The sequence below is a fragment of the Eurosta solidaginis genome, chromosome 4, assembly GCF_040869045.1.
Source record: "Eurosta solidaginis isolate ZX-2024a chromosome 4, ASM4086904v1, whole genome shotgun sequence".
Lineage (NCBI taxonomy): Eukaryota > Metazoa > Arthropoda > Insecta > Diptera > Tephritidae > Eurosta > Eurosta solidaginis.
In genome coordinates, this window is record NC_090322.1 from 271,664,115 (window position 1) to 271,808,293 (window position 144,179).

The window sequence follows — 144,179 nt, forward strand, 5'->3', positions numbered from 1 at the left end:
TTACTGGAAAAAAAAAACCAATTCACCTCATGCGTCAAGTTTAATTGCACACAAAAACACCCCAGCAAAGGCAAAATCACTTAACACGCCGGCGACATGCACTTGAGTGCACAAAAGGGCCCAAATGCACACATGCATTTGCCGCCCCACACACGGTCCCACACATAAATGCACCCTTTGATAGAAAAACTCACACTTACCTACAGACATGAAGGCCGCAATATGCATACATAAATAAGCATATTCATCCAAGCATATCTCCGTAAGTAAACACCCGTGAGCTGACATAACTGTATTTAGTATTGACAAACGTTGTGCGCTGTTGCCTGCTGCTTTCTAATGCAACGCTGCATTAGAGTATGAGTTAGCGCTGCCACATAGCGTAGTTGCTGCATTGTGGAAGACAAAACTGCCCCCACCAATTTAAGGCGAAATAAAATCACGAACGCAGCAATGAAATAAAATTTCAAAGGCACACCAATACAAGCGTGCAGTGTACATTAGGGTGGTTTCAATACTGCTATTAGATTTAGCAAAACTACTCGCGACTGCTAGAAAATTATTATTATATATATTTTTTTATTTAAGTAACTATATTTTGGTCTAGGGTTAACATTTTAAGAAAAACTACTTAAAAATTATTTACCAGGTTGATTCCAAAGAAGCTCTATCGATTTTGTTGCATGCTATTTAATTTGCTAGAGCAAATTTTGATGATAGTTTGAGCGAAATTTTTGTCTCATCCCGTAAGAGGATTCAGAGAAGATATTAGGTGAAATTCGAATAAGGAGGGCTTTATTGGATTTTTCGGCGATTCGAAATCACCCAATCTAAAAAAGTTTTCAACAATCATTTTTCACAACAAGTTTCAGAATTTTTTTCAAAAATGTCCTAACTGGGCTCAAGTTCAATATATTTTAGACATACGCCAGAACGTTTAAGGAAAAAATTAAACAATAAAGTGTTCATCAACCGATTTCTGAGATAAGGTGGTTTTAAAACAAAAACTTTATAATGAAGTTGTTCAAAAATTTTGTCATTTTCGTTTTCGAATTGGCAGCGGGGATAGGATAATATTCCACTCAGCTGTCGATTTAGTGTTTATGCCATTTTTATATTTTTTATTTGGAAAAGTCTTGATAAGAAAGGCTTTCCTTGAGATCCCAAGGGCCACCGTAAAAAGTTTTTGCTAAAAGTATCAAAACAAGTTTCTGGCTTCAAAAAACTATCCAGTTTCATAAATAGAAATTTTCAAAAGGGTTATCAGTTCCTTAACAACTAACCAGTTTAAAGATATCGAGAAGTTCACCAGCTCCAAGAAAGGTAAAAGCTTCCTAATAGGTAATTAGTTGTAGAAAGCAATATTTTCCAAATTATTTAAATATAGGAGGATTAAAACAGGACCGGTTCCCAACTAGGCCAAATAACAAAGAAGTTGACTGTTATAAAACCTAATTTGATCCAAAAAAGCTGCGTTTTAAAAAGTGACCGGTTTCAAAAAGTTTTCGGTTCTAAAAACTTGTCGGGTTCCAAAAAATGTTTAAACGTAACAAACGTAACAGTTTAAAAATTAACGGTTCGAAAAACGTGACCCTTTCCAAAAAAGTTTAAAACGTAACAGTTTAAAAGTTAACGGTTCCAAATATATTCGGTCCCATAAATGTGACCGGTTCCAAAAACGTTTAAAACGTAACAGTTTAAAAGTTAATGGTCCAAAAAAGTATTTGGTTCCAAGAATTTGGACGTAACAGTTTAAAAGTTAACGGTTTCCAACAAGAAACAAGTTGTAAACAAGAAACCGCTTCTAAAGAAGAGACCGGTTCGAAAAATGTTTAGGACGTAACAGTTTAAAAGTTAACGGTTGCCAACAAGAAACCGGTTGTAAACAAGAGACCGGTTCTAGACAAGAAACCGGTTTTAAACAAGAAATCAGTTTTAAACAAGAAACCGATTTTAGACAAGAATCATTTCTAAACAAGAAACCAACTCTAAATAAGAAACCGGCTCAAGCAATAGACCGGTTATAAACAAGAAACCACCTCTAAACAGGAAACAGGTTCACGGTTTCGAAAAATGTAACTCTTTTAAACAAGTAACCGAATCAAAAAAAATAGCCGTTTCCAACAGTACGCGGTTTAAAAACGAAACCGGTTCCGAAAAATTTACCGGTCCATACACAAACAAGTAAAAACCTTAAAAAATTTGACTTATTGATGATATTGGAAAAACTAAAAAAAAATTATAAATAAGGCACACCCTAATGCATATATACATATAACTAAGCAAAGTGGAAAATGCTTTAGCAAATAAGAAGAATTATAACATTCAACACGGTTAAAATTTGTACGCTTGCTGAGTGAAAGTGAAACGAATCAGACGCAGCAACTTACGAAGACAACGTCGGCAGCATCTATTGAAATGTTAAGGTATCAGCTGTTTTTTTGCTACCACCTTGCTAAGCCCCCACCCCTTTTTTTCCACAAGAGTGCAGTTGAAGCAAAGGCCTAAACTCCATTATACTTGCACATTGAAGCCAGTAAACTTGCAGGCAGTAAACATTAACCAACAGTGCATTAAAAAAAAAAAAAAGATGACGACAACGGCAAGAAAAGTTTCATCTCAGTAGAACAATACAAAAACTGTAAGGGTTCCTGCTAAAACTGAAGGAGCGTAATGGAAAGTGGTAGCCGGACGGACGAAGGCCACTTGAATCAAGGAATATATATTCCGCGCGAATGCGTTGCAATACGTCTTCCCTCTCAATATTCAGCACACACACCAACCCATCGCTGCATCACCCACCAAGGCAGCTCATTGTGCTTGTTTTGCCCTCGTTTGGGGTTGCGATCGTCTTGTGTGAAATCACCAACAAGCCGTATATCCTTAGCAGCATGTGCTTCAGACGTTACGGCAGACATGTCTGCTATGGCATGATGCGCTCATTAAGTCGGTACAAAACAAAAGTATGTTGCAATCGGCGAAAAGGGTTGATAGTGCAAGTGCATTCATTGCCAAGGTGTCGAAGAAGGAGAAATTGTGGAGATTCTTTAAGTATTCATATATGCACACATGCATTTTGGTTTAAATATGTAAAGTGTTTAGAAGCGAGTGTGTGTGGAGATGGGTTTAGTGGTTGAGGCTCATGTGCTTAGCAACCCCTAAGCAGATGCGCTTAAACTTTCGTGGTGTTGTTGGGTGACCTGTGTTGGCAATTGCACGCTACCACACAGCAGAAAGTGAAAAACTTTGCAGCTCGTCTGAGCAAACAAAGCGAAAGCGAAAGGACCAAAAAAGTGGGATATATTAATGATGACTTTGAGGAGTTATGTGCATTTATGATTTCTTGTTTTCCACGTTCCCTTGTCTTATTTGCTGTTGTGGGTTATTAAAATTACTGTGAGCCGAACACAAATGAAGAAAAAGGAAGGACTATTTAAACGCAGTGAAACTGGTTCGAATTTTCCGTAATTTTTGGTTTCCTTTCCTTTTTTGATCTCACTGAAATACACCATATCGCCAGCGAAATCTTTATTTTCAGCGACAGCCAGGCTGCAATCAAATCCCTTGGCTTTTACTCGTTCAATTCTGAACTTACATTTACTGTCACCGCTGTCTTCAAGAGATGGTCAAACAGACCGTGTACACCTCACATGGGTCCAGGGACACAGTGACATCAAGGGAAACAGCATTGCAGACGATCTCGCTAGGCAGAGTACGACCAGGCAGATTCTTCCCGACAAAACACGCTTGGGTATGCGCGGTTAGAACAAATTACGCGTCTAATGATCCGATTGTTAGAGCTTTAAAAGAGTTTAATATGCTTTCAAATCCTGTGAGTCTGGACATTTTTCCTACAAAATACATATTTAAATCTTTTTAAATAATTTATATACGTAAACTTATAGTTAGTTTTTAGTTTTTACGCTTAAATACTAGTACGTCTATTTCTTTTCTTGTAATCTGTGTTATATTTTTTATATTTTCTAGACTAATATGAGATAAATAAATAAATATTAAGCCGACGTAAGTTGGCTAATAGCTCTGGGGTATCGGACATCAAAGCAAACCCGGCCAAAATGGGATTTTAAAAGATACCGTCTCAGATACAGCCAAAGTATGTATTAAATTTCCACGTTTGTACAAATAATAACTGGCACTACCTTACGGGTAGACATACATAAAGGTTTGGAACGCCTTCGTCGTTGCTGCAGTAATTGTTAAGAAGATGAAAAGGAGAGAACGGTGGATCACCATTATTGATGTCGGTAGATTCTTCGACCGTTGCTGTTGTTGTAGCGATAAAAACATCGATGTTGATGGTCATCTGCCGGATAATTATCCGTTACGTTCCGGTAACAAGCACCATTAAACTAGTCCGATCATCTCGGTCACGATTTAATATGACCACATTGTACCTTTTAGACCATTCCGCTCCCCAAACGCTAGTCTTGGGATCTCCAGAACCTGGCCTGCTAAAAATATGTATGCTACATTCATATTTGTAACAGAATTCCCCTCGCGTAGATGAACTTGAGAGTTACGGAAGCTCTGAAGCTGTAAAGTCGTGATTTGCGCGTATCGAACCCTCTTACTTTATTGTACTAGTCCGGCTAACTTGAGAAATATTTCGAGCTTTCTAAATCAGCCCAGTCGCCCATTACTTGAGAAATTCTGGTCACTAGAGCTTTTACTTCTGTACATATATGTGCATATCTGCCACTGTATTAGCACGCGCGTGTTTCAATCAGCGCAATAATGCAACGCAGGGCATCGTTATACTTTTTTTCTAGTTTTCCTGCTCTACATTGTACGATATTAATAGAGGTTGGAGCTGTAAAAACTTAAAACTAAATTACGAAATCATGTTTTTATGGTATCATTGCCAACCCCACATGTACAGGCATAAAAACTCTACCCACAATTCGGCCAAAACTTGCAAAATGACAGATACTCCATACTACATGTACATTGTAAGTGTGTGTGAAATAGGTCAGTCCCATATGTTACGCTATAAAGTGTGCGATAAAAATGATATCTTGTTGTCTTTACTTCATGTATGAGCTTATTCGACGACGAGCTCTTTCGTCATCCCCAGATACTGCATAACCTGCTGAAAACACTAGCTCTTACAATATTCTCGATGGTTATTAAATTTTAATGTGCCCGTATCAATATGCATGTGCTTAGAAAATATAAAATAAAAATTCGCGGCCAGTTCGACGTGTCGCGGCTGTCCAAAAGCAAAGGAGAAGACGAAAGGAAATGAAGCAAAAAGGAGGGAAAGACATGGAAATAAAGAAAAGAAGGGAAGAAAAAAGAAAAGGTTGGAAATCAAATGAGAAACCAGGGCAAAACTGGAACTGAAACCTGAACAGAACTTGAACCGAAACCGACCCGTAGTCACACATAAACCAGAATAGAAACTAAAAACTAGACTGCAGAACGATATTGGAGCGAAAACGGAACTGAATTCGGGACCTTAACCATAGTCGAAAACGAAATTTAAGCCATAACAACACCAAACTAGGAGCTTAACCAATTTGGAGCTGAAGCCGGAACCGAAACCGAAAGTAATCCCATATTAACAACAAACTAGAACTCTAACAGACTTGGAGCTGTAACCGGAGCTGTGGCCTTAACCTTGACAGAAACCTGAGCCGCTTCCCAACCTAAAACCCGATTCCAAACTCATATCGATTCTGGAGTCGAAATCAGGAGACGAAACTAATCCGCACCGTAACAGTGGCCTAAATTGGAGCGAAACCCGAACCGGTACGAAAGCAAAAATACCAAAATGGGTAAAAGTAAGACCAAAATTGGGATCGCAACCAGAACCGAGTCTTAAGTAAGAACCAGAACAGATTTCTAGGCTGAAACCACAGCTGAACCGAAACCAAAACTAACCTCAAAATCAAAATTTAGTAATGTAAGTTTTAAATAAATGCAATTTCCTCAGTCTAACCGGACCACTGTACAATGGGTGAGCACTTGTGACTATAAATCACATGAAACTTTATAAGCACCTCTTTAGTTGGTTAGCTATCGTGATGGACGGCCGGAAATACAGGTCCAAAGTAGCGGTCACTGCATGCACCCAAGTCAAAAAATTGCTTATGAAATAGAAAACTTACAAAGCATAAATATCACTCTGTATGAAGTTTAAAAGTTGTTGCTTAAATAAGGTCAAAGAATTTTGCGTTGCGTTTGGTGCAGTGCGTGTGTGTAGAATTAATGCCTGTGTGTTTCACAGTTAATACGTTTTACTTCGTTGTCCCTGTGTATTGTGTGAAATAAACAATAAATGAATAAGCAATAAACTTACAATTTTGGTTTCTCGGTAAATTTCGTGGTCTAAGCTAATTGTGAATACTCGTTCAAAGTTTTAAAGTTCGAGCACTCTGTGCCTTATTATATACCGTTGTAATTAGCTGAGATTACAACCCGAAGCTTTATTTTTCGTAATTGCACAAAGCGCTTAATTATAGCTGCAAGGCTTTTTATAACGGTTATTTGATGCATAAAAAGCTAGCTTAAATATAAAAATATTATAGCAGACAACATAAAAGCGCCGTTGGCATATAACATACACAGCTTTATGCTTGGAAGTATGTGATTCGAGCGAGAACTTGTAGAAAAGTCGTGCAAGTTCAAAACAAGTTAAAAAAAGCGTCGTTCGGTACTCATACCCAGCGTTGCCATCTTGATACAATTCTCTTTAGTCTTTTTTGAGACACTTTTTTAGTAAGTTGATACTTTTTTCATTATAAAATGCGCTATTTGAAACCTTATTCTGATTTTGATAGTTGATGGAAAAATTGTATACTAACAAGTGAAATCATAACATTTTTATACCCCACGCGTACCTGTAGAAAGGGGGATTATAACCTTAAGTGGATAACCATAGTATGTATTGGCATAAGGGCGCCGAAATGGATATAGATTTCCTTATATCAAAATTAACAGTATCGAAAACAATTTGGATTTAGCCATGTCAGTCCGTCCGTCTGAGATATTTTTACAAAACCTGGTATTGAAAATGGGCGAAATCGATGGATAAGAACGCAGAGAATTTAAAAGCCTACAAAGCCATAAATCCTAAGCTCTTCAAGATATCATGCTGAAATTAGGCAAATGGATTGTTACGTGTCGTTATTCATTCACTTTATGAAAATCGTAGTTGGGGGTAGAGCACTAAATGTTTAATGCATTACACTTTATTGGAAAAATTTTTCAACTCAGTGATGGTGCTGCCTTCATGCACTACGACTAAAAAAAATTACAGCAGTAATTTCATTTTTTCCTTACTAAACAAAAAATTTCATTAATGGAAGTTTTTAATGCGCCACCCAAATGAATGAACTAAAATCTGTATGCACTAAGCTGAAGCTAACAATATTTTCATTAGCAACTATTAAATTTTAGTAAAAATTATAAGCTTAACTACCACTAACTGCCGTCCATGGCAAAAAGGCAGTAAAGTGTAAAAAGTGAAATCAGAGCAATATGAAATGCAGTTTTACATTTTTTAAATAAAATAAAAATGATACCACCGTGGTGTGATGGCAGCGTGCTCCGCCTACCACACCGTATGCCCTGAGTTCACACCCCGGGCAAAGCAACATCAAAATTTTGGAAATAAGGTTTCTAAATTAGAAGAAAATTTTTGTAAGCGGGGTCGCCCCTCGGCAGTGTTTGGCAAGCGCTCCGGGTGTATTTCTGCCATGAAAAGCTCTCAGTGAAAACTCATCTGCCTTGCAGATGCCGTTCGCAGTCGGCATAAAACATGTAGGTCCCGTCCGGCCAATTTGTAGAGAAAATCAAGAGGAGCACGACGCAAATTGGAAGAGAAGCTCGGCCTTAGATCTCTTCGGAGGTTATCGAGCCTTACATTTATTTTTTTTTTAAGTACAGTTTTTTTCATAGACGAGTATGACTAATACTGCTTTTATGCTTTGAAATCATTCTTACAGTAAACTTTTATTATAATGTTATATAAATGTTAAATTATAACAATTGTTTTTGTTTTTATCGGCCTATTGATAAATGATTCAAGGTTCGATTCGAGCTCAAGGCCAGAACAATAATTTTTTTCCTAATGATAATTATTGTTATTTTTTAATTTTTCTAAATTTCAAAAATTGTATTTTGTTTTTGGAATAGTAAGTAGAAAATTTTTCAGATAACCTGCCATAGCTGCGCAGATAGATCCATTTCGAAGGGTGCTAAGCCTTCATCATCAGTACGCTTTAGGCATGCTGCGCTAACCATTTAGCTATACAGCGGTGGTTTTGTTTGACTGGCAAATTTGCTACTTCTATTCCTTTTTTACCAACTATATTTATTCAGTGTTGCGCCATCTGGTGCAAAGCACTGATAATGCTGGATTTTTGTTTATTGTCAATTACTTTGTTTGACATTCCCAAGTGCTCATGGTTTATTAACAATTGTTTTTGTTTTTATCGGCCTATTGATAAATCATTCAAGGTTCGAATCGAGCTCAAGGCCAGAACAATAATTTTTTTCTAATGATAATTATTGTTATTTTTTAATTTTTCTAAATTTCAAAAATTGTATTTTGTTTTTGGAATAGTAAGTAGAAAATTTTTCAGATAACCTGCCATAGCTGCGCAGATAGATCCATTTCGAAGGGTGCTAAGCCTTCATCATCAGTACGCTTTAGGCATGCTGCGCTAACCATTTAGCTATACAGCGGTGGTTTTGTTTGACTGACAAATTTGCTACTTCTATTCCTTTTTACCAACTATATTTATTCAGTGTTGCGCCATCTGGTGCAAATCACTGATAATGCTGGATTTTTTTTTTTTATTATTGTCAATTACTTTATTATTACTATCCAGCATTATCAGTGATTTGCACCAGATGGCGCAACACTGAATAAATATAGTTGGTAAAAAGGAATAGAAGTAGCAAATTTGTCAGTCAAAAAAACCACCGCTGTATAGCTAAATGGTTAGCGCAGCATGCCTAAAGCGTACTGATGATGAAGGCTTAGCACCCTTCGAAATGGATCTATCTGCGCAGCTATGGCAGGTTGTCTGAAAAATTTTCTACTTACTATTCCAAAAACAAAATACAATTTTTCAAATTTAGAAAAATTAAAAAATAACAATAATTATCATTAGAAAAAAATTATTTTTCTGGCCTTGAGCTCGAATCGAACGTTAAATTATAACATTTCTATGTATAACCCATTTTCAGAGAATAAAAGCAGTAATATATTAAACTGCTTTCTTGTATTAGATTTACTTCACTTTGTTACAAAATTTTTCCAAAATTATAAAATAAAAGCAACCAAATTTATCGAAATTTAGTAAGAACATTGTTTCTCAAAAACTAACTGGGCTGATTGTAGCTGCTGGCGGAAGCATATATCTATTTGCTTTTGTATAGGTTGTATGTTTTAGCTTTCATATCATATAATGTTCTTGACATTTCTCGTTCAATGTACCATTACTATATAAGAAAGACCACACGCCGGGTATATAATGGTCAGTTTCGCCCGAACTTGCTGTAAATAAAAAAGGATGGAAACTAAAACCTCACATATCCTGAATTTGTTCATAGTGCCCTATAATTTGAAATAAATAAGTACAAGGTACGATACATGCTAAACATAATAGAAGGTAAAATCATTGTCTCTTTTTGGCGGCCGTGATAGTTTTTTAATTTTTAAGACAATTTTAAAATCACTCTCTTAAACTTTGTGGAAATGACATACCAAAGAAAATACAAAAAAAAAAAATTGTTGGTTTGACTTTTTTCACTTTTTTTAAATGCCAAACAAATAAAATGTTTATGAAATTAGTGAAAAAATATTTCGAAAAGTTTTGAAGTCGGTTTTTATGTATGTATATGGCAAAGAAATGAGTTGCCAATATAGTGGATGCCTCAACACGTCCTATTTTTGCAAAGGGACAAAGGAAAAGACCTTTCTTAACCTAATTAAGAAGCGAATGTTGGAGACCACCCATTTTGATTTTTCATTCATCCTTCTTCACTTGGTCCTTAACCCTTAAATATGTTGAGACTTCACTTTATAAGAGATCAGCAGTCTCAAGTGTCCTCGCCACAGCGGAAAAAATTATCTTGGAGGCATTCTTTGGTTTGGTTTGGCCCTTTTCCTCGCGGGTGGAAATAAATTCGTTAATTGGTGCTTAACCGTTTAGGAGATTTTGGTCGTTGCGTAACAAGTCACTCCATTTAACCCTGTTAGCGATAACGGACGCCAACAGGGGGCACCAAGAGAGATCAAAGTCTTCCCCCTCCTGCTTCTCCGAACCCAGTGGAGATCTTCCCATAACTTGCCCACGCCAGCAACAACGCTGTAGCTCTTCACAGCTTAGCTAAACATCATCGTCCAGTTGGAGTATGATAGTTCGTGGGAGCTGAATTTTACCAGGTAAACGGCTAAAGTCTGCCGCCGTGGTGTAGAGCTAGTGTGTTGGCCTGTCCATCAAAAACGTTTAAGTAAATTTGTATAAATGGTATCGGTTGTCCTTCGGCATTGCTTTGGCACCAAAACTTCGTCCGCCTTAGCAAATAAAGTTTTGGGTCGGCATAAAACATATATTTAGGTGAGCTAGTTCGTAGAAAAACGAGTACATGCTACGTAGCCTTCGAATTGGATGAAAAGCTAGACCTCAATCTTCTCGGATATATATCACACCAAATTGTTATTATTAGTGGATACCTCTTACGTACACCTTGACGGTAAGTCGGGTTTTTCTTCTCGTCGCGCAGGCGCAGATAAATTTCTAAGCAATTTGTTGAAGAAAATTCCTCTTTTTAAACGTCATTTGCCTCTCACCGGGTTTACCTTGTAATATTTGTATCATTGTACGATATACCACCGAAGAGATTAAGACCGATCTTCTCTATTTTGCGTCGTGCCCCTTTTAATTTTTGCCACAAACTGGCCGGATGGAACCTTCACGTTTTACGCTTGGGAATAGGCATATGCAAGGCAGAGGAGTTTTCACCGAGAAGCTTTTAATGGCAGAAATGCACTCGGGGTGTTTGCCAAATGACTGCGGAGGGGCGAAAAGCTAAGAAAAATTGTTATCTAATTGAAAAAAACTTGTTTGGCCTTGAACACAGGATGTTCAGTGTGATAGGCTACAACCACATCACGACAGCGGCCTTATAATTTACATTCAATATGTATGTAGATTCCAAAGAGCAATATGTATGTTTTGTAGATAAGGCTGGTAGTCTGCTCTCACGATGTTCACCCCTTGAACCTGTCTCTTCACGAGAGACTGCGAAATATTTTTCCACCGTAGGGTCAAAAGTACTATCGGATTTCGTACCTGCGCTTAAAGAGTGCAAAAGACGCTCAAATAGCAGGGGGCCTACTCTGTATTGCGATGCGAAAGGCAGTGCGATGCGAAAATAAATTGCGATGCGAAAGGTAATTGGAACTCTGTAGCGCTATCGCATCGCTAACAATGTCGTTTTTTTATTTTCCGCTAATTGTTTGCTTGAGTATGCATCACTGACCAAACTCAAAGAAAGAGAACAAAAGAAGCAAGGCGATTACAATTTCGGCAAACGATTAATTTTTGTTGAACAAATTAAAAAAAGGATTCTGTAGCATTATGGAACGATTTAAATGAAGAAAGGATTGATTTAAATGAAGAAATCCTCCCAGTTCAGAAATTGAACTGGAAGAAGTGAACGTGATAAATACAGAAAATGTGGAAAATCATAGAATGGGAAATATTGCTAGTTGTATCAGAGAACAAATAAAAAATGACATGATTTCAAATAGAAATGCTTTATAAAAAAGTAGTTTCGATTTAATTGTTATTTATTTGTGTATTTTAAGTCCACTAGGATTACAAATTGTTGCTTTTGTGTTTGTTTTGTTTTTTGAGTTGTCCTATATATTTTTAAATGAATATAAAGATATCAATTTATAAAATCATCAATTAATACTTACATATTTGAACAATGCGAATGCCTATTACTTGTAGCAAGAAAAATGCGAAAATGAATGCTGTTTGACATTCGCTTTCGCTTTACAGAGTGCCGGCAATGCGAAAAGGGAGAAAAATTGCGAATGGGCAAAATGTGAATGCGAAAGTCAAAATATACATGCGAATGTCAAGATACAGAGTACCGATTTTGCGATTTCGCGTATTTTTTCTTTCGCATCGCAATACAGAGTAGGCCCCCAGACAATGCGATACACGTGTTTCCAAACAAATGGAAGGGGTAGGGTTTGCGCCATACGCCAACGGTTCCCCAAGCTGCCAGATCAGTGTAATGTTATTCAGTCCGAAGCAGTAGCCAACTTAGAAGCACTTGTGGAAATAAGCTTAAATTGCTACTGTGATAACTTTTATATTAAAAGCAGCAATTAAGGCAAAAATCTCGCACAACTCAAATAGCACAAAATCTTAGATAATTTAAGTGTAAAAGAATCAGGATATGGAGGAATATACATTAAAATTGGTTGCACGGGCAAATTGGAATAGCTGAAAATAAAAACCTCATAAGCTAGCTAGGAGGGGCGCATCCCTCCAAGTTTTGAAACGATATCAAAAGATCACTCCAGCGATCATCACCGCCAGAACGCAGAGTCCCTGTTTACATCAAAAGGTAACGCTGTAGCAAGTGCATGTTTGCTTTTTAAACGCTTCTGTGTTTTTTTCCACTGCGTATTTTTTGAAATAAAATCCTATTATTGAAATTTATAATATTAACCACTGTCTGCCAGCCGCCAGCTCACGTTTTCACTTATAATTAAAAATAGAGAACTGTAGAGCTGACTAGACACTGACTTCTGGGGCACATGCTTTCAAATTAAGCCTCTACAGTGAAAGCATATGTATCAAGTGCGGCTTGCGGCTCAATGCCTACGCCCGCCAGGCTAAGACACTAGGATTCTTGGAAGTAACACACCTGCCAAGTCTTGAAAAAGCTAGTAGCACAAAAGAGCTAGAAATCTTCTAGTATTTGTCAACAGGACGGAGTTTTTTCACATAGGTCATGACTTTTAGTTTGATCGTTGACCAAAATTTTAGTAGCCTCATGGACTCATTTTGGCCACTTCTACCTAATCTAACTCGTAAAGCGTTCTGTAGAAGTCAACAAGCGAACACTCACAGTTAAAATACAGGGAACGAGTGAAAAGTAGCGAATGAAAGAAAGCTAAAATGCAGAACTAAATAACAACAGTTTGTTTATACGCAAAATGAATTTGACATGAAAATACGTAGCAAGTTTCAAGCCGTGGTTACTCACGAACGTACGTAGAAAAAACGTGTCAGCTGACACGACCTATCTTATGAGTGTGCAATGTAAACGAAAAATCACCGACGTGCAACGCCCGTACGTACGTAGCCCGGAACGTAGAAATCAAAACAATTTTGATTTTTTCCGTAAGAACGTGTCAGCTGATCGCTCTCTCACTAGACAGAGTTGCCTAGTAAACTTTTGTGCGCTAATTTTTGACCGTTTGCAATTTTATGCAAAAACGCCTAATTAAAGTTTGAAAAATTGTGAAAATAATTCGAAATAATTATGTAAAAGTGCTGATTATAAATATTTAATCTATTTATACTTATTTAATAGTATTTCGGCCTTTTACAATATCAAAAATTAAATTGGAAAAAGTTGATGTTTCCATAAGCATACATGCAAAATGGTCAATGGCAACAGTGCTTCTCTGTAAACAATACACACACAAATATCTTATGTACATGTACACAGACGCACACATTGATTCCTACGGGCTTGAGAGTTCGGTCAAACGTGCTTCGTACGACAAACGTCCTTACGTACGGCACACGTCGGTGGGTAACTGCCGCATCAAACAAAATGTAAACAAACTAAAAGCTCTTCGTAGATAAATAATTCTGAATTGCCCCACGTCATCCGCCCTCTATTTTCTCTTCCTGTTTTTGGCACCCTCTCATTTAGTTTCTCTCTCTCTTATATGCTTACCAGTTCTTTTGACTTCCTTTTTTCTTTTCCAAGCTTCCAATCACTTCCAATCTCCATGACAACACGGCTTATCACGAGGCTGCGGCAAAAGGATGTGATGAAATTTGTCTTTTGCACAGTTCACGTTTATTCCTTGAAGTCATTGGTTGCAACTAACGGAAGACTAGTAAAGCGTCAAATAACGGTAAACGCCCAATTATCAAAAAGCTGCCACTGTGAGCAAGCTCAAGTAAACTAAAAATAAAAATCTCTGTCAAACCTCTAAGTGGGAGTGTAATATTGATAGTAAAAAAATAAGTAAGCGGGGTAATAAAATACAGGGTGCCAAATATATGAATATTAAATTTAGTATAAAAAGTTTTTTGCAATAGAGCAGTGATTTGCAACAGCGAAATTTGTGCCAAAACAGAATTTTGTGAAAAGGATAAAATTCTTCTCGGCTCTAACGGAAGTAAATGCCGGAGCATAAATAAGCAAATGTGTGTGAGTAACATCGAGAAAGTCACGATTGTGTGGGAAGATTGAAAATAAGATATTTTGTGTATTGAAAATGTAAAGGGAAAGAGTTAAGTGTGCTCAAATTCCAATAATTGCGATTGAATATAAAATATAAAAAATTAAGGATATAACAACGTGCGAAATAAATAATTGAAGTAAGTTGTTTTTGTAGTGGTTGATTAATTGTAAAATTTGTATTTTTGAGAAAAATATAAAAAAAATCCAAAAAAATTATAAAACCAGTAAAATTTAAGAAAGTAAACATCTCGAGATTTTCACTCGCTTTTTCAAGGACCCGGATTACCTTGAAAAGTCACCAGCGGATTCAAGTACGTGCTTTCCAAAACAGATCAAACCAGCTAAATTTGAGGTAAATTATCTAGTTTTCTTCATCAACAAATAGATATATTAAAATATATATCTGTTCACTGCTTAAGTCAAGGAAGGATTACAAATTTTTAACTTTAAATTTTTGTTTTTGGAAAGTTTTAAATAATATGTAGAATGTATATATTAATAGTAAGATTAAAAATAAATAAATGTAAGGCGCGACAACCTCCGAAGAGATTTTAGGCCGAGCTTCTCTTCCAATTTGCCTCGTGTTCCTTTTTTAAATTTTCCTACAAATTGGCGGGACGGGACCTACTTGTTTTATGCCGACTGCGAACGGCATCTGCGAGGCAGATGAGTTTTCACTGAGAGCTTTTCATGGTAGAAATACACCCGGAGCGCTTGCCGAGGGGCGGCCCCGCTTAGAAAAATTTTCTCCTAATTGAAAAACCTTATTTCTAAAATTTTGATGTTGCTTTGCCCGGGGTGTGAACCCAGGGCATAGGGTGTGGTAGGCGGAGCGCGCTACTGCATAGAATAGTAAGACTAGCAGATGCAAAAACAAATTTAAAGAAGTAAGAAGGTCTATGTTCGAGTTAAACCGAGCATTATATACCCAGCAGTGTGCCCTTAAATATAAATTAGGCATACGATTTAAGATAAATATCACGAAAATTAAATGAATTGAAACTGGAAGCGCCACCTATTCATATGAATATGTCGTCTTCCGTAAGCAGTTTTACAAAAGTTACTACAATCATAGCAAAAATTGCCTTAGCAAGTCCCACTAAAATTGGCCGCTTTTTGCTCGACTTTAGTTATATACCGAGATATTAAATTTGTGTTACTTACCGACTTGGCAAAAGTAATTATTTTAAATGTCGACGGTGTCACGTCCATTTTCCAAAATTTTACCTGTATTTCTGTAGTCATAAGCCTAGTTCCCTTTTAAAGGAAAGGGCAAAAGGCTTGGTTTCCTCGGAAAACGGTGCTGCTGTATTACGACTGCCAAAGAACGGTCGTTACACTCACCGTCATTAGCGACGCCGCTTTTTGTAAAGCTGGAAGTGCTTATCTAGCCGATTCCATCGATGATATTTTGACAATATGATTGTTTTTCCCGATTTTTTGCTTGTTTTCTTTTTTATTTACAACCAGATTTTCAACAAGTAAGGAAGGTTAAGTTCGGATGTAACCGAATATTACATACTCAGTTGAGAGCTATGGTGACAACATAAGGGAAAATAACCATGTAGGAAAATGAACCGAGGGAAACCCTGGAATGTGTTTGTATGACATGTGTATCAAATGAAAGGTATTAAAGAGTATTTTATGAGGGAGTGGGCCATAGTACTATAGGTGGACGCCATTTAGGGATATAGCCATAAAGGTGGATCAGGGGTGACCCTAGAATTTGTTTGTACGATATGGGTATCAAATTAAAAGTATTAATGAGAGTTTTAAAAGGGAGTGGTGGTAGTTGTATATGCGAAGGCGTTTTCCAGATATCGACCAAAATGTGGACCAGGGTGACCCAGAACATCATCTGTTAGATACCGCTAATTTATTTATATATGTAATACCTGCCAGATTTTAAGGGTTTTTTATTTCACCCTGCAGAACTTTTTCATTTTCTTCTACTTAATATGGTAGGTGTCACAACCATTTTATAAAGTTTTTTCTAAAGTTATATTTCGCGTCAATAAACCAGTCCAATTACCTCACCATGTTTCATCCCTTTTTTCGTATTTGGTATAGAATTATGGCATTTTTTCATTTTTCGTAATTTTCGATATCGAAAAAGTGGGCGTGGTCATTGGCGGATTTCGTTCATTTTTCATACCAAGATAAAATGAGTTCAAGTAAGTACGTGAACTAAGTTCATTAAAGATATATCGAGTTTTGCTCAAGTTATCGTGTTAACGGCCATGCGGAAGGACAGACCAAAGACTGTGTATAAAAACTGGGCGTGGCATCAACCGATTTCGCCCATTTTCACAGAAAACAGTTAACATCATAAAATCTATGCCCCTACCAAATTTCAGAAGGATTGGTTAATTTTTGTTCGATTTATAGCGTTAATTTTGAAATGAAAAAGGGCGGAGCCACGCCCATTTTGAAATCTTCTTTTATTTTTGTATTTTGTTGCACCATATGATTACTGGAGTTGAATGTTGACATAATTTACTTATATACTGTAAAGATATTAAATTTTTTGTTAAAATTTTACTTTAAAAAAATTTTTTTTAAAAGTTGGCGTGGCCCTTCTCCGATTTTTCTAATTTTTATTAGGCGTACATATAGTAATAGGAGTAACGCCCCTGCCAAATTTCATCATGATATCTTCAACGACTGACAAATTACAGCTTGCAAAATTTTAAATTACCTTCTTTTAAAAGTGGGCGGCGCCACGCCCATTGTCCAAAATTTTACTAATTTTCTATTCTGCGTCATAAATTCAACTCATCTACCAAGTTTTGGCGCTTTATCTGTCTTTGGTAATGAATTATCGCACTTTTTCGGTTTTTCGAAATTTTCGATATCGAAAAAGTGGGCGTGGTTATAGTCCGATATCGTTCATTTTAAATAGCGATCTGAGATGAGTGCTCCTCAAAATTTACTCAAGTTATCGTGTTAACGGACGGACGGACGGACGGACATGGCTCAATCAAATTTTTTTTCGATCCTGATTATTTTGATATATGGAAGTCTATATCTATTTCGATTCCTTTATATATGTACAACCAACCGTTATCCAATCAAACTTAATATACTCTGTGAGCTCTGCTAACTGAGTACAAAAATAGATTTGAAGCAAGGTGAATCCATGCTAGGTAATGGCAAAGTGAATTCCACCGATTTTCACAATATATAACAATCTCAATGCGAAATTGCACTGTGAAAGGTATAACGGTTTTCAGGTTACGACTTTAAAGCTTTTAAATAAATTAATTTAACATATCGAATTTCATTACTTTATCGGTCTTTCGTATTGATTTTTGGCATTTTTTCCATTTTCTGAAATTTCGATACCAAGTTTTTCAAGTGCGCGTAGACGCTAACCGATTTTGTTCATTTTCGTTAGGTGTATATATGTATGTATATGGCAAGCACAGTCCCCACGCCTAATTTCAACACAATATCTTCGGTTACTTTTGATTTTCCGGTTGAAAAACGTTTAAACTTTCTTCTTTTGTCACGCCTATTTTCAAGCTTTTTCCAAATATCCATTGCTCGTCATAAAGTCAACACACGGATCAAGTTTCATCATTTTATCTGTCTTTGGTAATAAATTATAGCAATATAGGCGTGGTCATCGTTCGATTTCACTCATATCCAATACCAACCTATTCTGGGTCAAGATAAGCCAGTAAACCAAAGTTCGGAAAAATATCCAAATTTTTACACAAGCTCGAGTGCTAACGGACGGACGGATTTGGCTCAATACAAATCCCTTTCGATACTGATAATTTTTCATAATTAAGGAAGTCTATATCTATAGTGGTTCCTTAATGCTACGTACTACCGTTATCCAACGAAAGGTTTTATTCCCTTGTGTACGCTTGGTATAAAAACAGCTACGAGCATTTTTTAATAAGGATCAGCAAAATTGTTATCAGCATCATCGTAATCATCGCTTTATAGCAATCATCTGTTTATTTGGAATAGTGACCTTCTAACACACACATATCTACTTTTGTACGTGTTCGAACTTTTGCACAACCTTTTTGTGTCAAGCCAAAGCAAACATTCGCCTCTGCAGTCTGCTAAACTCACAAGCGTAACGTTTTCACGTTGATCCATCGAGAAATTTTACTGAAGTGGAAGTAATTTATTGTGCTTTGCCATCTTTACTCCTCACGTTATTTTTAAACTATGTGAAATTTGTATATATTTACGGTTGCTGCGTTTCTTTCCTTATCAAATCATTTTCTTTCATTTGCCTCGCTCTCTTAACCGCATGATCCTTTAATATGTGGGTATGGACACTCCCCATATACCGATATCCTGTTCTACTTCATTTATTTTGTTTGTAAAAGTGAAACGTATATATGTATATAATTGCGTATAAAGGTCAAATTTTCACAAGGTTATTTTTTGAGGATATTTAGCCAAATTTTAGGGTTATTACATAAAACGGCGGCCTAGACTGTAAATAGGGTAGTCACAAGTGACGTATTTATTAAAATTTTGGAAAAAATCTCTAGCTCAAAACTGGTGCGCTGTATTACTTTTTCTATATTTTTCAACTAGATACATATTTCCACTTTAGAACTACTTGGTTTATTCGCACTATTTCGTCAGTACCGAACTAGAGTAAACAATTACCATTAATATCAAGTTATTTTGTTTAGTTGTTTCAGAACTGGACCCAAATACTACCTATTGACTCTAGTACAATCTTTTCCCTATTTCCGATAGTTCCGAGCCCGAGAGAAAGGTTTTAAGGTATATTGAAGGAAGACATACTCAAAGTCAACGCTCCTTAAAGCTACCAGAAGTTTGTTTTTTGTAGGCTATCTGTTTATTAAAGGCATATTAAATATGAAATATTAAAACCCAAGGTGTCGATTTTTGAATCAGAGAAAATCTAGTTTCAATCGAACTTGTACTTATTTGGTACTTAAGATCTAGTTCTGAACCAGAAATTTTGGTCACTAGTCACTGAGTTCTCTTCAGGGAACTAAAATACTGCCGATACTGATCAGCACCGGTTCTAAGGTAGTCACTAGAGATGGATTTGAATTGAATTTTTAATCATGATGTTTTTTTAAGGAATGAGGAGTCAAATTTTTTTAGAACCGTTGATTTTTTTAGCCTTAAAAATTTTGATCATGTTATAGTAACAGTACTTACAATTTCATATTATTTTTATTATTCCCACCCAGCATTTTTTGAAATTATTAAGCATGATCAAAATAAGTATATGTGCGCTCATTTTCTGATCAGAAAAGACTCCCTCGTCGGGAGAAAATGGTACCCTACGCGCCACTACACTTGGTGAGCCTCTTTTAGCCCATATTTCTAATCAGTATTTAGTCTTTTTCGAGTCATATTTACCATTATTTATAAGTCTTGTGGGAATAATTTTTAAGTGTCTTTTACAGCCTTTGCGATTATTTCTCGACACATTTAAGAGTCTATTTAGAATCTTATTTTAATCATTTTTTGTGATCGATTTACATTTTGTTGTTGCTTTTTCAATAAATCATATTTCACTCATAAAAGGAAGTCGATTTCGAGTCTTCTTTTGATCGCAGAATTGATTAAACAGTTTTTAGTCGCCAAAAGGAGTCGAAAATGTCTGATTGTGGTGATTTATACTTTAATCAATCTTCCATATGCTATGTGGGCTATTAATATAAACGAATACTAAGTAAATATAATTACTGTAATTTTTCTATGAATTTGGTTTCATTGGCTCATATTCACAGTCCAAAAAAAAAAATATTTTCAATTTTCAAAAAGCTCGGCTTAATTTAAAACGACAACTAAGACTATGCGCCATTGTATTGGTGGTTTTGAGTGAAAGGAGAAAGATAAAGGAATTTTAGTATCTCCATCTAGGAGATTTTGGCGTTGCGTAACAAGACAGGCCAGTTATTCCCCTGGTGCCCCTTGATCTAGCCAATTAGCTCCAGTTAACGAAATGAGGAAGAAACTGCCGATTTCTTTTCGAAAATTGGATTAAAAAATGAATTATTCAAAAAATCAAATCGAATCCAGCTCGAGTAGTTTATAAACCTGTATTTTTTTTTTCTTTTTTTTTGAGTGCCATCGAACAATAAAAATATTTGCAACGACAAATTGGTATTTGATGTTAAGCGGGGAGTACCTTCTTGCTTAATGTGTGAAAACATTTTTTAAGCAATTAGAAATTTTTAATTTATTAGAAAAAAACATAATTCAATACATCAGTCACTTTTTGAAAAATTCGTTTTATTTTTTAGTTATAGCTCAAGTGCTGTCGTTTTTTCCATTTACTCTTTAATAGATTTTCTTTTCCGTCTTCTAATTACTTTACCTCCATCTTTCTTTTACTCACTTTATTCTTATACCTGTCTTGCGCGCTCTGCCTGTCCCATTGCCTCTTTTCTCTTCTCCCTCTGAACTTTTTTCGTCCCATGCCCATCCCATATCTCCACCTATGCCCTTCCGTGCATCTATTTATCTGTTTGTCTATGACTATTTGCCTCTCCTATATCGGTAGATGTTTATTTTCCTTCATTCCTCCTTCTCTCTGTCTATGTGCTGTTTCCTTTTTCTCTCCACTCAATCTCCTTATGGAACTAGGCTTTTTTTAAAAGCTCCCAACTTCGCCCATTTCCCAAAAAGTTATCAAAAATATTAACTTAGTTTAAAAATTAATTGTTAGATAATTTCTCAGCAATCCGCATCATAAATAAGATTTTATAGAAAAGGTCGATCTCTGGTGCACCTCCCGAAAGAAAGAATGTCCCAAGTATCAACGTAAGCAAAGCGATATCGATGTATTAAGTTTTAAGAAAGTCTCATCATACAAACGATTTTAACGAGTGGGTTAGTCACTGATTCACTTCACGGACACAAACGTTTCTCAACCCTGTAGTAAATTTTATATAAATCGCAACATAAATACGACTTTTAAAACAGTAGATTTTCCTTTTATTAAGCTGGGTTGTCGGTGGGGAATTCCACGGAAAATTATGAATTTACGGCGATTTTCGAAGTGGATTCATTTTTAATTTTCTATGCAAATATATTACGAATATACCACACCTCAAAGTACTTAGGAAGCAAAATTTTAAATAAATATTAAAAATTGCAAAAACAAATATGCTGTAGAAAAAAAAATAGAAAAAATAAAGGAGAGTTCAAATAACCACAAACTCTAGTTTCTTAAGCAACCATGTGCTTTCTAGCTGGAAAAATTCGAAACGTTAATTTCTTTAAATAGACTTACTCCTTTTTTCAAAAAAATAAAAAGACTCTTATAATTGGAAATTCGTATGGAAGTGTCATTTTAAAAAGCTTTTTAAGCCATTCATATATTTCATGAATAAGGCGGGAAGTCTGCTCATGGATCAATCAATATTTAAAAACTGAATTTCGTACGTGTCTCCAATAAACACGAATCATACAAACAATTAAATTTTTGGACTTACATACTTTTTTTCGAAAATAAATTTTTTTTGTGTTATAATAAAAGGGTTGCCCTAAAAAGGTAGAGTTGAGAGTAATGCTGGTAATGGAAATATTCTCAGGTTCAGTTTAGTGTACAAAATTTTTTCTTCACTCATTTGAGTGGCGCGTCGAAAACTTCCAGTAGTTATACTTTTTTTTCACTCAGTGAGTGGTAGTGAAAATAGAAAATGACTGCAATACATTTTATTCATAGTGGAGAAAGGCAGCACTATCACTAAACTTGAAAGAAATACTGCGCACTCGAATTTTTCCAATATAATGTAATGCTTATGAAAGTGTAATGCAGTCAATATTTAGTGCACTACTCCCAATTATGTAAAAAGTATGTATGTGGTGGAGATCTAAGACCTCCGGTATAGGTGGAAGAGTGGAGCAAAGGCACGCAACTGTGTGTCCGTCCGGTAAGAAACAGATAGTTTTAGCTGGAAGATCAGTAAAGTGGCTTTCTCACGTGACAAAAGAAGCAGGGGTACCTATAGAAAACTCTGCAAACTGCAGTCGCGTTTACTTTTATATAGACAACCAGTCAGAAACTAAGGCGATAATCTCGCATAGCAAAGAATCTGAAATGGTTTACAGTATAAATAAGCACCAACAAGAACTGGAATAGGGAGAAACTTAAAATAATTACAAGGTCCGGGTAATATAGGCATAGATGATGCCAAAAAGGCGATTGAACTATACAATAAATAAATAAACAAATAAAACTTTAAGGTCCAGAAGCAGCTATGTAGTATTTGTCAAGAGGGCATCGCTTTTTTACAACATAGGTCATGGTTCTTAATGGGATTTTTCTGTTTGGTCATTGTATAAACTTCTTGTTACACTAAAACACATTTAGATTAGTTGAAGTTCTTACAGACCGGCCAGTTCAACTTAACCAAACTTTAAGCAATCCGGAAAGCTTACTTTTAATTGATATAAAAGAGATATTAAGTTGTGAGCTTTTAAACCTAAAAATGTATCTAATGAAAATTTCGTTATATTGCATATATTTATATACAGCAAAATTGCTTTTATTCGAGTAATCCCCTTATATATTTGTGCGCAACCAGTACGACAGTACTTATTATAACAAATTGATATACATCTGTTCTCACAATTTGTCCGCTTACGAGAAATTCGCGCCCTATCAAGAGAGATTTTTGAATGATTTGTTATGAAAAAAGTTACAATGTCGGCCGATTACAGGTTCGTGTCCGCTCAGTAGAGGCTTTTTTTAAAATTGTGTAGCATACTACTGTCAGCGTCCGGCCAAGAGAGTGTCCGCCCAACGGAGGGTAATTTGACCAAACAATTGTACTTAAAACATGGTGCAAGAAAAATTGTGCATCCAAGGGAGGTATCCTTCTAATAGCTGTGTCCGTTAAAAAATAGTTTTTTGTTTTTGTGTTATGATAGGCTTTTCTTGACCATAATGTTGCTTTTAGTGCAAGTAAAACTACACTATTATGTCCCAACGTTTCGCTAAGCCCCTTAGCTTCCTCAGGGGCGAAACTGTATTTATTTAAATATTTTTCCAATTTACCAACGTAATTTGACATGAAATATTTACAATAATTTATTGACCGGCTACACCTAAAATTAATAGTTTTTTGTATTTCAAGATCAGGTTTCTATTTTTATTTAAACACGTACCACACACTATTAATGCACTAAATAGTATGTCTGAAAAAGTTATGGTTTGTATTTAGTTAGGGTCGAAAACTGAAAAAAGGCGTACGATTTTTGACGTACCAAATGAGGAATGCTCTCTGTACATGTTCATAACGTAAGGGTCCCTAAGCTTTTTTAACCATCTCTTCAGAAATGCTAAAATCCCACTTCCTTTACTGACTGTGGCATCAATATGAGGATTGACTCTAAGTTTACCGTTCCGTCTGTAGAACAGAACGTTTCTCAATCGACGCACATGATTTTACGTCGTCGGCATGCCTTAAGATTTTAGATTACTTCATAGTTGTGCAAATATCGTTTAGAAAGAGCAAAAACATTATCGGTTCAAACTGGCTGCCTTGAAGTACACCCCAGGGAACATGAGGGATATTCGAACAAATATTTTTCATATTAAATTCTTGAGCTCTGCCGCAGATTTAGGAGAAGATCCAGCGAGTGAAGCTAGCATGAAAGCAAAACAAGTCGAGTTAAGAGACAAGTAATGAGGGTGTACGACGTAGGGTTTATGATTGTTTCTACAAGCAGTAAGTTATTATTTCAACCAAATTGGTTGTAGTTAATTTGCCCTACAAAACCCATGCTAAGAACTCTCGATCAATGTGGAAATAAAAAAACGTAAGGCGATTAGTAAGGATTGTTTAAAATATCTTAGTCGGGAGCTTTGTTCTACGATGATAGTTTCCAATGTACGAATTGCTTCCTTTATTACGGCAAGGGTTAAGAAAAGATTCATTCATCATCCCCCAACGGGTAAGGGGGTTAGATATACCCGTGGTAGGCATGCTTGTCGTAAGAGGTGACTAAAATACCAAATTGATTCAAGGGGTCAGCGCAATATATAGCTTATCCAACCCAATTGTCAACCTCACCTATCCGTGGCGAATCCTGTTTCATTAACAGCCGAGCTCTGATGACCCCGAACTCCTCATGGAACTATGGGGTGGCGGGGCGGGATGACCTAGAAGGTCGCATGTAGTCATAAGAAATCGTCTTCGAGATGGTCAAGCTTGGCACCGAATGTACCGGATCTGCATCCGGCGAATGACCATCAACAACGATAACACTCCCCAAGGGCTTAGTGGAGTGTCTTATCGCTACAACAACAACAACAACAACAAAGATTCATTCCAAGCCGTTGGGAAAATGCTATTATTTAAAGAGAGATTAAACAGATTAGTATGGACTGGTAGATGTATTCTGCATTTTAGTTAAGAAAACATGTTGGAATTACATCAGAACCGTATTTGAAAAACAATCTTAGGGACTTAAGGTACATTTAATCATATTCAGACTTCTTTTTTCTTATTTTTGTTAATTTCAGCAAAACGTTTTAATTATATTTCAAATTAAATATTCTCAAAAAGCTTTATACAATTAAAAAGCTAAGCTATTCTATCTTTCTAGCGCTATATGTGTTTTCAACATCTTCACACTAACATATCCAAGGCTGTAATTTAATCTCGTTTTCTTATATCACAATTCTACCGCAAAAATGAAAAAATGCGAATATAAAAAATACACCGTTATTAACCTAGGCGTACATTACGTAAGTAAGTAATATGATGTCAGCGTTTAATTAATGGTTAATGAAAAAATCCTCTTGTCAACCGAAATGCGTTTCGACATAAAAATTAATTCATCACATTACCAAGTTCTATTAAAAATTCAACCTAATTAAATTAGTAGGTACTTAGTTGGTGGGTATTAAACATCGTAGTAGGCATGTTAATGTGTACGTAATTATGTGCTTAAATACAACACAAAACACTTGATATAAAATATATAGCAGTTAACATTTCTATAGCTAAATAACTTCATTACCTTCAAGAGCGCGCACAATCCGTAAAGTCATACAAAAACTCGCGCCCCAACAGTTAGAAAAGCTTCCAAGTGCCTACTCACTTACCGCTTGGTTTCCCGTTGAAATTGTGAAACTTTTCAAAAATATTTAAATTGAATTTTCTTATGCTAATTTTATATATTTTATTTTTTCGCTTTTTCATACTATTCAACAATTCTCTTTCTTTCTACTTTACAGACTCTCATGACCATATTGAACAACAACGGCAACATACACAATGACCCAACTTTTCACCGGAGCTCAACTCAACATCTAAGTTCGTAGTAAACTTCATCGCCTAACGTGGGTTGCATTTAGCCTGCGTGTTTTATTAACTGGTGTAAAAGTTGTAGCTGCACGTACCTACACACACACACACACAACAAGGCGGAACATACGCGCTGTGCAGTCTCCGCAAACGCGCCACCTTTGCCAAAGCAAAAGTGAACTTTTCCATAGCATTAAGTGCATCAGCCCTTTTTTTTTTTTGTAACTCACTATTTTTATATTTCGCTTAACGTGAAACATTAACGAAGTTAAAAGTAAAAAAGTTTTGCAACAAAGGATTTGCTCTAAGCTTGTTGTGGTCGTTGTTGGTGGCGCAACACTGTCGCGTTCGCGCTTTACATCATTATACAAATTTTTCTAAGCAACGTTGTGCAAGAGTTGCTGTGCATATTTAATACGAAAACGCAACACACGCGCCAACGACCTTGCAACGCGTAATGCTTGCGACGTATATGCAGTGCATATTTTAAGAATTTTCTCGTAATATATTTCAAACGAAATGGGGACATAAATGTGGATGGCTACGCACAATAGTTGAGTGAGCTTCGCGGTACTGCGTAAAAAAAGCGGGGGTAAATTACGAAAAAGAAATAACGCTTCACGATTTTGAATTTTAGATTTTTGAAACGAAATGACAAAATTTTCATTTACACTTAAAAGGGTATTACCCCGTATTTGTCTGTATGCATTTTTGTTGTTGTATGTGAGACACGGCTATGGCGCACCCACACATCATTTGACCGTGAGCGTGGAGGGTAATACACCGACATTGATTGCAACGTCTGCGGAAATTGGCATAACACCAAAAATTGTGCACGCCACAACAACAGCAACGCCCGTAAGCACGACAACTGCTTTGACCACGACAGAAATGACCGAAGCAGTTACGCCGCTATTACGCATTGATGAGTACGGGAACAAGGTTGGTGCAAAAAAATTGAAGGGAAAATCATATAAAATGCAGTATAGTAAGAAGTGGCAGAATGCAATGAAGGAGCGTGAGAAGAAGCAGAAAATACAGACGAGTGCACAAGAGAGCCTACTTTATGCAACAGCAAGTACAAACACGGAGGAGCCAATACAAAGAGCTGAAAGCGCCGCTTCGGCACCAAAATACTCATTAAAAACAACAACACACACAACAACGCAAACAATTGAGAAAAGTATGCAAGGTTCATACACAGGAAAAGTTAATATTTTTACGCCAAGCTCCAGCATATCGACTACGGAAACCGTAACTGTCAGTCATAAGCCTAAACAAGCTGGAAGCAAGCGGATCGCACCGGATGTAGTAAATACGCCAGACGCCATTATGTCTAGTGTAGTTGGCAACATGTCACGTTCCACTGAGCCAGCTACAAGAGTGAACTTGGCGTCTACTACAACAGCTACAGCGGCAACAACAGCAATAGAAACAACAACAAAAACAACAACAGCAACACAAAGTATCATAAGTACAAGTGCCCACCCCACAGCGCTTGAGGTTGAGCAGTCAACACAATCCACTGGCGTTGGTCCGACTGAGAAGGTAACATTAGCACGCGATACAACTTTGGCTGAAAAAGACACTACAGCAGCAGCAGTAACAAAACATACTTCACCAAAAACAACTAAAATAACGCCCACTCCTGTGGCGTCAATGACAACAACAAAGCAAATAAGCTTGAGTACAACATCAAATGTGCCATTGATTACAAACCAAATTGAAACGTTGCCAAAGGCGATAACGGTAATGGTAAAAACAACAAAGATGCCAGTAAAAATAATATCTGCGACAGAGGTAGTTACAAACACATTTGCTGGCGGGGATAACGTTGACATAACCAAAGAACATCTCGAGTTACGAACAAGTACACCAATAATCACGGAATACTCAATGAGCGGAAACGTTGATGGTGTCAAGCAAAATGTTACAGCAATGCCAATTACAAGCTCCACAGAGAAAGAGACTAGCCCGCGCGAAAAAGTCTCTACAAACATTGGCGTTAATCTTGGAACAACGCCCACTCCAGTTGCCAAAAATAATGTCGAAGCAATCAAGCAAGCGCACATAAAAGTCGATGATTTGACAAAAACATTAAGAGCGGAAATGGATAAGCAAGAAACAAACACCTTGATTTCGACTACGACAACAACTACATCACCAATATCAACTGAATCGACAACAAAACGTATGACAACAAAACCAACAACAACACAAAAAGTAGACACGGATAGTGGCATAATATTTATAGATGATGCTTCTGATAACCAAGAAAATAGACCAAACAAGGACAGTGAAGAATTTCAAAACGACGAGGGCACACCCGTTGCTGGGAGACATAACAGTAGTGATATTGCTCTCGAGGACGCCGATGGGGTCAATAATAGTAAGGATATAATAAAGCTTATTGACTTGGAAAAACATGATTTAAAATCGATTGCGAAGGCGAAACAACACAAAATTTCTAACGACGATGATGGACACGATGGCATCAAACGAACAAGAAAAAAACAACTCACCGATAAGCATTATTTGGTAGCTACCGAGTTGAATGCGTGCACAGAAATTTGTGATGCAACCTCAACAGCTGGCGCGTTTAGAAAAGAGTTTGTTGATAAAAAAGATATTTTAAAGAGCTCGACTGAGAGCGTAAGCAAAGAAAACAACGTAAAAATTGATTCATTCGCAACTACCAAAACTGAAATAAAAGTGATAGCTGCGGAGGACACTGGTGCGCACCACACTTTTGTTAGCACAAAAATAACGCCACAGCACGCACAAAAGCAGCAAGATATAAAAAACGTTGCTGCAGTTGCCAAACCTACACTTAAACCAGTGCATAATGGTTATTTGGGTCCCATACTTATGGAGGAGAAAGTCTTTAGTGTTTTTCATGCAAATAGAAAACCGTACAAAAATCACGAGTCTACGATAGAATCGCAGCTACGTAATGGTCGCTTAGTGGAAATACTCGCACCGACCGCATTGCTGGAGCAAACCGCAACAAAGTCTCAAACAACAATGCAGGTTGTTACTGATCTAAACAAAGAACCTGCAATAAGCACAACAATTGCAACGCATGTTCGCGCTAGTGCTGTGTCTATGCCCGAAGAGACAAATTCAGTACCCATGCTTTCTACAACGGTATTTCAGGTGCCTGAAACGCTGAGCAGCACCACGCGCCTACCGCTAAATGATAAAATTGCACACAACACTGATGAGAACACACAAATTAATCACAAACTACAGCAACAACAAATACAACAAACAAGTGCAACACAAAGTGTAAATAATGCACGCACCGAATCAAAAATATCTGACATACAAGTAGAGGTCTATGATTCCACCGTAGACTCTATAATAGCATCAACCAATTTCAAAGACAGTGATGTATTTTATGCATTACCGCATGAAACTGAGAAGCACTTGGCCACTACTAAGCCACCAGCAGCACCACAAGAGCGTTTCACACAATACGTAGTTGATCGCGTCGATTATGGCACACAAGAAGCCAGTCCTGCACCACTACACCACCCAGTTGCAGGCCTACCAGAACCAGCTGCTATAGAAATACATATAAATGTGTCGGAGGGCATTGGCAATGAGAGTGAAGATCTAGAATTCTCCTATCGGCAACCAGATTATGCTGGCAGCAGCAGCTCAAGAACTTCATTGAATGAAGCACTAAGCAAAAACCCCAAAGCATTCTCCATGAAATCAGCTGGTGCAAGCTATAGAGCACGCATCAATGAATCTAATAATCGTGAAAATATCGAGCGTGGTGATGAGATTTTAGTTGTAGAAATCATTGACACAGGGGAAAATAGAACTGAGACTGCTATGAGCGCGGAGAACGTAAATCCCATATTCACATTTCGCTCTGATCCTGAAACGGATGTCGAGCTGAAAGATATTAAATATTTTCCACCTGAAATCAAAGTAAAGCCGCCGCAAATGTCTGACGAACTTTTTTTGGCTGATATGAAACGAGAGAATGCATTGCCCAAGCCACCATTGCCACCCCCTCCCCCACCACGTAAGCCAACAATAGATCGTGATTCGGATACTATATTTTATATTTCGAATACCGAAGTTAAGGTAGGCGAATCTTTACCAACCACTAACACAAACTTTGATCAACAACAACAGCAGCAACTACAATTACGTAAAACCAAATTGGAGAATCAATTTTTTCCCGCAAACTACTTAGCAAGCACACATCCAAATGCTGAGAGATTAGACGAACAACCACTACAGCACCAACAGCGTCGCTATGAGGAAGATATAATACATTCGCCTATTCAAAATACCGCCGATTCATTAAAAATTTTTCGCAGTCAAGGCGATGGCGCTCCTCCACTAGACGTCACTTATGTTGGTGAGTCTGTGATGGAAGTGGAACAGTCATCAGGTGCTGGTGCTGCTACAACTACAGTCGCGACTTCAATAGTGCCCTCATTAATGCCAGACGTCATCATACAGCCTGCTATTTTACCAGAAATGTCGATTGGTGTGCCAGTAATAGGTGAGCTACCACCACAAATTGAACTTAAGGAAATCGATTTTATGCCCGACGAAGCAAACCAGCAGCACTCAGGCATATATGAGAGCAACATGTTGGAGGAAAAGACCATTATTAATGGCAAGGATGTCGATAGAATTGTCGAGTCTTCGGTACAGTATGGCGGCGATTTGATAGATGAGAGTGCCGGTGGTGGTGGATTTGATGGAGTAGAAGGCTCTTATCCGTTTGGCAATCCCGCGGCTTTACACAATAAGGCCCACCATGTAGCCGACTATGCACGCTTCATAGTGAATCATGGCGTTAATAATTTGCGGAAAGATGAGTTAAGTGTTGATGTAGTGAGCTCTGGTGAGTCGATGGCTGGCCAACAAGCAACAGCAAAAGTAAAGGAAACAGTGCTTAATAATCTGGAGAATGATGAAATGAAAGAATTACTGGAACGCAATAGCAATGAGTCGTTGCCACTGTCGATGCTCGGAAACGGAAGTTACCCTGTGGTGGAGCATATGAGCAACGCTACCGGTAAATCGGTTGTGCAGGAATCAAACCAAATTATGATGGGTGGGTACAGCTATATTTTTAATATATGTATTTACTTCAATAATATTTTAAAACATAAAATAAAATAAATGTTAGGCGCGATAACCTCCGAAAAGATCTAAGGCCGAGCTTCTCTTCCAATTTGCGTCGTGCTCCTCTTGATTTTCCCTACAAATTGGCCGGACGGGACCTACATGTTTTAAGCCGACTTCGAACGGCATCTGCAAGGCAGATGAGTTTTCACTGAGAGCTTTTCATGGCAGAAATACACCAGGAGCGCTTGCCAAACACTGCCGAGGGGCGACCCCGCTTAGAAAAATTTTCTTCTAATTTAAAAACCTTATTTCTAAAATTTTGATGTTGCTTTGCCCGGGGCGTGAACCCAGGGCATAGGGTGTGGTAGGCGGAGCATGCTACCATCACATCATGGTGGCCGTCAATAATATTTTTTACTTCATTATAATCAGCTGCAGTAAAATGATAAAAAGAAAAAGGCGATTAAAGGATCAGTAACTTTTTTTTTTTTTTGAGATATCACTCGCGTGTACTGCTCCTAAAACCAGAAGAAATCCAACGTCGAATTGTTATATTTAGTTTCTTAATTTCTTCCAAAAATCCAAATTGAAAAATTAATTACAAGAAGTATCTCGGTATACAATATTAGGGGCACTAACGTAAGCCTACATAGCACAAAATTGCAGGAGACTACCGATTGCTGTATCTGATTATGTAATTAATATCAAGGTTAGGGTTGACTAGGTTTAAAGGGACATTTTTGTTCATAGCGATTGTCCTGGACATCGCCAGAGAAAGTGATGAAACGACTTTTCTTCCTCCTTATCCTAACAGCTTCTGCAGAGGGTGTTTGATGGTATGCCACAGCTTTGGAGCATTGGTGCAACCGGTAAGTACACTTCCTGCAGAATCGTTTAACTTGAGGGGGAGCCAGTTTCTTCGTTATCCAAACATGGTTATAAGGACCTCGCAATCAATTCAGTTGGACCACTGCAACTTTGTTGCCTTAATCTATATTCCTTGAGATTCCTCAGAAGATAACACAGCATCGTATGTGCGAAGGTTTTCATCTCATTCCCTTCAATATCCCTGTGCCTAGGGGTCCACAAAATGAGATGTTGTGATGCCCTATTGAATCCAACGAGGATCGACACCTTCGCACGACATCCGAGTTCATCACATTGGACTAAAATGCCTTCAGGCCGGCCATGATGTCAACAAACATCGTTACATTGTTGAACGGTTTTATCCTAAAGCAGTTTGGCTTCCCTTTCTAGGGCATAGAACTCCGCCTGAAAGACACTGCGTGAGTCCGGAAGTCAGCACGATTTATTTACTTACGGATGCTTTTTATACCTGACAGTTTCAGCATGGGGTTATAAAAGGTTCTTGAGATAAATGGAGGCTTTGAGCCTCTTAAACACACTTATATCAGCTTTTCGTATACATACCACTCCCTTTAATCTTACGTTAACGCACCTGTTCCCATCATTTCTGAATTAATGGATTTATTTATGTATTATTAGTTGTTTTTAAATACAACAACGTGCTTTTTTTCTGATAGTATACTCCACGTATTCAGCATTAAAAACTGTATTATGATTATTTATCTGAGTTACTAATACTGAAACTTTCTTTACAGATGAATACTCAATGTTAATTTTAATCTTGATCGGGCTGTTGCTGTTTGTGCTAGTTTCTACCGGATTTTGTGCTCTATGGTAAGATTTTCTACAATTTATGCAAGACTAATAAAGTTCAGCTGTTTTATAATTCTAAGGGCCTCATTCTCTATTACGAAACGAACGTTCGTTTCGCCTCAGAGACGAATCGCTAGTGTATTTGCACTCTGCTAACTGATAGCAACATATCATTTGACACTTTCTTTCGTCTTTCTGTTTGACATAAAGTAATAAACGTAAAGGCCGAATGAAAATAATAGAGAATACCATTGCTACACGAAATCGTTTGGAGCCGAATTGTTCGTCTGAGCTCTTGTTCGCTCTGTTTTGTGAATCGAAAGAGATTAAAAAAAAACTTTGTTGTTTTTAGCCCTTATTAATACCACGGATCATCAGTTACCTTTAAAAATATTTCCTGCATCGCATCGCGAAATCAAACTCCATTCGGGATGGCTTTATAACGAAAGTTTTAGTTTGAGTTAAAATTCATTATTACAACCTTGAACACTTACAGAACCCACACCTTACTTGCGATGTTCTGAAAAGCGGCCGAATAAATTTTAGAGTTTCCATTTCATATGGAGGTTGCATTCCTACAAAATACAATTATTATTTATCGGCTCTGCTGATGTTTCAGGAGATTCTAGTGAACTTCTTTTTTATAGTTTGACCTCTCTTTCCTAGTTAAAGATGTCCAAAAATAAATTTAACTTTAGTAATGCTCCATGTAAGAGGCATTTATAAATGAGGTCAGGTTAGGTTAAGGTTAGCTTGTGGGAATTTTCCACATACCCCTCGGAGACTTTATTTCAATTGTGAGTGCCTGGTGACGGCACATCGGCCAACCAGATTATTTCCTAGTAAAAATAAATGAATCACTTGCTTTATATGATGAACTCAAGTAGGAATAAAAGAGAACCCTCCCCAACTTCAACCTCTTTGCAATATTGGAAATAGGAAGTGCTGAATCGACTTGCCTTCCTCTTCATCCTGGCACCTTCTGCAGGGAGAGCGTGGTTGCTATGCGCCACTGCGGAGCGTTGGTGCAATAGCGCAATAACCTGTAATGGACCTTGAGGGCTCGCAATGAACGCGATTGGTTCAAAGCAAGCCCGTTGCCCTAATCGAATATTCCTCAATTTTCCTCAGAAGATAACACAGCAGTACACGTTCGGAGCTGTCCGCCTCGTTTATATCCATATCGAAACATTTCCTGACCATCTTCTCTGCAAATTCATTCCCTTCAATATCGCTGTACTCAAGGCCCTGCAAAGGGAGACATTGAACACCAACAAGGCTCCACACCTCCGCACGATATCCGACTTAATCACGTTGGATTTGTAAGCCTCTATATCTGCGTGGCAGTCGATGCATATAGTTACATAAGTGCCTAAGACCTATATTTGATTATTTCTGCATGCCCTTTCTATAACAAAAACCTCCACCTGGGTGACACTGAGTGAGTCAGGAAGTCGGTACGATTGATTTACCTGCATATGCTTTGTGTATATTCCTGTTCCAGATAATTTTTCTTTTACCTGAGAGGTGCATTTTGCAGCCATTTTACAAACTGAGCCAGTTCCTTGACGACCCTACTCCTGAGCATGTAATCGATCCGTGCAACTAAAGAGTTTTGGGTCTCATGCCGTATATGTGTCCTCCGCCTGAACATTGTCGAAGGCATACTCAATAACGAGGAAGGCTGCCAAGGGGCATTCTTTGCAGCTCAAGGATTTCTGGATGATTTCCAACTGATTTTCTTTTCCGGTATGCGTGCTGAGCTGAATGCATCCTGCAGAAATGTTGCGTTGTCTTTTATATGTAGGTCGATAAATCTCCCCAGTGTTTAATTTCCTTGTTTAAGGAATGAACACCACCCTTACACTTCTCCAGGCTTCGAGATAATCATCTTGTACGCATATTGAAGATATACCATGTAGAGAGGTATTAATTTGTGGAAATCGTCTTGCAACTTGGGCAGTAGTACTCCATCCCCTCCCGCCGATTTAAAAGGTGTACTATGTTTATGACGTCGGCTTCCGGATTTCCTGGCATCGCGATGTCCGTCGCATCCAGTAGGCGTGCCTGCATCAATACCTCCAAAGCTTCCTGACTGGAGACTGTCCATAAGTCAACAATCTCTTATATGCAGGTAGATATGCAGGTCGATAAGTCTCGCCAATGTTTTAAGCATAAAGTAGGTGAGGCTTATTGACCTTGGCTTCCCATTAATGGTTAACTTCCCTTCTCAGATATGAGCATCACCCGAACACTTCTCCAGACTTCGAGATAAACCACTTGTAGGCATATTGAAGATATACCATGTGGAGAGGTATCAATTTGTGGAAATCGTCTTGCAACTTGGGCAGTATTACTCCATCCCCTTCCGCCGATTTAAAAGGTGTACTATGTTTATGACGTCGGCTTCCGGATTTCTTGGCATCTTGATGTCCGTCGCATCCAATAGGCGTGTCTTCATCAATACCTCCAAAGCTTCCTGACTGCAGACTGTCCATGAGCAAACAGTATTTTGCGAAGTCTTGATGCCTCATTTGTTGATCCAGATAGTATTTTGTGATCTTGGTGCCTCATATGCTGTCACCGGGCGCCCATGATTTCGTCTTTTCCGCCCTAATGTAGCTTTTGTATTAGGGTTTTTTTTTAATTTTGATGCGAGAATTTCAAAAAACAATTTTTTCCTTATTGTTTTTAAAATATTTCTTCAATTGAGCTTAGATTCATTTAAACTTAAAGTTGACCAATCCTTGTAGATGGGGTTAATTACCACATTTCCATAAACACACTTTACAAAAGAAGCAAAACTTTATTAGGATACCAAAACTTTTCACAAAGCACAAAATTTCAAATTTTACATCAACTATCAGTATTCATAGAGCTTAAGTGGGAGTAGCTTTGGCGGGTGAAAGTTCTTAGAGCAACCGCACACAAATACAAAGTAATACACATTTTATATCGGAGCCAAAACATCCCTACAAAGTTAAAGTGAAGTGAGCTAATACTCTACTTGTCATATCATACAGCATGACAGCCAGAAAAATATGTTGACGTTGGAATTGAAAACGAAGCAATGAGAAATGAAAAGAAGATAAGAAAATTACGGTTTATTACCCACAACAGCTGGCGGTATGACAACAAAACCAGATGAAAAGGTGTGGCTCATAATGCTTTGAGGAGAAATTAAAAAAAGTAATAATAAAAATAAGAGCACTTGTGGTAAACTGGGTTGGCGAAAGCTTCTACTTATTCCTTTTTTGTATGTATGTATGTAGTACTAGATAAACGTATGTGTACTGTATTAGTAAAAGTTGTCTTAAAGTAATGCAAAAGGCAAGTGAAACAAGAACAAAAGGGATTTGGCAGCTTTAAGGTGAAACAAATGTCTAACCATAAACATACATAACTAACATAAGACTGCACCAGAGGCATGCAGCATCTTATTTAATTAAATATGCCTTTGAAAATTTTTTTGTGTTCAAACATTTTTATGAATTGCTAACCGGTTCCTCGCCATAAATCATTTTCTTCACTGTATTTACTGTCCCAAAAACGAAACTTTTTTTTATTTCAAATGAAACTTGTCTCTTTTCGATCGAAACTTTTTTCAAATCAAATAAAACTTCTTTGAAATAAAATTAAACTTCTTTCAAAACAAATTAAGTCTTTGCTCGATGACAGCAGGTACTTTGTTCTCTTTTCCCCTTTTCGGCGATGGTATTAATGTCGATGCGCCAAAAACAGCTAGAAAAAAATTTCGGCATCATCAAATTAAAGAAATCGCACGACGGGGGAGAAACCAAATTCATACAAACATAGAGGCAGCTCCTTTTCGAGCTGTCGAAGGTGCCTTAAAAATCGAAGAGAGGTAATGGGGTTTTCTCGCGGATTTTTTCCAAGATTGATCGCATAATGAAATTTGGTCTGAAGTCGCTCTGATAAGGTCCAATGAGCCCACCATACGGCTTCAATCTCTTGTCCTATACGGAAAAGACGATATTAAGAAAGCTGATTCCGCGGTAGTTGGCGCAGTTTGCAGGATCCCCCTTCTTGTGGACTGTGCAAAGAGCACCCACACTTCAACCATCAGGCATGCTCTTGTCCGACCATATTTTGCAAAGAAGCTAATGGATACGCCTTACCAACTCCCCGCCTCCGTATCTGAATAGCTCCGCAGGCAATTCAGCAGTGCCTGCGGCCTTGTGGTTTTTTGATCTGGTTATTGCAATTTTTGAATCGGCTGCATAGATAGGTTGATATTTCTGTTAATAGCCCAATAGTTAGGGACAATACCTGTGAATTTCTTAAGCCAAAGAATAGCTTGTTTTGATTTGGAAAGTATGTTTTAACCTGAATATGTTGTTTGCTGATGACTCTCTCTTGCAGCCTGAAAAGATACAGTTATACATTTGCGGTCACATCGGTCCGATCTTTATGTTAGTGTACCTAAGATATTCAGCACAGCTATAATTGCCATTCTCTGCTTCATATTGTAACGAATTTACTTGCAATCCTTTTATTTGCAACCCTCTGCTAAGTTCGAATCACTAAACTGTTGAATAAATAACTCCAATACGTAATAATGCAAAATGGCCTTTATTAAAGTACTTCACAATGACAATCAAACTGTGCAACGAATAGCTTGCTTAATAACCAAATTGATTGATAGCTCAAATGAAACTCTACTATTCAAAATAATACTGCTCTTGCTCGCTAGATAGCGTCTTAGTCGAAACTGCTTGACAACTCAAATCAAACTGAATTCCAGCGCCTCTACAATTGCCGCCTTTTATACTCTTTGATTTCAACCTTCGCATATTCTACGCGCTTCCAGAATCTACTAGTGCAGCAGCTCTCAAACTTCTCAGCTGTAACTATAATTGCACAATTTTATAGTTTTTCTCATTGTATACTTATAGGAGTATCTCAGATATATGCATGTGTTTGTGCATTGACTCTCCGCTGCTCGTATACGTACATGGTACATATGTGTAGACGCAATTATTGTTTCGTTTATGTAGATACATAATGATTGATCAATGGATGTGAATTCGCGTCACTGCTTAGAATCGGCTTAGAGACGATAGCATCGCTCAGTGCTGCTAACATTCGTTACAATATGTATGCATATGTGAGCTGAGTACCGGTATATGCCTTTGCGGTACTGTGAGTCAGTTTGAGCTTTTTTGCTTGTTTTTCTTCTTGGCTTGGCGAATGGACTTTAACGTATCGGTGAACTGCAGAGCTAACTTTAGGAAACAGAAGAATTGTGCAGATGTCACAGGCAAATAACGACTGAGGCTTAATTCGATGTGTTTATTCTTCAATTTAAAAAGAAAGTAAACAATGACATCCACTTTGTTTAATTTAAGTTCGCCTTTTCAATTTATATGAAACCACATTAGCCACATTAAAGATGTGTTTTATTTTATTACAACTAATAATACAAGCTAAAGTTGAGTTAGGCGAAAATTATTTTTCCAGCAGTATCCTTCCTAGATAGTTGAGTGTCGACGCTTCAACGCGTATGCGATTTTGTCTGTTGGACGTTATTCCAACTGTCTGTTTCACAATGACTGATGTCAACAGGTCTTGTTCCACTTGCCTCTCCAACCCATATAATATAAAAGGTCTTAGGTAGGTCTCAAACCCCACCAAAGTGATGGTGCATCGTTTGGTTCGGCCAACCTTGGTAGTTACTCATGTAAAATCAATCATTATCGTGTCTCACCAAGCTCAATGGTGACTTTTTCTACACTGCTTCAAAATAATAATGTCAATTAAGATTATATTTTGATACGCTTCGCCTTATTTTATCCGCATAACATGACATAGTCAGCAAAGCGTTCAAGCTTCAATTCGTTACACTTAAGCTCGAGTTAAAGTTGACATAGTAAAAACCATATTTTTACTTATTCATATCAAATTGGCATCAGTTGTTGGTGCCTTAACCCAAAAATCGTGAAAATTCACAAAAATGAAGACAACGCAAAACATTACAAACACATACTACAAAAAATAAGTCTCTTAGTGAGAAAGTATCCAAAACAATAAATAAAATATACAAAAAGTTAATAAATTCTCCAACTCAAATATTTTTAGGTTATGGTTATGGCGAAAAACCAAAAACCAGTTAGTTGGCTATGGTATGGTTATGGCTTTGGCTTTATGGCATGGCACCATTAATCGATTACATTGATTTCCATAAGGTTGGATCGTTCAGCTATTTTGTCTTGTTATGGTTAAGTCACCATTAACTGGCCCTTTAATTTTTACCTATATGTGTAAGCGTCATACAAATGATTACTTAATCACGGATCAGGGACCTCACTTTAATTTTTTCGGAAAATTCTTTATTTTGAATACTCCAATGGCCTCTTCTCTGGACGTTGTTTTGTGTTCCTCGTTCAGGAAGCAGACAATTAGTTTCGTGCAAGTTTTCTGGTGACACCTAGCACTGTTTATCTCTAGCGAAGTCAATGAACTTAAGGGGCATATTATATATACCGCAACGAGTGGTATTTTCTCGTATGAACCAGAATTCGTATGGTATAAGAGATTCATTCACCTTAGCTAGTGAAAGTAAATGTTTTTTAGTATAATATAGTGGTGAATGTGAATGCAAGTGACTGCCACGCAAAGTGTCATGACGTCATACATAATCTGGCCCTAAACCTTGGCGAAATAAGTTTTGCGAGCAAAGACTTCTTCTTTGCCCTCCCTGTCATCAAGCATGAGTTGATATCATGGCGGTGGCAGTAATCGAATATTTTTTTTTCGTTTCCCATAATAGAGTCTTTATCCACGTCGTTCTCTTAACTATTGGTACACTTAACACTGCCACTTCACAGCCACGAACGTCGTGAGTACTTGGCGGCAAAATTTCTGGTATCGCGATGATTTTAAACTTTGCTTTTGCGTTGAAATCCATCAACCGGGCAAATGTACCGAGCATTAGAATTCCATATTTTACAGAAAAATAAAAAAAGATCCTTTAAGCGCATGTTAAGTTAGTGTAAAGGTTAACCACTTTTATTTAAGAATGACAAAATTTTTAAGTGTTATTTCTCTTCAGTTTCTATCAGGTCTTTGAATTTACCATTAAAATGTTTCATACTTTGTTCTATCTTTTCTCAGTTCATGCTTCTAGCTTAAAACAAGTCAACTTTTTGCATTGTTATTGAATTGCGTACTGTTTTTCTTTTAAAATGAAAATAATCTCTTTGTGAAAATCAATTTCGAAATTAAATTGAATTTGAAACACATTGCAACAACAACGCTTGCTTCATGCTGTTACATTCAGCGACACGTAAGATGCTTAAAATTTCTACACAAAAAGGATTTAAATGTGCAAAGAAAAAAATTTTAACATAAAAATAAGATATTTCTGAGATAAAATTTTGGGATGAGCATCCTCCCACAATCGAGTGAACATACAACAACGAATGTAGGCAATCTATTATGTAACGAAAAATCACTCGCAAAACTGTCGTTAAAGTTTATGAAAACAAAGTAACTTCTAACATTTTTGATACTCGAATGAAAATTTAGAGAATATGAGAAAAGGTTATATGTCTACAAACAAAGTTTTAAGAAGATTAGAATTTTTGATTTTTTCCCCTTTTTTTTATGTGAGAGGCTTAAGAACTAAACCAACTGAGTTTTCAAAAAATTGCAATCAAAAGAAAATGCTGCCTAATTTGATTTTCAACCGAGGTTGGTGGCACTGATTTTTGGTAGCAATTTGAGGTTGTAAATTGAATCAGTAAATGGGCAAAGTTTTGATGTTCAGCGAACTTTTGCAACTCATTTGTATGTATGTGTGGGTAATGGGCAAAGCGCGTACAAGCAGATTAAGTTGCCAAATGAATAAATTATATTAATCTGAAATGTGACATTTGGCTTTTGGAAATTTTTAAGCTTTTGCAGTAATGTTGTACACAATTGACGAAACTTTTTTTTCAGGAATGATGTATACAATTACACCAAGCCAGTGACTTTTATGGTTGTTATACTAAATAAGTGTTATTAAATTTAAATCTGAATAATTTATGAATATATGTTAGCTAGAAAAGATGAAAATTATGCTTGAAATGAAAAGTCGCAAGGAAGATTATGAATTGATGCGATGCGTTAAAAGCAAGACTAATAATTCATTATTATTGTCAATTGAAGAAGCCTAAACATTTTAGTTGGTCCAAACATGACAAAACATTTATGATATTGAAAACAGCATTGTGGATAAAACAAGTGTGATATATTATCCGTCAGCTGCCTGACAGGATGTTCAAAATGGCTGCTCATAAGGCCGGCTATTTTCAGCGGGTAATAGAAAGAGATACAGAATGAGACCGATATTGTTAACTAAAAGTCAGGTGATCGGTTCAATTGGTAATTTTGATGTTTATGCAGAAGTTATCATACTTGTGTTATTCACAATGTAAAACATGTTCAAATATAAAAGGAACAAGTAAGAAAATATTTTTAAATTTCCTAAACATAAAGTTACATATAATAATTATTTTGGCGACCTTTCTTTAATAACTCAGAGATGGTTTTGCCGGCTCGAGCCAATTTTTTGTTAAATTTTGGGTATGTTAATCGGTTTTTCGTACATGCGAGCCCTTTATGATAATAAGCAGAGGTAAATTTATTTATATAAATGATTTCGTTAGTTATAATATTCGTTGGTATAAAAGCCGCTTTTTTTGCAAGCTAGTGGAAATAAAACACTATACAGATTAGCGAACTGCATAGAAAGCAACAACACAAAGTAAGGTAGTTAAGTTGGCTAAGCGGTTTGAGATAAATCGCTTAAGCAACAGTCGACCAAAAAAGGGTATTATTGTGAACGAGCGAATGAAATGTACATGCGAATGAGCAGATACACGAAAATAACAAATTAACAGTGTGGCGGCAGGGTGACGTAAGTACAAAGAAACACACGCATTCCATGTATTTTGTTTATGTAATTCGCTGGTTGAGTGTCGAAAACGTACTGCGCTAGAAGTAGAAACGTCAAAGCAGCTAAAAACAAGGACCAATTAGCTGATAAACTTCCACCACATGTATGGTTCCGCCATGATGAAACTGTTTGAAACGTTTTTTTCAAGTTCGCTTGGAAAAAAACCACTAATATCTAATTATATTATATTTGTCAAATCTTAAATTTTTTTTATAATCCACGTCGCATAATTTCGAACGTGGTGTTTATTAGTTAAAATCATTCTGATCACTTCCTCAACCAATGCACATTTAGATTGCCTTTACTTGGGAGCTGATATGGTTTGTCCCCAACTTATTTATTGCTCGTCGCCATGGAAATCTTTAATTTTTTTACTACCTCCACTAATCACAGAAAAATGGCTTTTAAAAATAAAACTGGCACTGATACCTGTACCTTGGTGTTTCTAAAAAATACATAAAACTTTGATCATTAAAAATAAATATAACTTTAATCATTAGACTCTTAACAAAGAATTTCCCATCATGTCCTTCTGCGAGTTTATTCTGCAATTCATATTTCTTACATAAAAGAAGCAATTTCTTTTCATATATTATAAATATTAACGATGGTGTGAAAGGATCTACTGGCTGTTTTTCGTTGATCAAGTGGGGTCTTGCGCCACCGGAACACCTACTTTTGTGTAATTTTTTAATCATTTTGTGACTCAATCGCGACAGAACGGCTAAACAAATTTGAATAAAATTTAACACACAGATAGATAAAAATAGATCTACCCGTTTTAGGATTAATTCGGAACTATCTGGGAATGCTTTCGGTGTCTTTTCGGGATTTGTTGGGTACGGTGTCTGAGTAAATTCATTGATTTCATCATAACTTCAGATTGTTTCCTGGAACCACTCAGGACTATTCCAAGATAATATAGATCATTTCTGGGGTATCTAAAGAGTTTTCGGGGTTATTACGGGAATAAATTTGCGTTACTCCTGCATTTAAAAAAATATGCCCATGAAGTAGCTTCAAAATAATTCCAACTGTTCTGGTATGATACAGAGACACATCTAGTTCCGACATCGAACACTCAGATATCTAAACGTCCGAACGTTCACATTTAAAAAATATGTATGGTTCACGGCTCACTTAGATTTTGGTATAACCATTTTTGGAAAAGAAGTCAGTTTTCGGTATAGTTAACGGATCATTTCAGGGCTTTTTTTAAGAATATTTTCTGGACTGTCCCAGAAATGTTTTCTGAATCATATCGGGACTATATCGCTATCTTGTGTTTTTTTTTTTTTTTTTTTTTTTTTTTGTGGTGACTGAACCGAGGTAAAGTGAAATTCTCGCTACATAAAGATATAATGATATGTTTTAAAAATATAGTAACGGAATTGTTCATTAATATATATTTTTAATTTTTTGCAGGATAATGTACATAAAATATCAAATAGCGTCAGTGAAAAAACCGGATCATAGTCAAAGAAGCGGAAATGTAAAAAGTGTTGCAGAAAACAGAAAGTCAGAAGAAAAGGTAAGTACGCAGTTAAAAGTTGGGATATTAATACGTAAATTTATCTAATCTTAATTTTTCTCACAATATTTACGTGTACGAGTCACCTAAGTAATAACGCCGTGACAGTTACAGACTTCAATTATCAATTTTTTTATAAAATTTCTACATTTTTAAGATAATCCTATAATCAAGGAAAAAAGCTTTAGTTCTAAGAAAATCACTTGTCCAGACTAAGGGAAAGTATCATATACTAGTTTTCTTATGTTAATACTCCGCACAAAATGCGATTAGTCTAGGAAGTGTCCGAGATGAGTCGCAAAGGAGTATCTGACTAATGCCAGTTTTGATCTCTTTGTATGCGTTGAACTGTTCCCTTTTCTTTGAGCAGGTCCTATGAAGAGACTACCCTGGAAAACATCGTGCGAACAACCCCTAAAGAGATTGGTCTCAGATTGATCTCTTTGGTCTACATTCGGGAATAATTGATCTCATTTAGTCCCTTTCGGGTACAGTTGAGATTAGTCAGTTTGAAATCTATGTTTATATTAAAGAATGAGAAAAAAAGGATTACCCGGGATTGAATCGAATTATTTGAGAAAAATGCGGAGACCTATACCGAACCTAAATTACTGGGACTTAACGACTACGCCGAAGTTAGGGTTAAATTTTCGGAGAATATTTTTTATTCTTTTTTGAAAAGCGGGCGAAAAACTTACATCAAAATAAATGTTTTCATACATTTTCAGCCACAAAGGTAATCCCCGCTTAAAAATTCGTATATCAAATAGATTTGGTGGCTTGTAAAACCTTTCCATTGTGTTTCTGCAATGAATAATGCGACTGATCCCTATTTGAGTACTTATTGAACCGAGAAATGACTAGTCTTCATATGTCCCCATATGGGTACAAAAGGCACTGGTTATATCCATCCCTTTGGGTTATAAATGTGTACAATTGGTCTCTTCATAGGAAATGCTCAAACAAAAGAAAACAGTTCAACTTATACAAGCAGATCAAAACTGGCACTGGTCGCATAATCCCTTGCGACTCATCCCGGATTCATCCTGGACTAATCGCATTTTTCCAGGGTAATTGTACCTAAAGGGATCAATCGGGGACCGCCCTCTTAAGGGATTAGTCGCACTTTTTTTTGCAGGGTAGCTATTTATTTCGTTTTAAGGAAATTTTTTGTTGCGTGTACTTACAGGAACGTAGGGTGGTTTTTGATTAGTTTTCATTTTAGCTGATTGGCTTGGAAAAGTAAAGATCACTCTAAGTTTAATTTTAATTATATGGCGAATTTATTCCTCTATAGAAAGCTGAATATGAACTTGTAAATGATTGTTCCCTATTATTCTGACACAAAAATTTTCCATCTAAATGATAAATGAATTTTGTGTAGTCTTTTTATACTCAGTTGAGCAGAGCTCACAGAGTATATTAAGTTTGATTGCATAACGGTTGGTTGTACAGGTATAAAGGAATCGAGATAGATATATACTTCCATATATCAAAATCATCAGGATCGAAAAAAAAATTTGATTGAGCCAAGTCCGTCCGTCCGTCCGTTACCACGATAACTTGAGTAAATTTTGAGGTATCTTGATGAAATTTGGTATGTAGGTTCCTGAGCACTCATCTCAGATCGCTATTTAAAATGAACGATATCGGACTAAAACCACGCCCACTTTTTCGATATCGAAAATTTTGAAAAACCGAAAAAGTGCAATAATTCATTACCAAAGACAGATAAAGCGATGAAATTTGGTAGGTGAGTTGAACTTATGACGCAGAATTGAAAATTAGTAAAATTTTGGACAATGGGTGTGGCACCGCCCACTTTTAAAAGAAGGTAATTTAAAACTTTTGCAAGCTGTAATTTGGCAGTCGTTGAAGATATCGTAATGAAATTTGGCAGGAACGTTACTCTTATCACTATATATACGCTTAATAAAAATTAGCAAAATCGGAAAAGGACCATGCCCACTTTTAAAAAAAATTTTTTAAAGTAAAATTTTTACAAAAAATTTTATATCTTTACAGTATATAAGTAAATTATGTCAACATTCAACTCCAGTAATGAAATGGTGCAACAAATTACAAAAATAAAAGAAAATTTCAAAATGTGCGTGGCTCCGCCCTTTTTCATTTAATTTGTCTAGGATACTTTTAACGCCATAAGTCGAACAAAAATGGGCGAAATCGGTTGAAGCCACGCCCAGTTTTTATACACGGTCGACCGTCTGTCCTTCCGCATGGCCTTTAACACGATAACTTGAGAAAAAACCGATATATCTTTACTAAACTTAGTACACGTACTTATCTGAACTCACTTTATCTTGGTATAAAAAATGGCCGAAATCAGACTATAACCACGCCCACTTTTTCGATATCGAAAATTACGAAAAATGAAAAAAATGCCATAATTATTGACGCGAAATCTAACTTTGGAAAAAACTTTGTAAAATAGTTGTGACACCTACAATATTAAGTAGAAGAAAATGAAAAAGTTCTGCAGGGCGAAATAAAAAACTCTTGAAATCTTTGCAGGTATTACATACATAAATAAATTAGCGGTATCCAACAGATGATGTTCTGTGTCACCCTGGTCCACATTTTGGTCGATATCTGGAAAACGCCTTCACATATACAACTACCACCACTCCCTTTTAAAATTCTCATTAATTCATTTTCCTACATGGTTATTTTCCCTTATGTTGTCACCATAGCTCTCAGCTGAGTATGTAATGTTCGGTTACACTCGAACTTAACCTTCCTTACTTGTTTTATTGCCTTTATATTTTAGAAATTAGAAAATAAAAGCGTAGAGACATAAAAGGCGAAAATTGTAGATATATTGCGCATAAGAGCCATCCGTTATCATATTTGTATGCATCATCAACCAAATATTCTGCTGGCTGGTGAGAGTGTAAAATTTTTAATTAAAACGGAGATAGAAAATGCCACGGAAGTGCTTCACGGTAACTCCTCTACCATCGTCAGTGAACAAGTTGAGGGAACAGTCAAACCAGCACAGTAGCATTATCAGAACTTTGCCTTATTTAACTTTCAAATTGAATTACCGTTATGGTTTGATTGTAAATTGGTTGCGATATTGCTGTTTGATTGGTACAGGTTGTGGTTACTGGTCACCGATTTCATTACGAATGTCTGGCGATTTTTCAATTATTGGGTGGAAGTTTACAGAGCATTCCATTAGCATTCGTTTTCGGGTGGTGCTTTTTGTTGTGGTAGTTTTGGCACCGCTTCACTTCAAGCACATTCGAGCACATGTCAATTTGTTTCCAATAAATTTAGCTTTGCAAATAATTTAAATTTCAATTTCAATTTCAATTGTGAAGATTTAATTGTAACTTTGGATATTTTAATTTAAAAACTGAAATGGCAGACTTTGTGTTGTTGCCTTTTTAGTATTGTAAATTTTTGCTTTTAAGCTTAGTATTATTTACTTGAAATCAGTTTTAAACACATTTTTTTTTTAATTTAAAAGAAGTTCAAAAAATTGTGTGATAACTTGCTAGTATTGCAAGGTGAATGGATCATCTACGGTAGAGCTTGGGATATTCGATTATTCAAGTCACTCGAATGCTCTTGTATTCGATTATTCGAATATCTTCCCGTAGGATGATCCCGGAAGGTGATGCTTAAGAAGATGAGCGGGAGGGAAAGGGAGAGGTAAACAAAAAGCCACTAGCTGATAAGGGAAATAAGAGATATGAATGGGAATTGGAAACGGATAGAAAGAGAATGGTGAGAGGAACCTAGGAAAGCAATAGAAATAAAGGAAAATAGATGTGCAAGTTGAAAAGATGTGTGGGTACGAAGGAGAGACAGTGATTAAACATGAAAAGTCGAAGGGAGGGGCTAGAATACGAAAAAACAGCTGTTTACTGAGAAGGTAAATATATCTCAAACCAGAGTATTATGAGACAGGAGAACTCTCAGTTTTCTATTTATATCTCAAAGGTAAAGATGAATGCGATTTTAAAAGTTGTACCTGCGTTATTTTCATATAGTTTCGTAGTGGCTTACTAAAACAAGTATATTGAGGGACATTGGGTATGGGTAACATCGCGAGTATACAGGGTTGTCGATCATCGTCCTAATTTCCGCTTCCACTACAGTCGTATATGTCAGCTTTTCATCGGGTTCTGCGAAAAGTTTTGAGTGCTGGTTACAGAGATTATGAAGACCTTCCTTTTCTTCCTCAGTTAGGTGTTCTGTTTTTATTTCCAAAATTGTAAACCGATCTTGATTTTTTTACCATTTTTAATAATCATGTAATCCCTAGAGTTATGAATTACCGCATTTAACTGTTTGAGGCTGTCATTCCCAATGATGCCGTGGAATGACATTAATGAAAGCAAAATGAAAAACTTTAGGCATTCCTCGTTTAAACCGAAAAGATTAAAAAAATGTATGATGCGATACTCTTACTTTACCTCCAACGGAGTTCGCGTAAAAAACATTTTCGTTTGGTATGGGGGTTTTCGCTAATAAAGGCTGAAGGTAGTTTTGTTGGAGCCAGTGTCTATAAGGAATTTTAATACCTCTCCATTGCCGGTTTTGCACTGGATGTAAGGCAATCTCGAGTGCGTTGGTCTAAAAAATTAACGTCGCAAAACTCTTCGCATTCTTTTTCGTTGTCATGTGCGTACCGCAAATAATCCTGATAGTAGTCTTCCCAGGATTGTGTTTCTTCTGCGTTTAGTTCATCAGTTCCGTGTCCGTATGTACTTGCTTCGCATTGTTGCGTTTCGGCTACGGTGGCGTCAGGTTATGGTTCTATATGCTCTATTCTTTGAAGTTTAGGAGCAGCATTTCTATTGAATTGTCCTGTGTGCGCCGGGGGTGGTCGCTTCGACGCTACGTTGCTGTATCCTGGCCTGTTCATGTAATTGATGTTTCTTGTTCGCATCGAAGGTCAACGTCCACAGGTGTGGGTGGTTTTGGTTGTAATGGTCTTGGCGATGGATCACTGTAATGCATCGGCCTTTGGATGTTTAGTGTATTCGAGTACTGTAGATGTGGACGTTGATATTGCTGATACTGAGGTTGCTGATGTTAATGTTGTTGATGCTGGGGTTGATGGGGAAATCGGGTAAATGGAGACATTGATTGGGGGAAATGCGCAAGGTGCAGGTAAAATGGTTGATTGGATTGTTTCCTCGGTGGGAGTGCAGGCTTTTGTTGGTATGTGCAAATCATGCTACAGGTAGCATTGGTCTTCTGGGTGAATCTTACTGGCTGTTAGCGTAAGCAACTCTGAATTTCTGGTTCTCCAATTTAATGCATAAATGTAAGGCTTCGGGTAAATCAGATGGTTCTTTCATGCCGAGGAGTCTGGACAGGTCACCTTATAGTCCTCGAACAAAGGTATCTGGTGCCCTGTCACGGTATGTACGTGTGAGGACACGCATGGCCTCCCCGCTAATATCCATGCAGGATACCTTCTTGAGTATTAGCGAAAGGTGGGAATACACCTCCGCGTAGAATTCCTGTGCCGATCTCCTATTTTGGACCAAACAGATCATCTGGTATTCTTAAATAAGAAATAAAATGGGACAGAGAGAAAAGGGCAGAAGCGAGGCTCCCTTCTGAAATGTAGGCAAGCCAATTTTCTACCAGAACAAAGTGCACGGAGTACTCTGGTAATATATCATTATTAAATTTAAAACGTTTTATCAATGTCTTTCATATAATTATAAAGGAATATAGGAAGACTTTTGCGTTTTGTGGTGGCGAACAATTTGTACGTGGCCTGACAATTTTTCCAGCTATAAAATAGTCCGGTCAGATTCTACTTATGAAATCTGTGTACACAAATACTTCGTCGCCAACCTGTACCATTCGAGATAGACCGTAAGATGATTTTCCAACCATGTTAAGGGATGAATATTATGACCGATTGTACGATTGTCGGTTCGACACAAACGAATCAATTTGTCACACAATATAATTTTTTTGGTTTTTGCAAACGAATAAGAGCTGGGCATTGCTTAGTTCTCCTTTATAACGAATACTCGATTACTCGAATATTTTTCAGAGCTATAAGGCAGCGTTTCTTAAATAACACAAAAAACCTTTCACATCTGTAGTTTGGATAAGGATTTTGAGTTTTTTATTTTTGTTTTAGGGGGTCAAGTTTCTAACTAAGGCTCAAAATAATTCACTAAGTTCTTCAAAAAGTACCCTACTCCAATGGCACTTTCTCTACTCATTCGCCATTCCATTGGTAGCATCAAATCAGTAAATGCTTCACAGCGTGGTAAAGAATGAATCACTGAAATAGATCGTCGTTGTCCATGTATATAATGTAGTTTGGTACCCAGTTCGACACGGAGAAACGGATGAGAGAATAAGGGTTTCGTCTGGACATCGTATAATAGGTTAGGTTAGGTGGTAGCTGCCCTGGCAAGGATAGTTCACTTGGACAAAACGAAGTTCCGTTGTGATACTACATACACCAAAAATTACGGTGACATAGATCTAGCTACTTAGAGAATCGTTGGGTAGCAACGATAAAGCTCTGAATGATAAAGGCAGAGCAACAAAATTGCAGTAGCCGCCTTAGAGTGCTGAAGATTTATTTGACGGATTTCCATCAAAACCGCTCTTCTTCCGCACCCCATTCTTGGCGGATTCGTGTTAGTCGTGTTCATTCTAAAAAGTCCCCCCTCAAGGCCGCTATCCGGAGCCGATTGTGTAGTCGCCCTTCAACCGTCTCGCGGTTATCTATGCTACGCAGGGAGGCCACGCGAGGGTTGACGCATTACCTTATGAGTAATGCGTACAGAGCCAGACCGGACGCAAAGCGGGGACATTTTCACCGTTGTGTACCGATCTTGACTCTTAAGGAGTCCTCCCTCTCCTGAGCTCGGCACAATGACTCAGGGATGCGGGTTTTATCGAGTTGTCCTCTCTAGATGCGCCATTATCAGTAGAAGCAGGGGCACCTCGTGCAGGACGTGATAGCTAATCACGCGTGACATTCGTCACTATGGCCGATCCAAGACTGATAACAGTCCCTGATCCAGAGCCTGGAACCACTTATGATATCGTATAATAACAATAGAAGCAAATTCAAGTGCCGTAATATATGACAAACCTAATATTTTATTTTAGAAAAACGGCTTTTCTGTTAGAGTGTTAGAGAATTTTCCAAAGTGCAGAGTTTTCAAATCACATACTATAGAATAAAATAAAAAATAAAATGTTTCTTGCCGCTTTTTTATACCAACTAACTTCTCTAACAAATTTCTACAATTTCCTTAAGATAACAGAAGCCTTTTTGTGCTCCAGGTTGACTTGATTTTATATTTAATCATTCGCTCATATCATTTAAAAGGCAGAAAATGTCTCTCATAGCACTCATCTACCTCTCTTTTGTATGTTTCAGTTCAGCGTCGATGTAGCAACTTCTATACCAAAACAACAACCACCGTCCTCCAACTATAAGTCCAGTAATAGAAATTTGATCGAAGCAACGCAAGCTACGACTGAACCGTCCAGTTATACTAATATTAAAAATATATCTAATGGTACAAATAGTACCACCTTTATCAATTTCAATGCAAAATCTGTTGAGGAGGTATTACTATTGCCATCCGATGAGCCAATTGCAATACCTACCTTAAACTCAGTGTCAACACCACTTAAGCCCAGTGACAACAATAAGTTAAAAACTGAAGTAAATGTCAATCCATCAAATAAAAACTCCGTCCAAGATGACTTTACACGTCCTAATGGTTCTGTCACGAAAATGACTTTGAAAAACAATCACCTGATCGTTGAGACTGAAGAGCGACACGTAAGTGCTCGATAGATATTGAACGTTGTCCATTGGTTGTTGAGTGTTTTTTTTTTTTTTTTTTTTTTTTTTGTATCAATGTTTTTGTTTTTGTGTTGGTGTTCGTTGTTGGTAGTGATGGGCGAAAATAAATGGTTTTTAGTGCTTCAAGGCAATTGTTGGGCATTAAAAAGATTTTGTGATTTTGTCTATTGGCAATTGATTGGTAGTAGACAGTAGCCCATTTCCACGAGAACACACACACACACATCCACATATGTATATATTTCTATACATTTATATACTTAGATATGCACTCAAACAACTCAACGTTCATTCATTTTTTGTTAAATTCTTCTTCTTCTTCTGCACCTAAATATACTAACGTACTTACGTATTTGTTTGCTCTTCCTGTCGTTAAAGTAGTCTTTGTTATTCTTACCTTTCTTGGTACTCGTATTTGCTGTCATTGCTTGCTTTGTGCTGTCTTTTACTGTTGTACACGTTTTTTACAAATACAAATATTTCTACTTATTCGTAATGTTGTTGTTATTGCTGTCATCCTAGTTGTTGTTATTGACTTTTTTTTGCTAAAGTTAAAGTCGTTTGTACCATTTCTAGCTATAACATCCTCCTCTGTCTTTTCCTCTTTCTCATTCGATGTCGAAAAAATGTCGGCCAATTTCCTTATATACAACATACATATGTATGTATGTATGTAAACATGACAGTGTCTTAACATTTCATTCTGGGTTCTTGTAAGTATACATACATACATACAAACATCGTACCTCTGAACATGTAAAAAAATCATTTTTCAGGTGTTTTTATCCACCCTCGTTATTTTTTCTACCTTTTATTTCATAAAAGTATTTTAGAACCTAGCGCTGTTTTAGTTGTTGTGTGTGTCTCTTTATATAGAAATATTTGAGTACAAAAAAATATTTAAAAAGTTCTTTGATGAAGCAGTAAAGAAGCAATGCGTAGGTGGACAATACCTCAATTGAGATTTACGATTGACAATACAACCACAAATATCAAGGGAAATAACAAATTCGTTATGTTTGATTTTTCCGTCAGAATAAGAGTTGGAATTATTTTGGAAAGACAAATAGAAATTGTGAAAAGATGACGAAGAATCCTTCCGAAATAATAACAAATCCGAGGAGCAAGCGAAAACTTGTGTAGCTAATAGTGCCCACTTGCAACGGCAAGTTATTTTTTTTTTTATATAAGAATTAATTTCAAAAATTTGTCAAAAATGTATGACTTTCACCCCTCATTACATGTTAACTCTGAGTTAAAAAGTTAAATTGCCGTTCTGCAAGCGGGCCTTAGGGTTTTGATTTATTTGGACAGTATTTCTTAAAATATATAAGATGTCCTTAGCATAGTAACTAAAAATAACAAAAAATATAGTTCTTCGATATTTTAATAGCAAATAGAAGTATTCTCTACAAACTAAGCACAGTAGAATTGGTAGGATATCTTGAAAACGCTTTAAGATATAGCCATGAAATTTTGTGGGCGCCTACTTAATTTAAGAATGATCTTCCCCGGATTAAGTAACGAGAATCCGTTGATGACGAGAATCGGTTGCCCACTTTCTATATAATTAAACAAAAAGCTTTCTCAATGCACATCTTACGTGATATCTCCGCAAATTATATAGCTGCGATGCTAAAATTTTGGAGGAATTTTCTCGTAAGGACGACTAAAAATACATATCAAACATCATTAATTGGCCCTTAACCGCATTGGCGATTGTGGCTGTTTCACAACAATTCACGTCAGGTATCCCTGTTTCGCGATTTTTGAGGCAAATTTTTCTTCCACCTGCCTCTTCCAACTCAGTGGGTTCGATTGAAATATTTTCTTTGTTGGAGCGTCTTGTCTATTTGCCTAACATGACCTAGCCAGCAAAGCTTTTAGGGTATTATTCGCTGCAGTAGCTTCATATCTGCGTATACAGGGCGGCATCAAAATACGTACTTAAAAAATTAAAAAATGGGCGTGGCAGCTGAAACTTTTTAAAAAGCTTTGCGTCGACTATCGGTAAAGATATCTCGAGAAAGTTTAAAGCTAAAGTAATGAAAGGTGAACCGATCCACAAAAGTCACAAAAGTCTGCTTATTACTACGCTCACCTACCGCATAATAACAGAAAATTCGTATGGGCGACACAAAACCGGGTCGCAAAAAAAAGTTGCAAACGTCCACCCTTAAGTATGAAGCTTATGTTGAGAGGGTTTCGGAATTTTTTTTTTTTTTTCAATTTTTTAGATCCTTCGAAATACAGCCAAAATTGTTTTTTTCTTGTAACTTGGTTATCTGACATCCGATTTTTGTAATTAATAAGTCATTATTTATATTATCTGATTCCTTTTAATGTCCTTTCGAGCTATAAAGTCGTTTTCACATGATTCGGTCAGCTAAGCTGACAAAAAAAACCAGCGACTACCATAAGAAAGCATCGATTAATTTGCCAAAGTATCGAGTGACGGCTCTTAACAAATAAAAACCTTTGGCTGTGCGGGGTTTCGACTATGAGTGTACCCTATTTCTCTACACTATAAAGCCTTTGCCTTACGTAAACTCTATTGCACATACATAGGTAAGTAACTTGACAGGAAAGAGGTTCCACAAAGGGAATTGTATCGCACAGGTCTTTCAGAGGGCAATTTTGGGGAATCCGAAAAACTTACTTCCTGTTGAAACACACACACTTGTGAAAGGGTTTCTTTCAGAAAATTCTTTGTACCGCGTTGCCAGTATTAGACCGATCCAGGGATATTATTTAAAGGAGGACAAAGGAAGGCAATACGGAAAGGTGTCAGTTAGTTTTCGCCATGATCAGAACTCATAAGATTACGACAGAGGGGGGTGAGAAATAATGCTAAGTATAATATAAAGAGAGTTATCTAATGAAAATTGTTTTAAAATTAAACTTGAGTTTTAAAATTAAAACAGTGCAAGAAACGTTTCAAGCTTTAAAATATATGAAAATAAAAATAACTTCTCGCATAGCGTAATTTAGCTGATATTTCGAAAGCAGATCTTTATGATTTGGAACTATCGAAAAAGGGATAAGATCGTATTAGAGACAACAGTACCAATAAACTAACTAGTGCTAAATTGGAAATTGCTATCTAGTTCGGACCGTCAGAAAAGGTAGTGCAGCGTGGACAATTTTCACCGCCTAGGGCATCGCCAGGTGTAAGCATGCAAAAGATACAAAGGAAGAAATAATACGGGTTCTTTATTCACAAGAAGCGCACCAGTTTTGAAATTGGAATTTTCCCTACAGGGTACATATGTATATGTATGCACTAGAATGGAGCACTTTGTAGAGACTCGACTTCTTTTTAGGTGCTGATGCATAATCAGGGCCGGTTCTACTTAAATTTCCCGGGTACATGGCTACCAGCCTGGGTTGGTTCCCATACAAAAAAAAAAAAACAAATGCAAATGTCCGCCCCTAAATTTAAAGGTTATGTTGAGAGAGTTTCGGAAAAAAAATTTTTTTTTTGATCCTGCGAAATACAGCCGAAAAGGGTTTTATACCTTTCATGAACATGAAATGGTATATTAACTTTGGTCCGATGTTTGTAACGTTAAGAAATATATAAGATAGACTGACCATTAAGTGTACCGAATAGATCAGGGCGACGAACTGAGTTGATACAGCCATGTCCGTCTGTCCGTCCGTCCGTCTGTATGTTTGAACGCAAACTAGTCCCTCAAATTTTGAGATATCTCAATGAAATTTGGCACAAGGATGCATTTTTGTATTATATTAGACATTTGTCGGATCCGGTAGGATCGGACAACTATAACATATATCTCCCATACAACCGATCGTTCAGATAAGACGATTTTGGTCATTTCTGCCGCAATTTAGAAAGTATAAACGTGAAACTCGGTGATATATATTTTAATATATCATAGAAGATTTCCTGTAAAAATCACTTTGATCGGAGCTATATATAATATATATCCCATACAAAAGTTTCCTTTTAATTTTGCATGTGGCTACTTTGTAGATTACGCAATAGCGGTGGTTACTGTTGAACAAATTACCCTGCATTAAATCTGAAATATTTAATTTCAGTCAGCAATGCGAGCTCTGTATCCGGTGGTTATTTCTCTTATTAATCACTTGACTTATGAACCACAAGTTTATTAACAACTTTTCAAAACTTGTTTATTCGGCCTACTGAAATAATTTAAGCAATGCTTTATTTTAAAGGATAAAAAGTTAATAGGTTATTTTTTAATTTGTTTTCCGTTTTTACAAACATTTTATGCACAAAATATTCCAACCAAGGTTCGCTTTCTGACGGCTTAAACAGATACAAACGTCACTTACATGGCGGAAAAGGAAGAAAATGACAGCGGAGTTTGCTGTGTTCATTTTAATGGTAAACACAAGATAAACAACGTATCTGTCATTGCATCCGCAATAAATTTCCAATTTTCTACTTTTGACATACGTCAGACACGTCATATATATGTTGCACTTTATTTTTTGCCATTTATACTATGCTATTGTGAAAATTTGATATTCAGCTATCTTATTATTTTGATTATGATATCTACAGTTTCGTTGCTAAATAGAAGTATTTAAGTCAGTTGTTATGTGTCTCACGTTACTTCACATATGTGATGTCAGTGGAAAAGGACGTACGCCGTGACGCTGAAGTTTTGTATCTGTTTAAGCCATTAAGGAACCTGCCCTTGTAAATAATTTCACTCTGTATATATGCTGAAATCAATTCACATCTTCCTGAAACTTGCAACCGCTACTTAAAATATGCTTCTTTTTGTTCCATGCATAAACCATATATCGCCTATGTGGATAGTTTTAAAATAAAATATTATCATGTTAGATATTCTTAATATTTTTAAACATTTTAGGATATTTCACGTGTTGCACGCGAAACCACAATGCATTACAACACCTCCGAGAAAGATGGCGTATTTGTCGTAGAAGTGGCACGCGGAATCGATTCCAAAAGCACTCCAAATAGTCCATCCGCTGAAGATTCACGCCCCATCTATGAAACCCTATCATCAGATGCTGCCGCTACCACTATAAGAATGGAGGATGAAAAGGTGTTGAAAAAGCATGACGAAATACAAATACATCAGCCACCACCAGAATCTATACAACAACAACCATCCAACTGCATGGAAGAAATGCCCGAACGCAGTCTACATCAAATTATAGAACTTGAAGAACCCGCCATTTCGCCAAACTCGTTTAGAGATGCTGCATGTGCAAACGAAGAATCCACATTTGTTCGTAATTCTAATACTGGCTTGTCGCAATCCGATTTGAGCTCTACATCATCCGTGGGCTCAAATAAACGATACACCTATGGTAACCAGGAGCTTTATAATGTTGAGCCTACCGGTTACGTTCCATCACCAACCACCAATGTACAGCTCACACGTCAATATGCAAGCGATGTGGCTGAAGACGATGACCGCCGATCTGAAAATGGACACAGTCTTGCATATTCGACTGCAGCAGAGGGAAATAACGCCACAGCAGCGGGTGGAGAGCAGGTTCCTTGCAATAATTTGGCTAATAATGAGCAAAATGGTGAGCAGGAAATTACGGAAAGTGCAGCGCAAGCAGCTGATAGTTTTGACGAGAGTGTTCAAGCACATAATAATACTCCTGAGGTTGCTGAGGAGGTTGAGCTGAAAACGTCAACTTCAGAAGCAGCTTTGCCAGCTGCAGATGATGTCATGGAAGTAGCGAAGGTGGAACAATTAGTTGAAGTTGAAGTTGCGGCAAGTAGTGAAAATATTGAAGCAACTGGGCAGACGGAAAATATGAAGGCAGCAGGTGAAGAGGAAAATGAAAAGGACATAACCGTAGAGCCAGGAAATGCTAAGTGCATTAAAACTAATAATAATACGATTGAGGATTTGGACGAAAAGCCCAAATTAGGTGTGTGCACTGAAAATGCATCTAAAGCTCATGAGATTCTTCCACTTTCTGTTCATGCTGAAAGTATAAAAAATGAGAAATGTGAAGAAATTGATAGCGCCAGCTTGGAGCTAACTAACGGTATCGACGAATCACCACACGCGTTTCCACAAACCACACTTTGCAACTATGGCTACGATAGCATCATTAGCCTGCCTGATCCGCCATCCACCGAAGAGATAAAACAACTGTCCGCTTTTACCATACTTGATAACAATCAACTGGATTCACTACCACCACCGTCGCCACCACCGCCGCCAACATTCGCAGATATGAATGACAACACAACTTACACTGAGAATGAGACAAATGAGAAAACCACCAACAATTTATTGGCCACCGAAGGAGAGCTTGCAGCAACTCAATTGAAATTACGACAAATTTTTCATAACAATACTACAGATGTCACCGCAATGAAGCAAGAAACAACAACAACACTTACAAACGGCAACAGCTTTGATATGATAAATGGAAATGTTATCGAAAATGGCGTCGATGAACTTGGCGTGAATGGGCAAGAAATTACCAATGGACATGAACACGATGATGAAGACTTGGTGGTTACTCATGCCGAACTTAATACCAGCTCCTCCAATACCGAGGACAATAGCACCGGCATACCACTTACACCACCAGCTTCGCCACCGCTTTCCTCACCTTTACACTGCACCCACAGTGCGAGTGCTATAAGCGTAATTAATGGGGTCAATAGGAGCATACCGGTTGTTGTGAACGTTAATGGCAGTTAATATGATGGCTGAAGAATTGAAGCTACATACAAAGCGATGGTGTAGACCTTAAGTTAAGTGGGTCTTAAATGCAACAACTGTGCTCATAAGTGTCGCACTTTTCATTGTAGCAGCAACTATTTTGTGGGACATTTAGGAGATCTAATCGTAAAGGCGAAATTTCCAAGCAATGCAACGAAGGAACCAATTCAGCTATTTAGTGACGGGCAGCTGTTGGAGGGAAGTATGCAATAGAATGATATAGAAAATATTTAGTAAGTATTTAAATTTGCGTATTTGTATGTTAGAATGTAAGTTTTTACGATACATAAAAAAAATAGTAAATGCCAGTCGTCTCTTTTATAAATGATTAAATAAAATTTGATGAATTCGATGTGTACAACAACAATTAACATGCCAATAATTGCTGCTTTGAATAATAAAAATGAAAATTACATAAATAGATAAATCAAAAGAAGTGAAATCGGGTGCCAATACAATTTTACAAAAATATTTATAAAATATACAAACGTACATAATATATACAAATAAAAGATATAGTGGAAAAGAAAACGTTAAATAATTAGCAAATACATGAAGGAAATAATAACTGAAATTGAGGCGCCTTCGTTAGTCTGTTAGTTTTTCTTAAAAAATACCACAGTAATGTTTAAAGCTAACAAAAAAAGAAGGTCTAATACAGAGAGTTCAGTTTGACTAATGAAGATATACATTGGAATTATATACATACAATTAAAATGTACCAACCGTAGCAAAACTTGAATATTTCTTTTATTAAGAAGCCTTTAAAATTGGTTCACAAAATCTCTTTAAAAAATGCTCAGACATGTACTTTTCTTATTTCTATATACTGCAACTCAAAAATGATAGAAATTTAGTCCAAATAGAAAATAATTTACATTATTGCAAAAACCTTCATAGAAGCGCACTTAGTGACACTTTTATAGTAGAAATAAAATATAGAGAAAGCCCCTGTTGGAATATAAGAAGTACGTAATATGCTGTTGAAACCAAATCATCTTACACATACGTACATAACTTCATTCAATAATTGCAAAAGTAATCATCAAATCCATTTACTCATGAGATTATGCAATTCATTTTTCTGTAGTTCGAAATTTACAATGGGTAACCCGGTCTTTCTTAAGTACCGAACATCTCGGGATTATTGTATTTGAATCCCGGAATTATTGAAAATATAATTTTTTTTGATCCATTTAAATAAGGTAAAGGTTATTCTAGAAGATTTCCGCGAATGCTTTTCAATGCATTTTTTGCTAAAAACTTTAATTTGAAGCCAGATTTTCAAAATTTGTTCAGCTTTTTGAGATAATCATGTCTAAAATTGCGAAAAAGGCCTTTTTCTGCTTTATCGCAGGCCAACAAAGATCCAAATAACTTTTGTAACCAGCAATAGGATTATACTTTGTTGAAGATTTTGATGGGGTGAATCTGCGTCTGGAGTCAAAACAGTCCCAAGTCTCGGCACTGCAAGGTTTTGTGATATTCAAACGTAAGACTGCAAAAAACACGTATTTGAGGTACATTTGATGTCATATTAACTCTAGAATTTTTTTTAAGATAGTTACTCTCATTCTTCACAATCCATATTGAGTTTTAAGATTTTTTTTTTTTTTGTTTTAAAGTTTGATGACCAATTATGGTATTTTTTTGTTCATCTCGACACCTGCGCAAAAACCAATAAGCTCAGTACACGATTTCTCAGAAGCAAAAAAAAAATTTCCTAAAATCTCAATTTAGATTTTGAAGAGTAGGAGTTTATCACCCAGGTACAATAACGATCTTTAAAAAAATCTGGAAGTGACATCAAATGTGATTAAAAAACGTGTTTTATTGCACTTCTAGTCTCGAATATCTTAAGAGCTATACTTTATTTAACAGAACTGGTATTGATGTTTAATTTAGCATTCTCGTTTAATATTGATTTCAACTAATACAACAAAATTATGCTCAAAGTATTAATTACTATGTATTTTATCTACAAATGTGTTGCATTTTTTGTCAAAAACCATCAAGAGATCCATATATGCTAAATTTGGAGGCGACCCCGGGACTGAACTTTCAGATCCTGAAAACCCTGGGAGACAAAGAATCGTTATACCTAGTAGACACCACTCGTTGCTTTGCATATAATAAATATTAAACCTTATTTACAAGCAATTGTCGTAGCGTATCTTAAGAGTTTCACGTGACTTCACCTTAGTTACAACCTTCGGCTATAGTTTGCCTTTTAATCGACGGCTTAATCTACCTTGCAGAAGGATCTTCAAAATATATATAATTTACAAGCAAGTTGTGGAGAAAATATGCCCTCTTTTCCGCACAACACCCAATGCAGACCTTGATCCTGCAGAAAATCAACAATTTTTTTCGGGCTGAGATTGCGTACTAGCTCATACATTAGGATCCAAGATGGTTTCGAGCGTCGGCGCTGCATTCAAGCAGAATATGCTAAGCAATTCCATTATCCATGTGACAGAAAGAGCAGAGGCCCCCGGTAAGATGCACAATCTATGCATGTGACCCTCCATAAAAATAGGGCCTGAATGATTGTGTGTAGTTAGGAATGCTTCAGAATGTCTGCCAAAGCTAGGCAAATAATTTGTCTGTTGTAGAAAAGTCTGAGACATGCCGTCTTTACCCGGAGACCTTAAGGAACTTCACCGTCTACTTGAGCATTTTCTCAGAGCAGAAGTTCTCATTCCAGATCCCGTGCATCTAGGAATTGGCCTATTATGCATATTAATCCCTCAATGAATAATAGCCTTAATACGTAAACTAAGCACATAATTATCACATATCTTTAAAGAAGCAGCTACTGATCTATTTTGTTGTATGCCCTTCAGCTTTGCCAGAGTTTGTATATCCAAGACAGCTGAAAGCTTGGAACACTGTTTATTGAGGGGTACACTCTGAAAGTATTACGAATAATGCAAACTGCATACAAAAGCTTTATAATTTATATTTGATGTTTTTGGCACAAGAAAAGAGCCAGACCGCGATTTAGTATCCATTATCGAATATTATTTTTTATGTAAGAATAGCTCCAGGAAGGTGAAATAGATTGATGAAACGTATAAAGTAGTAATCCATTCTCCTTAAGCTCACTTACAGTTTTAAATTTATAGTTTGATTGAAAAGGATTTGCTATCCGACGTCGTATGCGAATATACGGAGTAAGATAATACTCATAATCTTTGCCGTAAAAATAAAAGAAAAAGGACCCTCAGAAATATATGCCAACTATTACTAATTTAATTTAAAGAGTACATACAAGTTTTCTTAGATTATGAGACTTGTAAGTATTTAAATATATCATTTCCAAATATTTTTGTAGAATTCCAGGCATTTTTCATAATTTTTATTTATAAGGAGAAGGTTAGGGATTACAACAGTTGCATTTAATACTAAACAAGAACCTTAACTGATGGGTACACGTAAACTACACCTTAAAACACTGCACTGCATATATTATGGATCCGGCGAACCTTCAGCAGATTCTTCTTGCAAACATTTAAACCATTATTACTGGCAAGCTATAGATTGCATTAAAGAGAACATCTCCCATTATTTGAAGTAAATATACTAATCTAGATTAACTTTCCATTGGCTCACCTTAGATGGCTATTTTAGTGTGCTATTTCACTTTTTGAAAAAATAAAGTTTCAGATAATATGGTTGTTGTACGTAAATGAGAGCTGCTATTGTGCAAAATAAAATCGTAAACAAGAAATATTTAAGTACATTCGCATTTATAAATAATAAAAAAATGGCCAAATTATGAAAATGTGCAGACTTTTATATTTAACAAAACATTAATATTAGAAGAGCAAGTGGCCAAGCGAAGCGCAGGAATACTCCGAGACTGGGGAAAAAATTTGGAGAAAAGTAAAAAATTTTCTAAAACAAGTACTTGTATGAGATTTTCTTGAAGAAAAATCTTAAACGAAAAGTGTCTGTTTAAGATAAAAGCAAAAATATTGGAAAATTGTTTATTTAAAAAGATATTTTTATTGTTTGATAAAGATAAAACAAAAATAAATAATGCAAAAATGCAGTATAATTACATTATATAAAACCAGTAGGGACTAGTATTGTAAGCACCGAAACCTATTACATATATATGTATTAGGGCGGGGCGATTTAAAAATCGCTCATTGCTCTGTGAAAATCGTATTCTAGAGATCAAAATAAGAAACTTTGCCGAAGGAACCATACCTCTAAAACGAATTCTGGTGGCCCCCAATTTGGGTCGAACTTTTGGGTAGGAGCAAATTTTGAAAAATCCCACTTTGACCCATTTAGAGTCCTCCAATCGAGTTCAAATGTATGACCGACCCCCACTAACTTTGGAGGCCCGACCCACCGATGCCAGTGGCACACCCCTCGAACTCCCCTGGGGGTTCACCATACAAACATTTCAAATTATTTTATTGCAAATTTTTTTATTTGTTTATACGTAATAATAAAATGTTACGTATACGCAGTGGTGCACCTCTTTTCAGTTGGTATGGATATGTTTGTGCTGATTGTTTTATGTAAAGTGCAAAACCGGCGATTTTTTGAAATGTTTGTATGGTGACCCCCAGGGGGGCATCGGTAGGTCGGGCCTCCAAAGTTAGTGGGGGTCGCTCATACATTTGGACTCGATTGGAGCACTCTAAATGGGTCAAAGTGGGATTTTTCAAAATTTGCCCCTACCCAAAAGTTCGACCCAAATTGTGGGACACCAGAATCCGTTTTAGAGGTATGGTTCCTTCGGCAAAGTTTCTTATTTTGATCCCTAGAACATGATTTTCACATAGCAATGTGCGATTTTTTTGCCTCCCCACAAATCGACCCGGCCTAATATATATGTATGTAAAGACATATATATGTATATATTTAATAGCAAGATTTACATAAAAAATGCATACAAATATTATATTTACGTGTTTTGTTAAATAACGGGTATTAATAATGATTAAAATTAATAAAAATAATTACGTATAATATTAAACGTAAAAAAAGAATAAAACAAAGTTTTACGTAAACACATTTTTAAATTTTAACAATAAGTAGTTATTAATTCATAGATGATGCTGAATTCAATGGCGAAATAGACGACAATTTTTGATGGTGTTAATGAGTTCGAGCAAAAAACTAAGTAAATAACAAATAATAACGAGAAATAAATAAATGAACAAAAATTGTATTGAATGCCAAATTGTGAAATGTGAACAAGCAGCATAACGGTTAATTTTGTGAATGGCAAATCAAATAAGCAGAAAAAAATTTGGATAAAATAAATGTGATTGTTATTTAAACTTGAAATAAATTATTATTAATAATAATAATTATGGCAAACAAAAAAATGTGAAAATAAATTAAATAAATTAAAACAGATTTAGTATTTATTTCGCTTTTAATGCGTGGGCGGGAAAGTGCACATCAAAAGGGATTGTCCTTTTATAAAAACTTAATTATATAAAATGGCATATAATGAGCAAATAAGCATTTATTTGTCACAAAGTATGAATGGTTTTTTGTACAGCTTTTAAAAACTTGTTTACTGTCACACGTTCACAAATGTATTGTGTGTTTTCGAAAAGTTTTTGACATGGATCTTATAAAGGCTTTTTCAAAAAAATGCGCATTCAGGTGAGTTATTGATTTTTGTTTTAACTGCTGAGTGAACTCTTCAGATTTGGAAGCTTCGCTGTTAAAAAGCATACAAATTGTATACACAGAAACAAGTTTTTACTATCCTAAGCGCTTCGGTACATTCAATCCGTATACAGTGTCGAATGTTTTCAAGTGGTTTTGATTTTCTAGATATTTTTACTCGAAACTGCTAAAATACAGTTTAATACTATATTAATTATGACTTTTCATCACAAAGAGGGAATATGTCAGAGAGAATAGGTTCACATCAGAGAGAATAGGAGACCCTCCCACGTATCATGCAGCACTAAGAATTTTCTAGCGCTTAGAAACAGTAGTCAACTCACCAGAGATGGGGAGTGAGCGGATGGCAAAGGCCATGAGGCGGTAGAAGCACTCCGAAGGCACTTTAAAAGTTTTGTATCCTCGGTACAGCAACAAGTATGAGGAAGAAGAAGCTTTAGATGCCAGAATGAAACAAACACGTACAACTTATGCGACTTCTAGTATTTCCGACAAGAAGCCACAAACTCATCATCTACGTTGCCAACATTGTAAACTGTGTGAGTTAACTCGAGTTTTACCCTGACTTTGGGCGTTTCAACTAACAGGGAGAAGTAAAATTTACGTGTAGTTTAAATTTGAACTCAATTTTATAAGTTGTTTAGCCAGCATGGGCACGAAAACCCTAACCTAAATTTGTCAAACAAATTCAGTTTTTAATTAAAAAAGGTGTAAGTGCCAAGTGCTCGTGAAGTTTGAAGTGTAAACATACAGGTAAACGTTTAGAAAACTAACTGTTTTTAATTTAAATATAGCTCACCCAGGAGTTGAAATTTATCCAAGGCAAAGCATCCCACAGACAATCCATCCTACGACGATTCATCCTAAGAACAACTCATTCCACAAAAAGTCCATTCCAAACTAAATTTATTCCATGGAAAACTCATTCATCCATTCATCCCGCTGACAATTCAATCCGCGGTGAATTCATCCCACAGACAATTCATTCCGCGGCGAACTCATCCCGCGGACATTTTATCCCGCGCTCAATTCATGCCACGAAGTTGTTTGAATGCAATAGTGACTACCGTAACTTTAAGATAAGGTAGTAAAGCGGCAACCAATGCTGTTGATTGTTATCTTCCATAGAAAGAAGTACACTAGACTGGACATATTTTGTATGAAAAAATTTAAGGATTAAGAAATAGCTGTACCGCCCCCTCAAATTATTCCTTTGTATATAGGTAATAAAATTCCAAACTCTTGGGCAGATAACTTCAGATTAAGGCGTGGCACATTTTAATTGAAAATGCCCAGAATCGGGTTTTTTTGTAATTTTCGAGAGCCATGTCCGACAAAACCTTATAAAAAGTTGTTAATATGCTATTTCTCTTATAAGGTGTATTTATAACAATTAAATTAATGGAAATTCTTTGGGTACCATTTCTGAAGCCATAACTCGAAGGCCGTTTGACGTAACTTAAACATTTCTAAATGGGTGTGGCCACCTGTTTGACCAGTGAAGAAGAATTGACCCACTTTCAAGAAACTCTTTACACTTATTTCCTTGGCAGGCCATGTTATGCGAATGAAAGATGATGCTACGGCCTAGAAAATATCTTTGTCGGAATCCGCCTATGAAAACCCAGGAACAGGGCGGCCCACGGCTGGAGAGACCAGGTGGAAAAGCAATTTAAGCGGAGGAGCGAATAACCGGTTGGCGCCCCTTGTTTAACGGCCATAAGCGTTTAAACGGTTAAGCGCTGCCGTACAGTTGTTAAAAGAGATATTTATTAAATGGTTTTGGCCGATTTTAATAAAATTTTTCTTATATATAAAAAATAAGGATATATACTTTCTTCACAATAGTTCAATTCTTCTTCCAGCAATGGCTATCGAAACGCAGAGTATTGAATGTTCGAAGAAGGAGTGGTGAAACACCTATATCATATATTTTAGTTTCTTAAATTTCTTTTTATAACGCTATTTTTAAAGTAAAATACTATTGATATGAAGATTTTTTTCGCAAGGATAATACCTTTTATACTGGTCTATGATTCTTTATTAAAACAAAAAAATGTTTATAAAATATGCGTGATCCTTAACCAATGTGGGAGAAATACGCGTAACGGATTTGGACTTGATACGTCAATTGGTCTTCCGAAACCTTGGAAAATTCTTGATTGAAAAATGGAAAGTGCCACGCGAATTTCCAAAAATTGTTTTCCTTTTTCATATTCTTGTTATAAATACACTATAAGTAAAACAGCATATTTAAAACTTATTGTGAAATTTTGTAGGGCATTATTCTCGAAAATTAAAAAAAAATGGGGTTGAGCATTTTCAATGGGAATGTGTTACTTACATACAAAGGAATAAATTGTGGGGCCGGTACAGTCTTTTTGCGGAAAACAAATTCTTAAGATCACTCTAAAGTACACACTTCAAGAACTCCCATATTCGCGAATAATTAGGAGCAATTTTCAATTTGCAATTATATTTCAATTACGGGATATATCTTAAATATATGGCAAACTCCGCAGTAAAACGTTCAATGAGAAAATCTGACTTATTGAAAAATCAATTATACCATTTATTTATATGAATTCATAATCAAAATTTTAGATGACACAGTCAAAGGTGAATACTAAAGTTGCTACCCTTTATTTTTCGAAACAAATGCAGTATCAGTGAAATGTGCATTCATCGCCAATACAACAAACAAAATGGAAATTTTAAATGCTTTTTATATGGACAAGAATAAAAATGAAAAACAAATTCAACTCAGTGTCAGACGTTTACTGTCCTCAATCCAATGGAAGGAAAATGGATTTAAATAAACTCAAAACCAACGGAAGCACAGCCGCATTCGCCTGCGAGCTTCTCTGCCACTAAATTTCCTAGAGATATGCGCACAGTTTTTACAGCAGGCAGCAAATAAAAAAAAGCTGGAAATAAGATTTTATATTCTTAGCTTTACAAGCTCGACCGTATATATGGGTAGACGAGGGGCAGCAAAGCGAAATATTTAATGAAGGAATTGACAATAGCGACGCCAGCAACATAGCAAATAACCGAGTTCACTTCAATGAGTGTGTATGTGTGAAAGTATGTAAGTATAAGTGTTGCATAATACTTAAAAGTCATCGTCTGTGGGTTGGCGTTGCACTGCCGCAGGTAGTAATCTTGATTTCACTTGTAACCAACACAGTGTCTGTGACATTCTTTATTGAGTGCGCATTTCACAGACCCTTTTTTTATATATCACGAAGAAAAAATACCAGATCATAAACAGAATTTTCTGACTGAACTTAATCTACCTAATAAAACAAACGAATTGTGCAAAAAGAACAGAGTAAAGAAATGACGAGAATAGCCTTCGGGATGGCCTCTTTCTTAAAATATTGAGCGATGTATGCCCAACAAAATCGTTCTTCAACATATTTTTAACCAATCGAAGTGGCATTGCTTCCATTAGTAGCATTCCAAAGTAAAATACCTTGTATTAATTGGTCAATTTACAAGTAAAGAAGTCTAAGTTCGGGTGAAACAGAACATTACATACCCAGCTGTACACTTGAAATGCTGTTGTTGTTTATTTTGTGTGCTTAATAGTGTTACAATGCTGCGCAATAATACATATACATATGGTTCTATTCTGAACTAGCTTTCTTCGAGTTATGGCCCCCGAAACATTGAAGTTTTTCCTATTTTTAACACGCTTTTATTAGCTTGGCCTGTATGTAACGGCGTGTATGTGGTGGCGTGGTGACATAAGGTCAACGGCCATAAGGTCAATTGGCCTTATTACCACTTTGAATGGCCATAAGTTTGACTGAAACTTTGCACACGTATCAAGGCTCAATGACAATGCATTAATGTGATGGTGCGGTGACATAAGGTCAAAGGCCATAAAGTCAGTAGGCCTTATTACCACTTTCAATGGCCATAAGTTTGATTGCAACTTTGCACACGTATCAAGGCTCGTGTCAACGTATTAATGTGATGGTGTGGTGACATAAAGTCAACGGCCATAAGGTCAATTTGCGTTATTACCACTTTGGAAGGCCACAAGTTTGATTTAAACTTTGCACACGTATCAAGGCTCGATGACAATGCATTAATGTGATGGTTCGGTGACTTAAGGTCAACGGCCATAAGGTCAATTGCCCTTATTACCACTTTGAATGGCCATAAGTTTGATTGAAACTTTGCACACGTATCAAGGCTCGATGACAATGCAATAATGTGATGGTGGGGTGACATAAGGTCAACGGCCATAAGGTCAATTGGCTTTATTACCACTTTGAATGGCCATAAGTTTGATTGAAACTTTGCACACGTATCAAGGCTCGATGACAATGCAATATTGTGATGGTGGGTGACATAAGGTTAACGGACATAAGGTCAATTGAACTAATGACCACCCAAATGGCCATAGATTTGAAACCTTGCACATGATGCGAAAAACGCATTCCTTTATTAATGATAGAAGTGGATGCATGGCACATCTACGAAAGAGCACACTGGAGCCCTTTTTACCACGCTTTTATTAGCTTGGCCTGTATCTATCTATGTATATATGTATCCCTGTATGTATGTAATGAAATCTGGAGTGGAGACGAGAGCCCCGGTAATGCAGAGCTCCGAACTCCGTTGCACCTTTTGAAGCATTTTAAGATAGGTACTTTTAGCTAGTGAAGGCCACCACACCAAGGCACCATAAAGAAGAATCGGGCGCACAATGGCTGTGTAAATCCAGTAGGTCACCTTAGGGGAGAATCCCCAGGAGGTACCAATTCTCCTCTTGCAGGTGAACAGCTCTGCTGCTGCCTTCTTGGATCGCTCCACTATATGGTCACTCCATAATAGCTTCCTATCCAGAATGACTCCCAAGTACTTGACTTGATCGCTAAACGCTAAGAACGTACCCCCAATTCTTGGCGGTGTAAGATTTGGTACTTTTTACCTCCTCGTGAAGAGGACAAGCTTGGTTTTATCCGGGTTGACTTCCAAACCTGTGGCGGGTTGTACTCGTGGTGCAGCTCCACGATGTCAGCTGGGTCCGTTGGCGTCACTGGAACCCAGGCTCTAGCCCTTGGTCGTGAGGGGATATCACGCGCCTCCACTACCTTGAGGCGCGCGCCCGGATATACCACCCCTATCAGCGTGACGGCAATTCACAGGCGTCACAGGCAATTAACTTGACATTGCCATGGAACCACCCTGCATCGGTGTAAGATAGCGGTGGACCTGGGTTGTCTTTCTTAACCTTACCGGCCACCGTAGCGAGCGCGGCCTCGATTCACTTCCACTGTTGTTTCCGGATCCTGCCATCTTCGCTGCTCTCGTCTATAATGCCAATGTTCTGGCGACCCTTGGCAATTTCGACGAAAGACCGCGTATAGCCTCCCTACGTCTTGGCCGTTTTCGGTGCCGCGGGGTTGGATTCATCCATGAACCGCTGGCGTTTCGAGGTTTCATCACTCTCGACTAAAACTTTTAAAATTACTTGAACTAAAAAATTAAAAATAAATAATAGTTTAAAAAAAACTAAAAACACACGCTTTTATAGCAAACCGAACTAAAAAATAGAAAATATTTTTCAATTAAAAAGAGTTTATATAACAGTAGTAGAAGGTCAAACAATCATTTATAGTTAATCACCTCAAAATAAAATTATAGTAAAATTAAAGTTTTTAACAGAAAAATTTAATTCACAGTAAAAATGTGGGGTGCATTTGACTACATTTCATATCTTTCCTCTCAGATAGTTGCCAATAGAATGGTTGTAACATTCAATATCAAGCACCCCACGCTTTTTACTGTGAATTAAATTTTTCTGTTAATAACTTAAATTTTACTATAATTTTATTTTGAGGTGATTAACTATAAATGATGGTTTGACCTTCTACTACTGTTATATAAACTCTTTTTAATTGAAAATTATTTTCTATTTTTTAGTTCGGTTTGCTATAAAAGCGTATTTTTTTAGTTTTTTTAAACTATTATTTATTTGTTATAAAGCCACTTGGGAAATAAAATACCATTGATATAAAGCTCTTTTTTGCAAAGATATGACTTATTTTATTCGTCCACGACCCTTTTAAAAATCTTTTGTATAAAAGTGGGCGTGGTTCTGAACCGATTTCGTTAATTATTCTTAAAAGCATTCCTTATAGTAAAGGCAACCTCTCTGCCGAATTTTGTTACGATAGGTTTAACGATTTTGATTTATGATTAATAATATTTGTAAAATTTATTTTATGACAAGTGGGCGGTGGCACGCCCATTTTAAAAAAACTTTTTCAAATTTTTACCAAGAGTCTCAATATCAGTCTACATGTCAAATTTCAACAAATAATACATCTAGTATTATTTACAAAATAATTAGGTTTTTTGTGTTTTCTAAAATGTTATATATATAAAAAGTGGGCGTGGTTATCATCCGATTTCCCTCATTTTCAATATCAATCTATTCAAGGCCCAGATAAGCTCGTGTAGCAAAGTTGGTGAAGATATCTCAATATTTACTCAAGTTATCGTATTAACGGGCAAACGGACGGACGAACGGACATGGCTCAATCAAATTTTTTTCCGGTACTGATGATTTTGATATATGGAAGTCTGTATCTATCTCGATTCCTTTATACCTGTGCAACCAACCGTTATCTAATCAAAGTTATAATACCCTGTGTACGAGTACAGCTGGGTATAAAAATACTACTATATTTTTATGGCATAAATTCCTTTGCTCAGGGTATTGGAGAATTTAGAATTTAAGCGTTAGATCCAAGCACCAAACCGAACCGAACCTGGAATCAAACCAAGAAAGGAACCCCAAATCGAACCCTTATCCGGTACAGAAACCAGAACCGAGTCCGAAAGCAAACCGAAAACTTGAACATAACCCGGAACTGAAACCAAAATTCAAATTGAAACCGAAAATATAACCGAAATCAAAATCGGATGCGGTACTGTGGAGATTGAAACCACTTTTTAATTTTATATATAAAGAAACTTTTATTCAATAAAGAATACGCCTAAATGTATGCGTCAATATCTTTTATTTTTCACAACATTGAATATTTTTGAAAATTGAAAAATCAATATTGAAACTTAAAATATTGATAATACATTTAAAAATTACAAAGTTCAAAGTAACTAAAATACAAAGTTAAATAAACACAAGCAAGGAACGTTAAGTTCGGGTGTAACCGAACATTACATACTCAGTTGAGAGCTATGGTGGCAACATAAGGGAAAATAACCATGTAGGAAAATGAACCGAGGGTAACCCTGGAATGTGTTTGTATGACATGTGCATCAAATGAAAGGTATTAAGGAGTATTTTAAGAGGGAGTGGGCCATAGATCTATACGTGGACGCCATTTAGGGATATCGCCACAAAGGTGGATCAGGGTTGACTCTAGAATTTGTTTGTACGATATGGGTATCAAATTAAAAGTATTAATGAGGGTTTTAAAAAGGAGTAGCCCTTAGTTGTATATGTGAAGGTGTTTTCGAGATATCGACCAAAATGTAGACCAGGGTGACCCAGAACATCTTCTGTCGGGTACCGCTAATTTATTTATATATGCCATACCACGAACATTATTCCTGCCAAGATTCCAATGGCTTTTGCTTTCGCCCTGCACAACTTTCATTTTCTTCTACTTAATATGGTAGGTGTCACACCCATTTTACAAGGTTTCTTCTAAAGTTATATTTTATATCAATAAATCAATCCAATTTATGGTTCATCTCTTTTTTCATATTTGATACAGAATTATGGCATTTTTTTCATTTTTCGTAATTTTCAATATCGGAAAAGTGGGCGTGGTCATAGTCGGATTTCGGCCATATTTTATACCAAGATAAAGTGACTTCAGATAAGTACGCGAACTAAGTTTAGTTAAGATATATCGTTTTTTGCGCAAGTTATCGTGTTAACGGTCGAGCGGAAGGACAGACCGTCGACTGTGTATAAAAACTGGGCGTGGCTTCAACCGATTTCGCTCTTTTTCACAGAAATGAGTTATCGTCCCAGAATCTAAGCCCCTATCAAATTTCACATGGATTGGTACATTTTTGTTCGACTTATGGCATTAAAAGTATCCTAGAAAAATTAAATGAAAAAGGGCGGAGCCACGCCCATTTTGAAATTTTCTTTTATTTTTGCATTTTGTTTCACCACATCATTACTGGAGTTGAATGTTGACATAATTTAATTATATTAAATTTTTTGTTAAAATTTGACTTAAAAAAAAATTTTTTTTAAAGTGGGCGTGGTCGTTCTCCGATTTTGCTAATTTTTATTAAGCATACATATAGTAATAGGAGTAACGTTCCTGCCAAACTTCATCATGATATCTTCAACGACTGCCAAATTACAGCTTGTAAAACAGCTGTGAGCTCTGCTCAACTGAGTATAATTATAAGAACCCTACAGGTACCATCACTGAAGCGGAAATAGAACCGAGACCAACCTTGCTGTTGGATGCGGACCCAACACTGCACGCGAAATGCAATCAAGTCTGAAACCTTAAAATAAAGGAAATAAAGGGTTTGGTAAAGCTGTGTTATCGGCGAGCCATAGACGAGTTATCGATTTCTTATCAAAGCGCTATAAATTTGGTAATAATTTTTAAGAATTAATGATTATTATTTTTGGTTTTATTGTAAAAAACTGAAAAGAAGGAAACATTTACTGGCATATTGCGACGGTACCATTTCGAAAACCGCCACGTCGTCATCATCAGGCAATTTCGTAATGTTTATTTATTTCAACAGGTTTCACCGGTGATCGAACCGCGGTCGAACTGCTGAAATCACAATCGCCTAACCATTGGGCTATTGTGTTGTATTTGCTTTCTTGGCTTATTTCGGTTTTATCCCATTTTCACGCTCTCGCACAGTTTGATACATTCTGCCAGTAAATGTTTCCTTCTTTTCAGTTTTACCCAATAAAACTAAAAATAATAATTGATTAACAATTATCATTTATCGGTGTTAAGCTCATAAATTCTTAAAAATCTTAAGTAAAATTGAACACACCATTAAACATACAATACAAGCATTTGCTAACAATAATAAAGATTGTCCATGATTTTCGAATTTTAATCGATAACCGATAACACGGTTTGCTATCAACAATTTGTTTTCATCAAAAAGATATCGGCTTGTTTTTGAAATTTTATTGATTTTTTATCGGACTTTCATGGAAAGTGTATTAATTTGTTATCGAAATGGTATCGATTTTTTATGCGAATATTATCAATTTGTTACTGTATTTTCTCCGTCCGTTTCAAACAGATATATAGCTAACCCACCAGATTTGGCCCAAGCCTGACTTGGCGCTAGAGTGACAGTTAAAACTGGTAGTACGACTCCGGTAAAAGCAAGTATCCTTAGTAATTTCTTTATACTTACTTAGTAGCATCAAATGTCACAGCAAACATAACCGAACTAGTTGTTCATCTTGTGGGCATTTTTTGAACGGATCATTTCTTACTCAGTATATTTTGGGTTGACATAAGGTCAACTGCAAAAAAGTCTATTGATGTTATAACTACTTCCAGTAGCCATAAGATCAATTAACTTTATGAGCACTTTTAATGGTTATATTGACTTTATTTAATTTGATTTGACGAACTTTCCATTTCATATTATACCCACAACATAAGTCAGCACAAAGGTAAATAACTTCCGCAGATATACGCTTAGATTAGAACAAGACCGAAAATTAAAGCAAAAATCAATTTTCATTCAACAGCTCAAAGATATAGCGGAAACTGTAAAATTTTACTGTAATTCAACAGGTGTTAACATTTTGGAGGAGCATTACCAAATAATTCACCTTTGAGAAATAAAAAAAGTTGACTTTAAGGCCATTTCAGAAAAAGAGAATAGTTATAATGTCAGTGTTGTTGACATTGTAACCATTTGAATAACTTCATTTGACTTTCTGGCCCTCTAGGTGGTCTTAAGGTGAATTGGCGTTATGTTCGTTGACCTAATGCCACCACTAAAATTGCTTTTTACACTCAACATACAATTAGCTAATAACTTTGGTTGAACGTCCCCTATAAGTGTAGTTCTAGACTCGTAGACAAGTTTTTACAATACTTTTCTGTTGCCAAACTTACGAAATGCAAAATCACAGCGCTAAACATTTTACGTTTGCCAATTCTGAGTTTGTTATTAACAAATCCTGTTACACTTGTCATAATTTTGGTCATTATGAAATTACAAACGCAATTATTTTCGTAGTCAAGAAAATTCATTATTTTCCACATTTATTAAAGTAACTTTCCTAATAGATAATTGATAAAGCCCCTTTAGTAAAGGCAATTATCTACAAGTGTACATAGGTGAAGCTTTATCAACATTCCTATTTGTTACTATATCCCAAAATCAACTAGAACTATAAATTCACCATCATTACTACATGCCATTTTGTCCAATTTGGTTTCAGACATGTTTTGCTAAATTTCAGGTTATATAAATAAGAACTTTATGATTATACTGCTCCAGCTAAATTGAATGCACAGAAGTTCAAATAAGTACCAAACACACATACATGCATACCTTCATACGGACGCACTTGCTTACGGATGAGTCGATCCTTATGATGTGCTACTTTGGCTGCAAGTCGACCTCTACGAAATTGTATGCACCACATGGCAAAACGGATTTATGCAGCAAGCAACAATTCATAAACGATAGGCAATTTAGAAGGAAACGTAAGTAATGAAAGAAAAATGAATGGAAAAGAAAAATAAAATAACTTAGGGCGAGTATGGTAGATTTGAATCACGCTTCTTACTGTAGATGCATGCATTTAGAAGATTCTATTTGTTCGAGAGCTTAAGTAGAGACAATAAAAAGGATAATGGCATACGAAGTATGTTTGTCTGGATATTTAATAAAAAATTTTATTCGTAAAGAGTTAGTGAGCATGAAATGGAATGAAAGGAAAAGCTGGTATAGGAACACAATACTGTGCTAAAAAAATAAGAGCAAATTCTGTGGGCTCATTCCATTTCAAGGCACCCGGTCCGCGCAGGAAACGATTTTTGATATCGATGAAATTTTAGTATGTTGTTCTTTGGACAAAATAATGAAAGCCTTGTTTTTTTTTTTTTGCTCAAAAAAAAATTTTTTTTCAGATTTATCGGCAATTGAATTCGATAAAATGCAATCGATATTTTATTCACCTATTTTTTCAACTGTCAATAACTTCGTCAAAAAGTAACCTATTTTCATGATTTTTTCTTTGAAATGTTCGATATTACTATTAATATTATATACATTTATAAACAATTGCATAAAGTAAAAAAAAAATTATTTTTTAGTATTTAGTAAAAATTTATGACTTTTTTTTCAAAAATTAATATTTCAAAAACCGTTATTTTTTTTTTTTGTTTAAACTTTTTCTATATCGAGTGACCAGTTCATATTTCAACTTGGATAAATATCCATTTGTCAAAACTATAGAAAAAGTTTAAACAAAAAAATAAACTTTTTTAAGAAATTAATTTCATGTTTTTTTAAACTGTATGCTATTGTTTATCAATTGGTATAAAAGTAAAAGTAATAGCGAAAATTTGAAAGAAAAAATCATGAGAATCGGTTAATTTTTGACAAAGTTATTGACCCTTGAAAAAATAGGTGAATAAAATATCGATTACATTTTATCGAATTCAATTGCCGATAAATCTGAAAAAAAATTTTTTTGAGGCCAAAAAAAACACATGTTTTATTATTTTGACCAAAGAACAACATATTAAAAAAATACTGGCGCCAGTAGGTTAGACCAAGGGAACTTTTCCCGTCAACGGTCCCAGAGCCGCCGAGCAAGATGGTTACGATAAATGACTTTTAGAGCATAAGTGATTGAAAAAAAAAAAATTGTAATAATAAAATACAAAGAGCGATATGCTTCCGAAGAAAATTAAGGACGAGCTTCTCTTCCAGTTTGTGTCGTGCTCCTTTTTTAAACGGTTTTATTTAGCTTGAGTTGACAGGCAGGCCGCACGGCCGTTATGAAGGAATCTTGTAATTGAAATTTAAGTAACTTCCCGATAAGCTACAAGCTTGAAACTTGGAATATAGTTCAGAACCCGATGACAATGCAATAATAAGAAAAAATCGCCGCTAGGTGGCGCAAGGATCGAGATATTCACAAAAATCGTATTTGTGGTCCGATTTGATTTGGTCCATATTTGGAACACATAATACATACATGAATAGAAAGCGACCTATGATGCCCGATTTGGCTCATATTTGGAACAAATATTGCATACAGTCCAGTAGAAGTGACATCAAAATATTTTGGAGTTGGAGGAGGGACAAGCATACGTGGCGCAGAGTCGAGTAAAGTCTTTGGAAGGATTATGTGTTGAGGATTTAGGTTGTAACAAATTGTCAGGAAAGAGTCCTTGTAATAATGAGTCACTAAATGAACTAAATAGAATGAGAAATAATAGGCAATTAAATAAAAACAAAAACTTGAAAAGAAAATAATAAAAAAAAATTTTTACGTTAAACGGTTATATTGAAAACAATACTTACATGAAATAATAATAATACGAAAAGCTAGAAAATAATTAGGCAGGTCCGAGGTACTAGTCATCACACTCCTTATCAATCTAGGGCGTTGATCAGATAATTAAATAAAAGCGTTGGACGCGTCATATTTCTATTGATAGTCATAAGTAAAACCAACTGAACCTTAATCAGGTTATGCTACGCCTCACATTTTTAGAAATTTCACGCGCCCAACGCTTTTATTTAATTGTTAATTATTAACTGTTAATCCTAGATTGATAAGGAGTGTGATGACTAGTACCTAGGGCCTACCTAATTATTTTCTAGCTTTTCGTATTATTATTATTTCATGTAAGTATTGTTTTCAATAAAACCGTTTAACTTAAAAATTTTTTTTTTATTATTTTATTAATTTTTACTACAATTTGGCAGGACGGTACCTATTTTTTCAAAACAACTCATGGCAGAAACCCACTCGTATTGTTTGCTTTGGAAAATTTTTTAGTCTGATTGAAAAAACGAGATTCTAAATTTTTGTGTTTATTTGCTCTGAACTTGAACCCATGACCTTCGGGATGGTAGGAGGAAAACACCAGCACTACACAATTAGCAACGCATTAAATAGTAAGTCAGATATACTAAAATGACAACATTCATTGAACTTCAAGCTAGTTAGCCCTTTCTCCATATTTCAGATTCCGCCAGTGCTATTTCACAGCTTGCATATAAATAAACTTGAAATATGGAGGTATATCATTGCATATGTATGTATGTATGTACTCATAGAACTTCATTGGTTGCTCTTAGGTATCTTGGTTACTGCTACTGCTGTTTCTATTGCTATTATTATTCCTGCTGCTGTTGTTATAGCAACGCTCTTCTTATTCTGAGAGCACATATGCAAACAAATAGATTTAATTTTCCTTTTTTATGGTTTTGCTAGTTTTGCTTTCAGTTATTTCATAAACATAAATTGTTACAGGTTAAGTGCTGCCGCAAATCGACTTAAGTTGGATGTAAAGAGACATTGAACGAAGTACAACATTACCATAATATTTTTAAGAAAGGAGAGTTACTGACGTAAAAATTCATGCGATCACTTAAATTATTTCGTATAAGAAAAAATATTAATTTTACTTAAAATTGGGGTCGAAAAGGCTTCGATATCAACGCGGGAGTCCTAATTCTCCGTTAGTTTAATATCAAAAAGGCTTTTATCCCAACTGAACACAATCAAACCACCGCTGTACAGCTGAATGGTTAGCGCAGCGTGCCTAAAGCGTACTGATTATGAAGGCTTAACACCATTCGAAATGGATCTATCTGCGCAGCTATGGCAGGCAGGTTGTCTGAAAACTTTTCTACTTACTACTCCAAAAACAAAATACAATTTTTCAATTATAGAGAAACTAAAAAAACAATAATTATCATTAGAAAAAAAATTATTGTTCTGGCCTTGAGCTCGAATCTAACCTTGAATCATTTATCAATAGGGCGATAAAACAAAAACAATTATTTATTACATTCGTAAATTTAATGAGTATGAGACGTATTCACAATAATTTCTGTTATTTAATTATTGTAGATGTCATTAAGTTGGGTGATTTGTCCGTCCTGGATAAAAAATGGGAGAAAATCATACAAAGTGATAATTATAACTATTAAACCTTTCCGAACTGGTGCTAGTCGGATGCAGAGCGGGAAACTCGTACCAAAAGCTCTTAAGTCTGAGATATATGTTTAAAAATTAGTTAATCAAGAGCTGGACTATTTCAAAACCACCTAATGCTGAACCAGCTAAGAATGCGTTAAAAAGTATGCAAAGGGGGCAACTACCATTTTGTAGGACATCACAATGTTAAAAGTGTCCGTTGGAAGCACATCGTTCTATGCTAGCTCCAAATGGTGCTTTTGCTTCTGAATTTACTGAAACTGGTTTCCACGCGGCGAGTCTAAAACTCAGTTCTGAAGTTAGCCCACTTTATTATAAAAGTTTATGCATACGAATTCCCTTGGCAAACGTTTGAGTGTAGCCGCATATTTTGGTGGATTGATAATTCTACCCTAGTGATGTTTCAAATTGTGTAGAGTAACTTAATTGAGTTCAGTATCGGTATCGTGTTATACGATCCCTGATCGATATCAATTTTTTATATCGAATAGCTTTGAGAATCTTGATTGCATTAGGGTAAAATGTGAACTAAATTAAGTACTTTCGTTGGTGAAATATAAAGAGAAGCGTTCAAGACAGAAAAGCGTCCATGGCAAATTTAAAACTGGAACAGTTGAAAAAATGATTTTATTCAAATTGAAGATGAAAGAAAACTTTCTCAAAATAAAATATGCATTAATATTTTTTCCAAAGTTCCTTTGTTTGCCAAACACTCATTAGCATATCTTATATATAAAATTCTCGTGTCACAATGTTCGCTTCCGTACTCCTCCGAAACGGCTTGACCGATTCTCATGAAATTTTATGAGCATATTGAGTAGGTCTGAGAATCGGTCATACCGCTGGGAGGATAGGGTCTCGAGATATAGCCCAACAAAACGTGGACCCAGGTACCCCTAGAATGTGTATACAATATGGATATCAAATGAAAGCTGTTGATGAGTGCTTCAGTAAATGGTAGTTTTCATACCTCTGGACGACTAGGGTCTCGAGATATAGGCCAAAACGTGGACCAGGATACACCTAGAATGTTTTTTTTTCATTATGGGTATCAAATTGAAGCTGTTGATGTGTGCTTTAGTACAGAGTAAGTTTTATGCCGCTGGGTAACTAGAGTCTCGAGATATAGGACAAAACCAGGGCCCGGATGCCCCTAGAATGTTTTTTTTTCATTATGGGTATCAAATTGAAGCTGTTGATGTGTGCTTTAGTACAGAGTAAATTTTATGCCGCTGGGTAACTAGAGTCTCGAGATATAGGCCAAAACCAGGGCCCGGATACCCCTAGAATGTGTGTGTTATGGATATCAAACGAAAGCTGTTGCTGAGAACTGTAAAGCAATTTTCTTTTTGATATTCGATTTAGCCGCATCAATCTGGCAAAACTGATAAATATGTATGCGAGACGAAATAAAGACATGAATTAATAATACCCACATACCTATTTACATACGTCCTATTCGCTTTGCCTAAAATTTGGTATATAAATTTGCGTATGTTAGTATTTACGATGCTTTTTCCGGGAAGTAGACCAGATACCGACTGGGACTGGGATTAGGACTAGGACTGGGACTGAGACTGAGACTGCGACGCGGAGTGGGACTGGGACTGAGACTCGGAATGAGACTGGAACAAAATACATACCACACTCTGGGACTGGCAATAAGAGATGAAGAAGAATGAGAAAAACTTGAGAGAAGAGAAAAGAGAGAAGAAGAAGGAGACTGATAAAGAGATAGAATGAGACGAAGATGGAATTAGATGAAGCGAAAAATATGGAGGGAGGAGTGAATACAAAGTTTAGGAAAAAGTGTAGAGCATAGTTAGACGGAAAAAGCTTATTAAAATGTATGCAGAACAATGTGCCGCAAGCAGACCTGGCTAGTAATTAATAATTTTCATCATATGTGAGTCACAAAAGACACTTATGAACATATTTCTGAGATTCATATTCATCATATATTTCGGACTCAAATTAAATTGCTAAATAAAGAGCGGTCCGAGAATGTTCGAGTGTTGAATTTTTTTGTATTACATAGAGAATAATCCATTACAGACGCCAGCTTGAAGTTGAATTTTTTTATAGGCTGACTATTTATAAAAATAACGAAAAAATTCCAACTTTTTTCTGTCAAGGTTTTACTAGGGAAGCTGATCAATGATTTACTTACCCAATTTTCTTAGCTACAGCTTGAGCTTATTTTGTTTGTTGTTCTTAGTAATATATTTTCATGTCATGTCGACTTAAAGTATGATTTTGATGGTATGATAAAATAAAAAAAAGTTTATGAAGTCTTACCTCTGATTAAGCTAAGAACGCTAAGCGGTTCATTAAAGTGAATTTTTTCTTACATTGAGTCGTTTCATTGGTCAAATAGTCTGCTTAATATCACAAAATGTACAACACACATTTAAATTGCTATCAAAAAGCAACAACAACATTGGCTCGATATTATAGTTAATTTAATTTTATTAAGTCTAATAAATAAAGTTCAGTTCGCTCTTCCTTCCATCGAATTAGTGAAATCGTACTTAGCTTTTAATGTTCGGTAAGTTGTAATGTATCCTGGAAGAGATCCAATAGATTGCTGGTACCGGATCCAGATTCAGATTAGATCCGACAAGTTTTATTTAGGGGCGCAATAGAGCACGAAATGGCTGTCATAACGTGCTTAGTATTCATATTCGTTCAATAAAGAAAATATTTGTTCAGGAAAGGCGATTTTTGTTGCGTGTGTGTTTTTTTTTCTTCTTAGGGTGCAAATAACTTCTCGGCAAGCCCCTAGCTAAATTGCTATAGGGTATAGTAATGCACTTTTAAATTCTTTTTTTTTTCCAAAGTCTGTTTTAGTATATGCAAATTTTAAGCCTTCCAAAAATATTTGGGGTTGGTAATTGCATTTTATTAGACTTAAATTACAATTTTGCAATCAGCATATTTTCAGAGAATATATAACTCTTTGTTATATACAGTCAATGTTGAAAGTTCCACACATGAAAGGAAACGAAACTTCAACGTAGACACAAAACGGACAACTTCAGCTGAGCTACCTGAGTTGTTCTGACAACAAAATTTATGTTGCTTGTTGAAACTCAAGTGCCTTGTAGTGCTGATGCAGCAAACCATTTATTTTGCTATTTTGTAAGTGTTTGAATCATTGTTGTTGTAATTGTTAGTTACAGACTGACTTGCCTTTGGTGTTCAATAAACATTTACTCGATTTCCTTAGATACAATTTATTACAAAATTGCGGTGTGTGTATATGGCTTGGTGTTTTGTTGAGATTTTGTAGCATATTTGTGTATGTGTGTGTATGTCTCAGGAATGCACTCATTTATACATAATCATACTGAATGTCTAACATCTAACAATGCGAGTGACTTGCATATACACTAATACAAGTATACAAATACATACTTCCATACGTTTGCTGTGCATATATACATACATTGAGGTATTGCAAAAATTTTACAGTTTGCTGAAAATCAATTCTTTTATTCCAGCAGATTTCGAAGGCTGATTCTGAATATTTTCGGTTATAAGCTGAACATAAAGTTTCGTTATTGTTTCCAAAGTCGGTTAAAAATAAAAGGATTTAAGCGAAAGACTAAATATGTACCAGCGGCCAGAAATCGAACCTGATGTGGTTTGATCCTTGGAGAAGTTTGTGAAGTTGGGTATATTGTAAATTAGTCAAAAGTTAGGATGGTGTAAAATCTACCTTTTAGTTTTGTTACGTAAGTAATAACGATCTTACTTGGCCAGAATGAAGCCGTTTTTAAAAAATTGTCCGTAACTGTTTCCTTAGATTTTTTAGCGCTCTTTACAAACTCAGATATGTTCCTATGTATATATGTTTGCATAAATGTATACATATATGACTTTATCGAATCCTAGAATAATAAAATAATACAAAATAACGTTGGCGGCCGTGGTGATATAACATATGATATCCCTTGAGTTAATAATTGTTCCAGCCTTTGTCGTACGGCCTTAATCTCAAAAAATTAGAAATTTTCAATGTTGGGACGTTTATTGAGCTTAAAGCCCCTGTATGCTTGTTTTGAATATGGATACGGATTCAAATAAAACAAATAAAGAATATATGTAGAGATACAAGAACGGTTCCGACTTTGAACTTTTAAATCCAGTATGTTTTGGATGTTTACTAAGAAAATCACTTATTACACAATATACAATGTACAGTAATATCAAAACTAACTGCAAAAGTCAACGCTGCTGGTCGTTGCATTGAGTATTGGCAGATGTGAACAGCAAGCCATTGTTGTACAGTGGTAGCGTGATCCACCGAACGTCCTGGGTGCAAGTCCCGGCCGAAGCAACCTCCATTTTTTTGTTTTGTTATAATTTAAATTTTATTATTAGAATTATTTTTTTCAGCACTTCCATGAGGATGAAATTCACATAGAAAAAGCACCACAAACACGGTGTCTCCAATAATTTATTTTTGTGTGTAGGATTATTGAGCAAAAACTGAGTTGATATCCGAAAAAAAATACTTCTAAATATATATAGATGAATGCATTAACTGTGGATAAATGCGTCATTCCTAAAAACAAATCTGTAAATTTTTCACATATGCATAAAACATACTTCTTGGTAAACTCCACACATAAAAACGTGGGCCATCGGCATAAAATTTATATTATAAGCAAATTTAGATGCATATTACTTCAGAATATCGCAAGATCTATAAACTTGTTTAAGTCGAACATTCGTAGGGAGTGTCCACAAAATTACATTACAAAAATAAATTTCGTCAAAATTTTATATGTGGTGAATTTGAATAAAATACCAACTCAGCGAAACTTGCGAATAAAATTAATAAGCTTTTATTTAAGATAACGCTTCGTTGTTCTCAAGTTGTTTTGTATGACCTTATGTAAATCTCACTATGTACATTATCATGTAATTACCCACACATATTAGTGTATAGTACAAGTACTAGTAACTTAATATGCATATTTATAAACTGGACTTAATTTTGTAAAAAAGAGCTTGAGACATTATGTGTCTTTGAAAGCCGGAATGCTCATGTGAGGCAAAAGATCAGAAAATTGAGTAAGCCATGAATTTGTATATAAACAGGTTCTTTTCAATTTTTTGATGATACTTTTATTTTAATATGATTTCTGCATCAATTCTTCACAATAATTTGTGGAGCTTTGCATAGAAGTTGTTTGATTTTATTGGCATTAACTGAGCTTCAATTTGAAGAGAAAATGAGGAAAAATATGCACTTACTTCCTTCCCTGCACTTGCTTTATCTTCATGCCCACTCAGAAATATAATATTCAGTACTGAGAACTTTGATGAACAAAATGAAGATATTTGTGAAGTATGTATTCAAAATATTTTTACATTACTTTCCACAACTTAATCCCTAGCTGCCTTAGTAAACCTTTATGATGTATCTGACGAAAAGTCCAGTAGAAAACTGAATCAACCCACTGAATTTAAAGAGGAAAGCAAAAATATTTTTAACGCAAATTAATGACTTACTTAATAGAACATAATTACAAAAATATTTAATGTGAACTAAAACTTTTTTTCTTGCAATACGTATTTAAGTAACGACTTATTTCATTTCACGACCGAAGTTTTGCTAAATTTTTCTTCATGCGGTAGCCCACACTTAAAACAATGTTCCACAATATGAACATTCAGCATAAAAATGATCAGTGCCACCTTGCATGGTAGACTTGTCATAACTAATTTACTTTTTCTATGGAAAAGTTGATGTGTCGTAACATCATTGGATAAATAAATAGTATAGCACGTGAAGATGCTAAAATATTCGGCGAAACGTCGGGCGTAAGGTGAGATAAGTTTTTACTTGCACCTAAAAAACAACATTAGATAAGCCTACAAAGAATCCACTATATGCATATATAGACATTTTCTGAGTGTTTTGTTTAAAAAGTTTGTAACTTAACAAAGAATCATGTCCACATAATATTTTGTAGGCAAAATTGTTGAATTTCCTGAAACAAGTTCAAAGTATCCAATGAATTGTCTCCGGTCTAGTCCCATGATGTCCTGTATCACTGCTGAGTGGAAATATGAAATCCTTTCATTCTGTCTGTTGTACGGTTTTTCATGTTCCACAAACAGGGTTGCAATATCTTTTGAAAAGACCGTTACCATCATTTCCTTATTTGCAGGCTTAAGAAATTATAATGCGTGTATCGCATATATATATGTTCTCGAAACGATGTAGTAACAAAAGTTTTATTATTTTACAGAAAATTAGCCGAGTTTTTTAATACTACTGGGGTAGATAGGTTAGATATTAGCATGAATTTTTATAAGAGCCGGATCACTCACCCTGTAGATATTTCCATTATACATTTTTTGAGGTTAGAATATTTGATTGATATGAACAAGCACTAAAATGAATATAAAAAAACCAAATTCACAGACTTTCTTCTTTTTTCGTAATCTATTTCTCTCTCTCTCGCCATAACCTTACAAATGTCTTCGTTTAACATAACTCAAACAGCTCAAGCAAACGGCACCATAAATGTGGGGTTCTTGTTATGTGCTGCCGACAAAGACAAATAAATTTTGCCGTTTTTTTGATCGTTAGATCTTTTTTATTTTTTTAGTGATTCCTACTGTTATAAGGAATTAAAAATATGGATTTATACTTATGAATTTTACCCGTATTCTATTTTCACACACGAGCACTTTCACTGGCAACGATAAGACGACCCTTTCGACTCACACGACGAGATGCAACTAAAATTAACTGATGTTATATTTGTTCATCTTGTACGATTTGCGCCAAAAGTTCCTCCAGCTTAAGGGTTGTTGTTGTTGTTGTAACAATAAGCATACTCCCCGAAGACCTTGAGGAGTGTTAACGATATTGATGGTCCTTCGTCGGATGCAAATCCGGTACGTTCAGGTACCAAGGCCGACCATCTCGGGCACAATTTGTTATGACTACATGCGACATTCTGTCAGAGTTGTATTGCCAGCAAATTCTTGTACAGCAATCAAATCTCATATAAATACAAATGATCTAACAGATAATTCCAGAAGAAATGACTGCACAGATCATGGTGTTTCAATCGTTTAGGGAGAAATCAAAAGGAAACAGCAGTCGCATATGATTTAACAAGCAGCAAACGCGTGAGCAGACCTGAAAAATTTCTAAGATGATGTGCAAGTCTTACGACATAAGACTCAGAAAATGGCTCATATCTCTAAGGAGCATATCTGTAATACTCCTATGTTGCTGCTACCGGATAGGTACACTCGCAAACATTAGAGGGCCGCTATATTGCTGCTTAAAAGTTTTTGTATTCAGTAATCGAATGTACCTAAATTTAAATTTTTTCTTGGTACACTTATGCTGCTACAATTACACAAATTTTGTAAACTGTCTTGTTTTGTTCTCGAATTCAAAACTCATTGTATGCATTTTCTATTAGCAATATAGGAGTACTAGCAGGGTATCCGACGTTGCTCGGGTTGGGCAGATACTAATCTAAATAAGAAGGTTTAGTTTAACGCATTCCTTCAAGATACTCAAAGTCAAGCAATCAATATATAAGATTTTATTGATCTTCTTCAAAATGTGTCTCCCAATTTTTCTCATTCTTACCCTTTATAATTTTCTTATCTCTCGCTCTTTTTTTTTACACCCTCTACCTCTCTCTTTCTTTTTTGTTAGATCCCTCATTCCTCTAATTTATCATTATTTGCGTTGTTTTTCAAATTTTATTTTGTCACAAACAAGTCATACTCAAAATCTCATAATTTAATCAAAATATTTTAGCTGCACAATTTTTGTCTATCATTTCATATAGACATCTATTTGTACAATGGAATACTTAAATTTAATAAAAACTTTTAAATCACTCAACGCAATCGCTTTAACTTTTTGTGCATTCAATGCTATGACCAAACAAAAGTTCTGCACTTAAGTACGTACACGGCGTATAAGTAACTTTTGCTGACACAAAATTTGCCGCACCATGAAAAACCTTTGTTTTGATCGAAGGTACTTATAGCCAAAATTTGGTGATGATTGAAGTGTGGGAAATGCGTTTCCATAGGGAACACATAAACACACACAGAGAATTTGATTTTTATATATACAGATTACATATATGCTCGTGACTAACAGCAGATGTAGGAAATGCGAGGTGCAGGAAGAGGTCAAGACTCCAGTAACTAGAGGTGTCAGACTTGATATACCTTGAGGAAGCAATTAAGCTTGGTCCAGAAAACTTTAAGTATTTGCCAACAGGACCAAGATACTTTATAAGTGGAGCCTCGGAATCTAATTGGAGGTTTTTCGCAGCACCAATATAAATATAATTTTTGAACATGTGATGTAAGGTAACCCAGCTAAAATACGTAGAAAAAATATTTCGGTTTTCATTACCTAGACAGTGTAAAAAGTTTACTACACTGAATGTTTTTAAATAACAATGCGTTAAAAATTGTTCACTTCTTTCAAACAAATTTAATGTTTACCGATTTAGGGCAATATAATTTAAAATATATATACTCAGTGAGAACTGCATTATCTAGGGAAATTTGTTTTATGCTTTTTACAGCAAACTAAATATTTAACTCTTTTTATTTTTTTTTTATTAAAATATGTACGCATTTACAAATTTTCCATTTTTTTGGCAAGAAATTAGAAACCACAAAGTTCAACTAATTTAGCTTGAAAAATTAAACTAATTCCAAATCAATAAAATTTCAATTAAAATTCATTTTTTGGTTGACCGTTATTTACAACAATTGCTGTGTGCTAAGCAGACAACGATTTTCATTTATACATGCGGTTATACCAAGCCCAAAACTCATTTGCCAGCATATCGGCATCCCCGTTGGCCACATTCCTGTGGATTTCGTTTGCCCATAATGCGCTGGCATACAAAGCTTAAGTACTTATTGCATTTTGCTATCTAAATATGTACATGTGTATGTATAGATCTGGTTCAACGTATGATTGGATATAACCACAAATATTTTAGTTATTTGTCCAGTACAGCAGCACGTTTTTAGCCTCTGTTGCTGTTGTTGTGATAGCGTTGAATCCACGCGTTTTAGGCGAACATCGAAGGTCTGCACAAAATCGACCAAACTTACGCAACTTCTATGTCCATAATTAGAATAATCATACGATAAAAGATTTTAACTAACAAATTTCTGTGAATTTGTAAATTTATTTATATGCATGCAGGTATTGAACCAATAAAGGAATGAAATGGCCAGTGTTGCCATTTAAATAAAAGTTGTATGAGTTTTATAACTTTATTTAATTTTTAATATGTTTTGTATTTATTTATACCTTTGTTCAAACCTGGCAAGTTTAGATACTGTTTTTAGTGCGAGCAATAGAGTTTATGTCTGAAGTAAGATACTCCTTCCCGTTTCTTTGCCTATGGAAGGAATATATCAATTTTGAAATAAATAGTTCTATAAGCTAAAGACTTCCTGGGACTTTATATATCGGCAATGCCTTCATTCACAAAGTAATGTAAATTCAGATCTGTTGTTGACATATGCCAGCTTAGAATTAAATTTTGAATTGACCATTTCAACAGTCAAATCAACAAACAAATTTCATCATTCGTAAGCTTTAGCTCTGTTAACATAACAATAAGCAAACAATTATGTTTAGTTTATAACATATTTCAATAAAAATATTTCTATTTGGGGTTGCCACGTACCACCTCACATCATTTTATTTAATCCATTGAACACTGTTTTGAAAGAGCTCGGGTCTTTTTTATGACATTTTTAAAATAGGTACTACGCAACATTCTAAATTTTGTTGTATATTATTTCGACTGCTGAGTGGAATATTACCCTACTTCGTCTGCCGTTTCGAAAGCGCCGTATCTAAAAAAACGGTCGAATAATGCTTTATCTCAAATTTTGTTTCAAAAACGCCCTATATGGCTCAAATTCAATACATTTTGACATTATCTGAGGTGTTTATGAAAAAATTCTGAGATATGACGTTCTACAACAGAATTATGAAATAGGTCGTTTTTTAAACAAAATTTTAAACAGGGCGTTATTCAAACATTTTTTGTGAAAGGCCGTTTTCGAAACGCCAGCCGAGATAAGGTGATATTCCACTCAGAATTCGATTGATGTTACGAAATCTTGGAGGTGGAGAATTTATGTTGTAAACGGTTTTCTCACTTGATGATCCCGAACATCGACCATTTGAATGCCCCGCTTCACGCTTTGTAATTTATCTCTAAGTATTGTATATTTTGGTGCTGTTCTTATTATAGTAAATATATACTATGTGTTATTATTCCCAAATTTTATGGAATATTTTTAGGCTCGTGCAAGAGAAGGTGTGGCATTGAATTTTTGAACTCTGCGTTTATTAGCAAAGTTTCCGCTGTACACCATAATATCAATATTTTTAAACGGTTTTTATACTCAGTTGAGCAGAGCTCACAGAGCATATTAACTTTGATTGCATAGCGGTTGCTTGTACAGGTATAAAGGAATCGAGATAGATATAGACTTCCATATATCAAAATCATCAGTATCGAAAAAAAATTTGATTGAGCCATGTCCGTCCCTTAACACGATAACTTGAGTAAATTTTGAGGTGTCAAGATGAAATTTGGTATGTAGGTTCCTGGGAACTCATCTCAGATCTCTATTTAAAATGAACGATATCGGACTATAACCACGCCCACTTTTTCGACATCGAAAATTTCGAAAAATCGAAAAAGTGCGATAATTAATTACCAAAGACGGATAAAGCGACGAAACTTGGTAGGTGAGTTGAACCTATGACGCAGAATAGAAAATTAGTAAAATTTTGGACAATGGGCGTGGCACCGCCCACTTTAAAAAGAAGGAAATTTAGAAGTTTTGCAAGCTGTAATTTGGCAGTCGTTGAAGATATCATGATGAAATTTGGCGGGACCGTTACTCCTATTACTATATGTATGCCTAATAAAAATTAGCGAAATCGGACCCACTTTCTAAAAAAAAATTTTTTTTAAGTCAAATTTTAAAAGAAAAGTTAATATCTTTACAGTATATAAGTAAATTATGTCAACATTCAACTCCAGTAATGATATGGTGCAATGAAATACAAAAATAAAAGAAAATGTCAAAATAGGCGTGGCTCCGCCCTTTTTAATTTAATTTGTCTAGGATACTTTTAATGCCATAAGTCGAACAAAAATTTACCAATTATTGTGAAATTCGGCAGGGGCTTATATCCTAGGACGGTAACTATTTTCTGTGAAAAATGGCGAAATCGGTTGAAGACACGCTCAGTTTTTACACACAGTCTGCCGTCTGTCCTTCCGCTCGGCCGTTAACACGATAACTTGAGCAAAAATCGATGTATCTTTACTAAACTCAGTTCACGTACTTACCTGAACTCACTTTGTATTGGTGTAAAAAATGACCGAAATCCGACTATGGCCACGCCCACTTTTTCGATATCGAAAATTACGAAAAATGAAAAAAATGCCATAATTCTATACCAAATACGAAAAAAGGGATGAAACATGGTAATTGGATTGGTTTATTGACGTAAAATATAACTTTAGGAAAAAACTTTGTAAAATGGGTGTGACACCTACCATATTAAGTAGAAGAAAATGAAAAAGTTTTGCAGGGCGAAATCAAAAGCCCTTGGAATCTTGGAAGGAATACTGTACGTGGTATTACATATATAAATAAATTAGCGGTACCCGACAGATGATGTTCTGGGCCACCCTGGTCCACATGTTGGTCGATATCTCGAAAAGGTGTACACCTATAGAACTAAGGCCCACGCCCTTTTAAAATACTCATTAACACCTTACATTAGATACCCATATCGTACAAACAAATTCTAGAGTCAGCCCTGGTCCACCTTTATGGCGATATCTCGAAAAGGCGTCCACCTATAGAACTTTGGCCCACTCGCTCTTAAGATACTCTTTAATACCTTCCATTTGATACACATGTCATACAAGCACATTCCAGGGTTACCCTAGGTTCATTTTCCTACATGGTGATTTTCCCTTATTTTGTCTCCATAGCTCTCAACTGAGTATGTAATGTTCGGTTACACCCGAACTTAGCCTTCCTTACTTGTTTTATATCTATTTTGATTAGCGAGATATGGTGAGTGGATCGAGGCAAGTGCCAATACAATGCCAATACGAATGCAGATGATTTCGAGTTCAGAGCCCGAAAAGCCAGCTGATGAAGAATTTAAATTAGGAAATATGTCCTCGTAATAATCGCCGCGTGCAAATTTTGTAATTTTTCTCCAATATCAATTACGAAAAAAAATTGCCTATCGCAATTTGAGCTTGTCTCGCTAATCAAAATTTTTATTAAGCTTTGAAAATTTGTTGCATTCGATTTTAGTGAATTGTCGTTAAAAAAAGGTAAATTCCAAATTCAAAGTATTTTAATTTATACGCAGTTTTAGACTTCATGCAAAATAACCAATTTAAAATTATGATTACAATGTTTGCTACGGATATGCAGTTATTAATACAACTACTAACAAGCAGGAAATCTCTTGTATATGTTTTTTAAATTTTCAAAGCCGTCAAAAACAGAAATACCCATTTCTTCTATAACAAAAGCAAACTAGAATTAACAGCATTAAAGTGTATGTAGAAAAAGTAGAAATTAAAATTAAATAGAATCAGTTTTGAGTTTTAGAGATAAAAAAAAACTTATGAAAGGTGCATTTGTGTATGTTTGCTATACAAGAAGAGCGACAGTTAAGTCCTGGGTTCAGTAATTTCCGGCTTAATTTAGCGTTAAAATACTTTTTAATAATCTTTTTTCTGTATCACACAGTTTTTTCTTAACTTATTTGAAACAAGGTATTATTATTCATTTGTATGTATGTATATGCAGAGAATTGCATTTTCAGTGTCTTTCGAATTAGGAAGATATTGGTATGTCGTTTGCCAAATGCAGTCTACATAAGTACGCGCTCAAGCTGTGAAATGGGTTTTTCGTTGGCTAAGGAGGCAATCGGTAAAGAAAGCACATATAAGACGCATACATACACATATACAAACAACCCTTTTGTCAATATCTGCTCAAGTACCTTCGACCTGGGTTTGATGGTGAGTGAGGACAAAACGAAGTACCTGCTGTCATCGAGCAAAGAATCAGCGCATATGCGCCTTGGCAACCACGCTACTGTTGGCAGCCATAATTTCGAAATAGTAAAAGACTTCGTTTATTTGGGAACCAGCAGGAACACTAGCAACAGCATCAGCACTGAAATCCAGCGAAGAATCAATCTTGCCAATAAATGCTACTTTGGACTAAGTAGGCAATTGAAAAGTAAAGTCCTCTCTCGGCGAACGAAAATCATACTCTAAAAGTCACTTATCGTACCCGTCCTGATATATGGGGTAGAAGCATGGATCATTACAACAGCAGATGAAGCGGCTTTGGGAGTGTTCGAGAGAAAAGTTCTTCGAAAGATTTATGGACCTCTATGCGTTGGCGATGGCGAGTACCGAAGAAGATTTAATGATGAGCTGTACGAGCTATACGCAGACATCAACATAGTCCAGCGAATTAAAATGCAGCGGCTGCGCTGGCTAGGCCATGTTATGCGAATGAAAGATGATGCTCCGGCCAAGAAAGTGTTTCTATCGGAACCCGCCTATGGAAGCAGAGGTAGAGGGCGGCCCCCATTCCGTTGGAAGGACCAGGCGCCGGTTGGCGGAGCGAAGGAGCGACTGGCGCGCCTTGTTGGACGGCCATAACCGTTTAGACGGTTAAGCGCCAATTAAGTAAGTAAGTAAGTACCTTCGACCTGTAAATACAAGGCAAAGAACAACAACAGATCAGAACAAAACTTGGCTCTAAGGATGGCACAACACCGATACCGAAATTGAAATTGAAAACGGACGACGGAAAATTGATTCGGGTACTCTCAGTGTCGAAATTTTGCTTCCACACGTGCAGTTCCTTCACTATTTTGTCGATGTTTGCAGTGGAATATTGAGCAAATTTTGGCAGAGGGTGACGGAAAATCGATCCAATGTACCTGATGTATATGGGATATTCCATCCCATTTCGACCAATTTTGAACCCGACCCCTTTAGAATTGGCTGAAAGTTTTTCCTCTTTTTCTAGCTTACGAAAGACGTTTTTCAGAAATTTTTCAAATTTTTTCATCCAACTCAAAAAAAGTTATGAATTTTTAAAAAAAAACACCGTTTTTGTTTTCAAAATGCTATAACTTTTTCAAAAATTTACCGTTTGGGATCTTTTTTTTTTTATTTGTTTTTAAATGTACTTTTCGGAAAAAATACAAAAAAATGTTTAGTTTTTTTTTTTTAATTTTTCAGTTTTTCGAATTTCGCCATTTTTTTTTTCTCATAAAAAACTTCAATCAATTCTGCAATCATCCCCACTAATCCTGGAGTGGGCTGATTTTTTTTTTTTATATTTTTTTTTATTTAATTGAAAAAAAAATTTTCAAAAATAAAAATTTTTTTTATCAATTTTATTTATATAACAAAAAAATGTAAGAAAATCTTTTTTAAGTATTCTTTTCTTTATATATTATGGTAATCTATGATTAAAATAACCAGGATTAATGACTGACACAGTAAACATGTCATTTTAATCGTAGATTACCATAATATTTAAAGAAAAGAATACTTAAAAATCATTTTATTACATTTCTTGTTATATAAATAAATTTGATAAAAAGAATTTTTATTTTTGAAAATTTTTTTTTCAATTAAATAAAAAAAATATAAAAAAAAATCGGCCCACTCCGGGATTAGTGGGGATAATTGCAGAATTGATTGAAGTTTTTTATGAGAAAAAAAAATGGCGAAATTCGAAAAATCTCGAAAAACTGAAAAATTAAAAAAAAAACTTTAAACATTTTTTTGTATTTTTTCCGAAAAGTACATTTAAAAAAAAAATTAAAAAAAACAAGTAAGGAAGGCTAAGTTCGGGTGCAACCGAACATAACATACTCAGTTGAGAGCTATGGAGACAAAATAAGGAAAATCAATCTGGGGTAACCCTGGAATGTGGTTGTATAACATGTGTATCAAATGAAAGGTATTAAAGAGTATTTTAAGAGAGAATAGGCCATAGTTCTATGGATGAACGCCATTTAGGGATATCGCCATAAAGGTAGACCAGGGCTGACTCTAGAATTTGTTTGTACGATATGGGTATCAAATGAAAGGTGTTACTGAGCATTTTAAGAGGGAGTGGGCCTTAGGTCTATCGGTGGACGCCTTTTCGAGATGTCCCCATTAAGGTGGACCAGGGGTGATTCTATAATGTGTTTGTACGATATGGGTATCAAATGAAAGGTGGTAAGGAGTATTTTAAAAGGGAGTAATCCTTAGTTCTATAGGTGGACGCCTTTTCGAGATATTGTCATTAGGGTGGGCCAGGGGTGACTCTAGAATGTGTTTGTACGATATGGGTATCAAATGAAAGGTGGTAAGGAGTATTTTAAAAGGGAGTGATACTTAGTTCCATAGGTGGACGCCGTTTCGAGATATCGCCATAAAGGTGGACCAGGGGTGTCTCTAGAATGTTTGTACGGTATGGGTAGCAAACGAAAGGTGTTACTGAGCATTTTAAGAGGGAGTGGGCATGAGGTCTATAGGTGGACGCCTTTTCGAGATATCGTCATTAGGGTGGGCCAGGGGTGACTCTAGAATGTGTTTGTACGATATGGGTATCAAATGAAAGGTGGTAAGGAGTATTTTAAAAGGGAGTAATCCTTAGTTCTATAGGTGGACGCCTTTTCGAGATATCGTCATTAGGGTGGGCCAGGGGTGACTCTAGAATGTGTTTGTACGATATGGGTATCAAATGAAAGCTGTTAATGAGTATTTTGAAAAGGAGTGATACTTAGTTCCATAGGTGGACGCCGTTTCGAGATATCGCCATAAAGGTGGACCAGGGGTGTCTCTAGAATGTGTTTGTACGATATGGGAATCAAATGAAAGGTGTTACTGAGCATTTTAAGAGGGAGTGGGCATTAGGTCTATAGGTGGACGCCTTTTCGAGATATCGCCATTAGGGTGGGCCAGGGGTGACTCTAGAATGTTTGTACGGTATGGGTAGCAAACGAAAGGTGTTACTGAGCATTTTAAGAGGGAGTGGGCATGAGGTCTATAGGTGGACGCCTTTTCGAGATATCGTCATTAGGGTGGGCCAGGGGTGACTCTAGAATGTGTTTGTACGATATGGGTATCAAATGAAAGGTGGTAAGGAGTATTTTAAAAGGGAGTAATCCTTAGTTCTATAGGTGGACGCCTTTTCGAGATATCGTCATTAGGGTGGGCCAGGGGTGACTCTAGAATGTGTTTGTACGATATGGGTATCAAATGAAAGGTGGTAAGGAGTATTTTAAAAGGGAGTAATCCTTAGTTCTATAGGTGGACGCCTTTTCTAGATATCGCCATAAAGGTGGACCAAGGGTGACTCTAGAATGTTTGTACGATATGGGTATCAAACGAAAGGTGTTACTGAGCATTTTAAGAGGGAGTGGGCATTAGGTCTATAGGTGGACGCCTTTTCGAGATATCGCCATTAGGGTGGGCCAGGGTGACTCTAGAATGTGTTTGTACGATATGGGTATCAAATGAAAGGTGGTAATGAGTATTTTAAAATGGAGTAATCCTTAGTTCTATAGGTGGACGCCTTTTCGAGATATCGCCATAAAGCTGGACCAAGGGTGACTCTAGAATGTTTGTACGGTATGGGTATCAAACGAAAGGTGTTACTGAGCATTTTAAGAGGGAGTGGGCATTAGGTCTATAGGTGGACGCCTTTTCGAGATATCGCCATTAGGGTGGGCCAGGGTGACTCTAGAATGTGTTTGTACGATATGGGTATCAAATGAAAGGTGGTAATGAGTATTTTAAAAGGGAGTAATCCTTAGTTCTATAGGTGGACGCCTTTTCGAGATATCGCCATAAAGCTGGACCAAGGGTGACTCTAGAATGTTTGTACGGTATGGGTATCAAACGAAAGGTGTTACTGAGCATTTTAAGAGGGAGTGGGCATTAGGTCTATAGGTGCACGCCTTTTCGAGATATCGCCATTAGGGTGGGACAGGGGTGACTCTAGAATGTTTGTATGATATGGGTATCAAACGAAAGGTGTTACTGAGCATTTTAAGAGGGAGTGTACATTAGGTCTATAGGTGGACGCCTTTTCGAGATATCGCCATTAGGGTGGGCCAGGGTGACTCTAGAATGTGTTTGTACGATATGGGTATCAAATGAAAGGTGGTAATGAGTATTTTAAAAGGGAGTAATCCTTAGTTCTATAGGTGGACGCCTTTTCGAAATATCGCCATTAGGGTGGGCCAGGTGTGACTCTAGAATGTTTGTACGATATGGGTATCAAACGAAAGCTGTTACTGAGCATTTTAAGAGGGAGTGGGCATTAGGTCTATAGGTGGACGCCTTTTCGAGATATTGCCATTAGGGTTGGCCAGGGGTGACTCTAGAATGTTTGTACGATATGGGTATCAAACGAAAGGTGTTACTGAGCATTTTAAGGGGGAGTGGACACTAGGTCTATAGGTGGACGCCTTTTCGAGATATCGCCATTAGGGTGGGCCAGGGGTTACTCTAGAATGTTTGTACGATATGGGTATCAAACGAAAGGTGTTACTGAGCATTTTAAGAGAGAGGGGGCATTAGTTCTATAGGTGGACGCCTTTTCGAGATATCGCCATTAGGGTGGGACAGGGGTGACTCTGGTATGTTTTTGTACGATATGGATATCAAATTAAAGGTATTAATGAGGGTTTTAAAAGCGAGTGGCCCTTAGATGTATATGTGAAGGCGTTCTCGTGATATCCACCAAAATGTGGACCAGGTGATCCAGAAAATCATCTGTCGGGTACTGCTAATTTATTTATATATGCAATACCACTAACAGTATTCCTGCCAAGATTCCAAGGGCTGTTGATTTCGCCTTGTAGAACTTTTTCATTTTCTTCTACTTAATATGGTAGGTGTCACACCCATTTTACAAAGATTTTTCCAAAGTTATATTTTGCGTCAACAAACCAATCCAGTTACCATGTTTCATCCCTTTTTTCGTATTTGGTATAGAATTATGGCATTTTTTTCATTTTTCGTAATTTTCGATATCGATAAAGTGGGCGTGGTTATGGTCAGATTTCGCCCATTTTTTATACCAAGAAAAAGTGAGCTCAGGTAAGTACGTGGGCTAAGTTTAGTAAAGATATATCGGATTTTGCTCAAGTTATTGTGTTAATGGCCGAGCGGAAGGACAGACGGTGGACTGTGTATAAAAACTGGGCGTGGCTTCCACCGATTTCGCCCATTTTCACAGAGAACAGTTACCGTCATAGAATCTATGCTCCTACCAAATTTGAGAAGGATTGGTAAATTTTTGTTCGACTTATGGCAATAAAAGTATTCTAGACAAACTAAATGAAAATGGGCGGAGCCACGCCCATTTTGAAATTTTCTTTTATTTTTGTATTTTGTTGCATTATATCATTACTGGAGTTGAATTTTGACTTAATTTACTTATATACAGTAAAGATATTAAATTTTTTGTTAAAATTTGAATTTAAAAAAATTTTTTTTTAAAAAGTGGGCGTGTTCTTAATCCAATTTTGCTAATTTTTATTTAGCACATATAGAGTAATAGTAGTAACGTTCCTGCCAAATTTCATCATGATATCTTCAACGACTGCCAAATTACAGCTTGCAAAACTTTTAAATTACCTTCTTGTAAAAGTGGGCGGGGCCACGCCCATTGTCCAAAATCTTACTAATTTTCTATTCTGCGTCATAACGTCAACCCATCTACCAAGTTTCGTCGCTTCATCTGTCTTTTGTAATGAGTTATCGCACTTTTTCGGTTTTTCGAAATTTTCGATATCGAAAAAGTGGGCGTGGTTATAGTCCGATATCGTTCATTTTAAATAGCGATCTGAGATGAGTGCTCAGGAACCTACATACCAAATTTCATCAAGATACCTCAAAATTTACTCAAGTTATCGTGTTAACGGACGGACGGACGGACGGACGGACGGACGGACGGACGGACGGACGGACGGACGGACATGGCTCAATCAAATTTTTTTTCGATCCTGATTATTTTGATATATGGAAGTCTATATCTATCTCGATTCCTTTATATATGTACAACCAACCGTTATCCAATCAAACTTAATATACTCTGTGAGCTCTGCTCAACTGAGTATAAAAAGATCCCAAACGGTCAATTTTTGAAAAAGCTATAGCATTTTGAAAACAAAAACGATGTTTTTTTAAAAATTCATAACTTTTTTTGAGTTGGATGAAAAAATTTGAAAAAATTCTGAAAAACGCCTTTCGTAAGCTAGAAAAAGAAGAAAAACTTTCATCCAATTCTAAAGGGGTCGGGTTCAAAATTGGTCGAAATGGGATGGAATACCCCATATATAAGATAGCCTTTTTTTGTAAAAATCATCCTCTCGTTTTTTACCAATAAGAGCTAAATATACTGTCCTTTTCATGAAGTTCTTTCGTTTTCGGTAAAAAAGTATCCAATTTAAGAAAAGTCGGCTGCTGTGGTGTAGTGGTTGCGTTTTCCGCATTCACGGCCCGAGCAAATCAGCATCAGAAACAAGTTTTTTCAATTAGAAGAAAGTTTTTGTAAGCGGAGTGGCCCCTCGGCAGTGATTTGGCAAGCACTCCGATATATTTCTGCCATGAAAAGGTTCTCATTGAAAGTTCATCTGCCTTGCATTTTGCCTTTCGGAGCCGGCGTAAAACATGTCTGTCCCATCCCGCAAATTTGTAGGAAAAATTAAAAGGGAGCATGATGTAAATCGGAACAAAAGCTCAGCCTTAAAATATTCTCAGGTTAACGCGCTTTTCCTTTTTATTTTTAATTTGGGAAAGTCGATTAAAAGTGCAGCTTCCTTACTCAAACATAAAAAAGGAGGAAAATTTTGTTTATAATATTTTTGTTATAAAAGTCCTTCGCTAAATGTGGATTTTACTGTTATAAGAATAATTTGCCTAAATATAGAGAAATTGTTATAAAAAAATTAATAAGTGAAATTTTGTAGCTGTCATTAAATATTTGTTTTTTTTTTAATATTTTTTTTTTTTTTTTTTTTAATCAAATTTCTAGTTATATCGCCGAGCTGCGGAAAAAGCTGCTAACTCCATTCAACAAAATTTGTTAGTACAAAAAAAACCTCAATTTAGTGAAACCTTCGAAATTTCAAAACGTCCTGAAATTATTTGAGTTATCAGCTTGTCCTATTTTTTTTTTTTGAGCTAGCAGTTATTATTTCTTATCGTTTCCAAGAATCTGCGCAACAATATCTTTTTATCCGACACTAGTATAAGAAACTTCCCTTTCTGCATGAGTGTCAAATAGTACTTTTGAGCAAAAAGTGAAGCTAGCAAGCAGCCCTTATCGCCCTGTTGGCCTTTTTGATTACGAAGATACCTACACTTTCCTATTCAGTACTTCAGTTTACTAACGTGTATCTCATTTTTTGTTTTTGCTCAAACAATATCCTAGTCCCCTTCTTACAACTTGACTTGTTTTAAAATACATTTTCATTACTATTCTGTTCTAGACTGTAAAATAATGTTTTCATCGAGTACAATAATATCAGGCTAGGCTAAGCATGCAAACTGTAAAAATGTAGGGTGCCCTAATAACAGTACTTTTTCTAATAAAGAAAATTGTTTTCTGTTGAGAAAATTTCAATTAAGAATATGGTAAACAAGTAAGGAAGGCTAAGTTCGGGTGTAACCGAACATTACATACTCAGTTGAGAGCTGTGGAGACAAAGTAAGGGAAAATCACCATGTTGTAAACAGAACCTAGGGTAACCCTGGTATGTGTTTGTATGACATGTGTATCAAATGGAAGGTATTAAAGAGTATTTTAAGAGGAAGTGGGCCATAGTTCTATATGTGGACGCCTTTTCGAGATATCGCCATAAAGGTGCACCAGAGGTGACTCTAGAATTTGTTTGTACGATATGGGTATCAAACGAAAGGTGTTAATGAGTATTTTAAAAGGGAGTGGGCCTTAGTTCTATAGGTAGATACCTTTTCGAGATATCGCCATAGAGGTGGGCCAGGGGTGACTCTAGAATTTTTTTGTACGATATGGGTATCAAACGAAAGGTGTTAATGAGTATTTTAAAAGGGAGTGGGCCTTAGTTCTATAGGTGGACGCCTTTTCGAGATATCGCCATAAAGGTGGATCAGGGGTGACACTAGAATTTGTTTGTACGATATGGGTATCAAATGAAAGGTGTTAATGAGTATTTTAAAATGGAGTGGGCCTTAGTGGGCCTTTCGGAATATGGTTATAAAAGTGGACCAGGGTTGACTCTAGAATGCGCTTGTACAAAATGGGTATCAAATGAAAGGTGTTAATGAGTATTTTAAAAGGGCGTGGGCCTTAGTTCTATAGGTAGATGCCTTTTCGAGATATCGCCATAGAGGTGGGCCAGGGGTGACTCTAGAATTTGTTTGTACGATATGGGTATCAAATGAAAGGTGTTAATGAGTATTTTAAAAGGGAGTGGGCCTTAGTTCTATAGGTAGATGCCTTTTCGAGATATCGCCATAGAGGTGGGCCAGGGGTGACTCTAGAATTTTTTTGTACGATATGGGTATCAAATGAAAGGTGTTAATGAGTATTTTAAAAGGGAGTGCGCCTTAGTTCTATAGGTGGACGCCTTTTCGAGATATCGCCATAAAGGTGGATCAGGGGTGACACTAGAATTTGTTTGTACGATATGGGTATCAAATGAAAGGTGTTAATGAGTATTTTAAAATGGAGTGGGCCTTAGTTCTATATGTGGACGCCTTTTCGAGATATCACCATAAACGTGGATCAGGGGTGACTCTAGAATGTGTTTGTACGATATGGGTATCAAATTAAAAGTATTAATGAGGGTTTTAAAAGGGAGTGACCCTTAGTTGCATATGTGAAGGCGTTTTCGAGATATCGACCAAAATGTGGATCAGGGTGATCCAGAACATCATCTGTCGGGTACCGCTAATTTATTTATATATGTAATACCACGAACAGTATTCCTTCCAAGATTCTAAGGGCTTTTGATTTCGCCCTGCAAAACTTTTTCATTTTCTTCTACTTAATATGGTAGGTGTCACACTCATTTTACCAAGTTTTTTTCCAAAGTTATATTTTGCGTCCATAGACCAATACAATTACCATGTTTTATCCCTATTTTCGTAGTTGGTATATAATTATGGCATTTTTTTCATTTTTCGTAATTTTCGATATCGAAAAAGTAGGAGTGGTCATAGTCAGATTTCGGCCATTTTTTACACCAATACAAAGTGAGTTCAGATAAGTACGTGAACTGAGTTTAGTAAAGATATATCGATTTTTGCTCAAGTTTTCGTGTTAGCGGCCGGGCGGAAGGACAGACGGTCGACTGTGTATAAAAACTGGGCGTGGCTTCAATCGATTTCGCGCTTTTTCACAGAAAACAGTTATCGTCCTAGAATCTAAGCCTCTACCAAATTTCACAAGGATTGGTAAATTTTTGTTCGACTTATGGCATTAAAAGTATCCTAGACAAATTAAATAAAAAGGGCCGAGCCACGCCCATTTTGAAAGTTTCTTTTATTTTTGTATTTTGTTGCACCATATCATTACTGGAGTTGAATGTTGACATAATTTACTTACATACGGTAAAGATATTAACTTTTCTTTTAAAATTTGAATTAAAAAAAAAATTTTTTTTTAAAAAGTGCCCGTGGTCGTTCTCCGATTTTGCTAATTTTTGTTAAGCAGACATATAGTAATAAGAGTAACGTTCCTGCCAAATTTCATCATGATATCTTCAACGACTGCCAAATTACAGCTTGCAAAACTTCTAAATTACCTTCTTTTAAAAGTGGGCGGTGCCAAGCCCATTGTCCAAAGTTTTACTAGTTTTATATTCTGCGTCATAAGTTCAACTCACTTACCAAGTTTCATCGCTTAATCCGTATTTGGTAATGAATTATCGCACTTTTTCGATTTTTCGAAATTTTCGATATCGAAAAAGTGGGCGTGGTTATTGTCCGATATTGTTCATTTTAAATAGCGATCTGAGATGAGTGCCCGGGAAACTACATACCAAAATTCATCAAGATACCTCAAAATTTACTCAAGTTATCGTGTTAAAGGACAGACGGACGGACGGACGGACATGGCTCAATCGAATTTTTTTTCGATATTGATGATTTTGATATATGGAAGTCTATATCTATCTCGATTCCTTTATACCTGTACAACCAACCGTTATCCAATCAAAGTTAATATACTCTGTGAGCTCTGCTCAACTGAGTATAAAAAAGCAGAATTTTGTTCAAGCAGAATTTTTTTGCAATTTATAGAATTTTGTCACCCAGAATTTTGTAATATAGAATAATGACACGCTCCCATTTTTAAAGGGGTTGTGGACGAATAAAATAAGCTATATCTTTGCAAAAAAAGGGCTTTGTATCAATGGTATTTCATTTCCCAAGTGGATTTATAACAATAAATAGGAAAAACTTCAAATTTTAAAAATGGGCGTGGCACCGCCCCTTTTATCACTAAACACTTTTCTATGTTTCGGTAGCCATAACTCGAAGAAAAATCAACGAACCGTAATAAAATTGGATACACAAATTTTCCCTATAGCAAGAAATATTTCTAGAAAAAATGGACGAGATCAGTTAAAGACCACGCCCACTTTTATATAAAAGATTTTTAAAAGGTGCGTAGACGAAAATAATAAGCTATAACTTAGCAAAAAATAGTTTTGTATCAATGATATTTCACTTATCAAGTTTTACTGTAAGAGGAAATGGGGAGACATTTTTTTTTTCAAACGGGCGGTGCCACGTGTTATGTAGAAAAGTAATTTATCTGAAATGAAATGTACAATTTAATCTCAAGCTGAGTATATAATGTTCGGTTACACCTTTACTTATTGTTTATAACTTTTGTTTTTTGCAGTTGTTGTGTTATTATGTTCTTTCCGGTTGTGTTGCTCCATGAAATGGCAGCTGATTGTTAAGCGCCAGTTGTTCATATTTAGCCAGACCTGTGTGAGTGCACATTAAATGGTTTTAGTGCATATTTCAAATTTTGTATGTAAATGAATAGCACTGTGTATTAATAAATATAAATTACTGCGTTTTAAAATTGACGGTAGATATTTTAGATGAAAATTATTTGTATATGAATTTTTTAATTAAAATTTTAGCCGCTATGATATTCTGATCATGCATATCTGCTTCTAACACATTTTTGTTTTGTTAAAACTTATTTAGTTTGACGTTTGACTTGATTTTCTGCAGCACCTAAAATAAATTGGCATACAGAAATTTAGTTGGTTTTTTTTTTTGATTGATAATTTTATTTTATTTTGTAGATTTATGGTTCTCGATCCATTTATGTACAATAAATCCACAAAATTTAATCTAGGCGTTTACATATGTCTCATCCCTAGGCACTAGATTATGAACTATGAAATTTTCAAGTTCTATTACCTCGTGCTTCCATTAAGAAGTGAAACCCCTGGTATTGGACTAGGAATCATCATCTCTTAGATTTGTGCATAGTAACGAAAAAATGGGGATAATCTGTTATAATCTCGTTATATGTATGGTCTTAGTGCCCCTGAAAAGAAAATCGCAATTTAGTTTAGTTACTAAAAAATTGTGTTAAGATTCCATCGCCTTTTATATTGTCGCCTAGCGAAATTTATCACTCTCCATCTCTTTTTGTCATTCGAAAAGTAACTTAGAACTCCATTTGCCAGAATTCGTCAGTTCCGAAGGTTTCTCTAACCGTCCGCAGTCTATCGAAATATTTTTTTAGCGCATTGCATAGCCGTTGGTTTCTATTTTAGAACTATGCTCCATGCTTCTCCAATTCTATTAAAATTTCTAGACTCTGGCGTCACATAGCGGATTTTTTTATCACGCTTTTTATAGTTGCCGATTTGTGAACTATATACGCGATAAGTTTCAGATATCTGTGCTGTTACTTCAAATCGATTGCAGGATTTCATTTATTGAAGCAATTTTTCAAATACCCCGACTAATACCCCTCGATCTGCGCCACTTGGAGGGCTCTTTTGCATCGTGAAAATTTTCGCAAATTCAAGTCAGTAGCTCAACGTTGAGTTAATTACTGTTAGTCTAACTTGACCTCAAACTTGGTCATGTCAATGTAATTTTCATACAACGCCAAATCCGTTTGCCGTCCGTTTTGACTACAAAGTTAGAGTTAAATTGACAAATAACAAAAAGACAATTGCCAGTCGATACGGAAAATTTTACACTAAAATCTGATTTGCTTACCTGTTAGCAATTTTATTTTCGTTTAATCAATAAATAATGTCACAAATGCGTCACCTGACACACTTTTTTTTTTATAGAGATTACATTATCAACTGGTTTTGAACTACGATTTTATCGCTTGATTCATAGTCGATAGCAAGTTTCCAAATTCATTTAGAATTCTTTAAACATCTCCGTCCGTTGGCCACCTAGCGGGATTATCTCCGGTTGCATAGTCACAAAGCTGCCAAGAATGTTACAGATCTCAAGTATCTAGCTTATAAACAGTTACTTAAAACTTCGTCAAAAAATCCATGAATTTTTCCAAATTTCTCGACAAGTACCCTAACCGCGTTCAATTGTCATTTCTCTCTATACTATGGTCCAAGGTTTAGGTTTCTAGATAAGTAGAAAGTTACACAAAAATCGATGGTTAAGTAAACTTGAACTGGCCGCTCAAAAAAGACCTAAAGACATAGACTGAATGTGTCCGTATTGTTACCAGAATTTGTTTGAAGACCAAACATTAAACACCCCAACTACGTACACGGACCTACAGTTATAAAATGACTTCATCTCCTCGAAGAATTCTTGCTTTTCTAAGACCTATTTTAATAACTCACTCAAGATTTGGCAACTCTGCTGCTTCTAGTTGCTGGAGCCTTGCCGTGGCGAGCTCAGTACACGAATCCAGAATTTTCTCAATCGATGGCGGTGTTTAGATTTAATTTGAGTTTATTAGTAAACCATTACACAAGTGGGAGTTTTGTTAAAAATATCCAAACTTTTTGTCTCGCTTTACTTTCTAATTAATCTGTCAATGGCTGTACTCATAAAACATTTCGTGTATACACTATGTGCAGTAGAGGAACAAAAAAATAGCAGTGCCAATTTTTTTTTCAAATTTCGTCAGTTATATATTTTTTTTTATTTGCGATACTTCAGAAATATCTTCTATGATTTTTGTAACTAAAATTGTTGGTTTTGGAAAAAAATTTCAAAATCTTAGAAAATTTGTTGAAATGTTGAACTTTTTATTTGATGTTCTCTGCACATTTTTGAGAATGCTGTTTTGCAGCCCAATTAATTTAAGTTTAACAAAGTACAATTTACATAACTCTCAATATTCGCGCTGTTTTTGTAAATTTTTTTTTTTCAGTTATTCTTCCATACAAACAAAACTTGCTTACTCTTTGTATAAACAATTTTCTGAAACTGTATAACAAGTACTTTGTTATTTTAAAATCAATTGGGCTGCAAAAATGCATAGTTTCAAATAAATAAAATTAATTTTTCGTAAGAATAATTCGAATTTTTTCGAAACGTTTTTGAAATTGGCTTGCATAGTTTTAGTTACCGAATTCATAGAAGTGTTTTCTCAGAAAATCAAAAATACAAAAACGAGATTTTAATTTATGAAATTTAATACGTGCTCCGTTTACCAGTTTACTACACAGAAGATCCTGGGTTCAAAACACTGCAAGTGTATTTTTTCCATGAAAATGTTCTCAATGAAAATTCATCTGCCTTGCAGATGCCGTTCGGAGTCGGCATAAAACATGTAGGTCCCTTTACGCCAATTTGAAGCAGAAATTAAAGGAAGCACGACGAAAGTTGTAAGAAATCACAGCCTTAAATCTATTCGGAGGTTTTCGCGACTTGTATTTATTTATTTTAATAAAAGAAGTCAGTGCTATTTTTCTCTTCACTACTGTTCATATTTATCTAATTCAAATCCATCCTTTGCATGTGAACTAGGGTGGCCCTAATTTTTCAAAGTGTTCCGATTCTCGATCTCTGTTATTAATGGAACAATTTCTAAAATTGTAGTCATTTAGAAAAAGCAAGGAATTAAAAACATAAAAATTTTTTTGAAAAGGTGTAAACGTTACTGGGATAAATGAATTTTGAATACTCGAAATGTTTAAAATTCGTCCTCTTTCAGGATTTCAAGCGCAATCACTAAATTTTTATAGATTGGCATACGACTTTGTTTATTTTCGGTTTGAGCTATAAACATTTTTCTAAGGTGTGAGATCGAATATCCAAACACTTTTTTCTTCATAGAACTTAAGGCCACCCTAATGTACACGTGTGTAAATTTAGTTTTTATTTTGTGCTTAACTCCTTTTCCTGATTACTTACATGGAAAATTTTACATCAAAATATTCGCAAAGTTAGAATACAATAACAATCTTTTCATCTCCTCTGTATATTTTTCCTTTGATATTTCTATTATTTAGAAGAAACATTGCGGCATATTCATAGTCCTGAGTTAGAGTATGCTTCACTTGGTGCGGCACTAAAAAGATAGAGAACATTTCATTTCTAAGTATATCATAGCCAGTTTAGTGGCATGCTGTAACGAGAGCCTACTTTAGGCAAAATTCTATAACATAAAAAAATCTATTACGCAATGTTGCCAAATCACTCGTCTTGACGTTTGCTTTTTTTATTCATTTCTTGCGCCTGATTGCTAAAAATGGAAAAAGTAAGCAATTTGTTAATAAAAAATGTATTTTAACCTCGTTAATTAATTAAAATTTGTATTTATTACTATAGAACAAAAAAAGAGAACAAAACTTGAGTAGCCGCGAGAAAGACTGCTTGCGGGAACTACACTCAGAGAAAAAATCGTTCTAAAATGAACGAAACAAGTTCAAAAATTAAGAACATTCGTTGACAAAAGTCTCGTGACCGATGGGCTTGTTTTAAGAACAGTTTTTCCAAGCACATCGTTCGTATTTTATGACCAGTTTGTTATTGATGTGTGAACCTTCTGTGCTCATTTCAAGCACTATTTGTGCTTAAAATAAGATTTTTCGTTCTCACGCTTCGAGAACGACTTGTGGTCGATTTAACAGTTTTCGTTCTCAATTCAAGAATGGTTTTGGGATTGATCATTGATGGGAGGGGAAAGTATTTTTTTCAATGTCCTATCATCAATTTTCCTATTGATTTATTTTTTATTAATAACAATTTTTTTGTCATAAATAAAAAATATTTATTACAAAAAAAATTTTTATTATGGTCCAAATATTTAAGAAAAATGCATAATATGCATTTTTTCATATGTTTCTCTTATTGAGAAATTATTTTTGTTTGAAGATGTAATCTGCATATACATATACTTAAAACATTTCATAACAAGTTTGAGAATTATCTGTACATAATTGAATGGAAAAATAATTGAACGAAAAATAAAAGTAAAAAATTGTTTTAGACAATTTTATAGTTTGACGGTGATCGAACTCGCGCCACCCGATCGCAACCACGACATCATAACCGCTGGGCCACTACAGCTGCTAAATTGCTTGCGCCAAATGCTGTACTTAACATTGTAGTACAGACGAATTTTACCGTTTCTTTTTACTTGAAATTAATTTAAGGACATTGTCCTTAATTTGAGAACATTTGTTCTCATTAATAGAACATTTGTTCATGTTTTAAGACCAGCCGTTCTCTTTTCAAGAAAATGGTTGTCAGTTCAAGAATGATTCCATTTAAGCATTTTGTAGTAATTAGTTTTATTATTCATTTTATACACCAAATGATAGAACGGTGTTAACATGTAGTATATTTGAAATATTTAGATTGAATTACGTTTGTTATTCATATTAGAGAGATGGTTACAAGGACTTGATTCTGAATTTCACTTCGTCATTAGCTTGTTTATCAAATGCAGGTACTTGAGTTCGAAGCTCGCCATCCGATAAAGAAGTGAAATTCAGAAACATGCCCTAGTAACCATCGCCGGTGCACTTTCTGTCTAATACCAAAAAGAATACAAATTGTATTAATTAATGATCTTTGCTCGCAAAACGAATTATGTTTTTTAGTATTTAAAGAAACCTTGTACCTAAAACAAATGGATCAAATCGTTCTTTATATATTTTTGGCTTTCTCATTAATCGCGAGTCGTCAATAATTTAAAAATCTCTTTCGATTTCCTCAAAGTAAGACATTTTCACTCTTCTTGAATCAAAAATCCAGCTTAAATTACCGAATACACACGTAAATTGAAATTTCATTTCATTTGACAGATTTTAGTAATAGCTTTAGTGACAGCTTTTCGCCTCTCTAACTTTAGCGTTGGCTCTAACCGATGAATCCGGCTTTTTGCGACTATGATAAAGATAAAGTATACTTTTTATTGAAATATGCTCTAACTTTTTTAGTTTATTTATTTCTATGCTACGAATATAATAAAACATTCATTTTGTTTTCCTTAACCCTTTTGTTGCTATTGTAAACAAATGTATTGTTTAAATTGTTTAGAATAACGTTCTTTTTTATATTCACTTCTATTTGATATTTTCTTCATATTATTATCATTTGTGCTACGTTTTCATATTTGTAAGTGTGTTATTAGGGTTGGCTATACATTAAGGGTCCATTTATTACTATTCGGAAACCAAAGAGGTTTGACCTTTGAAATTTTTCATATAGTTTCTCAAGGAGTTTCTTACCGAGAATTAAGCAGTAATGTTCTATTGTTTTAACAATTTATTAGTAATTTGTTGTTAAATTTACTAAGGTAAAACTATCTCCTGCACATGATTTTCTTGTACTTTCACTTCTATTTCTTTTTCTTATAGTGATAATAAACCTCTATGAAGGGCTGCGGACATTATCGATTGTGATGACTCTTTGCTGAATATTGACAATCTGCGATCCAACCGTGGTGTGGTGGAAGCGTACTCCACTGTGCCTACCACTTTGGAGATACTGGGTTCAGGCACCGGGCCAAGCATTATCAAACATATATATAAACAAGTTTTTTCAATTTAAAAAAAAAATTTTAAATGTTGCAGTTATTTGACAAACACTCCGAGTGTATTTCAGCCTCTTTCTATATTTCAGTTATCTCCCCAATCATACTTCTGTTTAATTTTACATACGAATTGGTGTGATGGGACCAACAACTTTCACGCCGACTCCAAGCGGAGTTTTCACTGGGAATTAGGCATGTGCCATTTTTCAGGGTTGCTCCAGCATGAAGAGTACTTGCTTGGTGACTCTAACAGTGGCCGTACTTGGCTCTACAGTCAGAAGGTTCAGCTAACATGACGAAGCCGCACCTAGTGGAATTGAAATTGATCAAAACACAACCAAAAATCGGCGTAATTAATCTACGATGGGAACAGAATGCCACTCTCATCGTAAATCGGTCTTCATAACTGGTCTCCAAGAACTCAAGTCAATCTGATTAGGGTAAGAACTTCACTGCGATTTTAGTAATTTTACAACGTTTTAAAAAATATGTTCGCTACGCTAATAGGTTTTACAGACAATTGACTACGGTTTTCGGGTAACCGAATCCATTTAGTTTTGACATTCTGGAAAGAATTACCAAAGTTTTATATAAAAACTACACCTTTTTCAGTATGAGCTCAGAAAGTCGCAATTGAAGTTCAGAAAGTTACAATTGTAGTTTGAAATTTATATTTGTATTAAGAACATTTCAATTTACATTTTTTTAAGTTTTATATCACATTTGCACAGCGTTTGGTTTTATTTTGTGCGAATAATTACAAATGCGACGTGTTTCCTCATACAAATTGCATTACCGAAATGACTCCTTTGAGCACATGACGTATCATGATTTTAGTGCTGTACCAGAGTGAAAATTTGACAAATCCTACCAGAAAATGCTTCGAATTTGTGATGTTTTTTTCTTTTTTTATCGCAATATTGTTTAATCGAATACGTCAGCGCATCTTGTTGCTATGGATTGGTGTCCTCGCAGTCGAGCCTTGCAGGGAAGGGTTAATGTTGGAATTGAAATCAAGAATTTTCAGTTGAAGTCAAGAAATTACAATCGAAGTTCAGAAACTCCAATTAAATTTCAGAAAATTACAGATGAAGCTCAAATTTATCAATTACACTTCATTTACAATTTTCTGAACTTCAAATATAATTTCTGAAATGCGGCCACCTTTCTTACCTTACGTACTTAATAAATTTAATACAAAATATTACTTTATTCACGACTAAATTTCTTTGGTAGTAAATAACTAATTTTAATTGCATGATTTGCTGCGTTTGCGATATTTTCACTTCGTGCCGCTGATAAATTGTTGATATCAACTTTATGTACTTCTTATAAACACATATACCCCTGAATTTGTGCGTACAACAAAAGGAAGATAATCAACAGCACAATACGTAAAAACGAAAGAGTAGGTGAATGTAGTATGAAACTACTCTGGAAAATTCAGTTGTAGAATCGCCACAAACGGTGGGTCTTATATTTCAAAAAAAAACTGAAAGCTATTACAAACATAAAAAATGATGTAAATAAACGAAAACATGATAAGATGAGTAGGATAAAGTAGCGCGAAACACTTAATAAAACAGATGAAGCAAATAAAGCGAAAACGCTTTGGCGTATGCTCAGTGAGGCGAAGCGCAGAAATGCACACCGGCCGACCAACAAAAATTCGAAGCGGCCACAAAAGGTAATCGTAGCAATTATTCTTGTCTTATTTATGTATGTAAACAAAATTGTTGGCTTTAAATTCTAAGAAAACACGTACAACAATAACAACCTTCTGCTTCATTTTGCCATTTTTTCAAGCCTAAATATTCTGGAAAATGACTACATGGCAACGGAAATAGCTGTAGAAAAAAATTTAACGGGAATAAATAAGGAGCGTCACTAATATATACATACATACAAATCCCAACACATTTGTATCGGTAATTCGAGCACTTCGAATATGCGTGTCGTGTGGTTATGCACCACACCAAAGTATGGCAGCAGACTTTCCGGCGCCGTTGTCATTTGCAATTGTGGCAGAGATTTTTTCTTTCTCACCAAATTTTATCTCTGCCCCCGATTGTCAACGCAATACCACGGTCTGTCTTTTTTATGCAATAATTCAATTTTAAGTTACGCACTCATGCAAATTAAGCAAACTCGCACACAATTCGAACAAAATGAATACCAAAGAAAATGAGAAATGGCGCCAGTTATTGTGGCCATTATCCATTCCATCGTTAAACACGCAAAGTGTGCGCTTATAGTGACTGCAATCGAAAGAGGCAAATCAAAAGCAGAAGAAAATAAATAATTCAATACATTTACTGGGTGTTGGAGCAAAAAGGTTAAGCATATCAAATTTTCGTTATCTCCGATTATAACACGAATGGATTACAAAAGGAAATGAGATAAGAATGTTCACCATAATTGAATCCATCTGTAATTGCTGCCTTTCATATAAATGCGCACGTACATACAAATTTAGGTATTACAAATTATTTATATTGCCATTAAAACAATTTTCAAATTTTAAATAAAACAAATTAGTAAGCGATGCAGGCTGCAATTAAATCATAAATACTTCGAGGAATGAGGCGAAGCGTGAACTTTTGACGCGTAGAAAATAATTCTATTTTGACACAAAAAAAAAAACAAGAAAATTCTGTTGCATCAATTTAGTGCGGTTTTTCTTCCTCACAAAGTGATATCTGTTATAACATTTTGTTATTTCTCTTGTCGCTCTTTATTTTAAATGTATAAAGAATGATGGCCCCCTTAATGAATTAATTTTGAATACAAATTTTTCAGTGCCACAATATTTTTGAACAATTTTGTGTTGTCATTTTGTTACTGTAAATTTGAATATCATACCGAAGTGCCTTGGCTTCATATGGAAGTGCTTTTTCTTTGCACTTTCATTGAAATTCAGACACATTCATTTGAATCGAATTAGTATGTGAGGGCATATTCGAATGCTGTGAAAATTTGTTTATATTCAAAGTGTGAATTTGTATCTGAGCAACTCTGCTCATAGAGTTACTTAAATTTCTTCAAAGCCATTTGTTATATTACTGAATATATAATCACCGTTTACGTTCTTCGTAATCGACAACCACAAAATATACGCAAACTTTACTTCGGTTACATACATAGATAATGCATTAGATAATCAGATAAGCATCACGTGTTTGCATAGGAGATGAGGAAACTTCAAAACAAAACAAAATTTCATTCGCGTCTCATACAGTTTCATTTGACTTCAATAAATTTTCCGAAGTAAATATCAAATTTTTATTTTTTTTTTGTTGTTGTAATAATATATAATCCAAAAAGTGCGATAACACACCTAGATCAACAGAAAGCTAACTCAACAATCTGAAATTTAGAAGTACTGAGTACCTCCGGGCTTTTAAATTCTTTATGTCGGTAACAACTGATACCGAGAATTTATTGATTTGTTATGAAAAAAACAAGTAAAAACGGGGCTGAACAATAATCTTATCCCGCTCGTAATCTCCGAATAATCGGATGTATAAGATAAGAAATATATAGTGAACAAATCTACATACCTTAACGATTTTTAAAATAAATATAAAATAAAAAACAGGTAGGTACTTTGTGTGAGGAAGCAAAGTTTCAGGTTTTTTGTGGTATGCGTGTAAAAACTATGACTACGAATCACGTATTTCAACAATATATGACGTAAACGTAACTATTTGATGAAATTTGATGAATTTTGAAGCTTCTAGCCGTAAAAAAGGGGCAAAAATGACAATATATGCTATATACGTAAGCATTTTGTGAAATTTGAAGCTTCTAGCTGTTAAAACGGGGCCGAAATCGCAAAAAAAATATATATATACTATATATATATACTATATATACCATCATATATATATTATATATATCACCGATCTCTATGATTTTTTGACACAACAATACATACTATATACGTAAGCAAGCGGTGAAATTTGAAGCTTATAGCTGTTAAAATGAGGCCGAAATCGCAAAAAAAATATATATATACTATATATACAATCATATATATATTATATATATCACCGACCTCTATGATTTTTTGACACAACAATACATACTATATACGTAAGCAAGCGGTGAAATTTGAAGCTTATAGCTGTTAAAATGTGGTAGAAATTGCGAAAAGTTTCTTATCTGAACAATCGGTTGTATGAGATATATACTATGTATACCACCGATCTCAATGATTTTTTCAGACATCAATATATGCTATACACGTAAGCATTTGGTGAAATTTGAAGCTTATAGCTGTTAAAATGAGGCCGAAATCGCAAAAAAAATATATATATACTATATATACAATCATATATATATTATATATATCACCGACCTCTATGATTTTTTGACACAACAATACATACTATATACGTAAGCAAGCGGTGAAATTTGAAGCTTATAGCTGTTAAAATGTGGTAGAAATTGCGAAAAGTTTCTTATCTGAACAATCGGTTGTATGAGATATATACTATGTATACCACCGATCTCAATGATTTTTTCAGACATCAATATATGCTATACACGTAAGCATTTGGTGAAATTTGAAGCTTATAGCTGTCAAAATGAGGCCGAAATCGCAAAAAAAATATATATATACTATATATACAATCATATATATATTATATATATCACCGATCTCTATGATTTTTTGACACAAAAATACATACTATATACGTAAGCAAGCGGTGAAATTTGAAGCTTATAGCTGTTAAAATGTGGTAGAAATTGCGAAAAGTTTCTTATCTGAACAATCGGTTGTATGAGATATATACTATGTATACCACCGATCTCAATGATTTTTTTAGACATCAATATATGCTATACACGTAAGCATTTGGTGAAATTTGAAGCTTATAGCTGTTAAAATGAGGCCGAAATCGCAAAAAAAATATATATATATTATATATATATACTATATATACCATCATATATATATTATATATATCACCGATCTCTATGATTTTTTGACACAACAATACATACTATATACGTAAGCAAGCGGTGAAATTTGAAGCTTATAGCTGTTAAAATGTGGTAGAAATTGCGAAAAGTTTCTTATCTGAACAATCGGTTGTATGAGATATATACTATGTATACCACCGATCTCAATGATTTTTTCAGACATCAATATATGCTATACACGTAAGCATTTGGTGAAATTTGAAGCTTATAGCTGTTAAAATGAGGCCGAAATCGCAAAAAAAATATATATATACTATATATACAATCATATATATATTATATATATCACCGATCTCTATGATTTTTTGACACAACAATACATACTATATACGTAAGCAAGCGGTGAAATTTGAAGCTTATAGCTGTTAAAATGTGGTAGAAATTGCGAAAAGTTTCTTATCTGAACAATCGGTTGTATGAGATATATACTATGTATACCACCGATCTCAATGATTTTTTCAGACATCAATATATGCTATACACGTAAGCATTTGGTGAAATTTGAAGCTTATAGCTGTTAAAATGAGGCCGAAATCGCAAAAAAAATATATATATATTATATATATATACTATATATACCATCATATATATATTATATATATCACCGATCTCTATGATTTTTTGACACAACAATACATACTATATACGTAAGCAAGCGGTGAAATTTGAAGCTTATAGCTGTTAAAATGTGGTAGAAATTGCGAAAAGTTTCTTATCTGAACAATCGGTTGTATGAGATATATACTATGTATACCACCGATCTCAATGATTTTTTCAGACATCAATATATGCTATACACGTAAGCATTTGGTGAAATTTGAAGCTTATAGCTGTTAAAATGAGGCCGAAATCGCAAAAAAAATATATATATACTATATATACAATCATATATATATTATATATATCACCGATCTCTATGATTTTTTGACACAACAATACATACTATATACGTAAGCAAGCGGTGAAATTTGAAGCTTATAGCTGTTAAAATGTGGTAGAAATTGCGAAAAGTTTCTTATCTGAACAATCGGTTGTATGAGATATATACTATGTATACCACCGATCTCAATGATTTTTTTAGACATCAATATATGCTATACACGTAAGCATTTGGTGAAATTTGAAGCTTATAGCTGTTAAAATGAGGCCGAAATCGCAAAAAAAATATATATATATTATATATATATACTATATATACCATCATATATATATTATATATATCACCGATCTCTATGATTTTTTGACACAACAATACATACTATATACGTAAGCAAGCGGTGAAATTTGAAGCTTATAGCTGTTAAAATGTGGTAGAAATTGCGAAAAGTTTCTTATCTGAACAATCGGTTGTATGAGATATATACTATGTATACCACCGATCTCAATGATTTTTTCAGACATCAATATATGCTATACACGTAAGCATTTGGTGAAATTTGAAGCTTATAGCTGTTAAAATGAGGCCGAAATCGCAAAAAAAATATATATATACTATATATACAATCATATATATATTATATATATCACCGATCTCTATGATTTTTTGACACAACAATACATACTATATACGTAAGCAAGCGGTGAAATTTGAAGCTTATAGCTGTTAAAATGTGGTAGAAATTGCGAAAAGTTTCTTATCTGAACAATCGGTTGTATGAGATATATACTATGTATACCACCGATCTCAATGATTTTTTCAGACATCAATATATGCTATACACGTAAGCATTTGGTGAAATTTGAAGCTTATAGCTGTTAAAATGAGGCCGAAATCGCAAAAAAAATATATATATACTATATATACAATCATATATATATTATATATATCACCGATCTCTATGATTTTTTGACACAACAATACATACTATATACGTAAGCAAGCGGTGAAATTTGAAGCTTATAGCTGTTAAAATGTGGTAGAAATTGCGAAAAGTTTCTTATCTGAACAATCGGTTGTATGAGATATATACTATGTATACCACCGATCTCAATGATTTTTTCAGACATCAATATATGCTATACACGTAAGCATTTGGTGAAATTTGAAGCTTATAGCTGTTAAAATGAGGCCGAAATCGCAAAAAAAATATATATATACTATATATACAATCATATATATATTATATATATCACCGATCTCTATGATTTTTTGACACAACAATACATACTATATACGTAAGCAAGCGGTGAAATTTGAAGCTTATAGCTGTTAAAATGTGGTAGAAATTGCGAAAAGTTTCTTATCTGAACAATCGGTTGTATGAGATATATACTATGTATACCACCGATCTCAATGATTTTTTCAGACATCAATATATGCTATACACGTAAGCATTTGGTGAAATTTGAAGCTTATAGCTGTTAAAATGAGGCCGAAATCGCAAACAAAATATATATATACTATATATACAATCATATATATATTATATATATCACCGATCTCTATGATTTTTTGACACAACAATACATACTATATACGTAAGCAAGCGGTGAAATTTGAAGCTTATAGCTGTTAAAATGTGGTAGAAATTGCGAAAAGTTTCTTATCTGAACAATCGGTTGTATGAGATATATACTATGTATACCACCGATCTCAATGATTTTTTCAGACATCAATATATGCTATACACGTAAGCATTTGGTGAAATTTGAAGCTTATAGCTGTTAAAATGAGGCCGAAATCGCAAAAAAAATATATATATATTATATATATATACTATATATACCATCATATATATATTATATATATCACCGATCTCTATGATTTTTTGACACAAAAATACATACTATATACGTAAGCAAGCGGTGAAATTTGAAGCTTATAGCTGTTAAAATGTGGTAGAAATTGCGAAAAGTTTCTTATCTGAACAATCGGTTGTATGAGATATATACTATGTATACCACCGATCTCAATGATTTTTTTAGACATCAATATATGCTATACACGTAAGCAGTTTGTGAAATTTGAAGCTTCTAGCTGTTAAAACGGGGCCGAAATCGCAAAAAAAATATATATATACTATATATTTATACTATATATACCATCATATATATATTATATATATCACCGATCTCTATGATTTTTTGACACAACAATACATACTATATACGTAAGCAAGCGGTGAAATTTGAAGCTTATAGCTGTTAAAATGTGGTAGAAATTGCGAAAAGTTTCTTATCTGAACAATCGGTTGTATGAGATATATACTATGTATACCACCGATCTCAATGATTTTTTCAGACATCAATATATGCTATACACGTAAGCATTTGGTGAAATTTGAAGCTTATAGCTGTTAAAATGAGGTCGAAAACGCAAAAAAAATATATATATACTATATATACAATCATATATATATTATATATATCACCGATCTCTATGATTTTTTGACACAACAATACATACTATATACGTAAGCAAGCGGTGAAATTTGAAGCTTATAGCTGTTAAAATGTGGTAGAAATTGCGAAAAGTTTCTTATCTGAACAATCGGTTGTATGAGATATATACTATGTATACCACCGATCTCAATGATTTTTTCAGACATCAATATATGCTATACACGTAAGCATTTGGTGAAATTTGAAGCTTATAGCTGTTAAAATGAGGCCGAAATCGCAAAAAAAATATATATATACTATATATACAATCATATATATATTATATATATCACCGATCTCTATGATTTTTTGACACAACAATACATACTATATACGTAAGCAAGCGGTGAAATTTGAAGCTTATAGCTGTTAAAATGTGGTAGAAATTGCGAAAAGTTTCTTATCTGAACAATCGGTTGTATGAGATATATACTATATATACAACCGATCTCTATGATTTTTTCAGACAAAAATATATGCTATATACGTAGACAATCGGTTGTATGAGATATATACTATAACAATACATACTATATACGTAAGCATTCGTTGAAATTTGAAGCCTCTAGCTCTTAAAATAGGGCAGTAATTACGAAAAGTTCCTTATCTGAACAATCGGTTGTGGGGGATATATACTATATATACGACCGATCTCATCAATTTTTTCAGGCAACAATACGTGCAATATACGAAAGTATATGGTGAAGTTTGAAGCTTCAATCTGTTAAATTGGGTAAGATATTACAAAAATCCTCTTTTTCTGAAAAATCGGTTGTATGGAGGATATATGCTATAGTGGTCCGATCCGGTCGGTTCCGACAAATGTCTAATCGGACACCCAAATACACCCGCTCACCAAATTTTATCAAGATATCTCAAAAATTGAGGGACTAGTTTGCATACAAACAGACAGACGGACAGACGGACAGACGGACATGGCTAAATCAACTCAGCTCTTCAACCTGATTATTTCGGTATACTTAATGGTGGGTCTATCTATTTTCCTTTAAGGACTTACAATTTTCGGTTTCGTGACTAAATTAATATACCATTTCATTTTCATGAAAGGTATAAAAATAAAGGTCAAGGCGCGATAACTTCCGTAGGAATTTAATGCCGAGCCTCTCTTCCACTTTGCGCTGCCCTTTTTTTTCTCCAAATTGGGGGGACAGGGCCTACATATTTTACGCCGACTCCAAACCGCATCTTCATATGAGGGGTATGAGTTTTCACTGAGAAGCTTTTTTGCCAAATCTCTGCAGAGGAACGATTCTGCTAAGATAGATTTTTTCCAATTGAAACAACTTGTTTCTAAATGTTTGATATTGATTTGCCTGGGACCGCGGTGGCCACCGGTTTATTATCTATCGATAACCAATTTTTATCGTTTAGTTATCAGTTTGTTATCGGCATGCCAACGCTGAGTAAAAAGCTTTTCATTGGTTTCTTATCGCCTTATCGGTCAGTTTAACCTTACTGTTATGTTTGCTTTTTGTTTTTATTCAAAAGTTTTATACAACTTCCAGTTAAGAACAACTAAGTATCATACGAGTGGTGTTGTGTTAATGACATTTGTTACCGACGAATTATCAAAGTTTGTCTGGTTCCTTTTATATGGTGACGAATATTAGTAACACTAAGTGATACTCCGGCGGCCACCGTGGTGTGATGGTAGCGTGCTCCGCCTACCACACCGTATGCCCTGGGTCCACACCCCGGGCAAAGCAACATCAAAGCTTTAGAAATAAGGTTTTTGAATTAAAAGAAAATTTTTCTAAGCGGGGTCGCCCCTCGGCAGTGTTTGGCAAGCGCTCCGGGCGTATTTCTGCCATGAAAAGCTCTAAGGGAAAACTCATCTGCCTTTCAGATGCCGTTCGGAGTCGGCATAAAACATGTAGGTCCCGTCCGGCCAATTTGTAGGGAAAATCAAGAGGAGCACGACGCAAATTGGAAGAGAAGCTCGGCATTAGATCTTTTCGGAGGTTACTGGGCCTTACATTTATTTATTTAAGTAATACTCACATCACTAATCTGATACTAAATAAATAAAACCACAACAACAATAAAGCAAGCTGCCACACTTGTATGTACGTAAACAAATTAAGCATCATGTACACACATACATATAAGCAGCAGAGAGATACTCACAAACGCATGTCATCATCACCCACTAAACAATTTGTTCCGACTTTTTTTCGAAATCGTTAAGTTGTGTCTAAAGAATTTGCCGAAATCGGAACCGATTTTCTTTGGAAGTAGTAAAGAAATTTGTATGACAGGGTTGACGCGACTTCGTAAAGAAACGTCGTAACGATTTTGTTAAGAACTTTCTTTACGAAATCTTTTAGAAAAGCCTTAACGATTTCGTAAAGTACGATCGTTACGAAATCTTTAAGAAATGTCTCAACGAGTTCGTAAAGCTTTGTGCTTACAGAATCTTGAAGAAATTTCCTAAAGAAATCTATCTAAATATCCAATTAAAAACAATTTTTTTTTATTTAATTAATACAATTTAATTTATTATGTTTAAATAGTTTAAATTAAATTACATATAAACATATATGTATAAGAATTCAATATTGAGAAAAAAAAATCAGAGATTCCCTAACCATTCAAAAATTGCATATAAAATAAAATAAAAAAGATAAATGGCTAAAATTCTTTAGCTACGTTAATACTTTTTTTAGCTTTTAGCTTCGATGGCCTTCCTCATATTAAGCGATATTTTTAAACACAAGTTTAAGCCAAAATATAATAAAATTAATAAAATAAAAAAGATAAATGGCTAAAATTCTTTAGCTACATTTTTTGGCTTTTATCTCCCTCAAGTTGTGTACTTGTTCTTTTCGATAATTTTGCGAAACGGTCCTTGCCACTATTAAAAAATTTTTTCAAAGTCTCGTCTATTTTAGTGTAGTTTGTTTGGGGTATGTTTTCCATAGCCGACTCTATAATTAGTAAATAAATTAATTAGGAATTTGCTGAATAAATTTAATAACGTACTTTTAAGAAGTTTAATACATATAAAATCCTTAACAGAAATATTGTTATTGACATTTGTCCATGAAAAATTGCGTGCCAAATAATCGTCATTAAATATATATTTCAAGTTCGCAACGATAAATTTTTTGAGGTCATCTGTCTGTTGTCTAGCGAACTTCGTTATCTGTTGAACCAAAAAAAGGAAAAAAACATTTTGATGTAGTTAGTAGTTAAAAGGGGTGTAAAGAGGTGTGGTTATAGTCCTGTGATAATAACTTCAATTGCCTGAGAAAGGCGTTGAAAAATACTGTCTTCTAAACCTCTAACGGCTTACATTTTCAACTAAACTACTTATCATATTTACCAATTCCTGTCGCATTTCTTCATCGTTTTGCAAAATTTTTTCAAAATCCAATATTTCATTCACATCGTTGAAGGGAAGGTTTGCCAGCTTGGAACATAAAGTGCGTTGGCGTTTAAAGGCAGCTAAGGTTTGGTCTATTGATCGTTTTAAACTGACAAATTCTTCTGCAAAGTGTTCATAAATTTTATTGTTGACTTCGCGAAGTTTTTTATTTTCTTCTATCAGCTCCTTATTTTGATTTACAATAACTTCTAACAAATGTTCGCTATCTGCAAAAGTATAAAAAATAAAATCTTTAAATTTCTGCCACTGCACTAGTACCAAGAAAAGTTAAGTTTTTATAGGTAGATAAGTGACTCACATGGTTTGTTCTCAGTGATATTCTCCGTATATCCTTGAGTTTGCCCCATTGAAGAAGGAATGCATTGCTCCTCTTGTGTTAATATTACTACTTCATTGCCGGAGTAAATAGCTGCAGAAATATAAATTCCATTCATAAATTAAATGTTTATAGGAGCACATGTGATAAAACTTCCCACTTTCTTCACCTTCTACGGGGACATTTGTGTAATGGCTACTCATTTTTCAGCAGTGGTATAAAGCAGTGTTTTGAATACCCTTCTATATAAAAATAAAGATATTTACAGTCGATGTTAGTTAGATTAAACTTCTCTTCGTTGTCAGAAATTAGCAAACAATTTGTCTCGTAAATATTCAGAACCCAACTTCTGGATTCAAAGTCATTACGTTGGAGGTTTTTAACTTCCTTTGCGAAGATGCATATGTCATTATTGATTGCTGTTATTTTTGTTAAAATATAGACCCTTTTATTAACGCAGAAATAATTATCTGGAGGTCGTGCCGACAATTTGAAGAGCTCACATATGATAGCTCGGAAAGTGTTGTCCTTTAGAGCCCCTTTTAGAATAGGAAACAATTCCCGATGTGTCTCTTGTTTTATTACGGAACTTTTTTCAATAACTCTGTTGGATATTTGCGCCAACACATTCGATCCCTTTTTTATTGTTTTTTTCAATTGATAAAGATAATTTTCATATTTAAACGCGCTAAAGTGATTAAGAGATCCATATTTTAAAACATCGCCATATAAATGTTTTAGACTGTGGCAATTATAGGTTACAAATTCTTGGCCATAGAGGTGCACAAAGTCGTTTACGAATTCTTCAAGGAGCTCTTTAGCCACGTTATTGAATTGACAGCATAGCTCCGGGTGACATAAGATCCTCGTCGCAAAGTGCAATTTGCAAAAATGACGGTAACGTTTTTCATCGAGTTTGTTTTGTAGCACATACGGTCCACTATACAACAGAAAAGATCGGTACTCGGTTGCTTTCCATCTATCTAATTCATCAATTGTTCTCGGCACTCGAGGAAACTCAGAAGAAAACTGTTTTTTTAGCACAATGTTTTCGAAGGACAAGTTTTCTATTTGCGATTTTGATAACGAATAACTTTCATTTTTATTTTTTACCCAGAGTTTAACAAGCTGACGAGTAACTCCCAAGCAAACGCAATGCATGTAATCTATCGGAAATTGAGTGACGCAGCCAACATTTATAGTTTCTAGCAAATTTTGATCGAGAGTTAAGTGATGCTCTTTTTGTAATTTTTCCTTAAATGATGAATCTGTTCGCATACTCGCTGCGTTAGAAGGGAAGGTTATTTTTCTCATGTACCTTTCACCTCTGTGTGTACACTTCGAGCAGCAATAGTAACCTGAATGGCTTTTGATATTTAAAATAAATGCTCTAGCGGGAGAATCGCAAACAAAAGCTCCAATCGAGATGGAAAATACGTTCTCATCATAATAAAAGCCTTGTTGTAGCAACACTTTCAGGTCGTCTACTAAAGGCTGTAGAAATATACTGGAAGCTTCCGGCTTTGTTTTTGGACTTCGCACTCCCTCTGCATCCGAGTTTACATAACACCCAACCAAAAAAACGTCTTCATAATTAGAAACACTCATCATTATAGGCCAAGCAGTTTGCTTTGATGACTTAAATATCTGTAATCCGTCGATACCGAAGTTTAGCTCTAAAGTGTATGTATTCGAATTGCGCAATTTTATATTTTTGTATAAGAAATCGGTGAGAGAATTCTTTAATCCGTAATGGTAATATGATCCGCTACCCATGCTTGCAATTTGAGTTTCTCTGGAAGTTCCTCTCAAGGTGCGTACATCGCATGGCACACCATGCCCTTCGACTTTATGAAGTCTACTGAGAAGTTCGTTACCGGCTATTTGCGAAATACCGTGTCTGATTGTCCAAGACTTGAGGAAACTCCTTAGACTCTCAGGTTCGTTTCCTGGTTCTGGTTCTTTGACTTGCGAAGATCTCTGGCAAACAGATAGCAAGTCAAAATCACTATCAATGTCCATTTTGTTTGCATTTTCGACTTGGACGCCTTCAAAAATGTCTGTGCTATATTTCTGCGCATTTTCAGCGCGATTTTCAATTTCATTGTTAAAAATGGAGTCCAGTATTTTTTTTGTTTCTCTTTTAATGCTTTTGTGCTGAGCTTGACGCGACATGATTTTACTCACACTGACTTTTGTATTTCACACACTGCAGCAAATATATGTATAAATTTTATTATTTAATTTTTATGCACAACACTTTTTTTGCTACTCACAATCTGAAAAGATCTGAAATTTAAAAATGTTTCAACGCCTATTGAGTTTAAAAATCTATTTACGTTTTTCTCTTTTCGAAATAGATACGAAGTTGTTAAGTAAAATCGGAAAATATTAGATTTTCTTCAGACAAGTCTGATATCCGACAACTTCGGAGATTCTGGTTTGGCCAATCGTTGCGAATTCGTTAAGCTAGATTGGTAGACTTTCGACTTTGTTTAGAAAAGACTGATTTCCGAAAAAATCGGAAGCTTTGGTTTAGTGGGCAGCTACTACTTCGCTCACATATACCCACGCATATGATTACACACTACAAATACACGCGCGTATGGCTGCTGACCAGGTAGAGGATTCTAGAAGAAGAAACATCTAGATATTTGGGCAGAGAGTATAAAAGCAGCAGAAGCTGAGTAGTCCGTAATCAGTTTGATTTAAGCACGCTATCAGTTGCGAAGTTAAGTTTTATTGTGAAGTACTTTTAAAGAAGTATAATAAAGACCATTTTGCATTATTGAATATTGGAGTTATTTATTCAACAATTTAGCGATACGAACTTTAGTAGAAGGTGTAAAATAAGTGGAGTTTCCCTAAATTCGTAACAATATGTATAGACGTTATTGACCACTCATAGCTTTTTTATAAACAGATGCCGAAAACATTTTATCAAGTCAATAATAAAGCGATAACCCCTCAATTACAAGGCGATAAGAAGCCAATAACAAACAATGATATTGTAGCTATCTATAGTTAACAAACGGATAACTCGTCAATGCTCGTTGTTACCGATAACGAGCCTATGATCTCTTCATTACCCTTCGTTTCATTTTTACTGACATAAATTTTACATATGTATGTATTTCTCGCATTTTTTTTTTTTTTTTTCAAATATTTTGAATACATTAATAATTCTGTGGTCACAAGGCTTAACAGCACAAGTGCGTTTTTTGCGTTTTTCAGGAGAGCATTTTAAAAATTTAAATTTTATCTGAAAAAAGTTTTCGAGGGAATCGAAAAAACTTTTTTTGGAATATCTCAGATGATATATGCATCTTATGCTGCCAGGTAACTTACGTAAATACTATTTGTTTTCCAAATATGCTTAAAAACGTAATTTATACCTAAGTAAGTCAAGTTGTTTTATTTGACACAAATAAATCGTCTCAATTTTGCCAAAAATGGACTTGTGCTGTTATGCCTTGTGACCACACAAATATATAGCTTGCATAAAAGTCCGAGCTCAATTTGTAAGCATTAAAGTATTTTTATTTATACTGCCATATATAAAAGTCGCTGTGTCCATTCCTTGTTTACACCCGTGAGGATAGTTGAGAGTGAAGCGGATTTAGCGACGGCTCTTCATTTGCCATTTGAATTGGGGTCAACGCAACATCAACAGCTAAACACTCGCTTTGCTCTTTCTTTCACTATCGTTGCACCCACCCATCATGCGTTCACCCAGCATCGGTGCATCCTCTATATCAACACAATATCACCTTAGCACTCAGCTACGCTCACTTAGGCCCACTCATTGTAGGCTTTGAGCAAATATTCGGCCGTATTCAACAGATATAAAACGCCAACAAGCATTACCAACATTACACCGTTTTCAACCCCTGGGGGCTATGTTGCATGGCCTCGAAATCATTTCATTTGGTTTTGTTTAAAAAAATCACAAAATGCAACTTGGCGCAAGTGTTTTAATGGGATTTTTTATTTGCTCACACTGTAGTTTATATTTTTCTTTCTCTCTCTTTTGTTCATTGTTTGTTTAAATTTGTTTGTTCAACGATAAATTTTTGTGAAAATTTCAATGAAAAAGCAAAAATAACACCTAAACTGTAGCGAAAGAAAATATCTGAGTTAATATTTTTGTGAAATGAAAATTGTGCCAGTGAAATCGACGAATCCGGTTGCATCACCGTTACAGTTCAAATGGTTTCATTTTCCCAAATATTTATATTTGTATCAATTATTCATGTGAATGGGTATGCAGCTTATATATGTGTATGAAGTATATATGTGTGTTTTTCGTGTTTATTTTATCTATTTTTTTTCCATAAGTACAAAATGAGAACACAGTTAATCTGTAGGGAAGTGCGCTGATGACTAAAGCTGACAATTTTGTATAAAAACTTTTTTTGCAGGGAAAATTTAATTGAATAATAAATTTTTAGTTTTCTACTTACTGGTGTGAAATAAAATGAAATTGGGGGATGAACTTGATACTTTGGAGATAAATTGATTTGAAAAAGGCTGCATTTGACTTAAAGGAAGTTTAATTTCATTCGGAAAAAATTTCTTTCTATTTGAAAAAAGTTTAAATTGATTTGAAAAACGCTGCATTTATTTCACGGAAAGTTTCATTTTATTCGAAAGAAGTTTCACTGGGCTTAAAAAACATTCATTCGACTTGAAAAAAATGTTCAATCTCAAAATGAGTTCGTTTACCGTTATCTGTTATCCATATGTATGTATTTAACAGTTAAGATAAAAAGTTATCCCCGAACCAGCGATGCGTCACATCCAACACAGTCAACCAAAGATGGCCATTTTTGAACCAGTTTGCGTTTTGCAAAATGTGTTTAAAAAAATCCATTTTGCGCTTAGAATATATGTAGGCAAATAAAAATTTAAAAAAGGATCTCAGCTATGATATCTGGAACGTCAAAAGCCTTCACTTGAAAGAAAAGTTGACTGCTGACAAATGAGGACTATGGAGCGTTTACCGTCAACTAATTATATTTAATCAATGTGAGGCGATGCCATGAGCAATAGCAATAAAGATCGCTTCTCATTTCACATATGTATATACATATATATATATTTCATATAATTCCAGCTTCAGTACAAGTACAAGCTTTAAATTTCTATTCAAAACTTCATACTCCCGCATACACATTACAAAACATTTACTTTTTGAGTTTATATTTTTTAAATAATTTGGGAAAATTTTAAACAATGCGCCATCAGGAAGGAAGAAGTGATAGGTGTTTCATTTATACCTCGTAAAAAGCGTGGCTTTGTTTGTCAATAGCTCATTCGTCGCAGGAGTGCGAGAAAAGGCTTTGAAGAGATTTAAAAAGTATAAATGAAACAGGTATCGCCTTTTTCATCCTGGGTCCGTATCATGTTATATGATCACGTAATGAAAACTCATTTCACTCAAGCGATAAATAAGAATCTGCCAATTTATGAGTCTAATTAGTATTTGTAGCCTCTATTTCACGCACCACCTCAATCTCCATCACCATTTCAACGCTAATGCGAATTAAAAAAGTTGGATTCTATCACGGATCGTACAGCACGATACGGGCCAGGATGTAGCGCTGGAATCTAGTTAAATGTACAGACCTTTTAAGCTGTTGCATAGATTTTATCGCGGGCTTGGCGACTAAATCAAAAAAAAACCGTAACGGATATTTGTCAGAAAAGATCCGAAAAGGCCCGAAAAGATTCGAAAAGGTTCGTAAAGGTTCGGTGTTAGCAATAGGCCAAATACATAAAATTGGATCTCTATCATAAACAGTGGTGGGCACCACTACATTTACACGGTTACCAAATTGAGAATGTGTTAGTAAATACCATGGCGGAACGATAAAAAGTGGCAGCATGGTGACATACCTACAAACATAAATAAAAATTCCATGTGCTTTGTTTTTGTAAATTCGATGGACAAATGTCGAAATCGTACTGCGCAGGAAGTTGATGTATCAAATCAAATAAAAAAAGTTTATAATCAGCTGTCCCATGCTACCACCTTGTCTCGTTCCGCCTTGGTAAACACGAACGCGTAGCGAGCACGAAAGCAAAATCAATTATTTATTTAGTTTGATTTCAATGCTTGAACGGCGAACACGTGTCAAACGCACTCTTTGGTACTCTGTTTTAAGCGCGCGTGCGACACTTCCTCACCATGCGACCATCGAAATCAAACTAAAAGAGCTGTCGTTGATTTTCACAAAGTAGCCATTGTGCTATCGCTTATCGTATACATATATAGTCGCTTACAAGCCAACCTAATAAAACCGCACTGCGTTTTTTAGCACACGCAAACAACGGGCGTTTTTTGCCCTAACCCAAATAAGCATGCGTTGCGACAATGTAAAGCATATGTGCAAACGTCAAATCTAAATGTCACGCAGAACAAAAATTGGAAATCGAGTTAGATTTTCACGCCGCAAATTCAATTTGAGTTGCTCTCATACAAGTTGTATGTGCATGAGACATTTTTGACAGAAAATTACTTACGTGCGTTTATATTAGGTTGGCTTGTTAGCAGGTGCTAAGCTCACGCCCACCCCGCATCATAAAGTTAAAGTTAAAGTTGAAGTTAAAGTTAAAGTTAAAGTTAAAGTTAAAGTTAAAGTTAAAGCTAAGGTTAAAGTTAAAATTAAAGTTAAAGTTAAAGTGAATGTTAAAGTTAAAGCGAAAGTTAAAGTTAAAGTTAAAAATAAAGTTAAAGTTAAAGTTGAAGTTAAAGTTAAAGTTAAAGTTAAAGTTAAAGTTAAAGTTAAAGTTAAAGTTAAAGTTAAAGTTAAAGCTAAAGTTAAAGTTAAAATTAAAGTTAAAGTTAAAGTTCAAGTTAAAGTTAAAGTTAAAGTTAAAGTTACAGTTAAAGTTACAGTCAAAGTAAAAGTTAAAGTTAAAGTTAGAGTTAAAGTTAAAGGTAAAGTTAAAGTTAAAGTGAATGTTAAAGTTAAAGCGAAAGTTAAAATTAAAGTTAAAAATAAAGTTAAAGATAAAGTTAAAGTTAAAGTTAAAGTCAAAGTTAAAGTTAAATTTAAAGTTAAAGTTAAGGTTAAAGTTAAAGTTAAAGTTAAATTTAAATTTAAATTTAAATTTAAAGTTAAAGTGACAGTTAAAGTTAAAGTTAAAGTTAAAGTTTAAGTTAAACTTAAAGTTAAATTTAAAGTGAATGTTAAAGTTAAAGTTAAAAATAAAGTTACAGTTAAAGTTAAAGTTAAAGTGAATGTTAAAGTTAAAGTGAAAGTTAAAAATAAAGTTAAAGTTAAAGTTAAATATTAACTTCTCATTTATTCAATAAAAGTAAAAAATTTGTTTTCTTATCGATCACCACGCTTAAAAAGGTTAACTTGAATTAATATCAAAGACAAAACTTGAACTAATATCAAAGAAAACTAAATGTTGCATAAATATTATAATTGCATAAGTTGATAATATGCAATAGCTTTACCGCGGCAGTCCCCGAGTGCCACACGTCCTTTTTTTTTTGTTCGTGTTTTTTGTATTATTTAGTGATTTCACCAATAGCGGCAATATTGCGTAACTGTTAGATTTTCTGCTTCGCATTGTGCCGCCTGTTTACCTAATCGCATCTTTTGTAAGTGACGTTGTGAGACAAAATGACTAGTAGTTTTATAAAAGGTTTAATCCCTTAAAGTTTGCAAAATATTCACATTGTTGTAATTTTTCATTTTAAAGAGATAAATAAGTGAAAAATGAAAAGTTGACGGATTCCCACACTATAACGGCTGAATACGCACTTGACGTTGACGTATTTGGACGTGTTTTGTTAGCTTCGTATAAATATTTATATTAATGCACAAAAAAGTTTTTCCTACTGGTTTTAATTTAACAAAGTAATCTTGTGTTAATAAACCACATCAAACAAAACAAAATAAAAGGAAAGATAGTGACTTTATTAACTTTTTTACAAGTGGCGCGAAGGAAGGCAAAATGCCGCCCTCTGAGTGTAAAGAATGCATGGTGAAAATGTTACAAATAGGCGATTCTATTCCATGTTCAGGAGGCTGTGGCAGCTTTTTCTGCATTAAATGTAGTAATATGAAAAGACAGAAAATCAAATTGCTGAGTGAAAACGCAAATATTAAGTGGTTTTGTAATCAGTGCACATTATGTGATACAAATACGAAATTTATTGAAATCAAACATTTGATAGAAAATTGCGATCAAAACAAAATCGGAAAGAGAGAAATGAAAGACATAATTGCGTGACCGCATCGACTGAGACTCTACCATAAATAATGTTGGGATAACTTCAAATAATTATAAGCTCAGAAGCACATTAATTCATAATTTTCCTCATGTGTAAGATTCGCCTTTACGACGTTACGTAGTGCATCACTGCACTGTACAGAGCTAAACCAAACTGCATTAAAATGAAAACTAAATGTTGTAAATCAAAACAATTCGTGCATATATTCAATTTTGTTGTTGCAACTGTTGCCGACTACGCACCAAACAATTCCCGGTGCCAGTTGCATGGCTTTTCCTATCTCAACAATATCCTGCCTTTTATTGTTGCTATTGCGAATATAAAATCAACTATTTCGTATATACTGGGAAACCAATAAAGATCTTTGTGTGAGTGTAAAAGAGTTGATAGTCCTGCTGCTCGTATGGCTGATATGCCGTTGTGAGGTTGCGATAATGTAAATGTGCGGTTTGGTCGCGCTGAGAGCTTTTGTTTTGCTTTGTAAACAAGAAGTTATTAAAATTTCACATAGTAAAGCCAATGGTGACTGCAGGCACACTCAAATTTAGACCCCCTTAGGAAAATTTTGTCAGCTTTAAATTTTTCTATTAAACTTTAAAATAGATTTATTTAAAGGGCAGGAGAAAAATAATAAACAAAACGGCTCAAGAACGAAAGTATGATATCAATATTTTATCTTAAAGATTTTGAACCAAATTTCGAAAATATTGTCATCTTTATTATGTACATATCTTTGCAAGAAAAGTTCACATCATTTTTTGAGTAGAATACTCCGTAAGATACTTCAAGGATAAATAAAGCTAGATGAAATAAAATTTCGGCTTTGTTTGACTGTAGCTTCAAGCTCATGTTCGCTAATTAGACCCTTTTACTTAGTCAGTGGAAGACATTTTGAGAAAAGAACACACAAACCCACTAGAGATCTGAGAACAACCAGTAGGGCGACAGTATTTTCTTAAAACTAAACGCCATAAGATGAGATCACTTGCAAATTCCTTTGAGGTGCGAAGAAATGGGTTTGTAAATTTCTGCAGCAACCAATATTAATGCTTTGGTTTATGTGCAGCTAAGATAGTTGTTGCTGTTGCTGATGTTTCCATTTGAGTAATTTTAATGTTATTGCTTTCATTTACGTTTATGGATATTTTTTCTTTTTTCAAGTTAGCTGCTCACTTTCTATATAACCTCTTTAACGTAAGCAAGTATTTCTTAGTATGGCAGGATGTAGCCATACTCAAGGAAACATTCGATGCATTCATATATTTAAAGATACACCAAAACATAGACAATTATAAGTGATATAGGAGTCACACGACAAAAATGTGCAAATAGGCAAAAAACTATTCAGAGTTCCAACAAAATTACTAATTGATGGTTCTAAATTTGAGGGGAAGGTGGTGGGTGGTATCTTTCCACCGCACCTGGGACTAGAGAACTTCTTCCGTCTTCCTGACCACTGTGTAGTTCCTCATGCGGAAACGGTAGAAATATTCACGTAAGGCTAAACACAGGAGAGGGGTGATAATTTCCATGGACGCGATAAAGGCCTTGGACTCGTGCGTCAACAACACAAAATTGCTGAGTGCCGCAGTCCTCTCAATAAAATTGCCCTGCTTAAAATTTAGCTTTATATGGGGGCCTGAAAACATAAGATATTTAAGGCAACTGTTCATCATATAAGCTGGTCAAGAAGATAACCACGGCCCATATCCTTCCTGAAAATGCTTCGGTGGGCATACCTATAGATTCTTTGGAGATCCTGCGAGTACAAGCAAGGCGAAAATGCTCTGTTCAGCGAATCCGCGGGCTAGCTGCTTTCAGACAACCGTTTTTTCAATGTTTTTTCACGTTATTTTATCAAAAACCAAGCAATTACTCGTAAACATAGCACCACCTGAAAATATGGACACCGGTGCGTATACGTAACATTTTGCTTTTATTATTTGGTACAGTCATACATGTGCAGCTAATATAAGGGAGTTATAAAAAGGTTTTTTTTTTAAATAAGCTAACATTTTGTAGGGAAATAAAAGAAAATAATCGCAATCAGCAAAAAAATGAGGTACTTGAAACCGAAAAAGTAAACAATTTGTCACCAAGGAGACATCTTAATAGTGATTTTCTAAACAACAGCAATTTTACAAAAAAAGGGACGATGATTTTTTTTTAAGTGGCATCGCACAGATACAAATTTCAGAAGAAACTTAAGTTTCAGCTCATCTTGCTGACTTTTGGTTTGCAGAGTTTCTTGCGGCCATGCATGCAAGATCCTGAAAAGTTAGTTCCTATGAAATAAAATTTCATACCCATACTTCAAAAACTCCACCCTTTCTCTTTCCATCACTTTTTCTCATTCTTCCTCGAAGCATCAGGAAGCTACTACGGATTGATGGCAATAGCTGTCCAAAACTTTCTCGGCATTTTCACTTCTGACGTAGAAAAAAATTTTAAGTGTCAATCGTGTGAATTTGCAGTATCAGTGTGAAATATTAAGCTTTTTACAGGGATAAGTATTTTCTTGGATACCAAAGTTATCACGCCTTCAAATGTTTATTACTTAACCAAAGAGCCCTGTCACCCCCTAATATTTTAGTGTAAATAAAAAATAACTAAGATAGGCTGCACCATAAATATGTTCAATATAAAAGATCAACTCCGCAGCCCGTTTTATGCCCTGTACCCTGGCTACTTTGTTGCATGAAAAAATTATTATTTTGTTGGAAAATATTTTAAATAACTTTTGAAAAAAAAAAAAAGTATTTTTCGATCACTTCATCAACCTTTGTCCCAAGTATACATACATATCAATATTAATATCAAAATCTGTATCTGGATTATTTCTATTTCAATAAAAATCTGTTAATCTTTCTTTGCACGTTTATATATTTACGATTGATACACATGTATGTTTTAAGGCGTGCACATATATCAACACTTGGTTTATATATTGCAGCATAAAATGCTAAAGCTTATGTTCAGCGAGGGATTAATATTTGATGTTGCTTATTATCCAGCATTATTATTATTATTTTTTTTTTTTTTTTTTTGTTTAATATGACAGTTTTTCGATTACTTTTCTTAATAGCTCAGTAAAAGTAAACACTAAAGGTCTTATTCTGAACGTTGCCGACAAATTTTTAAACAGGAGTACAATGTTACCGAAAGTCATAATCACTTCTTGTAACAAAATTCTGGTCCAGGGGATTATACTTTCAAAAAACAAAAACGCACCATTGGGAATTAAATGAAAATGTGAACAGAATTTAATTTAAAAATAAGCTGATGGTGTCTGTAAATTCTTCTGTGTTAAGTGACAAGAAGATATAATGGTAATGGTATTTTAGTAAAGGTTTTATCCGCAATGAGATAAATAAAAAGCTCTTCCGCAAATAAGCTTTGTGGTTAATGTGTCTAACAAAAACATTTTTTGAGCAAAATTTTTGATTATAGGGCAGAATAACTTTAAACTTTACAAAAAGGGACGGTTCTAAAAGTTGCTTGTCATTTTAATTACCAGTTAGAAAAATTATTGTTACCAGGCCAGGCATAAAAGAAACAAATCTGCAATACCCATCGCTAACTATAACAAGAAGGGAAACAATAGCAGAAATAATACCTCATGGAATTTTGATAAACTTAGTCAGTTTGTTTCGCAGCTACCAGTTTTATTCTTGCCTACTGTCGGAAAATATGCTTCGTTATCGTAATTATTGTTGTTTTTCATTCTTCTGTTACACCAATACAAAAAGAAATTAAAATTTTTTTATTAAAGTCTAAAATATGATAAAATTGGTAAAAAATCCCATACGGGAAGAAATATGTCTTGTCCGACAGTGCTGGTAGGGATACAAAGTGGACCTGTCGAACAGTATCCCTAAGGGTATCTGAGAGAGTAGATACAGGATATCTGCGATACGACCCGGACATTCATAAGTAACAAAAAAAAAACTGGTTGCGATTCATCCTTGACTACTCGCATTGCAGGGTTGCTTAATAGCCTTATGTGCAGTATTATCAAGAACTCCGACACGTCAATTAAGGCGCATAGAGTTTTATTTGTAGACTACAACGCCTTTTTAATTTTACTGTTAGGGAGGAGTCGATTTACCTCACTGGAAAGCAAATTGATTTCTACGGCGCCCATCTTGAGTATTTCTTTCGTCACAGGATTAACTTTGCTCGAATAATACCGCAAGACTATTTTATGGTCTTTGACACTTAACAGCCTGCGGTAAGCTACTTCAATATCTTTTGTGCTTGGTTGATTATATGCAACTTCTCTTTTGATTTATTTCACTCAATATGATTGCGACGCCCACGGTACAAGCTTCGGTGGTTGCGATAGAGGATAGATGCAATACACTTCTTCTTTTAGGAAATCAAATTGCATTTTTTTCTTAATAAAACAGAAGTCAACATTTTGGTTACCTCCACTGTGTTTCGGCGTTATTTCTCCGTGAGATTACTCATCACAGAATGAAAGCAATACAAAATCACGAACCCAAAAACTTTTGCGTATGCAGAAATATTTGCGATGCTTGGATTGATGTCCTAGACATGAGTAATAAGCCACACCAGCGTTGGGACCGTCCTCATTTGTATGTGCAGATTATATATGCAGAAAATTTCAATAAAAATTCAATTAAAATGGAATATTTCCCTATGGTATAGCTTTACTTAGAAATAAATTCAAAACCAGAAGTTTTTGCGTCATCATTATGGAATTGCTGTTCGAAAAAGATTCTTATTGAAATTTTCCATTGATTTTGTATGAAAAGTTATAAACAAATGGCCGCAAACACATATATTTCTTATATCTATTTGATGTATTGTATGGCCCAATAACTTTCTACTCATGGCATTAAGCTCTCACACCCAAGCAAGATTAACACATTTACAATATATATTTATGTATGTAAATACCAAATATCAAAACTGTTTTACTTGTACATAATTCAATTTGGGATTCGATTAAAATAAAAAAAAATAAATGTAAGGCGCGATAACCTCCGAAGAGATCTAAGGCCGAGCTTCTCTTCCAATTTGCGTCGTGCTCCTCTTGATTTTCCCTACAAATTGGCCGGACGGGACCTACATGTTTTATGCCGACTCCGAACGGCATCTGCAAAGCAGATGAGTTTTCACTGAGAGCTTTTCATGGCAGAAATACACCCGGAGTGCTTGCCAAACACTGCCGAGGGGCGACCCCGCTTAGAAAAATTTTCTTCTAATTGAAAAACCTTATTTCTAAAATTTTTGATGTTGCTTTGCCCGGGGTTTGAACCCAGGGCATCCGGTGTGGTAGGCGGAGCACGCTACCATCACACCACGGTGGCCGCATAATGGGATTCGATTAGCCGAATAAATAAATAAATGTCAGTAATCCGCTTAAAAAGTGTCATTTGAAGGTTCTGATTCGAGCATGTCAGCCCTTGGATATGCAAAATAACAAATAAATAAACATACATGCATGAACGTTTGTAGAGGTGCAAAGGCGTACGCAGAAATAATTTGAAGTAGTTTTACGATAAACAAAATTTAGCAAAATGTGATAAGAAATTTACCTAAACGATGAAGAGGCATTCATCCTGGCTCCATTTTGGATATTTGTTTTGCAGATTCTTAAGCAAATTTGAGCGAGCCTTATCTAGACACCTCTGCGTGCGTCACTGTTGACGCGTGCCTATCTATATATGTATGCATGTGTTAAAGACCTTTCCAAATAACAGTATATAAGACCTTTCACCAGAACTTTTGAACTGGAACTGCCATGAATATCCCAATTTTTGGCCTTTGATCAACGTCATCCAATTAAGGATAATAGTGATATAACATGGCTTCTCAAGATTAAATCTACTTGCCAGACTGTAATCACACGTACAAAAATGCCTGTATGAATTTACTCGTGTGTATGTTTGTATGTATGTCTCCTGGCACAGTGTAATTATATTGACAACATTGAAATTTTCGGTTACGTTGCGCTGACCGCATGGAAACTCAGACGGCCGATGCTACTTTACTTATTTAAATTAGTTGCAACAAATATTTATGTTTCAGCGTTTGCCACCATGTGTTGTGCTTTTGACATTTTTGTTATTGCCATTGTAGCAAATTCTGTTAGCTATGATATTTTAGAGACCGTTGAAATTATATCTTCAAGGCAAACAACTTTGCAATCATCATCATGTGACCATCTTGGGCGATTATAGAAATGAGTCTGTGTGGACTCGTAACAAAGTTTAACTGACCTTTAACCATTTTTGGAATAGTTCTTTAGAATCTTCATATGTATATATGTCTGTATGTCTTCAGTTTATAAATATATGAACACCTTCAATGCTTTTTGATGTTAAGTGTGAGGTTTCAGGTATAGCAAATGTTTTGTTGCAATTTCTATGTACTTTTGCTTTGAAATGATTTCTTACTTTAATACGAGATGTAATTTTGGCACAATAGCCCTGTCGTGAAAGGTTATTTTGACCCTATTATTGAAACATTCAAATAATTGTGGAAATCCTAATTTTTGAATCCATTACTTCAATTGTTAGTACACACAGCCCCCGCTCCGAAAAGATGTGCCGTTGACAGGCTCAGGTTAGGTTAGCGTTTTGTTACATATTCAGTTAGCCATTGTGAATTCAAACAAGTGGCGAATGTTTGAAAAAAAAAAAACGTTCACAATAGTAAACAGCCTCGATTACCTGTTCAATCGCGGTTCGATTACATAAATCATTTGCCAAAAGTGGTTTGCAAACATGCAATGTGCTATTCATGGCACTTCAATTTAATAACGGCGAGCAAAAAACAAACCTCTCTTCTATTCTCTGGCCATTCGCGACAGCCATTCTCCCTGTCAACTATTATTTGACAGGTAGGTATGGCAAGGGGCGAATAAAAAGTTGTTTCACTTGTATGAATTCACAATGCAGTTAACTCACAGGTTGTGGTTAAAAGCCCGATTTTTAAGTCCGCAATTTCACATCTATGGTGTCATGTCGTGGTAGTAAAACACTCGCGTTTGATGCCTTGAGCTGGCGGCTGAATAGCTTAAGTATGAAAGTGCGCATTTTTACTTCTCATACAGAGCCCGCTGTTGTAATGGCTGGGCAGCAGATTTGTCAATATTTTATAATAACACTGAGCCGTTTGAAAACTATTTCTGATTTCTGTTTATTGTATTTTTTTTTTACAGAGTTCACATTATAAACACATAATCAGATAAATTGCACACTCAACTAAACAGCCCAATTCAATTGTTATTTTTGTTGTATCGACTATGTTGTTGTTACTTTTTTTGGCTATTAATATTTTCATTATAACTACCGTTCTCTTCCCCCACCGCTCTTTTTGTAACTTTGTAATTATTGCTATTGCAAATAAGCTGAAAAGTTCCCAGTTAATAGATACATCATATTTAGTATAAGGTTCTCAGTTTTGCGACAGGTACCAAACGCTTATTCGAGGCTTTGTTTTTCAGTGGGCATACATGGAAAAAGACCTGAGAAAACCAAAGGTTTCGCATCCTTGCTGAAATATGTTCCACAAGTAACGCAGTATCTAGCTTCGTTGTGGACGAATAACGGCGAGCAAAAAAAAGATATCGTCTGACGCAACCATGGCCTACCTGAAGTAGAGTCAAGTATAAGTCCATCCCAAAAAAGTAGTTTTTTATCCAACTTTCGTTGCCATGAGATCGAGTATGCATATTTGCAAGGATACAGCAACTAGGGCCATTGACTCCAACAAGTGTCATGAAGGATAGTTTCCAAGCAAGCACTTCATTCATATGCAGACCAGCTACCACTAGAGAAACATGGTAGCGTAATCTACAAAATAATCGAAAGTAAAAGGCCTGTAGAATGTACTATCGCCGCAGCCATAGGTCGCATAAAATAGCCAAATCTTAATAATGAGTCGAATTTCATTCCGATATATTTTATAGCATCGAGTGTTTTTTCGCCTGCTCCAGACTCTATGGCAAAACATGGGAGCTATCTCCAAAAATATTATGCTGCACATATAAAATTATCACCTGCTGATGCACTTAGTGCCTTAGTAGGAACACACCCATTCCCTATTCCAATATGGAAAGGGGCAACACTTGCTGCATCAAGACATCAAGACTTCAAAACATTTCTGAGCTAACGGTCGGAAACATGAGAGAGCTTATATAAGTAATAATAAAATTCATGGAAAATCTTGTTTTGCAATTATGTGATGCAATGGCCCCTACGCTCAGAAAATCATGTAGTTTGTTACTGTCCATTTCGGACAAAACTCTTTACGAAACTGCGAATTCATATACTGACCCTGGCTAAGAAGCCTTTTAGATGGGATACTACTCTCAATTTTTCTGACTCAAATCCATGCGATACAAGTTTAAGGTAGAGGATATCTACATAGAGGCTTATCTTCAAGGAGTATCCCCATTATTTCAGGACAACCAAGTCGCCGTGCTTTTTCGAGGTCTTATGAAACTACTTACGAGCTAATTGATGAATGCAATGAACTAAGAGCTAAACGCTATTTTAGGATGGGTTTCCGGGCATCGGGCACATTATGATAATGAAGAGGAAGATTACCTAGTAAATCGAGGTGCTATAGTACGGTTTAATCGTCCAGATCATTGATTTGGGCTCACAAAGGCACACACAAGGGAAACAAAGCAGACCAGAAAACAATGGATTGAATGCCCAGGGCAAAGACGGGCCAACTTGCTTGTACTTCCAGTAATGAGAGTATCCGCCAAACTCATTGATTTAAGCAGAGTGGACCTACGAACTCTGAACGGGTGCTACATTGAACACTGTGGTCTACGATATCACTTTGGTAAGTTAAATCTATCGGTACATATTTTCTGCGAATGCGTCGCTCTGGCAAGGCAAATACTCTCCTACAAAACCACGTGACTCGTATGCCTTGGTGGTATGGAGTAAAAGTTCTTCACAGACGGTAACGGGCTTAATAAAATACAACAAATCTAAATAAATGTCGCAGTGCATGAAGGGCTTATAATTATAATAATTCTAGTAATGAAAGGTGATTTTTGCAATATTTGACTTGGTCTTCACCTAGCTTCATTCGTTTGCGACTAGTTAGGAGCAAAGCGGTTATTCTTCGAATTTTCGCACCTCCACATCAAAAAAATCAATCTTTCGTTACATGTTACTCGAGGCATTTTCAAACTTGACGATTGAATCTTTGCTGTATAAAAGAAAGTGAATTTAAATTTTTCGTGAAGACTGAAAGATCCGCATTACAAATACTTTGATGCTTTCACTTAATCAGCGTTGAATGGTTAGAAAGAAGTTGATGCAATCAAAAGCACAAATCGGTAGAGTATGGCATATTCTTAAGCTCGCTAGCGGTAGGGTTTAGTATGATACTATTATTAAGATAACTCACAATAGCGGTAGATGCCTTTCGCCATCGACTCCCAGTTAGCTCAGTCTAAATCACGAACCGGTATCTATAACTTATTACTATATTGTAATTGATTCGGTGTGGTAGTCATCTTCTTCAATATTTCATTCAAAGTACGAGATTTCTCGATTGATAATGACAATCAAATGAAAACATGACATAAATAAGGATTTACAGAAATGAAAATCTCACAATATTAAGCTCACATTCAGAAAATGTTCCAAAAATTCAAAGCCTCAACCAAACCACTTTGCCACTGTTCAATTTAATTCGAGTTTCAGATAATCAGAGAACGTTGAAGAGTAAACGAGGTAATGATGTGTATCTTTTCTATCTGCATGGCCATAAATGGTTAATGTGTGTTTTTGTTGCCATAAAATCCACATTTATGGGAATTTGATTATTGAATTATGATATGCGGGCAACCAGGGAGCGCACCAAAATGTTCAACCATTTAGCCATCAGCGATATGCAGCAAAGTTATGGAAAGACATTTTAGAATTTCCCTTTTTGTTGCTTACCGGAAGGATGATGATGAGAAAATGGAAGCAGCTGATGTGGTTTACAGCTTAAGGTCGGTTGCTAAGTATTCACTTGCACTAATACAACCATATTGTACCTGTATGTGTTGTTATCGAATCGAAAATTTTAAGGATATTACAGTTATGTATGAAACAGGCTGCGTATCAATTTATATATATGCAAGTTTGTACGTGTGTGTATAAGTATCGATGCATGTTTTTTGTACTTTAGAAATATAACAGTATCATTGCGGTTTAACGGCTGCTCTGGGAAATTGTAAATCGTGGCAATAAATAGCAGAAGCGTCATAATATCTACAAACTCATCTCTTTCCTCTTGTGCCGCATTTGTGTGATGTGGCTCGAAACTTTAGTTTGGATGTACGCACATAATTGTTTTATTGCTGCACATTCTTCACTTGACAATGCTGTATTTTGCTGTTTTTGTTGTTGCTGTTGGTGCCACTGCTATTGCTACTGTAGCTAATGTTTTTTGCTTGCAGCCGATGATTTGTGGTATGTTGAATGAAGTGAATGGAAGCTGCCCTCAAATGACTTTCTGTATTCTCTTTGTCATAGCAGTTATAAGCAGTTTTTATTGACCGTTATGAAATTTATTAAATTTTTTTTTTTCTGGAAATGTAAAATAATTTACTTCGTTCTAGTACCAATAAATCTCAAAAGGGCCAAAGAAAAGTACAATTTACAACAATGGTGTTGAATTTTATCTTATTGTAAGATTCGATCTTTTTTTAAGAGGGCATGGTCACCAACTGATATTGTTAATTTTTGCACGTCTATATATATTAGCAAGGATTATCTCCTTACCAAATTTCACCATCATCACTGGCCTTTGATTTACGGCCTTCAAAATTTTAAATTTTCATCTTCTAAATGTGGGCGAAGCCAGAGAATCCACATTCTAGATTTTTTCTTTATCAGTCTTTGATAATGTATTATCGCATTTTTTCATATTTCGAAATTTCTATATTGATTTTTTAGCGTAGATGTGGCCACCAACCCATTTTGTTAATTTTCATAAAGTATATACATAAAGGCAAGGACAACATTCTGTCACATTTCAACAGTATATCTTCCACGTGGGCGGTGCCACGCCCGTTTTCCAAATTTTTTGCAAATTTCTATTTCTCGTGATAAAGTCAAACCACGTATGAAGTTTTATCATTTTATCTGTCTGTGATGTAATGAACTGCAGCATATTCGATATCGACAAAGTGGGTGAGGTTAATGTTCGATTTCGCCTTTTCTTTAAACTAGAAAGTCAGTATTCGGTCGGAATAAAAAATATACGCCTTAAATGTAAAATAGTATAAAATTGTGGAAAAGAGGATGTTGCCACACTCTATTCATAACACACATATATTCAGGTTTATGAAAGGCGTGGACATCGAGTGGATATCGGAAGGGGTAAAAGAAATAGTAATGAAAACTGGAGAAGGATAGGTTGAAAAAGTGAAAGAGAGATCCAATGAAAGAAGGCTGAAAGTGATAGGAAGGTAAGGAAAGAAGGAAAGGAAACAGGAAGCCGGTAAGCGCGAGGAAGAATAAAAAACGTTAAGCCCAAATCAATGGATGGAGTACACTAAACGGGAAAGAAAATAAATGCGGCAGAAGAAAACGAAAGGAATAGGATGAATTGAAAAAAACCAAAAGGGCAAGGAAGATCGAAAGAGTAGAGAAGTACCAGATAAGGAAATGAAGAAGCAGAAGAGCAGTGATAGTGAAATAAAAAAAAGCTACATAGAAAGAAAGAGGCAGATAGTGATGAACGCGGGGAATATTATGCAAAATTTTTTCACGCTAATTCACCCACCATTTCGCACATAACGCATTCCGAGACCCAAACTGTGATATACCAAAAAATTCATAGAGTTCAGAGCAGGCATCAAGTTCATCTTTCCCCCTTACGCGCTATCAGAATTTTTAGTTTTTACAAAGCCATTGGGCGGCTTTGAATAGGCTTCAAGATATAGGCTATAAGCTATCTGACATTTAATTTTCTCAGACATTTTTGCATTGTTCACAAGTTTGAGTTATCCCTGAGCAAGACAGACTATTATGTTCTGACAGGTGCCCCAGTGCAAGCTTCGACACTCTTATTGCCTCAAGAGAGAACAAAGTTGATGGACCCATCTGGGGCAGTGGTACAACTATCCCATATATTATTAACCCCTATAACTACACCCTAACTAGACGTAGAGGGCTTGCAGGCAAGCTAGTTAACGCTGGATAGAATGTAGAGACACTAATCTCACCGGAAGTAGATGTCATGCTGTAAATTAGAATTATTGGGTTCACTAAAGGGGTTTTGACATCTGCAGCTGAGTAAAAAAATATGAAGTAAAATTGTCAAGCACTGCATGCTTAACTTACTATGTTCTTCGGAGTAGTTATCCCGGATCAATGCCGGTTTTATTCGATACTCTATTCTCGCTACTCCAGAATTTTCTAAATCGCCGTTTTATTGTGTGGTAATTCAGCGGACATATTGTCCAAAAGAACATTTCTTACAGGGTAGTTAGCACACACTCTAGTATACAAAGTATATAGGTCGAAAGGTAGTTAGTTTGCGGTCTTAACGGAAGAAGTAACTTCAAAATTTCTAATTTTGGACTTAGCACCATTTTGATATCCTTCCGCAGTTCCACCCAAGACTCAAAAAATATCTTTTTACTTGTTTTGTTGAATTTTTAATGTAGTTCACGCACTGGTTAAATTAAAGTTCAACAAAAACACCCAGATACTAATACTCCTTCAAAGTTGACATTAAACATTAAAAACAAGACTTGAAGAAAACAGCAAAACAAAATATGTCACTACGTTAAAGAAAAGTCATTGAGTCTTCATTTGCTTTTCTTGCTTATATTAGCTCAAAGCTATTGAGTTTGTACATTTTCTATTGTAATTTCCTGCAATGGTGTAGGTTGCTTCCGCTTCCTTTAGTTTGTCTACTTCCTTTTATACTTTAGGGGGTCAATTTATGAATTTAATGTTATGCAATAAATACGAGTACTTCACTCTTTTGCGTGATACGACATCTTTGGATCGAATAGAAATATTAGTAATGTTGCGAAGTAAAACAAAATCAATAAATAAAAGTTGCGCATGAGTTTGTTATAATTTACTTGTTTTTCTACTTTTCCGGCAGATGCACATTCAGCAGCTCAGATTTCGTACAAGCGGCGCATTGTTAGCTTTCAAAATTCGTCTCTACTCCTCATTATTTCGCTTAACCTCTAACCAGTTTATCGTGTCAACGTGTTGTCGTCTTGTCTTCTCTACAACTTATTTATATCTTCTATGCCCTTGGCGCCAGACACAATTTCATCGTGGAGCAGGGAGGGTGATGGGAGAGTGAAAAGCAAAATTGTTTTAAGAAGTGTTTGGTTCTTTAAACAACTAAATTCTCACGAAAATTTTGAAATTTTTTTGCAATAAATATATGCGTGTACATTAGGCTTGGTTTGAAGGTTCGATTTCGATATAAGCAGACGTGTGTATCGTAGCAAATGAGCTAAAATTTAGAATCCATGGTCAGAGAGGCACAGCAACTAAGGTGAACAATCTGGGACGATCGCGATGGATATACCTTCCTATGTGCAATTACTACTAGCAAAGTTGTAAAAGAATACGAAATTCGCGACCCTGGAAAAAATGTTTGGACCAGGTCTACCACTTTTTTGTCATATAAGTACTCCGATATGAAGTATATGGTCCAATGCTAGATTGCTTTTGAGTAGTCCAAAAGTCCAAGTCCAAGTAACTTTTTAAGAACTTTCTGCAAAGTTCTCGCTCGTTAATGTTCCATGGAATATTCTAATGAAATATTCCGAGCTGAAGAAGAGGAACTGGCCGAGGCGCCGCAATGTAAACTGAACCGCATTTTTTATACATATGAGGACCAGTTATGAAGTACTAGTTCACTCCTTAAAGACTCTTAAAATACTATTTAAATCGACCTTAAAGGAATAACAGTACTCCACAACTTACCCCCATTCATATAAACATACCCAAATTCTCAAATCACAAATGTAAAAATTGTATACAATGTTTGCCTTTTGCTTTTTTGTTTTTTACTACGTATTAGGATGATAGGCTTCGAATGTGAAATTAAATGCCATTTACTTCTCTCAAAACAAGTTAAGGGTACACTTATTGCATTTTTGTTTGGGGCTCCTCATATATGTGTATTTTATTGTTCCAAAACTGCGTTCAAATCTTTTGCAACAGCATTTGATAAACAAAAAATTGGAACATCAATCACGTTTTTAACACATTTCGAACGTTATTTCCACAATACCTAAACAGAAAATAAGCTCCCGACCGAAAAATAAATTCTGTGTTCATGAGCGATAACAGCCTAAGCCGAATTAGGAAAATTGCTTTTATGAGCTACTAAAAAAATATATTAAAAACAAGTAAGGAAGGCTAAGTTCGGGTGGAACCGAACATTACATACTCAGTTGAGAGCTGTGGAAACAAAGTAAGGGAAAATCACCATGTTGTAAAAAGAACCTAGGGTAACCCTGGAATGTGTTTGTATGACATGTGTATCAAATGGAAGGTATTAAAGAGTATTTTAAGAGGGAGTGGGCCATAGTTCTATAGATGGACGCCATTTAGGGATATCGCCATAAAGGTGGACCAGGCCTGACTCTATAATTTGTTTGTACGATATGGGTATCAAATGAAATGTGTAAATGATAATTTTAAAAGGGAGTGGGCCTAAGTTCTATAGGTGGACGCCTTTTCGAGATATCGCCATAAAGATGGACCAGTGGTGACTCTAGAATGCGTTTGCACAATATGGGTATCAAATGAAAGGTGTTAATGAGTATTTTAAAAGGGAGTGGGCCTTAGTTCTATAGGTGGATGCCTTTTCGATATATCACCATAAAGGTGGGCCAGTGGTGACTCTAGAATTTTTTTGCACAATATGGGTATCAAATGAAAGGTATTAACGAGTATTTTAAAAGGGCTTGGGCCTTAGTTCTATAGGTGGATGCCTTTTCAAGATATCGCCATAAAGGTGGACCAGGGGTGCCTCTAGAATTTGTTTGTACAATATGGGTATCAAATGAAAGGTGTTAATGAGTATTTTAAAAGGGAGTGGGCCTTAGTTCTATAGGTGGATGCCTTTTCGAGATATCACCATAAAGGTGGGCCAGTGGTGACTCTAGAATTTTTTTGTACGATATGGGTATCAAATGAAAGGTGTTAATGAGTATTTGAAAAAAAAGTGGGCTTTAGTTCTATATGTGGACGCCTTTTCGAGATATCGCCATAAACGTGGACCAGGGGTGACTCTAGAATTTGTTTGTATAATATGGGTATCAAATTAAAGGTATTAATGAGGGTTTTAAAAGGGAGTGGCCCTTAGTTGTATATGTGAAGGCGTTTTCGAGATATCTACCAAAATGTGGACCAGGGTGATCCAGAACATCATCTGTCGGGTACCGCTAATTTATTTATATATGTAATACCACGTACAGTATTCCTTCCAAGATTCCAAGGGCTTTTGATTTCGCCCTGCAAAACTTTTTCATTTTCTTCTACTTAATATGGTAGGTGTCACACCCATTTTACCAAGTTTTTTTCTAAAGTTATATTTTGCGTCAATAGACCAATACAATTACCATGTTGCATCCCTTTTTTGGTATTTGGTATATAATTATGGCATTTTTTTCATTTTTCGTAATTTTCGATATCGAAAAATTGGGCGTGCTCATAGTCGGATTTCGGCCATTTTTTACACCAATACAAAGTGAGCTCAGATAAGAACGTGAACTGAGTTTAGTAAAGATATATCGATTTTTGCTCAAGTTATCATGTTAACGGCCGAGCGGAAGGACAGACGGTCGACTGTGTATAAAAAATGGGCGTGGCTTCAACCGATTTCGCCCTTTTCACAGAAAACAGTTATCGTCCTAGAATCTAAGCTTCTACCAAATTTCACAAGGATTGGTTAATTGTTGTTCGACTTGTGGCGTTAAAAGTATCCTAGACAAATTAAATGAAAAAGGGCGGAGCCACGCCCAGTTTGAAATTTTCTTTTATTTTTGTATTTTGTTGCAACATATCATTACTGGAGTTGAATGTTGACATAATTTACTTATATACTGTAAAGATATTAACTTTTCTTTTAAAATTTGAATTTAAAAAAAGAAATTTTTTTAAAAAGTGGGTGTGGTCGTTCTCCAATTTTGCAAATTTTTGTTAAGCAAACATATAGTAATAAGAGTAACGTTCCTGCCAAATTTCA

The 144,179-nt window shown here is 35.4% G+C and overlaps 1 protein-coding gene across 2 annotated transcripts; it reads left to right on the plus strand.

Moving 5' to 3' along the window:
• The first annotated feature begins 14,727 nt into the window (after positions 1 to 14,727).
• LOC137251482 (serine-rich adhesin for platelets) lies at positions 14,728 to 62,992 on the plus strand. 2 transcript variants are annotated; one of them, XM_067786145.1, is made up of 6 exons: positions 14,728 to 14,839; positions 25,700 to 30,858; positions 32,495 to 32,573; positions 42,940 to 43,045; positions 50,448 to 50,858; positions 55,754 to 62,992. In XM_067786145.1, exons 2-6 carry the CDS (start codon positions 26,421 to 26,423, stop codon positions 57,584 to 57,586), a joined length of 6,867 nt encoding a protein of 2,288 aa, XP_067642246.1. In that variant the 5' UTR covers positions 14,728 to 14,839; positions 25,700 to 26,420; the 3' UTR covers positions 57,587 to 62,992. The 2 variants fall into 2 exon arrangements, with proteins under 2 accessions (XP_067642246.1, XP_067642248.1); XM_067786147.1 differs by lacking the exon at positions 50,448 to 50,858.
• Positions 62,993 to 144,179: the final 81,187 nt, after the last annotated feature.

What these genes read in the sequence shown, in the direction of transcription:
- LOC137251482 (XM_067786145.1), top strand. Translation starts at nt 26,421, where the DNA reads ATGACAAAATTTTCATTTACACTTAAAAGGGTATTACCCCGTATTTGT. An exon ending in ATCAAACCAAATTATGATGG is followed by an intron (nt 30,859 to 32,494) that starts GTGGGTACAGCT and finishes CTTTCTTTACAG; the next exon opens with ATGAATACTCAATGTTAATT. An exon ending in TTGAGACTGAAGAGCGACAC is followed by an intron (nt 50,859 to 55,753) that starts GTAAGTGCTCGA and finishes TAAACATTTTAG; the next exon opens with GATATTTCACGTGTTGCACG.